The following is a 140024-nucleotide window of genomic DNA, read 5'->3' on the forward strand; positions in this document are numbered from 1 at the left end:
CTTGTTTTTTTATGGATTTGTAATTATATGTAGCTGAACACGACCATTCAATAAAGGTTAAATTCTCTTAGGAGGACAGCAAGATGGAAACCACTTCAGAGGGCACAATCCCAGATCCCAAATATTATTTCTACATGGAAAGACATTAGTAAGGAGATGGGGGAAGGTTGAGGAAAATTCATTTCTCCAAAAAAAAAGACCAGTTGAGGAAAGGTAAAACATTCTGGCTCAAGAACATCAATGAATTCCTCTGTTCCTGCCCCACTTCTGCCACACTAAGAAAGCACAAAACCAGTTCTTATCCTGCCCAGTGCATCTACTTCCCACAGGTAAAGCAAGGCTCAGAGTGCTGGATTTCCTTCAGGTGGTGTTGAAGGAATGAACCATCCTAGAGAATCACCAGTGATACTTTAGAGCTAAAACACTCCCTCACCAGAGGTTGTTTTCATCTCCAGCCCTTAGAGCACTTCAGAGTGGAGCTCAGCATTATCCCCACACTGGGAAATGGAATACAGCAGAACAAGGAATTGTTCAGCTTCTCAGGAAGGACCAGCAGCAATGTCAGGAGGGATTTCAGGTGGCAGAAGAGGTATGGGAGATGCACAGAGGCTGATGCCCAGCACTCAGAGAGCTCAGGGATCATAAATTTCAGCTTTGCTCCCCACACAAGCTCTGGCTGAGGGACACAGTCACTGCCAGGCTCGGAAGGCAAATCCCTCAGCACAGACTGAGCCTGTTTGTGTCTTGGACCCAGCACTTGCAGTGGGTCCGTCACAGAGCCGTGCTCCCAGTGGGGAGCCATAAAGAGCCAGTGTGTGCTGGCTCCAGAGCCCCTGATTGCTGGATGTGCTGGGAAGGCCAACTGGAAATGGCTGAGTGCTGATGTCACTGCAGCTCCACAGCTCTGGAGGCTGCTCAGCTTTCCTGGCAGGAGCCTCGCTGAGCTTTGTGCCCTGCCCGGAGCTTTGTGAGCAGAGAGGAGTGAAGGTGGCACTGAGAGCCTCATTTCACAACAAGGCAAACCATCCTTTTCTGGGAGAATTTGTCATTCCTAGCCCAGCTTAAAAACCAGTAGCTGTCACTGAGTAAATGAAATGGAATTTATTTTCAAAATAAATTTGAAATCACCAATGCTTTCAAGGAGAATTGAGCTGCATTGACAGAATCAATAAGAACCTCCCCACTCACCTAAGTTCAGGTTGAAAAGTCAAGTGTTCAAGGGCTGGAAACCAGAGTTAAGGCTGCCATGTGCACTCCTAATTCACATCTCCTGTGTGATACAATTAAAAGCTATTTTTCCCCATGGCCTCACCCCATTTAGTGGGCAGGATGAACAGAGCTATTCAGTATTTCTGGTTGGGGTTTTTTTACCTTTTGGAGTCAATGTGTGGCCTTGGCTTTATTTATAGCATGCCATTTAAACTCTTCACTGAAAACACGATTATTCACATCCTTGTGGGTTTTAATATAACACTTATCACAGAAATATTTGCTTCAAAAACATAACAAATGTCTCCTGACAAAACCCCTGCCAGTGAGGTAGGATGGTAGCACAGTCCCTTGAGCCCAAATGCTTAATCAGAATCAGAGGTCCCACAAGCTTGTTTTGCTTAGGGTGAGATCATCTGAATGTAATACAGTGTATAATATATTCTTGGGTTTTAGCAAACCAGTGGTAACAAAAACCCCATTTCTGTGAGACACAGCTCCAAACCTTGCAGTGCCCTGAGCTGTGGCTTTGGGAGAGCATCTGTTTCCTTTCAGCAGTGGCCACAGCATCTGCAAACCTTGTTCTCTGTGGTTTAAAGCACCTCCTTCTAAGACCATGGGGCAAACAAGCAAGGCCTGTTCTGAAGCAAAGCAATGTAGAAAAGTAAGGCTGGAGTGAAATTATTCCTGGCTCCCTTGATTCTGGAGGGTGCACGATGAAATTTGCAATTTAAAAGGCAAAAGAATTACTCCTACCTCTGTTTGCAGGCCTCTGTACATGCATGTGGTTATGTAATACACCTAAACCCAAAATGTTGTCATATTTGATTACAAAAACCCTGAAATTCCTTTGAATGTGCAGCACACAACAGTGCTAATGTTCTTTTTCAGCTGTAATCCACCACCAGCAAAGGTTTAACAGACTTTAGCTCAGGCACTACACAATCCTTCATCTCACAGTCAATTCACATTTACTCTTTGAATTTGGATCTGGGTTACAAATCAAGTAACTTTGCTTTAGAGACATTGTAGAAAAAATGTTGCTTCAGGTTCTTCCACAAGTACAAAACCATTTGATAAATAGAATTTTCAAGTTTATATAAGCCTGCAGTCCCACCTGCACATCCTGTCAGGGAAATCAATCCATGATTCCCTGTCAGGCTGCTTGTTTTACAGCACAGGCTCAGAGAAAAGTGCTTGTTAGAAACATTTTCAAAACATTTACTCACTGTTCTGACAGCCCTGAGGATCTCTTTTCCTTCTTGTGGTCTGTGTTCTTATTTCTCACTGTTCCTCAGCTGTCTTCAGAGGCCATCTGAAAGAAAAATGCACAATGCCAACAGTTTATATCCACTAGACTGGAAACCTGGCATGTCTGCAGCATTGTTGTTATTATTATTATTACAAATATGTTTTGGAATTTGTATTTTTGGCATAATGGGAAGATTCATTCTAAAGAATGTAGCTTAGCTTTTTAAAAATGTGCTAAATCAGGTTGGATCATACCAAATTGGAATGACTGGGACTAAGATTCTTTCTTGATTTGAGGTAGCAAAAAGAAAGGTCACAAATACAATCTCAAGTTCCCCCTACCAGCATCTTAAATACTTAAATTCCTCTATTAAAAATACTGCTATTATTATTGTGTTTAGGCTGTATTTAACCCTTCCCAAGGCAAAGTGACAGAGGCTCTCAGCACTCACTAAGCCAGGCTGTAATTTGCTACACTTTAAACTGATTTACCTTTAAAACAATAAGGAGGCTGTGATGGACCAAGGTGCAATATCTGCACTGGGGCAGATATTTCACTTTAAGAACACATTTAATCTCCAGGGGCATCACTTGGTTTTGGATTTGAGCTGAAGTTGCTAAGGAGCATTAGTGAGGCCTTGTCTCTGAATTTATCTCTGAAAAATCAAAAGTAAAAGATTTTTTCATGCTTCTTCTCACTGGTTCTGTCTGTTTGATTTGATAAATAAGCTACAAGAAGGTCAGGCCATGGCACCAAACAACTGCCACTGTGAGAGCTGTGAGAGAATTTAGATTATCCCAGTTCATATTCAGTTTCTCTATGAAACTTTAAATTTTATTAAGGAAATAAGGAGCCTGAGAGTTTAGAAAGGACTTTTCTCAGGCTGTGCTGATGTGAGCAAAGCCCTCCTGTCCCTGGCAGCTCCTGAGGCTGCACAGAACCTTCTGCTCCCTGTGCTGCCCTTCCCCAGCTGCCCTGGCTAGGCAGAAACCAGAGTTTGCAGCTCCCTGGTGCCCTGTGCAGAACTTTCCTTGGTGTTTTTCAAAGCTGCTCCCAGCTGAAGGGCTGGAGACCAGGCTGGCAGTGCCCAGGCTGTCCCCAGGCTCCAAACTCTCCTCTCCTGCCTCAACCTCCAGCCCTGGGCAGAAGCAAAATTAGTCTGGATGTCTTTAGTTAATTAAGTGCTTTATCTGTCCACTCCCTGACAATTTGTGCCTGTCTGGTGCATGAGAAAGGGCCCTTCTGGGGCAAAACCACAGATAAAATGTGTTTTAAAACTGAATTTGAAGTCCTAAATGTGGATATTTCATAATCTAAGCTGAATATCCATAGAAAGAACAACTGTATGTTTTTAGTAATGACCTAATTCAACTAATTCAATAATGAACTAATTCAACCCCTTCCAAAACAATTCATGAACTCTTACTCATTATCAACTGACAGCGCTTGGGGACCTTCACTAATTACCACTATTCTTTGGTGCTGGATGCATTTATGTCATGGGTGCAGGGTAAAGATGGACATGGAAAGAAAATATAACTGTTTCTTTTTGTTCCTACTCACAAACAGTGATGGGAAAACCTCCAAAAGCTTTCTTGCTGTTTTGTGGTTGTCAGGACACTTCATTTTCTCTCATTCCCAAGCTTCAGAAGCTTCCTCTTTGTGATTGCAAACAGATGATGGCAGAGGCAGCAATTAGACTAATCCAAGTAAATTCCAATCACTGGTAGCCTGCAGCAGCTTGCAGGGCTCACATCAAATGGAGGCCACCCTTAGCACCAAGCTGTCAGCAGGAAAAGAGAAATTAAAATTGATTTTTAGAAGCAAATTTCTGTGACCTTCCTCATTGCACCCAGGAGTATCTGTAACATCTGTCATTTATTATATATCATGGCTGGGGTTTTTAACCAACCACTGAGCCTGGCCATTCCAAATCCAGTGTGAACCTTTGACTGCATCAGTGCCAAGTCTCAGGAGTTTTGGCCATCTGGGAGTTCCACAAAAGGAGGAAGTGTCTCTGCACCTCTCTGCACACACCAAGAAACACTAAAAATTTACAGTTTAGGAGCTGGTTTGAAAATGACACCTTTAAAATTTGAGGTTTTAGTACAACCAGAATAGATTCTGCAGATTTATCTTGTTCTTGCCAATCTTTACAATCCTTCTTTGCAAAACAGAGGTAGCAGGTTCTCAAAGAGTTTAATTTTTTAAAATAATGACCCCAATAAAGCCAGTGGCTAGTGATGGCAGCTCCTTAGTGAGCCCAATGGGCATAAAATATGAGAGCAGTGTCTCTCATAACAGTGCAGGAGCTGCTGAGGAAATGTAGTGTAAGTTTCAGAGTCACTCCTCTCCATCTTCTCTCAGGAATCCCAGTTCAATATTCCAGTTCTTTTCACAAGATCTCCCAGCCTCTGGAGGTTTTCTTGCAATGGAGACTGTCTCCAGAAGCTGCCCACAGATTTCCCAGGATACCAGACTGGTGCTCCCCACAGTAAAGCAAACCATCCTTGTTTCTCTTCCTTCCAATATTCTTCCACGATTCCAATGTTTTTCTCTGAAAAACAAAACCAGGTCATAAACCCAGTTGAGCTTTGGACAAAAAGTTTCCAAAAGCAGCAAATATAATGCGAGGAAAGTCATTTTGTAACACAGAAAAATACAAGCACAGTTATACAAGTGTTCTTGTTCCAAGAACAATTGTAAGTGGGTTTTGTTTTGATTTGGAAAAAACTCCAATATCTCAGTGTAGTTGCAGCAGACCACACACTGGAAAAATTACATGGTTTTCTGGTGGCTGTATAATAAGAAAGGATTTTTCTCTCAGAGACAGAAAAGGCCTATTCAAGGTTGGAGAGGGAGTGTAGCTCAGAAGAATGAAGAATCAGGAAGCTGAGGAGATAGGTCAGAACTGTGTGAGGCTGATGTGGTCTCACTGTCTGAACAGCTGCCAGGGCATTAGGAAAGCCAGCTTCTCCTTTTTCATCAAAACACAGGGGCTAAAAGCAGAAATCCAATAAATAGCAGGTTTAGGGGTTTGCTGTTAGGGTGGCTCCATCCCTGGTGTCTAGCTGGAGATAAGAGGTTTTGCAACACAAAGTGGCACAGATAGAAAATAAAGTGGAAGGATAAGCACAGTGGGCTCTGTGCCAAAGGTTTTGTGATGTGCTCACACAGAATCCTGCAGCAAGAGAAGCCATAAATATCTGCAGCATTTATGGAAGAAGATCCACTCCAGGCTGGAGACAAGTGAAGCACCCTCAGAGTCAGTCCCTGAATTCACACTCATGGAATGAGCCCATTGCAGAAGTTGCTTTCCAGGTTATTTTATGCATTTTACTTCACTGGCCAATTTTGGACAGACTCCAATGAGTAGATTTTTAAAAAAACATTCTTTTTACCAATAAAATACAATAAAAGATTTTATAGCCTTGATGTGTTTCTGGCACAGTTCAAAAACTGCTGCTAATAAAACTTTTCCAAGAGGAAAAAATGACCAAGCTGTCACAATGTAAATATGATTTTTTTTTTTTTTTAATTTGGGGTTTTATGCAGGAAACTGGGAAACAACATCACAGGAAAAGATTATGTTAAGAGAAGAAAACCTATGCAAACAGAACTTAGAGTGGGACAGTGTCATGTTCCTGGCAGCCCATGTTAAATGCAGTTGGAAGGAATTGTGTTTTCATGCACACCAAGGGCTGGCTCCTCCTCACCACTGAGTCAGTGACAATTCACCAAGTGACTTCAGTGATGCCCTAAAGCAGCAGCCTGGCTGATGAATATGGCACCAGGCAGGCAGAGCAGAGCTCTGAGCTCAGCCCTGGCCTGATCCAAGCTCCCTGGGTGAGATCCATGCAGCTCCTCACATGGAGAGAGGGGTGAGCTGTCAGTGTGCTCCCCTGCCAGCTCTCTGAACACTCCCAGCCTCTCCTGGCGTGCCAGAGCCTTTGTTCTCGAGGTATTTTTAGGTGCAATTATGATTTAACAAGGAATGAGTAATGCCCACCCTTAATCACCACACCTCTGGCATCATTCAGGGCTGTGGTGACTCTGATTCACTGCCCTACCTGGTTCTGCAGGAGATAAAATGTGCCAAATGCCAAAAAAAGTGATAAAAATGTGCCCTCAGCACCCATGTCTCCTGCAGCAGAAGCTGTGCAAACAGCAGTGCCCTTTGTGTGCAGAAGCTGCTGGATTTTCAAGGATCATCACCTCTGTCCCTGAAAATGTCCCTTCCTGAGGAGCAGGAGGGCAGGCAAGTGGACAGAGAGACCTGCGGGCTGAACAAGGAGCTCCTGGTGATATTCCTGCTCTCATTTCAGTGCAATTTTACATCTGAGATCTCTGAGATATCTCTGAGATCTCTCTTCTGAGAAGCTCTGTAAGAACTGCAATGTTGATACTTACTTTTTACTCTACCAGGCAACATTCTCAGCTATGAAATTGGCCACGCGAGGGCACCAGCACTGCTCAGGAAAAACAAAAACAAAAAGGCACAAAAAGACAAAACTGGGTAAGCAAAGGAATAACCAGGAGTTTGTTTACAAACTGTACAGCTGCAAAGCCCAGGAGAGCAGGTCCCAGGCAGGAGCCACCCAGCCAGAGCACCCAGCAGCTCTGAGGCGCACAGCAGGAGGAGGAAATCCCCCAGCCTCAAAAGGAGCTGAGCTGCTCCTGCTGCCCTGCCCAGAGATGCCTTTCCTCAGGGTGGCTGTGGGAAAAGCTCCCACACCTTTGCTGTGCTCGGTGCCCAGAGCCTCCCTCTGCCCTGGCTCAGGCTCTGCCCCCTCTCCCTCAGCACAGAGAGGTTTTCTCACCTGACAGCCAGGTGAGCAGAGGTGGCTGAAATCACATTTTCAGCCCAGCAGTGGTTACCTGGTTTTGTGCCTTTTCAATGGACATGATGGGTGAGAGGGACTGAATGTAACTCCAGAAGTAAAAGAAATTAATTTTAGCTTGAGCTGAACATCCAGACTGGAGAGTTGTTGTTTTTTTTTTCCACAAAGACATCACCATAAGGAATTCCTTTAGAAAGAAAAGGAAAAGCATGTGATTTTTCAAGCCTGCATCTTAATTATCTGATTTTAAATGATGCCATTTAAAAACAAAGCCCTTGGCCTCCCCAAATCTGTCACTGAGCTCTCCCTGCCAAACACCATCCAGGACACAGACATTTGCACCAAGAGAAAATCACAGAATTCAGAATCCCAGAATGCTCTGAGTTGGAAGGGACATTAAAGATCATCCCATTGCACCCCTGCCATGGACAGAGCCCCTTTCCACTGTCCCAGGCTGCTCCAAGCCCCATCCAACCTGGCCTTGGGCACTGCCAGGGATCCAGGAGCAGCCACAGCTTCTGTGCCAGGGCCTCCCCACCCTCACAGTAAAGAATTTCTTCCATATATCTCACCTAAATTTCCCTTTTCTGTTTGAACCCATCCTTGGCCCATCAGTGCAATTCCTGATGAAAAATATCTACAAACCCCTTGTTCAAGAGGCAGTCCTGCATGAATGTGTAGATAAGTGCAAAGCTCATTTTGCTTACAAAGGAAAATCCTCATTGCTAACAGATTCCTGTGGTTAAGCTAAAGCTCATCCTGCAGCATTGGCTGTGGATACAAAAGGATTGTTCCTTTTTGTTGTGACTGTAAGTGAACAAAATGCTGTTTGCAACTAGATGTTTCTCCCGAGGTTTTGTGATAGCCTGGATTAATTCCATGCAATTATTCTGGGCAAGTAAATTTATTCTGAATGCTCTGGTAGGTTTGTGGCAGTTCAGAGGAATCTCCCAGATAGGACACATCTGTTGTGAAGAACACCAGGTAAGGCAGGGATGGGGGGAAATAGAAATAACTCCAGCTGCAATCAGGGCACAAGGGAACTCAGCTGCCAGACAGCAAGGGGGTAAAATGGGTTTTATAGGACCATCCTTATAGTCTGAACTTATTAAACCTTTTTGTACTATTTAAAAAGCTGTTTCTTCTACTGTGATTGTAGAGATACATGCCAGAAAACCAGAGCAATGAAGAGTTCCAAAATGCACATATGAATTTGCAAAGTGTTTGATTGAATATTCCACAGCAGATTGTGCATAGATTATTTTTTTCAATACAGAGTGCTGTAAAATCCTGAAGTGTTTAATTGTTCTTGAGGTACTTAAATTATTTCTAATTGTACTACTAAGAATAATCAAGCCAAAAGTGAAAAATATATTGATTTGGTTGTTATGCCTAACTCCAAACGAGTTCCTAGCTGCTAGCAGCACTCTGTAAATCCCCACGGCCCTGCTGCCTTGGGGCAGTGCCTGAGCTGCAGAAACATCACAGACCCCTGCACATTTCCTGCTCTCCTGGCTCCTTTTCCTGGGACTGTTGGTCAGTGCTAATGAGAGGATGAAGGGCACTGCTAAATTTAAATTTACTGACTAAACCACAGAGCTGCTGGCAATGTCTAAGTTAAAATCACATGTATTTGCAACCTTTTATATTCAAAATAAAAGTAATTCTAGAGATCTAGACCTGATTTTAAATGCTTATAGGCTGCTACAAGCTTTTTTAACCCTGTAATCTAAATGCTCCCATTTGGAATGCCGAGGTGGAGATATTTTTAATCCAGGACTAAAGCCTTTAGTGCTGAAGTGGTTCCATTTTCCCAAGCCAGCTGTGTAGTTCCTGTGTTAATTAGGAGATGATCATTAATAAACAGAGGAACGGGAGGTCTCTGAGGCTGTACATTTATTACATTTCTGAAAAGGGGGTCAGTCCTTTGCCTGTTGTTTTTTGCCACATTTGGGGGTTCATTTTTGTCAGGAGCCAACCTGCAAAGCAGCTCAGGTACTCCAATGCAAAACATGATTATTTTAAATATTTGTTCTGCTTTTCCTCATGGCCCAACCCCACCTTCAGATTTACCAGCAGATGCTCAGGAATGTAAAACATCCTTTGGGGGCTGTATCAATTTGGGGAAAACTGCTTTTCTAAAAGCCCTTCTGAAACTTTATTTAACTCAGCTAAAATGTGTCTAATAATTTAACTTGATGTCACAGTTTAAAATTGATGCTGGGATTGGATAAAAAGGACAGCATCATGATAAAAGCTGCAATTAATTAAAATGGCAATAATTGCAAGTATTAGTTTTCCTTTTCAGCTTCCAGAGGGATTGTTGCCATGACAGGTGGGAAGATGCTACCAGTATAATTCTTTCTTTTTGTCATGGTTAGAGAATTTTACTTACTTATATTTGTGGGACAGCTTGAAATTCAGAACAAAATAGGTACCAACAAAGAGACCTTTAGAATAAAGCTAAGTAACATTAGGGGAAATATGTGGCTTCTAATAATTATAATTTTGATTAAGGGGATCAATCTTCCCTCATTTTCCCCACCCTGCAGAAGTCTAACTGCTCCTTCCACTCAGCCCAAACTTTCAGCCCTCAATTAGTTCCCATCCAGCAGAAAAAGAATCAGCTTTTCCCTTTTGACCCCCCAGATTTGTGGAGCAGCAAGCCCTGACAGAGCTCTGGTGTTTTCCCTGGCAGGGCCAGCTGGTGAGGATGAGGAGGGACACCCCGAGGTGCTGGGCTGTGCTGGTGGCAGTGATGGCACTGAGCGTGGCCGAGGACTTCCCGTGGACCAAGAACAACCCAGGCTCCTTCTACTACGGCACCTTCCCAGCTGGTACCGCCCACACCCGGCTGGATTGGAATGTTCTAGACCTGCTCCTGTGCCCAAGGAAGTGACCCAGAGGTTTTCAGGTCCTTCCAGGGAAATGGCAGGAACAGAAATGGAGGTGGCTGCAGGATGCAGAGCACTTTGGGAATACAGAGATCCACATGACCCTGCATTCCATAAATCCGCTCCAACAGGAAACACAGGGACAGGCTCACAGATAACAGCTCATATCCAAGTGTAACAAGTCACACCTGAGAACTCCTCTCCCTTTTTACAAATTACCTACAACTAATGAAATAAACTAAAATACCCTTTGTTATGCAGGTTATTTAAGAAATCAGTGCAATAACTGTGCTGGGTTTGTTTCAAGCTGCTCAGTATTATCCAATCCACTCTTAGTATGAATTTATGAACCTTATCCTTTCTTTGACACATATTTAAACAAATTTCATCCAAGCAAAATCAAAGCTAGAAATATACAGGCACTGACTGGTTTTCATACTCAAGTTTTCAAGTCATTTATGATATAGTCTTTTGTGTAACAATAGGAAAAAAATCCAGAATGTTTCTGTATATTTTACATAACATCTAAACTTGTAGTTGCTAAAAGTACTATGAAAACCAGCAGGGAGAAATGATGTGGAACCCTAATTTGTTTTTTACAGTAAGACATTTCTACGCTATCAATGCCCTACCTCATCACTGTAAAGTACAGATTTTACAGGTTTAATAAATGAAAGGATGCCATTTCTTCTTCAGTGCATCAGAACAGGACACCTTCATTTATTCCCCATTTTCAGACCTATTTAGGCACAGACACATTTTGAAATGCGGGAAACCTCAGCCTCTCCAGCAGTGCCTCCTTTCCCTTCCAGTTCCTCTCTCCTATGAGCATTTAGCACTGAGACCAACCAGCAGGAAGCTGTTCCAATAACTCCCCTCTTTTCACCTCCAGGTTTCTTGTGGGGTGTGGGGAGTTCTGCCTACCAGACCGAGGGGGCCTGGGACAAGGATGGCAAAGGGCCGAGCATCTGGGATGCCTTCACCCACAGCAAGGGGAAGGTGCTCAGGAACGAGACGGGAGATTCCGCCTGCGATGGCTACTACAGAGTCAAGGTATGGCTCGGGGGAACCACCTGCACCTTCAGCTGCTCTAAAGGTATTCAATTTAGGAATCCAAGTGCTGATGTTTTTAATCAGTTCAGTAAAATCTTCTTCCTTTATAATCTCATAAAACCAATAATCCCACAGTGTTTCCCAAATACATGTCAGCTTTTCAGGATTTTTGTGTCAAAAAATATTCTAGATGCTGTAAGGAAGTCCAAATGCTTAGTTAGAAATACAATAAACATGTTTGAGCTTTAAATAAAATTCACTTTTTGTGTATGTGTGTGTGTAGCCATGATATTTTCTGAAAAATCCTTTCCGTAGGATTTTTTCTCCTGAGAAGCCAAGAGGCCTCAGGAACAAAATGTAAACAATGGTTATCTGCTGCTGTGGAATGCAACAAGTGGATCTGGGATTGGTCTCATGTGGTTGTTTTTAATTAATGGCCAATCACAGTCCAGCTGTTTGGACTGTCTCAGTCAGTCACAAGCCTTTGTTATTAATTCTTTTTCTATTCTTAGCTAGCCTTCTGATGAAATCCTTTCTTCTATTCTTTTAGTGTCGTTTTCATATAATATATAACATAAAATAATAAATCAAGCCTTCTGAAACATGGAGTCAGATCCTCATGTTTCCTCATTCTCAGACCCCTGCAAACACCATCACATGTGTGTGCATTTATGAAGTTTTCCGTATATTTTTCAGAGGCTTCAAAATTCAGTCTGGATGTTGCCCATTTTTTGAAAGGATAACAAATAATCAATGCAGCTCTGTTCACATGTTTCCAAGGCCAATACCATCAAAACCAATTTTGGAATTACTGTGCTGGAGAAAGACAGATACACAGCAAGGGGAATCCAAATGACTGTGAGAAGCCAGGGTTACATAATTGGAATTGCAACCAATTTAATAGAAGTTATATTCCACTGAGGGTTCTCTACATAGATGAAGTTCAAGGGAGCACCAGAGGTCTCAGCAAGAACCAAGAGAAAAGAAACTAATTATGACGTACTCTCCTAAAATGGGAAAATGCACGAGAGGTTTCATTTGAGCTCTCAAGCAGCAGAAGTTTGAAAGAATAGCTTAAAAAGTATCTCGGAGAAGCTGGGGCTCTGAGCCTACTGGGGTGTGGCACCAGGAGATTGACACAGAGATTATTTGGATTTGGATTTAGAAATAATTTCTAAAACATGCTTGTATTTGTCCACTTACCTGGTCCTCTTTATATCAGAGCACTCTTTGCTTTCATCATCAGAATTCTCTTTGCATTGGCACAGATACCACCAATTTCTACTTTCATTGAACACTGAAGATGTATATTTTCTTAGCAAAAGAACAAACATTCATTCATATGGGATTTAGGGGGTTTTCTCATTCCAGTATAAGACAGTGAAGGAAAGTTCAAGTAATTACGTTTTTGAGCCTGAGCTGAAATGTTTGAAGTCAAGATTTACAGGCCTCTATTATTTTCTAATACAAATTCTGATATAAATATAATAGTATTGCAAGACCTCAGCTCATTTTTCCGTAGTGCAAACATTCAGTCTCCACAGTTGCACAAAACATTACAGGACTTCTTTGGCCTGTCAAAAAAAAGTGGTTGAAGAGGAAAGTAGAACAAGCCATCACCTCAAAGATCAGAAAAAAACAGACTGAATCCTCTTTTGTGCAAATCTTCCATAGATTTTCTGCATTCAGAATTAGTTAAGACAGATGAGGAACTGAAGTTATTCTGCTTGGCCTCAGGATGTGTTAATTGGATTTTCTTCTCACAGGATGACATTCAGTTGCTGAAGGAGCTGAAGGTGAATCACTACCTCTTGTCCATCTCATGGCCAAGGATTATGCCCACAGGCATCAAAGGTAAGCACGATTTCACCACATTCTTCCCAATATTATCTGTAAGGAATTTTACTCCTGAGTAACCCACAGTTGTTCAACATTCCTGTTACAGATTTCTGTTTGTCTGCATTTTACCATTACAGAATTCCCAACACTGTAATGTAAAATTCCTTGGTTAATACTTTTAGATTTCTGTTCTTCCAGTTATTTGGGAACCACTGCAGGTAATTCCTTGTCTGTGCTTTCCATCAGCTGAACAACTGAATGAGAAGGGAATACAGTTCTACAATGACACAATTAACAGTCTTCTGGAAAACAACATCACCCCTATTGTGAGCCTCTACCACTGGGATCTGCCACAGGTCGGACAATATTTAAATTAGTGAAAAACTTCAAATAAAGCCTTCTGATAGAAATAATTTCCTAAGGTTAAGAACTAAGAGTACTTGAAAAAGGTAGAGAAGCCTGGATACTTTTAAGAATTTGTAAATTTTTCCTTTTCATTTGGATTTTATGTGCATTGAAGTTTTGAAAAATCTCTTTCTGAGCCAGAAATACAAACAGAATTAAATAGAAATAGAGGTCTCTTTAAGCAGCAGCTGACCTTCAAGTACAATTATTGAATCTTGAAATTCTTATTTCCAAAGGCTCTCCAAGAAAAGTATGGTGGCTGGCAGAACATAAGCATGATGAATTATTTTAACGATTATGCAAATCTGTGTTTTGAGAAGTTTGGTGACCGTGTGAAACACTGGATTACATTCAGCAATCCTTGGGTAAGTCATCAATGCTTTCCTTCCAAACTCTCCCACTGCACTGTTCTGTTCCCAAAATTCTATGCAAGAGACACTAGAGGAGAGTAGGGGAAAAAAATGGAGAGAGAAGGGGAAACATTTAAACCATTAATCTTCGTGGCCAAAAATCTCAGCAGGCAGATTTTGTACGAGGGCAGGGTTTTAATACATGAAATTCCAGGAAAATTTTGAAAACTCCTCAGCTGGAGAGACTGAAATTAGAAATTAGGAACGGGAAAGGCAGCTGTTATTTACCCTTCCCCATTCCTCAGCTCACCCCTGTAACCCTGCTCCCAATGCCACAGCTGGGTACCAAGCAGGGAATGGGAGCCAAGGAAGGGAAGAGGGGAGTGCAGAGGGCCAGCCCAGCAGGATGCAGAGTTTGGAGCACATCCCCTGGCTCTGGAGCCCAGGGCAGGACTGACTGTGCCTCTGTGTGTTTGCAGGCAGTGGCTGAGAAGGGCTATGAAACAGGAGAGCACGCGCCAGGACTGAAGCTTGGCGGCTGCGGTGCCTACAAGGCTGCTCATCACATCATTAAAGTAAAAACCTCCTGAAATTGTGCCTGAAATTGTGTGTCAATTCAGGATTTTTATCAAATTTCACTCCTTAAACTGAAATATAACTGAAATATAACTGAAATGTAGTTTCACAGCCCTGTAATTTCCAAGCAGGACACTGAGATTATCATCTGGCTTTAAACCTCCAGTGCAGAATCCAAGGCACTACCACTGTTTGGTGCTTGATTTAACACTTGCAACAATTTGAATTTCCTTATATTATAAATGTCTCTTCTAGTTTGTTTCAAGGTGGTTGAAAAAGAAAACATCCAGGTTAGTCTAGAAACCAACATCCTGGCCTGTTGAAATGAACCTGAATGTTGCAAGTGACTTCAGGAAGTGTCTGGTAAAAATGAACTTTCATCTACCTGAATAAATTAGGGAAAGACATTCAAAGAGCAGAGCCATGGGACAGAGCCCTGGCCTGAGGGCTGTGTGTCAGCTCCATGTGGATGTCCTGGAATTTAGGGAAGGAATCTTGCATAAAGGCTTTTGTGATGTCTTACATGAAATTAAAGTTTCTGGAATAAACACAAAAGAAATTCTGTGGTATTTTCAGGCAGACCTCAGTGCAGAAAGTGCTCACCAGCTTCCCATGCCATAAGGGATGAAAACGTGCACAGGATTTATTTTATTGTAACATTATTTTTACAGACCCATGCCAAGGTTTGGCACTCCTACAACACCACCTGGCGCAGGGAGCAGAGAGGTAATGAGGATTCATTCTGTGATTGTGCTGCTGTTCCTATTAAGGGCTTCAAGAACTGCAGAACTGTCCCTTTGTTTTAAGGGATGGTTGGAATTTCCCTAACGAGTGCCTGGGGGGAACCTGTTGATCCACACAGCCAGACAGACAGAGATGCTGCTGAGAGGTACATCCAGTTCCACCTGGGATGGTTTGCAAACCCCATTTACAGAGGGGACTACCCAGAGGTTATGAAGAATTACGTAGGTAAGTCCCAGTAGCTGACATGAATAGATCCACACTTCCAGCACATTACAGGAGAGTAACTCCAGGCCACAGCTAAAAGTGAGGGCACAGGGGAGACACAGCAAAGCAAAGGCCCCCAGGCTGGACACAGCTCCTAAAGCACCTTGGGGACACACCAGGACACCTGAAATCACTGTTTCTCCATGTCTTGTACCCAGCTTTATTCTCCAACCCGAAAGGATGAAAGATGATCTCATCTTAAAAAGCCAATTAAGCTCAGGTGTCCTCAACATTAACACTAAATTCAGGAAAACCATACTTGGCCCCAGCCAGGTGCCCAGAGAAGCTGGGGCTGCCCCTGGAGGTGTCCCAGGCCAGGCTGGATGGGGCTGGGAGCACCCTGGGATAGTGGAAGGTGTCCCTGCCCATGGCAGGGGGTGAAGTAATGATTTAAAAAGTCAATTCCAACCCAAACCATCCAGGATTTTACAATTCTTATTTATTGCTGGTGAGATAAAGAAAACCAATTTCTGTGCTCCTCAAAAGTTGTCTCCTATAATTATTTTGCTAGGTAGGAAGAGTGCCCAGCAGGGCCTGGGGACATCAAGATTACCAACTTTCTCAGTTCAAGAGAAAACCTATATTAAAGGCACCTCGGATTTCCTGGGAATTGGTCATTTTACCACTCGTTATGTTCTGCAGAAGAGCTTTCCCTTCCTCCAAGTGTCCAGTTACCACACTGACCCTGACCTGGCTGAACTGGTGGACCCCAACTGGCCAGCTCCAGGCCCTAAGTGGCTCTACTCTGTGCCCTGGGGCTTCAGAAGGTTGCTCAACTTCATCAAGGTGAGTAGAGAAGATCTTTAATTAGAAAGGAAGCAACAAAATGCCTGGTTTAGACTGAGATTTTCAACAGTTCCAGCTATTGGTCTTGTCCTAGTGGGAATTTTCTTTGTCAAAAAACCCTTAATTTCAGCTCAGAAAACTACAGAATTCAGTCATTTTAAAATAAGCCCCATAGTTAACTTAAATCCCTACTACACATTTTTCTTACTAAAGTAAGTAAATGTAGAAAATTGCTTTTCATGCACTTCGCTAATTCATATATTCTGCTGAAGTTATTTTATGTGAAGCAATTTAAACATTTCTGTTTGCAGACCCAGTATGGGAACCCCCTGATTTATGTGACAGAGAATGGAGTGTCTGAAACAATGCAGTGCTCTCAGCTGTGTGACGAGTGGAGGATCCAGTACCTGAAGGGATACATCAATGAGATACTCAAAGGTCACTCAAAAACAGCTTTACAGGATTTGACTTTGGAGTATTTTCACCTTCTGCTTATTTTTTTACTTTGTCCTTTCAATCACAGAGAAATAACTATTCACAAGTCAAAGTGGACAGCAAACCAGACTCAAATTTTCACCAAAATGTCAACCTAAGCAAACATATCAATACTAATAACTACAATAACCTACCTGAGATTTAATACTTCAATAAATCATCAGTTTCCATTCTCAGAGAGATTACCAAGTCCCATAGAGTTCTAGTACCTCTAAGCTAAAGACAGCAATTTCAAAGCATCTGAATTAATTTGTACTTCCTTTTTCTGTCCTGCTCCCCATGTCTTCCTGCTATAAACCAAACCAAAACATTTACAGAACCATATTTGAAGGACAAACCTCACCTTTATTAGTGATTTGTGTTCTGTTTCCAGCTCTAAATGATGGTGTAAATGTCAAAGGTTACACTGCCTGGTCACTGCTGGATAAATTTGAATGGAACAAAGGCTTCTCTGAAAAATTTGGGCTTTACCACATTGATTTCAAAAACAAGAACAAACCACGGCACCCAAAGGCATCTGTTGACTACTATAAAAAGATTATCAGTGCAAATGGATTCCCCAATCCAAGAGAGGTGATGTCTGCTGCTAATTTTGATGTTTTTCCCTTTATGTGCAAATATCACATTGAATTTCAGGAAACAACTTGTATGAATATGGTACAGAAGTGACACTTTGATTCTGTAAAACAGGGATCTGTTTAATAGAGAGATATTTAGATACTGAAAGTGGAACAGACTCAATTACTGTTTCTAAAGTATTCTAGGTAGACTTAGTGATGAAGTCAAAAACTCTCCATCAGAAGTTATTTAGCAGTGCTGTCAGATTCCTAGGCAGAAAGCTCCACATATGTCCTACCCTACTGGAAAATAACCTGGAATGTATTATGTGCCACTAGAAATTTTATTAAACAATTAACTCTGAGAAATACCCCAAAATGAAAACCACAAAGATACTTTCAGAAACTCATGTGTTGCCAGAATGAAATGGTTTCAAGTTAACTGTAGGGCCAAGGAGGGAGCTGTGGGAGTGAGGAGGATGCTCAGTCTCACAGAAGTGTCACCCTTCCCAGGTGGAGAGCTGGCACCGCAAGGCCATGGACACCTGCTCTGCCACACACCAACACCTTGCTGCAGGTAAGGATGCCTCTGGTTTGTCTACAAAAGCAGATTCTGTAAAGTTCAGATGTTAAATTGCTCTCTGAATGCTGCTAAAAGGTATTTGCTCCCCAAAAGCACTACAAGCCTCTAAAGAAGTCAGCCTAAGTTAATTCCTGCTCAGCCTCCACTTCCAAGTCATGCTCAGTGTGAATGAAATGGATTTACTGAACTCTTCCAGGCTTCTCAGTGGAATAAAGTTCTACAAAATAAAACCCTTTTAATTTTTCAAACAGATACAGAACAATCATAAAAAGGCCAAAGCTTCCTAAGGATTTCTCTTTGACAATTTTCTTTCACCTTCAGGTGAGGGGAATAAATATGAGAGGACCTGTAAAATATTGTTAATGCACTGCAGCTAATTCACAGCAAGGACAATTTCTGCAGCCCTTTGAGCACTGACATGTCTTCAGAAGTAAAAAGAGAGGGAAAACTATCATGGATTTGCCACAGCTCTGGCAGACTTAAGAAATTCTATTTGCTTTGTTTGCTGTTTATGCCAATGTTAACATTTTTATGTTCAAAAAAATCTTTATGTTAACTCTAAGTTAGGTATTACTGTACTCCAGGGGATTAAATCTCTTACATATTCCTCGTTTCTCAAATTTTAGATTCCCTGATTACTCACATGGAAATGGTGACAGAGATTGTTCTTCCTACAGTTTTCACACTCTGCATTCTCATCAGTATTGTCCTCCTCATATTCTACCTTCGAAACCACAGCTAAAACTGATGTTTGCACACATCCTCATTTGCCAAAAGAACTAAGCTGCAGCTCCTTTGAGTAGTTAAAATTTACAACAGATGCCTCTTTTTATACCCCTGTAATGAAATATTATTTACCAATCCATCTAGAGCTTTTATTATTTTTCTATTCAATTCCCAAATAATCTCTTTGTTTTTACCAAAATACATTCTCTTTCCACTAATTCTAAGTAGGAGATTTTACAATCCTTACTATTTTGGAAACTATTACACATTTTGTTAGTCAGAAAAACAGTTAAGAGTAAAGTGATTCAAATCTTGCCAGTACAAATGTCAAGTGATTAAAAGCTGCTTGCAAATTCTGATTTCAGTCTGTTCATCAACAGCATTTTGATTATCATGTAATTGCTATTTGAAGAAAGACATATAAAAGGACTTCAATATCCCAAGAGCACTGCTTAAATGTGAACTTATTCATGTCTAAAAGTTAGGATAATATATACCTTGCTATTTAGGTGTGGGGAAGAGTTGTTTGAAGTGAGTAATCCAAGGTGACAACTTCTGAATCAGATTTAAACCACATCCCTGCAGTTTAAACTTACCTTGTACAACATTATAATATATTACACTCAAAAATGTGAATTTTAAGTAAGCCAGGTACTTCCAAAATTAATATTCCACCTTAAATTCCCTTCTACTGCAGGTAGAAACAAGTACTATAAAAACTTGGTTCCCCAATTCGGCTGGCTGTACTTGAAATACAACTTCCTGTGCTTGAAACCAGAAGTTATAAAAATATATAATAATAATCTGTAATTTATATCTTTAAAAAGCATTAATATTGGGAGGTTTCCTTATTCTTACTTACCCATAGTTACGTTTTTAATGCAAAATATTTGTCTCAGATTATTTAGTCAGTGTGTACAAAATTATGGAATTGTTTAAATTAGACCACCAAAATGTTACCTCACTGATTAATCAACACAACAAATGCAACTGCCAACATATTTAAATGATTTTGTCCAGCCAATTATACTGATTTTGTTTTGAAAAAAATTATGCAAAACATAGAAGACAACACTGTTAAAATAACTCACTTCACATTGAAGGAATAAAATAATTTGAAGAGGAGAGAGAAGTATTTTCAAGAATACTCCAAAATATAAATACAGGGACAAAGAAAGCCAAACCAGCTGAAGATCCCAAGGCCCTGGATGAAGAGCTTTCCAAATCCTTCAGGATGATGAAGCATCACTCGATCCCAGGAGAACATAACAATATTGCTTGGTTTGTTGGTTAAGATAATTCACACTTTGAACAGGGTCTGATTGAATTTTTAATGATCAAAAAATAAAATATGAAACCCCAAAGTGCACAACTTTGTTGAATGCATGTAAATATATGAAAAATAGCCACCATATTTACAAAATATTTATACTGTACAGTCATAATTGCACTGCATTTTTAACAAATGAGGTGCCTACAGGTGAATTGTGGCTGTGGAGGTCCCAGTCAAGTGTAACAAAACAAATAAATCAGTGAAGATGAACTGTTTGAAGCCCAGAGTTTCTAAAGGTTCTGTTGGGACAGAAAACACTGAATTTTCCCCCTTTCTGTACCTTTCCAGTCCAGCTTGCTCAGTAACATCAACTTAAGTGAACTGCACCTGACTGCACTGAGTGATGGTAATAAAATACAGCCTTCCTTCACTGCTTCCATTCACTGTGGAGTCACACAAGAAACCTGCAAGGACAAAGGGAAAAGTTGGGATTAGCCACTCTTGTTAGAAGGTAGAGATTAGTCCTTGGAGCAGCTTCCAGAACTGTTTTCAAAGTGCAGTTTTACTGAAGCACTTCATGACAAAAATCAGTAATAATAGAGAAGATTCACCAAACCCTCATATCAAACCTCATCCTAAAAAGGCAAATAATTTCTGTACCAGTGTCTCTGCTAAATTCTTCCCCATTCTGATGCTTTTCCACTTGCTCTGCATTTGCTTGCAGCAAGGCAGATCCTCTCCCCCTTGCACCTTCTCTGACTGGAGACCAGCATTAACAACAGGGAAATTTCTCTTCAAAACTCTTCTCAGATTCATTGGCAAACATTTTAGAAATAAGTTGCAAGATTTTTTGGGTATCAATCCTCTCATATTTGGAACTATTTTGTCATTTTAACTCTAAAAATGTAACTCAGCCAAGGTGAGAAGGCAAAAAGTCACAACTTTCTGAATATCCTTATTTCTGTAAATACCACCTCACTCTTTTAGCAGAGGGCAAAATAGCATTTTGCTTTTGCTGAAAAGTAAATAAAAAGCTCAGACCCACTGAATTCAGGATAAAAACTGAATTTGTTTGAAGTTTGTGCTTTGATTATTTCATTTCACCACTAACATTCCCCACCTGAATTGTTTGATGCCACATGTTCAACAGGAGCAGTGGTGCTGACTTGCCACGTGGTTTTAACCTCCTTCTGTCCATGCCCACTGCTTATCTCCACCCTCCAGACTTCAGGGTTATCACTGAGAGAATAATCAAAAAACATCAAAATTGAGTCAGGTATGCAGTCACATCTGAATTTCATGCTGCAAATGCTGAAGTTTCTCTTACTTTTGATAGAATTTCTTCACAAGAGCTGGCCTGATGGGCAGCTGAAACACATGCTTCTCATTCAGAGGGTTTTCCTTGTAATACTTCATGCAAATCCTACAAGAGATATCAGGTTACTTTCTTTAAAGAAATGCTTGTACAACAGAGCAAAAACCTTGTGCAAAATTAGCTATACTCTCATATTTTATTATTTCCTTTAGTTTTCAGTTTTAGCTTTTCAGTTTTAGTCCCAAAGCAAAATTTGGCAGGAAGATCCAGCTGCTCCTTCTGCTGTCTCACTATCACCAACATTCTGGTGTTTCTTTAAAACTGCCAAACAAACTCTACAGTGATTGTCATCTAAAGAGCAAAAGTAGAAATGAAATAATTACTGTGTCAAAGGGAAGAGGTTCTCATGTCTGAACTGCAGCAAGCCTGTACAGCTGACCATTATTTCCAGCATATGGTGAAGCTTTTGAACACGGTGGACTTGTTCCTGGAGCTCCACTGATGTGGAAATGAAGTAATCCTGGAAGAGCAAAGGCTTCTGTTCTTACCTAAACACTCCATTGCTACAGACACACAACACACCCTCAGCAAATAAAATCATCTTCCTGCTTCTTTGGAGAAGCCAAGCTTTTTAGAGTGGCCCAGCAGACTCAGAACAAAGTCCCATCAAAGTGTGACAAAGGTTCACTGCCTTGACAGAGACCCAGGTCAGATATTAAGGGAATTATGTGGGAATGAGGAAACAAAACAATGACATTTCTGCATTTCTGACATTTCCAGACTCATGGTCTGCAGCTCAGTTTCTCAGCTTATATGATTTGCATCCCACTATCAGCTAAGCATGCTCTGCTTTATAAAATAAAAATAAAGTATCTCACCAAGTAGGTTCCTGTTGCAAGTTCCTGGCCTGTAAAAGGAACAGCAGGAAAAAAAATTAAAATTTAATACATGGTCTCAGATGAAATATAAGCAATGTTCAGGTGATCAAATAGGAAATCTACTAGAGGACAAAGTCAGCAGGAGTGTGATGTTATTTATTGACATGAGCATTCATTCCAAACAAGAAAACCCCTCTAAAGTGGCATGGTCAAAGCATGATTTCATTTATCACCAAGGATGCACAATGAAGAGACCCACTGTGTACTTGGAGACAGCCACCCTCCTCAGGACACACAAGTTTACAAAAGTAGTGAAAATAAAAAAGCAAATAAACAAAGAATGAGAACAGGATGATAAATGGCAAAAAGAAATGAAGGGGTAACAACAATGGTAAAACACAAAGTTACGTGTCTTTTGAAGCAAATAAGTTTTTAAAATTTTGAAATTTAATAGCTGGAAAGTCCCATTATTAAAGAAGCTGGAAACTTCACTTCAGCAGATGGGAAGGAAGAGATAGAGGTAACCCAAAAAGTTCATTATTTCCTGCATGGAACACCTTTTCTCCTGAATTCCCAACGCTGTTACCCAGTGTCAGGCTCACCTATGAAAAAACTGACATAATCCTTCTTCATCTTCTCCAAGCCAACCTCCAGGAGCATCTGAATGGGAGTGGTGTCACTGAGGGAAACATTCTCCATCTTTCCATGGTAGGACTGTTGGATCAACTGACTTAACAAACTGCTACTCCCCTGGTGAATCTAAAAAGAAACAAATCTTTTTGTGATGTGCACGAAACACCGTCAACAGTGCTCAGAATTCAACACCAGGGAAACACAATTTGAAAATAACACAAATGAGGGGCATGGAAAGGACAAGAGCTGCATTTTACTCTAAACCATTCCAAATTTTAACTTCTATTGTGAAACACAAATACATACCCATGGCTGGATCTCACCACGTTCCAGGGATTTTATGACCAGTGTGAAACAGTCTATTAACTCCTGATAGGAACTGACACCTGGAAAGTAAACCACAATATTTTAATTATCAATCCAGGCTCTTTCTCTGGCTGTTAAGTCAGTAACACCAGGCCAACACACCCTTGCATGAACAAAACCCCTCAGTTAAAGAGAGCTGAAATTACAGACTGCACAGCTTTTTGGCAGCTTTGTCATATGATGACTTTAAAAAAGATTACTCCAAAAAAAGGATGGTCAACAGAGACCAGTGAATTCTATATACGCTGAAAATAGTCCTTCAGATCCAGAGAAAAAGGAATTATAATCTTTTGAGTTTTAGAGCAGATGGGTTTTAGCTTTAGAGCAACTATCAATAGGTTAGTACCTTTTGCAGTCAAATAAAATGAAATTATCTCCTGCTAGATGCTGGTCAGCCATTGGAAGGTTGTAAGAAAATAGATCATCCTACATCCCTAAAATGGGCTCTTTTGGGAAGAGAGGAATTGATATTGCTGGTACCAATTTTCTGAAGAGCTGATGAGTCCTTAAAACTCAGAAATGGACAGGAATTTCCCTGAAAAAGCAATACTGTCTAGCAGATAGAGAAGAAAATGAAAGGAAAACAGATAGGGCACAATTTACTTACTTTTCATTTTGCACCATAATTGCTCAGTGAAATCCAGGTCTCCTCGCTCACCAAAGATTGATTTTATGCAACTGTCCACAGCAGCTGTGTCACACTGGATTTTCTGAAAGAATTTATGAAAATGAAAAATGGTGCCTTAGAGTCAAAAACCTTCCACATCTGAATTTCTCCAGAGACCAAAACTGGCTGCATCACTGATTTCCTCCCTTTTCCAGGGAAACTACCACACAGTAATTTGGCATTATACTTTGATCTAACAGTGAGTCTGATTCTTTGCAGAATTATCACACTGGATAACTCTAGCCTTGGACCAGGAAACAAAAGCCACTGTCAGAGAGACTTCAGATCTCAGCCAGGTATTGTCTGTGTACCCAGCAGTGCCTGGGAGACCAAAACCCAGACACAAAAATTCTCAGAGCAGAGAATTATTTCCCTGTAATCCTCAAACAGAATAGTTCTGTTGACACAGAAATCAATATATTCTTAGATTATCAACAAAATGCTGCTTCTCTCTTAATAGAAAATAGAGCTAAACCTTTCCTTATAGGCTGAAAGGGAAAAAAATCTTAATATAACCAAACACATTTTTTATAATTTGAATTTGCCCTTTGCTTCACAATACCATAAACCTCTAGATAAGTAAGACACATATTCAACTGATACTATTAAATTGGCACCAAAACTAAATTAGGCAAGACAAGCAAATGAATGAATGAATGCAATGGCAGAAAGGTCAGAATTCCTGGAAGAAATCAGACCTTTTCCCATTATTTTTACACAGCAGAGACAAAAAACAAGAGATCCATATTCCTTTACATCACTATTTACTCATATAAGCAATATACAAGATTTAGTCAAAATCTGAAATAACTGTAGTAAAAATGGAAGCAAAATGACAAAGCAGCTGTTAGGAAATTGCACACACCTGTGTTTCATTCTTGTCTTCAAATATATAATCTCCATCCAGCTTCTTCTTTAAATCTAGTAGAGTTAAAAAAATAAGTTCCACCACTATGAGAAGTGTCACCAAACCAACCATTAATCCCCAGGCACATCATAGCTAACAAATACACTGAATAACAGAATTGAGTCATTTAAAAATGGTTTTACTGGGCAAGGATATAGTCAGAAAAGACTTTTTAAAAATGTTTTTTATTATTATTAATTTGATCTATGATATTAGGACAAACAAAAATGACAAAAATGTCTTAACCTATTTAACTACTCTGTGCAGTGGCTCCAGCACAGAAATGAACATTTCCTGTTGCAATGCTTTGAAAGTTGTATGTGAATTCCCTTTTATCCCTGTGAAGTGCCACACCCCTCCCTCCCCATGGAACAAGCAGCACTTACCAGTCAGGAACTCCTGGACCAGTTGAGGAGCTGATTCAGACTCTGATGGCTCAGGCCACTCAGTCACACCTGCCTTCAGCCCTTCAGCCAAAGCCTAAAGCAGCAGGAAAACCCCAACAGAAATCAGCTCTTCCTGGGAGTCCTGCACGTGTCATCCTTCACAGACAACTTCACCAAGAATCACAAATCTCTGCACAGCTAACCAGGAGTTACAAATGTTCAGAATTTCCTGGATACCTTATCCTCTTTCTATTCAAGATTTCTAAAACTGAGCTCAAAGTTTCGGCTAAAACAAACACTTGAAGTTATCACTGAAAGGTTTGATAAAATTTTCAATAAAGTAAATTATTAGCACATAAAATCCCCCTTCCACGCACATGTGAACTGGAATTTGTCCCCTGCACTCACCAAGAGGAGCTGCAGCTCTCGGTACAGCTGGAACACAGGACTTCTGGGGTCCCCCGACTCCAGGGCAATGTTCTGAAAGTTCCACAAGTTTATCTCAGTTTCAAACTTTAGAAATTAAGTGTCTTAAAATTTTCATCAGTGAGAAGCATGTCAGCACTACTTATAATTCAGCTTATGAACAGGTTACACTGCTTTTATCTTCTTTATAGTCCTCATTATGTGAGTAGTGCCAAGAGCTTGGGTTTATTTGCCTTTTCCATCCTGACTTACCAGGGTGGCAGCAGAGGTCACTGGGGGAGTCTCCAGAATCTTTTCCACACCATTCCATGTGATATCCACAAAGATGTTGCTGCCAGATTCTGCAATGGTGTCCTCTATTGCAGCAGCTGCAATCAGCTCATAACGAGCAAATCCTTTTGTTGTCACCTAAAATGAACAGATTTCAAAAGTAAAAAACAAAACTACCACAGGCAAAGTGATTTTAAAAGCATTTCACATGCATGCAAAAAGGGGTTAACACCAGACAAATGCATTATAAACATGACCTGAAATCAGACTGTTATACTATGGAATTATACTAAGGTGGTTTCTATAGAAGATCTAAAAAGCTTCCCCAAACCAGCATCATAAATCCCAAAACAGTTTTTAAACTTCAACTGAAGCCATGACAGGGCATAAAAACCTACAAGAGATGAATGATGCCTTATTTTATGTTCCATTTTGAGCTCTTCCAGGTTTGGAAAATGGGTTTTATCAGCTGTAGGACCTGGGAAAGGAAAAAAGTGAGAATCAAAAACCCCATTTGACACAACTCAAATTTGGCACTTCAAATTCATTCCCAAATACCCCATTTGCTGAGGCATGGCTCATGCTGTCCTTTAGAAAGCAGGAATTCTCCCTGCATTTCTCTATTGTGTGATCTAAGAGCTGATATAAACGTACATAAATGTTTAGAATGAGCCAGAGGTTGTGTAAGATGCTGAATGGCAGCAGTTTAGAAGTTTAAAATGAGTTGAGGTAGGCCTGCACAGCTACAGGTGCATCAGGTAGATTAAAAAGCCATTCCCCCCCACAGCATTGGTTAAAAACATCTTTTCTCTTATTTTAATCCCTTCTTGCTCATTAAATCCAGGAATACAGAGCATTTCCAAGCATGTATCACACAAAGAACAAAGACAGCATTGTGACATCAGCATTCCCACATTTTTTAGCCTTGCTCATTTTATTTTCTGAGCACCATGAGCACCTTACCATCACATGAAACCGTGTAAATATTGATCCCTGTGACTTTGTTTCCAGCCTTGAGAGGCTCAGCTCCAATCCAGCAGGTGTGCTGAGGGTCAGAGCCATCACCCCTGGCCCACAGGGGAGGGAGCACAGCCAGGTCACTCATCCCCAGCGAGGGCACGTTTGGGTTCTGCACCATCGTGTACAAGGAAATCAACTGCCTGGAGACAGGAACAGGGAGAAAGTAAGATGCCAGCAAATAATACAATATATTAATGTAAACTGAAGATTCTAAAATTATAATCAAATATTACATTTTAAGCATTTTAATTAAAACAACACATGAGTTAGGTAAACCACATTTTGGTACCATGCATTGGTATTTTAGTAACACCAAAGATGCAAAACAGATGTTTAGGGCTTTTTTTTTTAACAGGAGCTTTACCAAAAAAATAAGCACTGAAGTTTTAGTGAGCTTTTTTTGCTCATCTACACCTAGTGAACCCCACTAACCCAACAGCCCAGATCACAAGTGCTTTTCCAATACCTGGATTTTAGCTACTTTTAAAAACACTTCTAAGCCATTAAAAGTTGGGAGGCCCTTTTGCAAGATGGAAAAAACACAACTCCTCATAAACTAATGAGTAATTTTATTTAGGGCATTGAAAATACAGGTTCTGAATATTAGAAAGAGACACAGAATTACAAAAGAAATCTCCCTCAAAAGGGGAGGGAAAGCTTTCACACTTACTTTGCTCTTCCAACAGAAAGAGCCAGGGCTCCAGGATTCTCCTTTGGCAAAACCTCAGAGGCATAAACAGCATCATCTGTTCTTGATTCCTCCATGGAGTCACTTTCTTCACTGTGTGTCTTGAAGAGAAATGTGAATGTAAGGTGTGTGAAAAAACATCTGATAGGAATTTAAAAGTCTGGATTACATTTAACATCTACCAAGCACACTTACAGCTTTCTGCAAAATATACATTGCACTGCTTCCATTCCAAAATTTTTCAACAGGATTTTTGCAACTGCCACCAACCAATGAGATCTCTACATCAGTCTGCAAAAAGAAAAAAAAAAATCAAAACTTTTTAACTCACTCGATAGAGACACTGCATTTCACCATTTTTTTAAGAGGATGGAGTTGACAGGACAAGGTGGAACAGGTTCACACTGACAGAGTAGGTGTGGACTGGAAACTAGAAAGAAATCCTTCCTGTCAGGGTGGGCAGGCCCTGGCACAGGTGCCCAGAGCAGCTGTGGCTGCCCCTGGATCCCTGGCAGTGCCCAAGGCCAGGCTGGACAGGGCTTGGAGCAGCAGTGGAAGGTGTCCGGGACAGTGGAAAGTGTCCCTGCCATGGCCGGGGGGAAACGGGATGAACTTCAAGTTCCCTTCCAACCCCAACCAGTCTATGGTTTTACCTCATAGATATAGGGATGTTCGGGGATACTGTCCTTTCCTTCTTCACGTACCCTGAAAGAAAAGAAAACGTTGAGACACACGACCTTTCCCCTCAATATTCGTCGTTAAACACCAGCATTACCCACATAAAAAAAAACACTCCAAGGCTACAACCGGAGCCTCAGCAGCCTCCCCACAAGCGGGGCCGGACCTCCCTCAGCAGAGCAGCGGAGACCCTCAGGCAGTGACCTCGATCCACACCGGTTCAAGAGCCCGGACATCCCCGGGAACAGCCCCGATCCCACCGGAACAGGCGCCCGCTAAGCCCCGGGAGCAGCCCCGACCCTCACCGGAGCAGGAGCCCGCTCAGGTCGCCGCCCGCCCGGCGCCGCCGCTCCGCCGCCATCGCCGCCCGCCACAGTCGAACCTCCCGCCCGCCGGCGCTACGCGGTGTCTGTGAGGGGAGGGTGACGCGTCACGCTGGATCCCTCCGCCGGAACAGAGTCCCCTGCTTTGGCTGGGAACTGAGCGGGACAGAGGCGCCCGGAGAGCTCGGGATGGGCGCGGCGGGGCCGAAGGAACTTGGATAGAGACGGGGACCGGGGCTGGAGCTCGGTTCCGAACTTGGACTGGGTGTCGGAGGTTGACCGGCCGGCGCGGCAGGAGCGGCTGTCAGAGGGCGGAGGGACATAGACGTATTGACGGGAGTGTGACGAGTCCTTCCTTTTCCGGTCGGGGCGCGGCGCAGGCGGGCGGCCGCACGAGCAGCTCCGCCGCCATGGTGAGGGGAGCGCCGGGCCGGGCCCGGGACAGCGGGGACCGGGGGGAGCGGGGAGGGCATTGGCGCCGACCCGGGGGAGCCGGGCCCAGCGGGCAGGGCCGAGCTAAGGGCAGCTCGGGGGTCGCGCTGGCGGCGTGGGGCGCGCGGCCGCCATTTTGGGCCCGTCAGGGCTCGGCGGCCGCGTGGAGCCCGTGAGGCACCGAGCGGGGCCGGGCCGCGCCGGGCTGGGGAGGCCGCGGGAGGGAGCTCGGTCTGGTCGGCCCAAAGTTCTCCTTTCCATGGGCACGGAAAGGGATGGGATGGGTCCCCATCGCCATCTAGCAGCGCTTTGTAGTTTCCTGATGTATTTATCTAAAGCGAAACAGGCCGCACGGGAGTGTTTGCGCCCATCTACAGTGGGAAGAACGGCTTGTATATATTTCTTATTTTAACCTATTTTTTTTGCAAAACAGCTTTTAAGAGGCTTTGGTTTAGAATCAGGTTGCAAATTAACAGTTTTTCTTGCCAATACAGCTGAGATTGTGCTCAGATGCCTTCACCCTAGCCGAGTTTGTTGCTTGTGTTGGGGTCTGGGTTAACACCAGGGGCCCTAGCCTTGCGTGGGACCAGTGTCACATGCAGAGATGGTGCTATTGGCTACTTAGTTTGGAGTTTGGAAGCATTTTAATACCTCTAAAATGAACTGCAGGTGGGAGGGGGAAGCAGAGTGCTTTGCCTGTACAGTTACCACCAGATTAATTAACAACCGATACAACATAATGCTAAAACATTTTTTTTTTTAAGCTGATGCTCATCCTCTGGCTATTTTGGGGTATCCTCTCAGCTTTTTGATAGGCAGCTGGTGCTGAGAGCAGCTTAATTGTACACTACACAAATTTTTAAGCACCAGAGGTTGTTCAGTGTCCTCTGACACTGTTTAATGAGCTGGTTACAGTATTTCATAAATGAATTACAAATGTTTGGTTAACACAGGTGGGTTTTTTAAATAGTAGCTGGGAAGTAGTTTGGAAGGGGTTTATTACAGAGCCCAGAGGGTGAATTGTATCAATTCCTTGGGAGTGCAGGTGTAGCTCTCTGGGGTGAGCTTTGGAGCACAATATTGCTGTGATGACGTAATTTGCGTCTTATCCAGTGCCCAGCGACAGTTGCCTGCTGTCAGTGTGCTGGCGCTGCCGAGCTGACGACTCCTCGGTTCTGAGCAATATCTGAGGGGTTCCAACCCCAGGAACTCGCTCCACTCTGTACTTAGAGGGTTTGTGCCTCCCCAGGCTTGCGCTCGGCCGCTGATCTCCGTGTACTCCGAGAAGGGAGAGGCGTCGGGCAAGAACGTGACGCTGCCCGCCGTGTTCAAGGCGCCCATCCGGCCCGACGTGGTCAACTTTGTGCACACCAACCTGCGCAAGAACAACCGGCAGCCCTACGCCGTCAGCGAGCTCGCAGGTACGGCCGGGCACTCAGCACTGCCTCTTGTGCTGTTCGGGCTCTGAGTGCTGTGGTGTGTGCACTGCTTCAGTCCGAGCTGCGCGTTAGCGATGGGGAGCTCTGTGCACAGAGCAGGGACACAAAACAATTCCTGCTCCAGCTGGGCACCAAGGACACATGATCCAAACCTCAGGCCCAAGAGCACAAACACCGTGGGCTGGAGAGAGAAAAACAAGCAGGGTGGAACTTCATAAGCTAAAGCTGTAATTGGGCAATTAACTCCAATATGCAAATAGACTAAAACTTACAAAATATGAGACCCCCCCCCATGACCAGGCATCCATTTTTGTGACCATTTTGGTTCATCTTGGGTGCAGCCCTGACTGCCCAAGGTGTATCCATTGAAACCTCCTGATAAATAAGCCTCCCTACTTTATGTAACTCTATCTAGCCTCTGTTCTAGGTCAGCCTTCACGAGGCATCAGGGCTGCACTGCAGAGAGGCTCACATGGAAATAAAGCTGGAGTTGGGATAAGAGAAGTGCGTATTTGTGGGGTTCTGTGTAGAAGGCAAGGCCAGTTGTTAACAGTGTGGTTTTAAATGGTTTAAAATGCAGCAGTTTATTATTCTGAGGAGCATCAAGGTGGTATTTTGGGGTATTCTATGGTCTTGCTTGAAGTGCACGTTGCTGGAGGTATTGTAGTCCTCAGATGAAATCATCATTGCAGGAAAAACATAACATGGCTGAAAGTGTTCCAAGTGAAATCCCTGCTCTACATTGACCTCGTGAGACTTGCTTGAGGCATTGTCCAAGGAAAAACTGCAAATGGGCATTTGTTAGATTTGCTTCTGTTGTTTGTGCAGATAACTTCTGCTTCCCAAGCAGTCTGTGCTAGGAACATGCCTTTTAAACCTTATTTCTGTGTTTCACACAAACATCCTAACTTGCTACGTATAGCAGTGCCAAATCAGACCTCCAGATTGAGGATCAAGCTTAAAATAAGTCTTAAAGATCTTAGGTCAGAATCAGGTACATTAACAGACTAGGATTAAGTTTTCCTGCTCAAGATCTGTTACACTGACATGATGAGATTCCACTTCATTGGTCCGTGTTTCTGAAACACATGATTGGGTGGAAGTTCTGATCAGTGCCCTGAGTTCAGCGTCCCTCTCGCTGTGGGAGCATGGCAGTGGTGTCACCTGGATGACCCTCACAATGTGTCTCTCTCTCTGTTGCAGGTCACCAGACCAGTGCTGAATCATGGGGTACTGGCAGAGCTGTTGCTCGAATCCCGCGTGTCCGGGGTGGTGGCACTCACCGCTCTGGCCAGGGTGCCTTTGGCAACGTATCCTTCCATGGCTTGCTGGCTTTGGGGGCACTGAGCTCAACCAGCAGAAACATTTATAATTATCTAAATGTGAGATGGAATCTTTTTCTTGAGGAAATGGCTGCAGCTCACATTGATGTGATGTGATTCCCAAATTCTGTCTTGCCATGATGTCGTAATTTGCGCCTTACCCTGTGCCCAGGGACAGTTGCCTGCTGTCAGAATCCTGGCACGGGTGGTTGACGACCCATTAATGCTGAGCAAGCAATGAGGAGTCGCTTTGGGATAAGAAAGCTCCACAAAGTTGTCCTTAACTGCAGCTCCCAGATGTGTCGTGGTGGCCGCATGTTCGCCCCGACCAAGACCTGGCGGCGCTGGCACCGCAGGGTGAACATCACGCAGAAGCGTTACGCCATCTGCTCTGCTCTGGCTGCCTCTGCCCTGCCAGCCCTGGTCATGTCTAAAGGTGAGAAATCTGCCTCTGCACTTGTTTGTCTGAGCAGTGTTGGGTACTTGTGGTGGCTTAGATGGACTCTTGCAGTGCAATTGGATTTCTGTTCATGGAGGCAAAGACTTAACACTCGGGTACACAAAGTCCTGTGTGAGACCTGTAAGACCACTGGAACTTCACTGCTCTGGTTACTGTGCTGGACTTCATTTCATTAATTTCTATCATTAATTTAATTTATCATATGTTATTTATGAATATACAAAAAAATAACTTTGAGAAATGGTCCAGCCAAGGTCAGTGAGCAGCACTGAGTGTCTTGTGAAATCCTCTCTAGGCCACCGTATCGAGGAGATTCCAGAACTTCCTCTGGTTGTTGAGGACAAAGTTGAGGGCTACAAGAAGACCAAGGAAGCTGTTCTCCTCCTGAAGAAGCTTAAAGCTTGGAATGACATCAAAAAGGTGAGCTGGGAAGGTGTTAACTGAAGGGCAGAACCCAGGTGATCAGCTGTGCGGGTATTAGAGTAGGAATTCTGAATAGTTCTGTGCTTTGACTCTGGAGAATGATGAACATGTCACCGGTCCGTGTTGCAGATCTGCAGTGACGATGGTGAAGTTCTGACCATGTTGTGTTGGGTCTGGCTGCTGGGCTGTGGGCCTCTGGGATGTTGAGTTTCTGCTTTTCCCAGGTTTACGCCTCCCAGCGCATGCGGGCCGGGAAGGGCAAGATGAGGAATCGCCGCCGCATCCAGCGCAGGGGACCCTGCATCATCTACAACGAGGACAACGGCATCATCAGAGCTTTCCGGAACATCCCCGGTAACTAACCTGGGACACACTCCCTCCTCTGCTGGGACACTGCCTGGAATGATGAGATTCCACTTCATGGTCCGTGTTTCTGAAACACATGATTGAGTGGAAGTGCTGACTGGCTGCAGTGGTTGATCTTTGTAAGAACCTGGTGAGGTGATGTTTAGGGGTTTTGTGACAAATATTGCAGCTGTTCCAGCCCTCAGCTGTGTTTGGGGCAATTAAAAATGAGGCTGGTTAGTTTGCCGCTGGAAGTAGGCTTATTATTAATTTAAAATTCAGTAGATGTTCATACTGAGGTATGTGTAGCTATGTAATATCAAAGCCAAAAACCCCCAGTCTCTTTCTGCATCTCATCTACTGCTTAGCCTCATAATCCTCAATTTTAATCACAAACTGAAGGGGTTGCTTTGCCTGCTTTCCTGCAGGAATCACTCTGCTGAACGTGAACAAGCTGAACCTGCTGCGCCTCGCTCCCGGGGGCCACGTGGGGCGTTTCTGCATCTGGACCGAGAGCGCGTTCCGCAAGCTGGACGATCTGTACGGCACCTGGCGCAAGGCAGCCACGCTCAAGAGCGACTACAAGTGAGTCAGCCAGGGGGCAAGAAGGTTCCCCCTTTCCCAGGGAAAGGGACACTGGGGCTTGCTCCTGAATGCCTGGTTGTGGTGAATTAGCCACGGTTTTATCACCCACTCACACTCTGAACGTTGGTTTTGCAGCCTGCCCATGCACAAGATGACCAATACGGATATTGGAAGAATCATGAGAAGCCAGGAAATCCAGAAGGCCCTGCGTGCTCCAAAGTGAGTGATTTGATTTCATGAACAAAGGCTGTGCAGTGAGGTTTGAAATTGGTTTCAGGCTGGGATTTCCTAATTTCTGGGTTTGAACAGAAGGAATAGCAGTTGACTAGATCTCAGGGGGAATTTAGCAGAAGTGGCATTGCGAAACACACTGATGATACAACGTGGCTGTGCTTTTCAGGAAGAAGATTCAGCGCAGGGTCCTGAAGAAGAACCCACTGAAGAACCTGAGAATCATGATCAAGCTGAACCCGTATGCCAAAACCATGCGGCGCAACACCATCCTGCGGCACGCGCAGAACGTGAGTGGGTGCCCGGGCTGGGGCTGGGCTTCAGGTGGTGCCCTGACTGATCATCTCTCTGTCTGTTCTAGCACAAACTCAAGGAAGAGAAGAAAGCCAAGGCCCTGGCCAAGCTGGCAGCTGCCAAGGCCCCAGCTGCAACCAAGGCAGAGCCCCCTGCCAAGAAGGCCAAGACAGCCAAGGCCGCCAAGCCCGCGGCAAAGGCCGAGGCCAAGGCATAACCGCTGCCGTGCTGCCCCGGGGTCCCCGCGGGGGCTGTGCCCGCGGGCTGTCCCTAATAAACATTGTTGGAATACGGAAAGCTGTGTCGGGTGTGCGTGTGCGAGCAGCGTTCGAACTTCCGGGGGGGGAGGAGGAGGAGGAGGAGGAGGAGGAGGAGGGCGGCGTGGCTGAGGCCGAGCCCGCGGGTGCAGTGACCGGCGGGGGCCGCGCGGGGGCGGCAGCGGTGCGGCGCTGTGGCGGTGTGACGTCAGGCGGGCGGGCCGTGACGTCAGGGGGCGGGGCGGTTGGTCGGTGCCCCGGCGGGGACGATGCTGAGCCGGCTGCAGGAGCTGCGCCGCGAGGAGGAGACGCTGCTGCGGGTCAAGGCGGCGCTGCACGACCAGCTCCGCCGGCTGCGGGTGCGCGGGGCCTGCCGGGCCTGCGGGGGCGGCCTGGGGACGGGAACGGGAACGGCGGGGCCGGGCCTGCCCCTCAGTCCCGCGCGGCCGGGCCTGCCCCTCAGCCCCGCGCTCCGCCGCGGGACGGGCCCTGCGCCCCGCCGGCAATGGGGGGAGGGAGCGGGGAATTGCTCACAGGTGCTCTGGGAAGGGGGCATCCATCTGCGGTGCTCTGAGAGGTAAATGTAACTGTGTGCAGCGTATATCTCAAAGAGGTGAATGCAGTTGCGTGCAGGGTACACCTAAATGAGGTAACCGTAATTGCGCAGGGTGCATCTCAAAGAGGTGAATGTAATTACGAATGTGTATAGGGTATATCTGTTAGAGGTACCTGTAATTGTGAGTGAATATGTACATTAAGAGATAAATGTGTGAGTGTATGTAGGATATGTCTGTAAGTGGTAAATGAGTGTGATGCATGTAGAGTACACTGAGATAAATGTGAGTGAGCACAGGATACATCTCTAAGAGGTAAATGTGAATGTGTGTAGTGTACATCAAGAGATAAATGTGACTATGAGCAGGATACATTGCTAAGAGGTAAATGTGAGTGTATGCAGGATATAGCAAGAGATAAATGTAATTGTGAGTATGAGCAGGATACGTCTCTAAGAGGTAAATGTGAGTGCAGGGTTTGCCTTAGCTGAGGGATGGAGAAGGGATAGTTTGAGGAGTGGAACTGAAGACTGCTTGGCTTTAGAGACTAATGCATATCATAATAAAGGAGCTTAGAACAGAATTTAGAGCAGGAGATTTAACAAAGCTTTAACAGGTAAAAAAGCCCAGAGTTCCGAGGGGGAAGTGATAATAAGCAGGGTCAGGCAGGGGTTGTGCCGGGGCTGCGGTGCCAGGGCCGGGATGTGGTGCCAGGGCCGGGATGTGGTGCCAGGGCCGGGGTATGGTGACAATGCCGGCAGTGCTCAGTGCCGTCCCTGCAGGTGGAGGAGCTGGCGCTGCAGTCCATGATCAGGGCCGGCGAGGAGAACGTCTCTGTGCCCCTGCCAGCCCTGGCCGAGGACACTCAGCAGGTAAGGGGGACCCTGGGCTCGGAGGGGGCCCCGCGGCTGGCTGGGAGCAGGAGCAGAGCTCTGCGTGGTTCTCCTGTGCAGCTCCTTGTGTCACCTCATTGATGCTTCCCATCACTGCAAACTCAGCTGTACAATGTCAGTTTTGCTGCTGGTTTGTTTCAAGGGTTTCACCTTTTCCCATCCCCAAAAGCAGCACGGTGTTTCCAGGGGCATTGGGAAATAGCTGTGTGCTGCAGGCTCAGTTCCCCATGTGTTAAATATTCTGTGTCATGCTTGTGACCCTGGGTGCAGGCACAGGTGCTGCTGCTTTTCACTCAATACCTGGCCAGCCTGGCCCAGGTGCAGCTCTGCCATGGAGAGCAGGGCCTTGTTGCTGTGCTGGGCCCTCGCTTCCAGCGCTGGGATCTTTCATTAACAGTGACTACACAGCTGTAACATTTTTGTTAGTGATTTGGGAAGTGTTTGGTGTTTGTGCTGGGTTTGGTAATCAGCCCTTTTCTCTGACAGACTCTTGGGCAGATGGACAATGAGGCTGCCATCAATCAAACTGAGTTACACCTCAGTCTTCAGGAGGATAAAGAGGAGGAGGAGGAAGAGGAGGAGGAATCTGATTCTTGAGAGATCAGAGATGGTTTTTAATACAGACTCAGGAATTTCTTCTTCATTCATCTGAAACTCACCAAGTGATTTCCATGTTGTGCTGTGTGGGTATGAACTGTCTGACATGTCAGAGTCGAGGGCAGTGACACTGAACACGGGAACTTCCCAGGCTGGGCACATCTTGACTCAGATGTTGAAAGAATGAAAATCTGCTGCACAAATATGTAGCATAATCCATTCCACATTTCAAACCTAATGTAGCTCTTACAACATCTCTGTATGTGGAAGGGAGAAGCAAATGATCAACCAGACCAATTAACACATGCACTAAAAGCAATAACTTGTCTGTTCTCACTTCCCGATGTGAGAAACAAATCCAGGTCCTGGAGCTGCTGCTGCCCCAGTGATAACATCCTAACCTCATTTGCCTAAACTGGCAGTTTAAGATACAGAAAGATGAGAAAAGATGTGTCCAGGGCTGTCTCCAGCCTGCAGCTGCTGTGTTCTCAGTTCCATGGAGTTACTCCCAGAGGCCTCCCAGTGTCAGCCCAGTTCTGGGCACAGCAGGGAGGTCTCTCTGTCCCCCTGGTGCTCTTCAGCTCTGTCAGTCTGTCCCAGAGCAGGACTTTCTACTTCAGCTCCTTCAGAGCAGCAGCAAGGAGCCTTTTATTTGTCCACAAATTGTAGACTAAGAAATGATCCGTGGTGCTCGTACTAAGCTAATACTCTTAAATTGCTGTTATTTTATTTTTCTCTCATTGTAACCTCACAAATCAAGGCCAGGTCGTCTGATTCCATGTGATTCTCAAGGAGGAGCATGAGGAGTTTAAGAACTTAGTTATAAATGGAAAGTGATGTGAAATCTCCACAATTCTTGCGTTTGGAAAAGTGTCTGGTATCCTGGGGGTGGTCAGAACTGACATTCAGCCTCCAGTGAATTCCTGCCACTGTTTAATGATGTTAATTTGGCTCTTGTTTGGTTTGTACCAATGGAAACTGTTGGGCTGTAAATGTGGCTTCATCCTGTACTAAAGACTATTTGGGTTTTGAGGATCCTGAATGTCTTAATGAAGGAATTCAGAACAAGAGTGAAGAGATTGTTTAACAGAGCTTTCCCAAGCCTGACAGGTAAAAAATCCCAGAAGTCTGAGCCAAAACTGCTGTGGTCAAATAAACCCTTGCAGTGATGTGTGTGAAGAGCCATCCTGGCCTTTCTTGACACATTTCAACTCCAGAGGGTAATTTTGACTGTTGAAAAATGTTATGTGTGCCCAGCATGGTCCAGAGTAGTTTTGATGGATAGAATTCCTGCTGCTTTTGTGAACGAGTGCTTTTGGATTTGAACAGCCCAGTTCTAGTGCATGTTGCAATAAAGTTCTTTTCCTGCTGTCCTTACAGCTGTGCTTGCAGTGCCCAAATTATTGCTGTCTGGGGGAACAAGCCAAAGTGGGAGTTCAGGCTCCCAAAACTTGCTGTGCATTTCTTTAGCAAACAGTAAAAGGCTCTGTTTGCTGGGGTAGGTAAAGCTCAGGAAAGAGTTTAATTTACGCCCTCCCAGCTGTCACTTCAGGTCTCACTGCAGCCAGCACAGGCCTGGATTGTCCATGAGTCATTTCCTGCCTCTGCTGGCCCGGGCTGTGCCAGCCCTTTGATACCTGATCCTTTGGCCATGTGGAAGTTCATGGCCCGCTGATGGGGATTCCTTCTGGGGAAGAATTTCAGGCATTTCCTCATCCCAAGCATCCTTTCAAAGAGCTGAAATTTATAGTGCAGTGACCAGATTAAAAGCTTTGGTCAAGTTTTAAAAAAAGCTTCAAGAAGTTACTTGATAATATATTTATTAAGAGAACCCATTGCTAAACATCTGAGAGAATAAAACAATAAAGGATTTTCATACACTTTTAGACACTAAACACAGTTGTCATGACTCTTTAGGTTAAAAGAAAGCAAAGTGCTTGGATCATTGTGTTGATTCCATAGGACACTTCCAAGAACTAACTTTTAAAAATCAATTAGAAAGACATACATCACTAAATCCAAGGATGATGATATGTTCGAAAAATAAATATAGAAATATGAACAAGTCTACAATTAGAATATTGCCCTGTGCATTCTGAGAAATGCAGAGCTCTTGCCTTCTTCACCTGCAAAGAGAGAGAGATCTCTAGACAACAGCAAAATTGGAGCCTAACTTTTGGGAAGAGCTGGGCAGCAGCAAAGCATGCTCACAGACAGGCTCGGAGCATCCCGATCCCGAGCCCAGGAGCTCGGGGAAAGCATGATTGAAGTACCAACGATTTACAAAGAGTCTTGATAAGGTTCAAACAAGCCAGGGGCCAACCCCCCCTGCCCCAGTGATATTTTCATTAAGAAAGAATATCCATAATCACCTAAAATCAGCAAGCACTGGAACTTACACAGCTTACATTTGGTCAGTGAACGACGGAACCCGGAACGATACCAATTAGTTTAGGACGAGATTTAAAACCGTTTTGGCACATGCTATCAAGACATTCTTCCTCAAGAGGTGAAATACATGTTGGAACAGGTACAAGCTGAGGAGAGAGGACCAGGAGAGCGTGGTTGTCACCAGAGGTACAGTCCAGGAGCTGGCCCCAGGCTCAGACGCCGGCGGCGTGCGTGGGGGTGCTGGGCTGGTTAAGGCCGATGGTGGAGCAGAGCCACCCCGCAAAATCCACCTCCTCCGCCTCGGATCTCTTGATGAAAGCATGGATCTGGGCACAGGAGAACAGGGTCAGGGTGCCAGCCCTCAGGCTGATCAGGGGCAGCCCTCAGGAGCACCCACAAATCCGCCTGGAGCAACCGAGCTGTGACACTTTACAGGGCACGTGGAGAAATTCCCTCAGAAAGGGAACAGCCAGCACCAGGCAAAGTGTCCCAGAGGAATCCTGCCAGTGCCTCTGCACCACAGAAATGATGAGGATGTGGCTCAGCCACTCAGGGTAATACTCTGGAAAGTGTCTGCCTGGGCACTAAAAGGCTTTTTGTGATAAAAAGAGTCTCTTTGCATTTTGCACCATTATTGTGCAGCAGGGTCAGGGGAAACCTGCAGTACAACTGAAGTGCTGGCATTACACTTAAAACCATAAAAAGATGCACTGAGACTGATCTGGTTATTTTACACAGAGAAAAATGCAGGATGTGTGCTGAGTTCTACAGACTTTGCCAGACAAAGCTGGTAAAAAAGTGACAAATTTTGTGTTTCACAACAGATGATTAAAAATGTATTTAATTAGTCCATATGGTATGTGGAGCTTTATTTTTTTGTCCTTCTAAAAGTATTAATCAATACTTTATTATTAACTAATAGACTCAAGAGAGAATTCTTTTGTTAATTAATTAAGTCACCCATTGTGATTATCAAATGGCAGACTCCACAACCCACCAGGTTTTGGTTTCCTTGACAGTCCCTGCTGTAGGAGGTGTGAGAGCTGCAGCCCCTTGGTTTCTAGCTCAGAAAAGCTGCTCCTGCCCAAGCTGAGCTGCTCTTGGGCCACCAGCCACCCTCAAGCCACTGCTCTGGGCAGCTGGGAACCCAACCTGCCTGGGAAAGGGCTCTGAGATCAGATTAGAAACCTTCACTCACCATCAGCTGCTTCAAGTCGGCTCTTTCAGCAGGATTCTTAATTAAACTGGGAAAACACAAAGTGGTGCACAAGTTACACCCCATTATCTTTTAAAATAAGGCTCCAGTTGTGTCCTGTTGGTTGGACTGCTCTGGTCTGACACCACTCAGTAAATGCACCAGGTGCCTCTCAGACAGAGATGGGAGCCTGCAGTTCCCTTCTGGGGGTTCCACAGCTCCAGGTAAGAAATCCTGATTGTCTGAGACTGATGATTGTGTAAACCAAGCTGGGGAGATAAATCCCATTTCAACTAAACCCACATGAACCCATTTTTATCCCTCACATTTCTTTGCCCCAAGTCTCCTCAAGTTCAGGATCAAGTAGAGCTATTGCATGACTGTCCTTCCTTTTGGAAGCTGTGAATAGAGATATTTGATAAATAAACAAACATTTGAACTGCAATGAGCTGCCCCCTTAGCACTGGTTCAGTGCTGGCACCACTGAGGTGCAGCTGGGGCCGTGAGGAGATGGGGAATGGCTGCTGGGATGAAGGTGTTGGCTCATGGGCAAGGAAAAACACCTGGAGCCTGCAGGATTGAGCAGCCCATGGCCCAGCACTGCAGGAGGAGGTGTCTGAGCCCTGCAGAAGCTGTTTGTGCTGGGGTCACTCCCTAAGGACTGCTCTGAGCTGCACAAATTCAGGGCTAAAGAGGGGAATATCCCCCAGCCTTGGGGCTCCTCTGGATGCACCTGCTGCCTGTGAGGTAATTAACACCCAAACAGGATTGATTATGCTGATTGCAATCCTTACATTTGCCCTGGCCTGGAGCAGGGACTCTGACTGCCAAGGGCCTGACAGACAAAGCTGAGCCCAGCATGTCCCTCTGCCACTCAGCACACAGAAAATAGAGAAAATACTCACCATTTGTTAACAAAATCTTGAAATTCAGAACCAAAGACACCATTGGGCAGTTTTGGAGGTGGCTGTAATAGATAAATACAGTTTTAACATCAGCAATCATTCAGTATGGGACAGTTAGATGTCCCCATCTGAGCAAAGCTGTGCAGCCCTGGCTGATCTGGGTTATTGCTCTAAACCAGACTTTCCCTGGTAGGGGTGGGTTTTGTTGGGTTTTGGTTGGTTGGTTGTTCTGTTTTCTCCACACACACACACACACACCTGGATGGGGGGAGCACAGCCTCAGCTCTCATTAAGGAAGGCTCAGAGCACTAATTAGCACCCTGTCATTCCCCACAGTGCTGAGGGAAGATGCCCTGCACATCATTAGTTCCATAATCCTTTGGATGTCACTTTTCTGTCCCTGGCAATGAGTTGGTTCAGGCTCTGAATTCAGACAGAATTCTGACAAATAAAGAAGGGGGACTGCATAAACCTGCACATCATTGCCTCATCCTCAGGCCACAGGCTCAGGGATAAGTTCCCATCCTCACACTGAGTTCATTTTATGCACAGGGCAGACAAGGCCTGCACCCCTCCCTGACTGGAGCACAGCCTGTGCTGGAGGGAGCAGCTCCTGCTGAAGAAGTTTGTGCTCAGTCAGAGGTGGCACAAGAAAATATTGCCAAACTCTGAACTACTGCAGCTTTTCAGCCCAAACTGACCCTTCAGGGGTGCTGCAATACAGGATCACAGCAGCTGCAGTGATTCAATGCAACTCCATCCCCAGAGTCAGTGCTGGCAGATTGGGGTTTATATAATATGCAAAACAGATTTGTAATCTGAGAGAATTGTGCAAGCAGATGAGTTACAGAAGCAATTTATCAATTTATCAGTGGCACAGGCAATGCAGGGACCCAGACACCAACTGTGCCTTTCAATGGGTGAGCTGGACAGTTGTCAATAATTCATCCAGCTGGAACAATTGTTATCCAGCTGCTACAAATGACAGCTAACATGAGCATGCTTTTTGCTTTGAAAGAGAAGAGAATTGTGACTGTCATAAGGCTAAACCAGACTAAACAGCACCAACCCCAAACTCCAGGATGCTTTCAGAGTTTACAGCTGTGAAGAACAGATTTTTAAGTTTATAAATTACCTCATTGACGATGTAATCCAGGAGTTCAAAGATTGCCATTGGGGGTCTGCTGTCTGATCCATAGGCTGGGAAGAAATGGGAGAGAAATGGGAGAAATTTGGATCAGTGTCACTCTCCCTGCATGGCTTTAGGGGTGCTGTAGGAAACCCAGGCCTGACACTTCTGGCACCCAGCAGATTTACAGGGAAAAGGACCAACAGGGAAATAAATGCTTTCATGCAAGGAGACATTTCCAGGTCTGACCCAAAGCACTCACTTCACTGGGATCATCCTGCTGCACTGGGATCAGCACCTTGGAGAAAACCAGAGCACCAGACTGGGATTTCAGAGTGGTTTTTCGGGTTTTTATCAGTTTTTTAAAATCAGATTATGAAATCTGAAGGTTCTGAGTTTGATCCTCACACAGGGCACCACTTTGTGGAGTTTTGGGGTTTTTTTGTTAAGGTTGGGATTAAATGTGTCAGATGGTGTTTCTTGTTCAGACTCAGATGTTTATTAGTTATTTATATTATAGTCTCACAAATTTTGAGTTTTACAGCACTTAAAACTAAAAATGGAGTTCTATCTTTCTCTCTACAAGGCTTTTTAAGGACAAACTGTCTAATTAGGAAATGACACTTCAATTATTTTTACTTTTCACCTAATAACTAACTACTTGTGGCTCACAATGTGGACTTTTTATCCAATTACACAAAACCACCCAAACCCATGGAGAAGGAGGTGAAGAAGAAGGACCAGCTTCTGCCCTAAAACTTCTATCTTGTTTTATATATATATCTTTTATATCTTGTTTTATTCTATCTATCTATCTATCTATCTATCTATCTATCTATCTATCTATCTATCTATCACCTTGTTTATATATATTTTTCATATCTTTTTTATTATATCTTCTTATATTCTAAAACCTCAAACTCTGTGTTTTTTACTAAGTGATATTACACATTTCTATCCAAACTGCACACCCACAATCCCAGTTCTATCATTCCATTCTGGAAGCCTTCTCTACAGCCTCAGGTCAATGCAGTGCTCTCTTGTGGGTCAGTGCCTGGCAGCACAGAAATCTGAAATTCTCACAGCCAGGGTTCCAAAGACACCATTGGGCAGTTGTGAGCAGCCCCATCTCAGTGCTGGGGCTGCTCACAAGAGCCACCACCGAAAGGTCTCTGGTGCTCTGCTCCCACAGGCTCCTCACAGTGAAGCTGAGCCAGGTGCCCAACACACCCCTGATTTGTAGAAGCTCAAATCCCCTCTGTGCAGCCCAGCATGAGCTAAAAGCACCTTGAAGCTGTCAGGAAGTCAGGGAGAGGTTGTGACTCACAGCTCATGGGCCGGCCGGGCGCTCTTTGCCGGGGCGAGGTCTCTGTGACTGGAGAATCTCCCTCCACGGGGCAGCCAAACATCAGCTCCAGCTCCTTGGAGTCAGGAGGGGGAATGGGGTACCTGCCAATGGCCATCTCCACCAGGGACAGCCCCATGCTCCAGATGTCTGACTGCACCGAGTAGTGAGTGCCCTGCAGCCTCTCGGGCTGCAAAACACAGGGAGGGGAGGAGAGGCAGCTCTGTGACAAGGAGGTACCAAAAAATGACATTCTGCAATAACCTGCATCAATCAAAGCATGGAACCCCAACTTATTAGCACAGCATGCTCAAATGAGTGACTTGGTATTTTCCTGGAGTTCCCCAAATTTCTTTAGCACACATCTAATGGAACTCGAACACAAGGCTCTGCAGGCAAAATCTATTTTGTATTGTCTTTAGGAGATTCACACAATGTAAAGGTATCTAGGTATGGGATTTTTTGGTCAGTTGAATGATGATCAGAAGTGTATCTGACTATTGCAGTCCCACTGCTTCACAGATCCTCAGTTCTGAGCAGTGTATCCACATCCTGCTGCTGCCAAAACCAGCACATGAGTGCTGCACCAACTCCTTTTGCTTCATTTCTGCACCTGCTTTGTCAGTCTATGTTCAGTGCTGAATGGTTCCTGAAATTATTAATACATTGATGTACTTCACCCTTAAATCCATTTCTACTAAGAGTTCTCAAAGAAAACATTCACTTTTCTGTACTCTTTTTAAAATCAAGCTCATATTTTACCAAAATGGTGCAGATTCTTCTGATATCATGCACATATTGGAAAAATACATATGCAATTTGAAACTCCCTCTCAGAGAATGTGAGAATGCAGTAAAGCCTCTTCCTTCTGCCATAAGGAGGTGATAGTTTTGTTTAATTTGTTTTGTAGCATTTACTGAGATGATATTTGAGTTTTCTCCAGTTTCCCCCCTCAGTCATTCCAAAGCCACCTGGACAAACTACACAACTGCTGGACACCAATAGAAATGTCCAAATCCCAAGATTTTCATAAAATGTAAGTGTAAAGGAAGGTGGGTGGATGAGAAAGAGCAGGAAACAGAGAGAGCACTTGTTACATAAATATAAATAGCATTAAAATCTAGAAATCTGTTCAAGATAAACAGTGTTGTTTTTCCACACCTCCCTGTGGTAAAAAGGGATGTTTGCATGTAATAATTCTGTATGGTTTTGTGTGTATAGATGTATGCAAAGGGAGCTGCTGCAAGAGAAGATCCCTCAGACACTACCAGGACAAAATCCCCCTCGTGGCTTGGTCCGTGATGCCAGAGAGCAAAGTGAACCCCCCCAGGTAAAACCCTCAGCCTGTAAAAAGAACAAACTGAAGGAAACTGAAGGCAGAGAGCACTTGGCCCTCATCCCTGCTCCTGAGGAGCCAGGGCAAGGCAGGAGCATGGCTGAGCTGAGCTGTGGGTTTGGTTTTGCTCATTAGCAGCAGCCCCCAGAGGTGAGAACTTCACCCCAGCCTGGTTTCAGGTGTGTCACCAGGAGAAATGACACAGAGACAGTGCAGGGCTCCTGCTGAACAGAGCCAGCACTAAAGCTTTTCCCTGGAAGCCCAAGCCCACACAGCTCTAACCCTCCAGCCAGAGCTGGAACAGGAGCAGCAGCTCACGGTGTGCTGCAAAGGGTGTGAGAATGAGAGAGCTGCTCCTGCCACGAGCTGGGGCTGCAATCACACAGGGAGCTCCTCTGGAAAGAGCTTCCAAGGTGTTCCTCATGCCAGGGACACAGAACAGCCTGGGACAGCCCCACATTAACTCCCTGCCCTCTGCCAGGGCAGAGCCAGCCCAGCACATGCTGGATGGGAAGAGAACCCAAGGAAAACAAACCCAAGGAAAAGAAAATAAACTGGGCTTTTCTGAGAGACAACGCCCAAAGGCAACAACTGGCTGGGTTCTGCTGAGCAGACACAGCCCCAGCTCTTCTGCAGGGTTATAAATATTCCAAGGTTTTGGCTTTTCCTGCAACAGCTCTTCCCCCACACACACAATCTGATGTGACACCAGAATATTCCTGGAATGCAGGAAGAGCTGAACCAGGAACAGCAACAGTTGGTTCTTGTTCGATCACCAGAACTGGGACAACTCAAGCCTAACAAACTCCGAGCTGTGTAATGTGGATTTCAATCTGTACTTACAGACATGTAGGAGCGTGTGCCAACAAAGGAGTTTGCCATGGAATCTATCAGCTGCCCACTGACACCAAAGTCACAAAGCTTGATTTCACCTCTAGAGTTTACCAAAATGTTGGATGGTTTAACATCTGGGGGAAAAAAAAAAGGATTATTTAGGAGATAAAACAGGAAATCTGACAATGCAAGGTGAGAATTCTCATGTGCCTCCCTTTGCTTCCCTTCTGTGACACAATTCTGGCCCTCTGGCAATAATCAGAGATTTGGGTCCCTCACAGCTCTACCTCACAGACTCTCTATTTAACCACAGATAAATAAAAAGAAATATTCAAAGTTACACATGAAGAAAAGGTTGTCAGCTTTTTGATTTCACACTATTTGATTTCACCCTATTTCCTGGCTTTTAAGTATTAGGTTTGGGCATCCACATCCTCCTTGCAGATGAATGGTCTCCTTTGAGATAAATAAGTGTACAACAGTGTAACTCCTCCTGAATGATGATGCTGTGCCTAGAAATGATCAATAAAGAGGCCCTACATATTTATTTTACAAAGGTCAATGGATTACAGCAGCCTCACTGTCATTCCTCCATATCTACATAGGCATAAATCATCCTATGGCCAAACACTCCCTGCAGTGGGATCCTGTTTTCTGGGTTTGGGTTTGTTGGGGTTTTTTGTGGTGGTGGTCTTGGGTTTGTTTGTTGGTTTAGGTTTGGGTTTTTTCTGTTTTTGTTTTTTTGTGGTTTTTTTAAAGCTCTGAAAAAATTATTTTCCTATTATTGAAAATGTGTATTTAAAATAATTGGAGGTTGTTTTTTTCCAGTGACAGAGCCCCCTCATGATTTTGAATTCATCACTGTTCCTAAATGGAAATTTAATAAGGGTCACTGGTAGCTTAGCAACTAATAACAGCTCTTTGTGAATGCAAAGGTACAGGGAACAAGTGTTTAGTGTTTCTTTATAGCTGCAAGGAGGTTTTTCACTGTATCTCACTGCTTAGCTGGTCATTTCCAACCCATCATCAAAATAAGCAACCAACAGCCCACACTGGCAGAGTAATGCTGCAGAAAAAAGGGAACTGGGAAATTGTTTTGAAGAAAGAGAATCATGATTTCACTTCAGAGCAGACTCAGAACTCTACAGGCTGTCACATTTTCATGTGCTTTTCACTTTTAAGCACAGATCCATTCCCGGAGCTGCCCTTTGGCTGGGATGTGCCTGGGAGGAGGACACTGAGGTGACAAAGACCTCCATGCAGGAGGTTTGGCCTCACTGAGCAAGATCCATGGGGAGAGGAAAATAAAACAATTCCAGCTGCCCCCCAGCTCCTTTTGAGGAGTGACACCAAGTGTGGATAATTATCTACTTGGGGAAACTGTGGCTCCATGTTTTTGCCCCTTTCCAGGCGAGTGAAATGTCCAGGCAGAGTTTCCTGCCCTGATGTGTGGATGGAAAATGCAGGCAGGTATTTTGTGTGTGCTGCTTTCAATTGCCCAGCCCTGGGGGAGGATCTGGCCTGCTGGGCACAGAGCTGCACCTGCTGCAAGCTCTGCCTGCTCTGGGCAAGCTCTGCCTGCTGAGACCTCCCCACATCCCTCACTGTGCCAAGGCTGGATCCAGGCTGGAGCTCGACCTACCAGCCTGAAACTCCAGCAGGAGCTAAAAACAACCCAGCCCAGGGCCCAAGCAGAGATTAGAGATCTCCAGCTGCACAGGAATCTGCACCCAAAGCTCTGGGCAAAAGCAAGGTGGAAAAAACTGTTTGCAAAACACACGGGGAGCACAGCAGAGCCCGAGCCACAGCCAGCCAGGTTTGTGCTGCTCACCAATGCACAGCTACAAACTCAAAACAAAGATATAAATCCTCACTTTCATCTCTGGAGTTCACCGATTCTTCATAATTAAATGGCAAAGAGAAAATCATTACCACTGCACCACCAGTGCCAAACAATTCTCTTTATGAGCATGCTGAAGTCTCAGACTCCCCCTGGTCTCCTGAAGGTTTCCCCTCTCCCCTCAGTGTTTCTGCAGGTGGCAATGCCACCCTGCAGCTCTCAGAGCAGCACAGCCCCATCTCCTCTCTGCATTTCTGCACAAAGCTTCTCCTCCCTGGAGTATTTTCATTTTCCACACAAGGCACCCCATGTGATCAGTGTGATGTTTGGAAGGCTGCTGCATTTCCACCCCTCTAAATGTAGCACCTATTCTATTTTCACTCCAGAGCCTCTGAGCACTTGAGCAGTTTCTCTGGAAACCAGAGATTTGTATTGCCAGAGGAACAGGAATGCCAAGGCATCCTGCAAAATGTATGCTGGAACTTGCAAGGAGCAGACAAAAGGAACACAAAATGTGTTATGTAAGCACTTCAGCTTTAAAGAAAGTGGAAGATATTTTATATACCATCCCAGACAAGCCAGGAAGAGAATTCCAGAGAAGTCCTTTGCCAGGGGGATGGATTTATGGCACTGCAAAGGGAGCTGGTAACACAGAGAAGTTTCCAGAATGCCTGATAATCTCTGTGAGAGGTTCATTCCTCTGCTCTGCCCCACAGGCTCACTCTGAAAGGTGGCCCTGGGGTTGTCATAACCCCTTCAGCCAGAATTCACTCAGTACCAGATACATGTGAGCAGACACAGAGCAGAGAGGTGTCCTGTAACACATTTTTGGGACCCTCCAATCAGTTCCCATTTGCCAAGGCAGGATCTCACAAGAATCTTCTGGAACTGCAGCCCTGGAACAGAGCAGTGACACTGCCCTGAGCTGCTGCCTCCAGCTGGGTTCAAAATCTTACAAACCTTCCACAGCAGCAAGGAGAGACCTTCCAGAGAGGATTCAACCACAGACAGCACCACAGATATCTTTACTTAACAGAACAGAAGGGATTATTGAAATATCCAGCACAGTTGTGCTCCTCATCCCCTCCTGTCCTGTGCCTTGGATCCCACCAGTTGAACTTCCAGAGGTTTTGTGATTTCATTCCTATCTGCTCAGAGAGGACCAGAGCACAAAGCACAGTGCCCCACATGGGCAAACCCTCTAGAAAATGACTGTATTCTCCTCTAGAAAAGAACTGTGTTTTCCTCTAGAAAAGAACAATATTCTCCTCTAGAAAAGGACTGTATTCTCCTCTAGAGAACAGCTGTGTTTCCCATTCCTGCTCTACTAAGCCCCAAACCTTCTCCCTTGAGCTGTCTGGAATGACAAATGAACACTTTTCCTCAGTCCAGGACACAGCTGGGCATGGAAGCAGTTGGGTTAAATATTCCAAACTTGCTGATATGGCCACACGAGTAATAAAGCACACCAGTGGAATAAATTCTTCCCTGCAAATGAGTTCTCACAAGCCTGGCTGTCTTTAGATTTAAGAACAGATTTTTTGGCCCTTTGTTGCTATGTTCTCATGTTTAACAGCGATGTCTCTTCATTTTTAAGTCACCCACTCTCCCCACAGCATAACTCCAATAAATCCTGCTGAAAACAAGCCCACCAAGTGCACACATTTTCCCCAGGGATGGATGAGTGAAAACAAACAGCCCATGTGAGATGCTGTTCTCACCTTGTCAGAGCAGGAGAGAAAGCAAAGCACAGAAATCTCCAATTATTAGAGCTGTGTATAAAATAATGCTGACACAGTTACAGGAAAAGTGCTTTTAGCAGCACTGTTTATCTCAGCTGGGATCCAAGGCAGAGCAGAAGCAGTTTTTCACCTGCACTCCAGCCTTCACAAGGGGACACAGAGAATGCACAAGGTCAGTGGCACAGACAGACCCACGGACAGCACCGAGGACAGAAGCTGCAAGTTTGGCTCTGGCTGCCCAGAGAAGGGAGAAGCACTCACTGCTCTGACTGATTCTCCTCTGAGCTGCCAGCACTGGCCATGATCAACCCCCAGAATGTTATTCTGGCTCCCCCTTTATCAGACAGCACAGATGTGATGTGACCACAGAGCAGCCTCTGCAAGGAGGGCACAAGGTCAGCAATTGCTGCTGCTGTCAGAGCACACGGAGGGAAGCTGGGCTGGAAAACAAAATCCACCACGTGGACATGGAGCTGGGCACTGCAGGGCACCCTCAAGCCAGTACAGCTGGAAGCAATGCAAAGAGGAATTTTTGATTTGTGCTGCTCCATGAACCTGCAGTGCAATCTCTGACCCAGCAAACACTGTGAGGTTAAGCTGCACTTAAACAAGATCGGGAGGGTTTCACTTTGGATTTATCAGATTTACAGATGGTAAAACTGAAAATAAATAAATAAAGACTGCTGTCTCAGCTGAGCAAGATCAACCTAAAAAAAACCCCAAGCAACCAAGATAGTAACAACCCACTGGTGTGGCTGACTTGAGGACAAGATGCAGCAGGAACTCCACCAGGGTGCCCTAAAATAAGGTGATCTCTTTCCCTCGAGTCCTTATGCTCTGAACACAGACAAATGGCTTTGAAACTGTCACCAGAAATGTTTAGAGTCTCCCTCCAACCTCCCTGCTCCACAAGAGAGCTATATTTGTTTAAAAAAAACCCACAATCCAGGAATGTGTGATAAACACAACTTCATGTGTAAGGTGATCCTACAACAGCTTGTGCAAGCTGGGATTGCTGATTCCTCTCTTTGGTGTGGGCAACAAATGTAAATTCAGACATGTATTATTGTCTGCTGCAGACATTTTATCATCTGAATATTCTCCTGTGGTCCAAGGCTGCCCAGCAGCTGCTGTGGGCTGCACACAGGGCACCAGCACTGCCCAGCTCCACCTTCACAGCACAAAAATGGATTTATTACTGTACCAAGGGTCATCCTTCTTTAATGGAACATCCAACAGAGTAATGGAGGAGCTGGATTTTAAAAAGGGCAACTAAAAGCAGAAAATAATTTCATACATCTATTCTAAAGTAACTAAAGACCCAGGAGAAGCAACACTCCCATTCTACACAGCTTCACCATGGTTTTTAATTGTTTTAAAGTATGCAAACGATGCAGTTCTGCATGATAGCTCTCAATAAACAGCATGTGAATGTAAGACAGATGGGAAAGAAGTGACTTTCTTTTAAAAGTTTTCATTGCAATAACTATTGAACAGCCAAATGAAATTTAGCTCAGAGGTTTTCACTGCAGTCAGTCTCAAATACAGACAAGCTCTGTGTGCACATAAAATGCAAGAACAGCAGTTCAAGCATGGATTACAAACCCAGATAAGCTGCAGGAAGACAGAAGTTGAAGACACCTGATAGTCATGGGAAGAGATTTGGATTTAAAACAAAGAGTTTGCCTTACACTGCCCAAGAAAAGCCCTTTGAACCAAAGTCATATGGAACCACAAAGAACCAAGCATAGAAAAAAAGAGGCATTTTAATGAAATTAAAATTATACTCTAGGAAAGTTACAACACAAACTTTTATCTCACCTCTGTGCATTATTTTATGCTTTTCTCTCAGATATGTGAGTCCTTTTATTACCTAGAGACAAAAGAAAAAGAAATTAATTTAGGAAGCAGAAAAGAGAGTTGAATGCTTTGTCTGCACACGAATTCCAAATGCATGCAGCTGAACAGAAACCCCAAAATGTAATCACTGCCAATCAACACTGAGTTTTCACTTGTCCCTACAGCTCGGAACAGAAAAATGAAAAACAAACCCAACCCCTCCCTGGGAGTTCTGTGTACAGAGAGCTCTGTACACATTCCTGCTGCAGAATGCAGAGGAAAAGGTAATACTGAAAAATGAGGAAGTGTTAATTCAGCTCTCATCCAGACACATCAACTGATCCAAAAGCAGCAACTCCAAGCACACAGCCCAGAATGTGTTACTCATCCCAGTGCCCACAGCTACCACGTACAAAGGGAAACTGGAAAATGAAAAAGCACACTGAAAACCCTGGGAATATTCCCTCCTCCCTCCTCCCCATCCCCTGGATGTGGCAGTGCCAGCCCAGAGGTGCCATCCCTGGCCACTCACCGCAATGCTGACTTTGCCCAGGATCTGCTCTGGAATCCTCCCAGCCTTTTTCAGCACTTGATCCAAGGAGCCACCATCCTAACAAGAAATATTTCAATAGTCAAACTTGAATCAAATTGCTCTGAAATATTTTAAGCAGGGCTGTAAACTGAAGCCTTAATTTGTTTAAAAAAAACCCCAAGTTGCTCTTTATGTTTGCTTTAACATTGTTGTGGTGCAAATCTGAAAAAAATAAATCACTCCTCAGGAGGAATCAGTCAGGTTTGTGTTTATTTTAAATAAACATTTGGCCACTAACAACATCCACTCAAATAAACACTGCACACAATGCTCTTCCATGGTTTGGATCTCCTTAAGGCAGCACTGTCCACAAACAGTGACAAGCAAGCAGGAAGGATTTCAGAAGTTTCTGTAATGTTCAGCCCAATGCATTGTTTTCTTGTCACATCCATCCACCACAATCCTCCTCCTCCAAAGACAGAAAGTAAATATTTTATTGATCCTGATTATGGGGCTGAAAACTCATCCTGCTGGAAGAGACCCCAGGATGATGAGAGCACCCAGATCCCTGTCCCAGTCTGGTCCTGGCCAGCAGGAGCTGCCTCTGTCCCTTCTGCAGCCCCAGGGCGACTCTTCCAAGGATGGTTTGGCACAGAAAGAACCAAAACAGGGAGAAAATGGTTTGAAGGTTCCCTGGTAAGCCATGGCCTTGTTTATCAGATTAAATAAACTGCCTGCATGCACACACACCCCCAGCAAAGGTAAATGTATCCCACTGTTGCTAAGAGCTGTTCAAAAGGAAAACTGGGAAAAATGCTGTTTATTTTTAGCAACTGATTCAACAATAGACTTGTGCATAAGGTCTGGATTCTCTGGAGCACAGAACATACAACCAAAGGAGAAATTGAAAAGTTATTTTTCCAATTTAAAACCATATCCTGTTGTCTGGATCAGCACTGGATAACTCCCAATACTTGCCATAAAGATCTAACTGGAGTAATGAATTGCCTTCTGCCTTAACCTCCCCTTTGGAAGTTCCCATCAACACTTACACATGGTGAAAGCAAAAAAACTGGAACATAAAGATTTATTATTTGAGGACTAAAATCTACAACTCTTATGAGAAAGGAAGTATATAAATACTTATCTGATCACGTAACTTTGTAAAAAAACACACCCACATACACCACACTTGATTAAAAATACACCAGCAAAAAAAAAAATATCTCTAGAAATCTCTTGTTAAAGCAGTCTGAATTTCTGGACAGCTGTCTCTGCTGAGACACTGGTATATTAACCATAATTTTGTTACAGAAAATGCCTTTTTCCCCTTCCCTGAGGAGCAGCTCTGATCCTGGACAAGGCTGGACACAATTCAGCTGCCTTGTCTTGGCTGCAGCCTTCAGTGTCTTGCAGGAGCTGCCTCCAACCCTGTTAAATGCCTGCTGCTGAGCAAAGTCAGGCATTGATCTTGAATTTAGGTACCTAAAAATATCAAACACTCAAGTTCCATGCCTGTTCCACCTCCAACTTTTTGTTCGTAATCCTACTTAGGTTTTGTAACCCACTGCTAAAAATAAGATTTCTGAGTAGTAACAACTGAAAAAAAAAGGACCACAGTGGAGACTTTCATCTAATATTTTATCTAAAAGGAGACCAAAAAGTTCTACCAATGATCTGCATGAAGCTTAATGCTAAATTAAGACTATAATAATAAATTAATATTATAATAATAGTATAATGATAATATAATAGCATAATAATAACATAAATTAAGACTATGATAATCCATCTCTCTTTTGATTTCATAACTTATTGATCAGCTGTTCTATGTGTAAAATGTTGTATCCAGTCTGGCTTGCACCAGATTCAGCACTGGGCCACCAGATTTCACCCTGCCTTCTCTCAAATTGAAAATGTTTGCTGTCAGACATAATATTCCCTGTCAGATATATTATTCCCTGCTTAGGAACCTACAAACCCTGATTGCTGCTGGTGATTTTCTCATTGACAAATAAATTGAGGCTCTTTAGGCCTTTTATTTCTCCTCTGGAATGTGGCAACACAGAGGCTCCTTCAGCAACTGCAGCTGTGCACATCTGTGACATTTAACATATCCTCCAGCAATGCCCAGGCAGTTTTTCACCACAATTTTTTCTTATTTTTCACTCTTCTTTTCAATGTTGAGAGCTGGATTTGCCCTTCCCAGCAGGAATTAGGATTTTGGGGGTGCACAGCTTCCCCTGGGCTCCCACATGCTGGAGCCTGCATGGTGAGCACTTGTTCCTAAGCAACCATCGATTTCTTCTACAAATTCTGAGGGACCACAGAAGCAGTGCAACAATCACATGCACTTTCCAGAAAAAATACAGCTTCTCTCCAAAGAAACAGCTCCTTTCAGGGGAAAAAATAAAGAGGTCTTTGGCTGTATTGTGCTCTGTGTTGTTAAAAACCTCCACCAAGGGAGGCAACAAATTCGACTGTCCCTTAATTACAGAAAATTTACTTTTCATGTTTTGAGTCCATATGGCTGCAGAAAGGCAAACAGATGTCGAGAAGAATGTGTACTTTGTATTAAAATGAAACACGGTGAAAAATATTTTTTTGGCATTAAAAAAGTTGTGTAAGATCCCTCTGGGCTTGCTGACTATTGTTCATGTTTGCATTTTCTGTAACATTTAAAAAAGGGACAAAATATGGATTTATATTAAAAAAGGGAAAAAATAGAATCTGCACAGCTGCAGTATCAGTGATCTGGTTCATTCTGCAGAAAAAACAAAGCTCAGCCCCACTCAGAACAAGTGTTTAAGTAGCAGGACTGGGTAAATATTTTTAAATACAACAAAAGGATAAAAAGGAAGCAATTGGGAAGCTACATTTGTGCAAGGCAGACAGTGGAGAAGGGGATAAAACATCTATCAAACTCAACCTCTGATTTGCAGAGTAAATCCAAACCACATCTTCAGAGGAGCAGAGAACCTGGGTAACAGCAGTGCTGGTGGCACTGAGGGTTTGCAGGAAGGCTCAGGAATAACCCCAGGGGAAAACTCCCAGGAAATAAATTTTCTGAGCACCCACCATGTGCTCCATGCAGATGAAGATGATAGCTCAGCTTTCAGCTTTTATATTTTTCACATTCTGTGCTGCTTTAGTGGGTGGGTTTGAGCTTCACATTCAGGGATGGTGAGCTCTGTGCACAGAGCAGGGACACAAAACAATTCCTGCTCCAGCTGGGCACCAAGCACAAATGACCCAAATCTCAGCCCAGGAGCACAAACCCCGTGGGCTGGAGAGAGAAAAACAAGCAGGGTGGGACTGCCTGGGCTCAAGCTGCAATGGGACAATGAACTGCAAGGTGCAAATGGAGCAGAGCTGATCCCAGGGACAGAGCCCGTGCCCGGCCGTGCATTTTGGGGCCATTTTGGTTCATCTTGGGTGCAGCCCTGGCTGGGCTCTGGTGCTGCCCAAGGTGGATCCATGGAGGAGATCCTGTCAATAAATCCCTGCTTTGTTCTGGAACTCTGCCCAGCCTCTGCTCCAGCTCAGCCTTCACAAGGCATCAGAGCTCTCTCATCAGTGATAACGCACTGCTGGCACTCACCATGCGCTCCATGCAGAAGGACACCTCCCCACCAGTGGATAAGCCATTGCTGGCACTCACCATGTGCTCCATGCAGATGGAGATCTCCCCACCAGTGGATAACCCATTGCTGGCAACTCACCATGTGCTCCATGCAGATGGAGATCTCCCCATCAGTGGATAAGCCATTGCTGGCACTCACCATGTGCTCCATGCAGATGGAGATCTCCCCACCAGTGGATAAGCCATTGCTGGCACTCACCATGTGCTCCATGCAGATGGAGATCTCCCCATCGCTGTAGAAGGCTCCATAGAAGCCCACGATGTAGGGGGAGTTGCACTCATGCAGCACCTGCAGCTCCCGGATGATCTGGTTGCGGATGGCTGGCTTGATCTCCAGGTGGATTAACTGCAAAAGAAACCCACTCAATAAAAGCAAATCCACTCTTCAGGAGTGATTTGTGCCTTTCAGAGAGGTTTGTAACACCTGGCAGGCCCTGAGATGTCCTGATCTCAGAGCTGACTCTGCTCTGAGCATCTCATGACCTGCAGAGGCCCTTTCCAACCTGAATTATGTTACAATCTAACTGTAAAATAATCCATCCTTGCTTTCCTAATGTGTGGGAAATGGATTTGCAGAGAACTCTTAAAGCTTGACAGAAGGTTCAAATAGTACGTATTTGTATGCAAACTGATGTATGTAATTTATATGTAAAATCTGATAGGTTAAGAAACCTATATAATGTATTGTAATTAAGAAATAATTATAATATTGTATTGTAATTAAGAAATAGTTGGCTTCTGATTGTGATGGTGTGAATTATAACATCCGTATTGTCTCACCCCTCACATGAGACTGAAAATGGAATAAAAGTTTTTAAAACACCTCTCAGTTGCCCCATCTGTGGGTCAGAAAAGGGAAAAATCCAACACTAGTGGCCAAGGGAAAACACTACAACACAGCACCCAGGAAAAGGCAGGAATTCCATCCACAAAATACTTCCCCAGCAGAAACTTTTTGTTGCGGCACATTTTCCTTAGGGAAATGTGTCAAAGAGGCAGCTGGTGAAAAATGCCTGTCCAGGTGTTTGTAAAGCATTAGTGGAAGGAATGAGCTGAAGCTCCATTAAAAACTCCCCAGTACCTTTTCCATACCAGACTGTTTATCCCATAAAATACAATGTGTTCCCTATGAGAAAGAAAAGATTATGGAGAGAGAATTATGGAAATGAAATTTTGGTTAATAAATGGAAGAAAAATCACAATTCAGCAAACATCTCAGTCGCATCAAATATTAATGAACTGGGGTAAAATTTCCTGTTAAACCCACAGCAGGTGAAAAAACAAAAATCAATTAAATTGATTCAGTTCAAGAAAACCTCAGTGACTTGTGCATTTTGTAATTCTCACATCTCAGAGCTGGGCATTTTCCTTTGTTTCTCCCCAAACTGCCAATGTCCTCAGCATAGTTTATTCTTAGCACATGCACATTTTCCTTTAGTTTTGCTGAACATGATGCTGTCCCCTTCTTAAAAAGAGACACCTTAAAAATAAAATTATTTTTATACTATCTTTTAAAGAAGTCTTCAACTTCTCAACCAGAAAAAGGGAAGTTCCCAGTGTAGTAAAACAATGGGACCTGGGATGAGTGCTCTGTTCCCAGGGATATCGACAGGAAGTGAAAGCTCCTCATGTAAACTAAATGAGAATTAAAACATCAAGCTATTTCAGTCATAAAAAAAATAAATCTCAGTTCTCTTGCAAACTAGGTCACAACTGCTCCAGGTTGTAAAGCATGAAAAATACTCTCAGAGAAGGAAAAATCCCTTCCTGCCCAGAAACTGCATCCCAGGATGGAACTACAGAACGGGAGATGTCACTGAACTCCACTGCATTCCCTCATTCCCATTTTTTTTGACTTGTCTTCCTCTCCAGTCTCATACAGAGCTCCTTTCTGCTGTGAGCCTGTGAAGGAAGCTCTTCAGACAGGTGATACCTTTTCCATTCCTCTAAATTTACTGCCCAGAATACAGAATATTGCCACTTTTGTCTAATTGATAATTTCCGGTAATTTTTTAGGCCTCCTGCTCCTGAGTGAGAGAGGAAAAGGAGGAACAAATGCCAATCCTTTCATTACTAACACGTGTGACACTACTGAAAAACTGGGATGCTCATGTAGGATGAGGAAATGCTACATTTCCTGCTGATGGGAACACATCCCCTTCTCTGAAAGCTGGCATTAAATAGTGATTTCTGTGTGTCACCCCCAGTTACTTCTCTAAATAAATTCCCCATATTTCAGAGACAACATCCCCTATAAACACCATCCCCAGGTTGTTCTTTCTGCCCCCCTCACCTTTCTTGCCATTATGAGGCCGGAGGGTTTGTGAGACACCTTGAAGACCACACCACCATTGCCTGCTCCCAGCTCACTGATCTTCTCAAAGTCATCGTCCTTCAGCTCCCCAACCTTCTGCTTCTGGGTGAGGAACGCCTCCAGGCGCTTCCGCTGCTGCTCATCCAGCTCCAGCTCCTCCAGCTTCTTCTGCAGGGCCTCCAGGTTTGTCCTGCAGGGAGACAAGGGCAGGACTGAGCAGAGCTGTCAAAGGGGATGAGGGAACAGAGCTCAGAGTGAAACCACTCCATTTCTGCACCTGCACACGCTGCCCAGAAGGACCCAACCTGCACAGTCACCCCTCTGAGATGTGAGATGTGTTGCTGCACCTCTGATTTAAGTAAACTGTGTTTTATTATTTTATCCCAGATAAAGCAATGACAAACACAAGACCCCAGCTTCCCCATCCCTGAGGTGCTGCCCCAGCCCAGGCATGCTGAGTTTCACCAGCTCCAGGAGTGGCTTCATGACTCTGCACTTCTGCTCAGAGAGAGCTCCTGAATCACAGCACTCCACGCTATTTTTAGTTGTGTGTTTTCAAGGTTGTGTTGTAATTTCCTCCTGAGTTTGCCTAAATGTTTTATTGACTGATTTCCACAGCACTGTATAACCAACAATTCATTCAGAAGTTCCTAATTTAGTTATCAGTAAGAAGTCATCAAGCCAAATCAAACATATTCAAAACAAAGTCACTGGGAATGCAAAAGTCTTTGGCCCAAGGGTTTCAAGCTTATTTTAATTTTGTTTCAGGACACATCTGCTGGAAACCTCATTTTAACATGAGGATTCATGTTTTTAAGCAACACAAAATAGAAAACCAAAACTTTATGAGGAGTTAAGTTTGGAACTACAGACACAAGTTCAGTGTTCCAGGAACATTTTAATAACTTCAGTTCCTACGGAAATGCTTCATTCCAACATCACAACTTAAAGGCTCCTGTAAAATTCCCTGCTTCCAACTGCAACAATAAGTTGCTGCAAGAGTAAATATTTAACAGCAAGAACCTGTTTTGCTTCACCAAATTTATGCAATGTTCCCAGGGAATCCAGTGTTGCTAGGATGAAGAATTTGAGGGAGAGAATTTATTTCTTTGGAAGTATGAAGAATGGAACTACTTTCCTTTAAAAAAAATTAAATTCACCAATAATCAAAACTATTTCTATTCACCACTTCATAAAATGTTCACTCTGAAAATCTGTTGCACAAAGGGACATCCTCACAGCCAGTGAGGAGCTGGTCAGCTGAGAGGGTGCATGACTACTACCACAACTGTCTCTATCCTACCTTAAAAATCAAGTATCTGCACTAAACAAAATTATTTTATGCTATATTTTAAAGAGAAACATCACTTCTGTCCTCATACCATATTTTATACCTGTATAATCACACACCAATAATCCTGGAGTATCTCCACTGAAAAATCCCCCAGCTAGATAAACGTGGCTTACACAAACATCCAAGTTAATCTGTTTTACTGCCTCTGCTTTAAAGAGGAATCATTAAGAAAGAAACACATTTTTTGAAATCCAGAAATGCATAACTGAATGATTAATCCCTGGATTATTTTTTTCCCCTTCAGATGTGCCCAGTGAAGCAAACAAATTCCAGGCTGGAGTCAAAGTGAGGTGTGTCTTTCCTAGAACACACCTGAACAGCTCTTCCGACACCATGAGCACAGGAGAAAAGCTGAGGCAAAGTCAAGCACCCCTCACTTTCCTGCAATAAACTCCAAAACAATAAATGCTGCACACAAACCATGTTTTACCCTGGAAAATTACTGTTGTGAGAAGACAGAACTCAAATCTTCATTATAATTTACAGGTTTTGAGAAGAAACTTGCTGTCATTTTAAGGATTACTGAATAAGGCAGGGTTGTCCATTTGAAATTAAAAAAAAAAAAACCCAAAAAAAAAAAAAAAAAAAAACCAAAAAAAACCAACTAGAGACACAGACACAGGATGCACCAAGGCTTTCCTTGCTGTGCTTTGAAGAAAACAACTATTCAGTTTTTCTCTCAGGCAGAAGGGGGTTTTGGCTTTGGAGACAACACAGAGATGCTTGAGCACATGACTTGGAGCAGACAGACTGCTGGTGTGAGGGAACAAACAACTGTCCTGCTGATGCTTTAGGAACAAAAATACTTGCTAGGATAGCACTTATCACATCTATTTAGTCTAATGTTTGTCTGCATAAGGCTATTTTTTTAATAAATTGCCTGCTTCAATCTAAATTAACTTGGCATTCACTTAAAAGAGACATTTCCTTGCTTGAAACTATGAATTATTGCTGGGGTCCCTGCTTGAATACAAGTCAAGAGGTTCCAAAGGCTCCCCCAGATGGGAAAGTGTTGATTTCATGAATTTCAGCACCTCAGGTTTCCCTACCACGTGTGGCCACCAGTAAAATCACCAGAATGTTCTAAGCTCTCATTTCATTACTTGCAGTGATGAGCACTAAAGCTCTCAGATTTAACTGTAAAGTGAATTAATCTGAAAGATATGAACCCAACAAATGCATTGTCAGAATCACTGTTCAGAGTGTAACCACCAACATCTCCAGTCAGCTTTATGAGAAGAACAGAACTATAATAACTGAATGTCAGGCATCAGGAAAGAATTGATTTTTTTCATTCTGCTTCTTTGCTCGAAGGACTGAATATTAATCAATTTTAAATGCAGATAGGTAAATAGAAGGTGCATTTTTGTAATCTAAATTGGTGGTGTTACCTACTCAGAGTGTTTCCATGAGGCAGGACTTTGGAAGTTTAAGTTTTTAACTCCAACTACAGCAAGAACACTCCCCTGACCAGTACCTGGGACTGTCACCTGGGCCAGGTAAAAGCATCACAGCAAGTTCCAAAGCACAGAGAAACAGGTGGAAAAGTAAATCATTACACAGGAAGTTTTACAAACTGAATGAAACCAGCACATCCAGAATGCAGAAGAGGGAATATTTTAGATAGTTCATCACCAGGCACCACAAAAATGTTCAGGAACTTTGGCAGCTAAAATAGCAACATGCTACTGTGCAAGTGTCTGCCTCCAGAAAGAGCACTGGGAGTCACTTAATCTTGTATAAAACTTTTATTCAGAGACAAAGACTCCTATTAAAATTCATCCCCATTACCTGCTGCAGTCCTGGGGCTGTGTTTTTCACTGTCAAGGCACCATGGCTTTGCCAGGGATCCATCAAAGCAGGAAATCATCAAAGCAGCTCAGGGCTCCACGGTGCCAAGCGCTGCTCCGAGGCAATAGGTGATCATTTCATTTATTGCTGGCAGTCTGGGAGCCAAGCACACTCCAAACTGCACCAGGGATGGGATCCAGCTCTCCCAGGGCGATCCTTGGGAGGAAGCCACGGGGAGGTCAGAGCTGCTTCCTCCATTTGGTAGGGAAACGGAGGAATCCCACAGAACAGCAGCAGCAAACACCTCCCTGCTCATTCAGGAGGATGAACACCCTGCACAGCCAGCACACAACACCCTGCACTCAGGGCTGTGCCCTCTCAATTATTGTGAGATCTCTCCCTTCCTGACTTAATGGAAACTTCCAAAAAATACACACTCAGGGCTCCCCTCTCCCAAGGGCAGCATGAGGTACCAGGTGCCCTGGAGGAGGAATTCTCTGCACCCACATTTGACCAGGGAGGATCTCTCCTATTAACTCCCATTGCCTCTTCCTTTCTGTGCTCAAGGGAGTGTTGTGCCAGTGCAGCATCCCCCCGTGGCACTTCTGTGACCTCCCAAGCTGGAAAAGAAAGCAGCAAGAACCAAACCTGTGTTTCCTGCTGCAGGCTGGGCAGGGAGGAGCCACGCACTGTGCAGTGGGAGCACTCAGCACCCAGAGATGCTCAGAAGGCAAGGGGAGATTCTCAGCTCCACCTCAGCTCTGAGGAAAGCACTCCTGGAGGAGATGCATGAACATTTCAGAACACACCTGCTCTCTTGGAAGCAGTAACAGGAAGAGGAATGCTGCTTGCAGGCTGCTAGCACATCATGGCATAACAAAAAACAGAAAATAAGTCCTTAATTAATATTAGTACTCCAAATCCCTAGGAGCTTTTTTTTTTTTTTTTTTTAAATTCAATGTTAGTGCTAAGTTAATCATACACTCAACCCTAAAGGCTACAGCAAAACTCAACTCCAAAGTCTGCTTCAGAGAGAGAAGAAAAAAGTGTGGCAGGGGAAAAAGGAAAAAAATCTGAGAGCCTTTACAGCAATTTGTCAAATATCTGTTCAAAGGCACCACTATCAGTGCTGCAAGCTGAACAATTAGCATGAGTGAAAGCATCAAGAAGTACTTTCACTTTCAGATCTCCTGTCGCATGAGGATACAAAGCTTGGGGGTTGTTTTCCAGAACAGTGACATTAATGCTTTCCCCAAGCCCACACAACTGTCAATTTGGAGAAGAAAGTAGGCAGTTCACTACATAATTTCCATGAACAACCTCAATCAGGGAGCTGAAATTAAGTGTTAGGAACATGAAGACATTCTGTGGTTTTGAGAAGACAGACTACTATGTTGTGTGACTCTGCCAAACCCGGGCAGCAAGACAAACTCTTATTAAACTTTTCCTTTAGCAAAGAGCAGTTCACAGAATAACATGGAAGATAAATGTAATTCCAGAAGTCCTCCAGCTTAGAGCACAGGTGTCTGTCTGGGTTAACTCCAGTGCAGCCTCACAAAACTTGGAGTGAGAGCATCAACTCAAAAAAATCCCAAATTCCCTATAAATGCAATGAGTCTGCTTTAGAAAAATACACTGGTTTTCAACTCTCGTTGGTTTCCAATCCTTGCAATGTGTTAGAGGATCTTAAAAAATTTCCCTTGTACTTAGGTGGGATTTGTATGTGAATTTATCATCTGAGCATCACAGACTGGCTCCTTACAGCCCATCCCATCCCATCCCACCCCTGCCATGGCAGGGACACCTTCCCCTGTCCAGGCTGCTCCAGCCTGGCCTGGGACATTCCAGGGATGCAGGGGCAGCCACGGCTGCTCTGGGCACCTGTGCCAGGGCCTGCCCACCCTCACATTAAAGAATGTTTCCCTAATATCTAACACACCATCCACTTCCACATTACAGTGACACTGCATGGCACAGAGTGAGGTTTAATACTGCCAGAAAAAAAGGAGGCAGATATTTCATTAAAATCTATTTCTCAGTAAAAGGCATGCAAAACAAAACCATTAGAAAAGCACTGCTCTGTCCAAATGGTATTACTGTACCATTGTATTCAGAATTTGCTCTAAATCAACTCTGTAAACCCAAGTTAAGAAATTCTACAGCCAAACCTCCAGAAATCCAAGCTCTCCATCTCCCTTTCATGTCTGTGCACCACAGATTTTTCCCAGCCAACACTAAACATTATCAGGATAAAGGAACAACAGGGCAATTAAAACTTCCTTATGGACAGAAAAATGAACTTATTGATTGGATATTTAAAGCACAACACAGAGGACACACAGAATTATAAATTCTGGTCATCAGCTGACACATTTATTTACCCAAGGCCTGCATTCCCATTGTTTTATGCCTCTGAATTAGGAGTTAAATATAATGACCAAACCAAAGGATAACACATGCAATAGTTACAGTAACAGTATCTTCCCAGCCACGCAGCCTTTGAGGGCCACTACAATAATAAAAAAGGTGAAGTTACAGGATCAGCTTTCAAGGCCCCTGAATTAGGCCAGGGTTAGAACTGAGGCTCCTCTGTGCAGGACAAACTCCATGGACAGCACAGAGACCACACCAGGGAGCAGGGAAAGAAACTGCCAGAAACTGCCTGAAAACAGAACAAAAAACCCAAAACTGGGATTCTGAGAAGGCCAGGATGGAAGGTTTGCCTGTATTTCAGATGGATGGATTGCATAACACTGAACATTTGTCAGCACGGCCATTTAGCAAAAGAAATTAATAACCTTTACCTAATATATTAATCAAGTGTACCAATACATACAGAAATATTCACATATCTATATCCAAAGAGAACATTTTTTTCCAAAAAGAATGTGTTCTGCAATCTGCTGACTCATCTTCCCACCACACTGATAAAAGTTCTGGAAAAGCACAGAACAATGCTGAGTTGTACAAAACCCTGCAAGAAAGGGGGAAGAGCTGCCAGGAACTTTCAAGGGTTTCTTATAAAAACCCATAAGGAGGTTTTAAAGAAGATTCTTGTTCATCCAAAGAATCCCACACTGTTGGAATATCTCCATCCTGGTGCTCAGGATGCAGAGGGAAATAATCTGCTTTTTGTGCATCCCCTGTTATGGCCTGCACTTGATGGATGAGGCAGGATCCAGGTGGAAATCCCATCCTGAGGTGTCAGCAGGGAGGAGTTCTGCTGGAATCCACCCTCCTCCTGCCCAGGCAGGACTCAGGGTGACAAAGGCTCCTCCACAGGTGTTTGCCAAGAGATGCTGAGCTCTGAATGAGCCCTGCCCAGCTGTGCCCCAGCACTTCTGTTCCAAAGTGTAACCACGACTTTGTCTGAGTAATGCTGAGCACGTACCAAGGCAGGAATCATCTGATTACTAATTTCTAGGGACAAAAGTGATTAGAAAAAGAAATCCACTGCTTCCTCAAAAAATAAAAAATGAAAAATTAACAAGTCTTTGGAAGAAAGAACACAATTCCCCAAAAATTCAGTTTTGCCAGATAACATTTCTGCTTCCAAGAGACATTCTTGTGTTTTGGCAGTGGAATTTGCACACTTGCCACAGCCCAGGCAACCCCCAGGGCAATGGTGGGAGAACAAATGCAGCTGTAAAAAAGGTAACACAGGCAAAAAGGGGGAGGAGCTTTTTTACAGAAAATTTAGAATTCAGTAATTGAAAGGGAACAAACTACCTAAAGGTGAGATGGAAAGGTTTATCAGACCTCATAGAAAATTCCTTCCTCAGCTCATTTCAGAATGTTTCTCCTGTTTACAGTGAAATACGTTAAAATATCCACTCTAGAAACTGGCTGGTGGATTTCCTGCCCCACAATCTTCATGTTTGGGTTTTTTTAAGTTAGTGCTAACTCCAAACCCCTTTTCCCAGGTTAACAACAGCACTGTTGTTGCACCAATAAATAATTCAGCAACATGTTGGCTTTACCCAGACCCTCTCAATCCCTTTCTCTTGCTGTGAGATAACACTGGAAGGTCTGGCAGGAGATTTGTTCCTCTCAGGACAGAGACCTGAGATTACTCCTTTAAAACCTGTGCTGGTCAGGAATTGCTGTAATTTCTGAATTCCAGCATCTCCCCATGCTCTGTCGCTCATCCTGCCAAGGCAGGAGGCGATGGTCTCACTCTGCCCCAAGCTCTCGTTCCCAAGCAACCCATTTTCAGATTAAATCCCATTTGCAGTGGGATCATTTCCCTGGCCCCAGCGAGAACTCCTCAGGGCTGCTCGGCCAGGAGAGGAGAGGCTCTGCAGAAGGAGCAGGATCTTGCACAAGCCCTGTTGTGAAATCTCACCTCCTGCCCGTCTGCACCTCCCTGTAAGGACACGAAAAGCAGCTGGATCCAGAGCACAGCTGCACTTCCCTCACCACTTATCCTCCTCACATTTCCTCAGCAACGTTTATTTCTACAGCCGGTTTTTAACTCCCCTAAACCAACTGAAGCTTTTTAAGCTCATACAAACTAAAGTATTCCTCCATTACCATCATTATGCTTAAATCTGACTGTCAGAACATAACAAGACAGTATTAAATGTCTTAAAATCCTTCCTACATCCATAATTGTCAACAAAAAGCTGCCTACAGCCAGCAAGAGCCGCACAGGTCAGTGTGCCCCTTAATTCACTAATTTCTGTGCTACTGCTGTACACTTAGAATTTTTTTCAGCACCAGTCCGTGAGGTGCTGCAGGCTCTGACTTTTCATTATTTTATTATAACAGATCACATGTTCTATTAGTGCACTTAAGTAACATTAAAATGGTATTTCTAATTCAGTGAAGGACAATGCCAGGCTCAAGCACGTTAAAAGAGAAAGCTGTGCATGAGTATATTTTAATTTAAAATGCACTCTCTCATATCACATGTATTTGGAAGTTTGATTAATCCTTCATTAGTAGGGGATTAAAAAAAGGTTTCTCTCTCTTTTTTTTCCTTTTTTAATATTTAAAAGCTTGCAGTAATTCTACATGTATATTGAATGCAACTGCAATCCAACCAGATCAGTCATAAAATTCCAGGGTCTAATCTTCCAGATCACTGCACACAGGCAAAAAAGCTCCCCTAATGTCTAAGGAATTCCAAAGGGAAAAAATCCCCAATAAAAAATCCCCCCAGGAAGCAAGGCAGAACCGACCCTGCCAGCATTAAAGTGAGCAACTCTGTGAAAATCTTCCTTTCCTTTTATCTAATCTCACATCCAAGAAACTGATAAAAAACCCATTCCATGGAGGACAAATCCTCTTGGAACAGGATGCGCTGGGAAAGAGCCCACAAAGGGAACTTTAAGCCCAAAACCCCAAACCCAAAGGCCCAAACCCCCATTTCTGTGATGGGACACAGCCTGCCCCTCCACCCCTCAAAAACCCAAACTGAAGCTCCCTTGGGAAAGACACTGAAAGGCACAGAAATTGCAGGAGGCACAATGAGTAAGCAACTGTTTACTTTGCTAATTGCAATATACACTGAAGTGCAAACCAGTTCTGCACAGTCCCCAAACTTTTCTTTGCCAAGCGACCACAGGGAGCTGCAGCAGCCATTCAGGGACCTCCTTAAATGCAATTTAACCAGAATAAACAGCAGCAATAAGAAAAGGCTGATTAATTAATACTCAAACTATGACTGGAATTTGCAGCCACCCATTTTTACAAAATTACTCTCTGGCTTGAACAGTTCTAAGGCACAGGTTGCTATAATTGAGGCTTTAAAAAGAGAAAACCCTGACAAACCACATTGTGCCTGATTACTTCATTCTACTCACAGTTTGCTTTGGATTTTCTTTCTTTTTTAAAAAGAAATGCAGCTCCTAAGGTGATAAAGACCTATGGACACCATCTTAAACCCCTCTCAAGGGCCCATTTCTTTTCAGCACATCAGAGAAGATGCAAATTTTGTTGTCTACTTTTTCTTGCTCTCATTTTTATCTAATTAAACACAAACCTCCTATTGTAGCTGACACTTCACATCTGAGATTTGCAGAGGTCACAGCTCAGGCTTGATTTGGGAGACACCAGTTGTTGCTAAAACATATACACAATTATATTTTGAAAAGAATTGCATTTGGAAAAAAACCACACTTCAATCTCATTGTGTCAAAGCTCATAAAATACATAAAAGTCAGTGGCACTCAATTTTTAAAAAGTATTGTTGTCATTTTTGTATTTAATCAAATCCCAGGCACTTTTGGAAGGTTTATATTTTAACACCAGAGCTGGGAAAGTTGTTTAGATTTATTGAGATGAGGTAAAAAGCCAGGTTTCAGAGGAGTTAGTTTGAGCCTTCTCTTTGATTTTTTTTTTTTAAATTTCAAAGATGCAATTAAAGAACTTCACAAAGCATCTTTCTTTCCATGTGAACAAAAAACTTAACTCTAATACAGAAAGTGGCATTATCTCAAAACCTGCTTTTTTTCATACTTCACGTTCTGAGGCTGGGTTTCAGAGAAACCAAAATTGGTTGAAAACTGTCAGATAGTGAAAGCAACAGAGAGCTAGAAGTTTGAAAGGAACACAAATCCATAAACTGGAGATTGATTTGTTCTTGTTTCTTTTGGCTATTACGACACTGAACATTCAGCCAGAACAGTTTTCCTTCAATTAATTTTCATTCAGGTTTGCTCGGCTGGGTTTTTTCCCCTTTCCCTGCAGAAGCTTTGCACAATTATATCCGTGCAGCTCCAAGGAATGAAATTAAACCTGCAGCTGGCCAGTGTCATCCTGGTTCCAGCCTGAGGAGCTGAGGCAGCTCAGAGCAGCAGAGGTTCAGCTCTCACCATGCAACAACCATGGGAAGTGCCAAAAGCAGAAGCGAAGCTCAGGGCACAGGAAAACCTCGCATGAAGTTGCCTCTATTGTCCAGCCGGGCAGAGCCAGGGATTGGGAAGGCCCTCGAGAAAAATTATTGGTACAGGATGTTGTGGTTAAGTAATAGCTACAAGTAACAAAATCTGCCGTCGGGGAGAAACGTTGTGAAACGTTCACTTAAATATTTGGGGTACGAGAATTTGAATTGTAAGTGCGCTAGCTCCCCTTTGTACTACCTTGTCAGGAAAAAGAGGGATAAAAAAGAGAAAAAGAAAGGAAAAAAGAGGAAGAGCCAGGCACATGAGACCCAGGCCTCCTGCATACCCCTAAAGCCCCACAGCACGTGCTATAATAAGCTTTCCCTTGCTCCAGTCAATGAGCTCCCAGCACCAAATAAGGATGAAGACAGAGGACAGGACACAAATGCAAAGCAGGACATCCTGAATCATCCAGCCCCTTCTTTCATTTCCTCCCGTTCCCCTTCCTTTCTGCCAGGAAGTCACGGTGTCAGAAGCGCTCGTTCCTAAAAGCATTAATGAGCTACAGAACCTTCCCCCTGTGACAGAGAAAGTCTCAGAATTCCAGCACAGCTCCCCAGGCCCTGCACATCCGTTTGGGCCGGTGCCAAAATCGCCTGAGGGCCTGAAGAACTTCCTTCCCTTCCCTCGGGGTCCCTGGGGCACTCACGGACAGGAATTCCATCGCCTCGCTGGGAATCTGCCTTTTTGCCCCGCCAAATCCTCGAGCTCCTTGGGTGCTTTGCTGTGTCTGAGGAGCAGGGAGGCGTTTGGAGAGGGCCAGGTTTGTGTCTGTAAGCAGCAACCAGAGCCTCACATTGCCAAAATTCCAGGAGTGCAGGCTCGGGGCTTTAGGAAGTGTTAATATGGCAGTGCAGGGATGCACGGCATGCACGACAGCCTCACAACACCTGACTGAGGAATTCAGGCACTGACCAAAGGGGGAAAAAACCCAGAGCAGGCTCGGGGAGGAAAATAAACAACCTGACAGATTAAGGAAATGAAAAACAAAACTGTTTTCAACTCAATTCCAAAAACATTTTTAAATTCTGATGCAACTGTTCTTTGCTATTTGAAATCTTTCACAACGAGGGCTTAAAATTAGCAGGATGAGGGGATATTTCCATGATTAATTAATCCTGGCCGTATATAGGACAACTGGTTGCTGAATTTACTTTCACTAAGCTACTTCTTTTAAAAATACTGCCACCTCTAAGCCTGGCAAAAGCTGGGTATGAGGTCCTGTGTGTGACACAGATCACAGCTCTGGGGACACACACACAGACCCCGGCCAAATCAAGACATGGAGCAAAAAATGAAGCAAGGCAGTTCATCAGCGCAGAACAGAGGCAGCACTCCCAGGAGTCTCCAAAGGCTTCCAACAAGTAAATGAGTACCATACATGTAAAAGCAATTTAAAATTAATGACACTTCTTGTGGGAAGAGATACGATATTTGGTATATTGGGAGCGAGTGATTTACATCAGGTACTACAAGCAGCAAGTGATTGGTGTATCAGATTTATTCTGTAGAACAAGACTAAAATGCACAGGGATCCCTGAAGACTAAATCAACATATTCCCAACTGCCTTGAGAAAATCGACTGGAAGGTGCTACCCAAGCAAATACAAAAACACAGTATTTTTCCCCCTGTCAATCCAGAACAAAAGCTCTGTAATATTTAGATCATAATGCTTAGATACAATCAGTAACTCCTGCCAAAGAACAGTTTTTCGACAGCTCATCGCTCAGTTAATCATCAAAAGATTTTGCTAGAAATGTCACAGCTGGAGCTGCTAGATGCTGAATTTTTTATTTTTCGGGAGGTGTTTGCTTGGTTTCAGGGTTACATTTCTTTTGCGGTCGATTTGGTTTTGCTTGTTTGATTTTTTTGTTAGATGTTTGGGTGGTTAAAGGAGATCGGAGCCTGTGTGAAAACGTGGCACACACGAACACGGAGCACTTTAAAGCCCAAGAGTCGCACATGTCACTGCAAGGCTGCCTCACATCCTCTGTGTCACCGCGCTAGAGCCGCACATCGCAGCTCAGTTTACATCTCCGGAGAGGACCGAGCTGACCATACAGGGGCAGGAATCTGCTCCTCCAAGACACACCTTGCTTCCAAGGCTCACTGCAGGGCCAGCCCGACACCATTGTCTGAAAATCAAGGCGTGAACCTTGACCCGTGAACCTCAAATGAAAACCTGCTGTAACATTTCATCACTTGGCGGTGCCGGCGCTGCGTCTGCCTGACCGAGGCCACCCTGCCCACCCACATCCGTGAGAAACCTGCAACAGAGGCTTCACCAGCACCACCATGCAACCATCCAATGTTCAGTGCTTTTTCCCCCACAAGTGTCCCCGTGATTAGCTCAGCCCTTCCCACATTTACAGTGTCATGTTTGTGTTGCCCACAGAGCAGCTCCGAAGCTGTTTCTCCACACACGCTCCTGCCGTAGCCAGCACAACATGTCAATTAGTGACAAACAGATCTGCTCAAACTAACCATTGTTTGGGTTAAAGCCAAGGACGAGGCAAAACAAAACAAAACACCTTTTCTACAAATCTGTGAGATCCAGTATAAATTCTCCCACACACAACGTTTATGAAATATGCCATCGCAAACGTGTAATTTGGCATTACTAGCTAATTATATAAGCTAAGAGCCCAGCAGACACCATTACGGACTAGGAGAAAGGAGTTATACAAGTTTCCCCCTATTTTTTCACCAGTTTTTTTTCCCCCGCCTGTGTGACAGAAGTTTGTTTATGGCCGAAGGCAGCACCCCCTCACTCCGCGGAGGGCACAGCGAGCATCCCCCGCCGTGCCCGGGGCACCGGGAGTCCCGCCCGCGGTGCTCGCGGCAGCCGGGCCGGGGCGTGCGGGGCAGGGCGGGCTCGGAGCACCGCACCCCGCGGACAGCGCCCGGCCCGGCCCGGCCCGGCCCGCACCCCGCCCCGCCAGCACTCACTCCGCAGAGCTGGTCCCGTTCACGGCGGATCCATCCGGAGCGGGGTTCAGCTGGATCGGCCCGGGCTTCTTCTTCGGCATCTTCGCCCGCACACGGCGCGCAGGGGAGCGGACGGAGCGGCCGCGGCCCCACTTCGGACAGGTCCGAGGGACTTCCTGCGGTGCGGCAAAGCTGGCGGGGAGCTGCCCTTGGCGGCGGTGCCCCCGCGGGCTGCGGGCAGGCGGCCGTGCGGCGGCGGGACCCCGCTCCGAGCGCTCCGAGCTCCGGCGGGCACTGCCCGGGATCGGGATGTGCCCGGCCGGGACCGCGCCGGCGCGCGCCGCCCGCAACAGCCGCGCGCATGCGCTGGGAGCGCGCGCACGCGCACGGCGGGGAGCGAGGCCGCGGGAAGCGCTGCCCTCGGAGCGGCTCCTGCCCTCACAGCGGCTCCTGCCCTGAGCCTGCCCTGCCCCAGCCCTGCCCCGGGGTCGGCGGCGACAGCGGCAAAAATCCTGCCCGGGCAGGGTGGGCAGGCCCGGCACAGGCTGCTCAGAGCAGCTGGGGCTGCCCCATCCCTTGGAAGTGTCCAAGGCCGAGCTGGACGGGGCTTAGAGCGCCCTGGGATAGTGGAAGGTGTCCCTGCCCATGGCACTGGATGGGCTTCAAGGTCCCTTCCAACCCAACCTATTTAATGATGACTTAAAGAGAGCCTTGCTTTAACATCGACTTGCTTCCACAAATCGATAAAGGACTGATTTTTTTTAAGGACCTGCCACTTAATACTAAAGGACGTGCGAACTGCAGTATTACAAGCAGTGGGAGCAGAGGGATCCGGAGGAGAGGCAGGACAGAGGTGTCCTGTGCCATTGGCTGGACCTGGGACAGTGCGGGTCACTCAGCCCAGACCCCGGGCAGGACAGCTGCGTGTCCGTGCCCCAGTGGGCCCTTCTGGGGCAGCAAAGTTGCTTTGAGAGCAATACATGTATATTTATCCTTGCTATTTGAGAGCAATATATGTATATTTATCCTTGCTATGGTCAGTGGAACGTGTTCTTCCATAGCAGTTCTCTCTCCACCAGGGAGAACTGGAATGTAAAGGTGCTGCTGTTTGGCTGTGGATCTTGCAGGGGATTCAGGGGCAGGATATGGAATATTAAAGCAACCAATGGCCCTGTTTGGATAGCAAAGCCAGTCTGGACACACGTGTGCACTGTGACACATACAGTAATCACATGATAAGGTTCAGGAGATAAAAGGAGTTCCATACATTTGACTTCCTGACTTCCGTGAACAGAGTGACTCTACAATCCGCCTCTACTGCTGAGATCTATAAGGAACTTTGCTAAAGTTTAAGTTGCTTTATAAGATTAATTTCTCAATGTCTGAATCCAGCACAAGTCAGCTGAAAACTCTTTTAAGGCCTGTGGGAGTTACACAGTGAGATGGGCTTACAGATTTCTTCTGATTTCTGACACAGCTGAGAAATTCTTTCTGTTGCCGCTGTACATTTCTGTACCACACAGCGCTCCATCTGTCAACAAACACGACACATGCAGCAAAAAAGACTCTGCAGTTACTCATAATTTTGCGTATGTGATAAATGAAACCTCTCACAGACACACGTGAGCTGAGAAGTGAAGCAGCACCGAGGAACTCAGCACTGAGGTGGAGGTAGTGCCTTGGTACTGGTAAAAGAGTGAAAAATCAGTTTATTTTGGCAGCTCCATTTTTTCCTGAGATTCCCTAACTGTCCTTTTCATATACAAGACAAGTGAATACACCACCTGAATGAATAACACCTGAACAGCAGTGAACAGGTTTTATACTCCAGTGACTTGATTCAGACACCAGAAGAAGTGCAGAGTTAATTCCATAACAAAATTTCTGCTGTGAATACTGTGGATAAAGAGCCAGCCTGAATTCTGTATGATTTAAATTTTTGTGGTTTGCAAAAGTATAATTATATTTTAATCAAAATAATTATTAATGTTTTTACAGAAACTGAAATGGTGAACAAGGTTCCCTATATATAATGCAAAAATGCTGAAGAGTTCCTATAATCTTATCCATCTCTAAAGTAAAAAAAAAAAAAAAAAATTATTCACAGCTTTGCCATTAAAGACATATTCCCTCCATCTAATTCCAGATATTAAGGGACAGCTCCCTCCTCTGGAGTGCTTTATCCTTGCACTGAGAACACTGCACTGTGAAATTACTGATTTCCTCAATTTCTTTTCAAATCTCTTTGACCAAAGCACAAAACCCAAAAATATCTTGGGTTCACTGTATCTAGAAATAAATCCACGGGAATATGGATTGATGCCACTGCAGAAATAATTTCTGTACCGTTGTCTGTAAAACAAAGAGGTTTGACTTCAGGGCATTAGTTCTAAAAATTGAGTGCATTTCCCCAGCTGAAACAGAACACATGTTTTGGAAATTTGGATATTCTCCTTGGAAGGAACTGTGTTTTGCTGTACAAACAGGTGTTTCTGGAGGTGAATCACAGAGGAAAAGATGAAGAAAAAAGAGAAGGCACTGTCATTTCAGCGAGAGGCTTCTGAGCAGGGAGACTTTCTGATTTATTGATTTCACCACCACTTGGAAAAATAGAAATAATTTGTCTCTGAAAACAGAACTGGAACAAAGAAGCTTGTCTTCATTACCACTTTTTTCCCCTTATAGAAACCAAAATTTTGCCTAATTTCTTGCATGAAAAGAAAACCACGATTACTATATAGATCAATTGCATCTAAATTAAGCCTACTTTTCAAACTCGATTGCCACATGGAGCCGCATATTTTACAGCCAAAACATGTGCACACAAACTTCTACTTGCAAGATTTAATACTTCTTAATCTATTTAGTGGTTAGCAAAGCAAGTTAGGGAAATAATTAGTCCCATAAAGCAATGGAATTTAAGAAGTCTGGTTTGAATTTGAAAAAAATTGGCCAAGAGGATCAAAAATTATTTGAAGGGAGCTGACAGAGAGCCTGGCAGACATCACACCTGCCTTGCACTTTGTTTTCCTCAAGAAACACAGATTTAAAAGAGCCCTGTGGATCACAGCACAATTTGAATGCTTTGTGATATACTAAAAGCTTAGAAATGAACGTTTAAGGTGGCTGCATAATATCAAATTTAAATTAGACCAGCAAGGTATAAATGTAAATAAGTATAAATTACAAATAACTGAAATTTGCTTAATCCTTAGGATGTGACTTTACATTAATACAATGGGAGCAGTTGTGCTGAGGGTTTATGGCATGAACAGCTTTGCCAACACAATATTTGAAGGGTTTTTTGCCGAGCAAATTCTGCTCCCTTAGGAATAAACCCCTTCAGGCATGGAAGCAGGCAATTATCCATTTGACAGATTTGCTTTGCTGTATATTACGTGTAACAAAGCAGGAAATGAGACTGAAATATAAAATAAGGTGCTAATTTTCTGCAGTTTTCCTAATGAAATTACAGTAATCAAACAGAAACAAGGAGTAATATTTCCTTTTCACCTAAACTAGAAACCAGAAGTGTTTTCTAGAATGGAGACAACCTGTGGGGGGTGCTTTGTTTGTTTTTTCCTGACTTATTATTTTAGCAGCATGTGGCTGGTTATTCATTTCCTGAGGAAAACCAATAATCAATGCTTGCCAGCATTTGCTTTTTATTTAATTAGGAACATAGGACTGGAAAGAACCACCTAGGTCATCAAGTCCAGATTCTAATTAAACACACTTCAAAATTATTGATTAATCAAAGTCGCATAAATATGGTGGGTTTTATAACCATGTCCTCTGCAGAGATTGTAAGTGATCTTCTGATTTTTGTTTGTTTGTTTATAAGGATTTTTCAGTACAAAAAGCAACTCTTATTTTCAATGCAAAGAGCTCATCATGTAGATATTTGATTTTCAGTAATTTTATATGACAATTACAATATTTTGTGCTGGAAATTAACAGCACTTGATCGATGATTATTATTAAATCTCTGTGTTAATTTTCATACTTCAGCTGCCTCAATCAATTGAAGAAATTGGTCATATCTAAAAAGATAAGATTAATTGATTCAGTGCTAAAAAATCCATTAGCGTGTTCTCTCTATATTTGATATATTCTTGATTATAAAAGATGTTGCAATTGTGAATACACATTTTAAACATTTACAGTTAAAAGAATTTTAACCAGAAGGTAACTGCAATTGATTTTGCCGTACTAGAAAGAATACATTAAATTACCAGAAACATTGTATGTCAAAATTGAATTTATAGAGAAATAAGGGAAAACCAATTCCTTTAATGGATTCATATTTTACATTAATTTATATAGTTTTGTTTAAACAAAAAAGAGACTATAATTTAAGTCAGATACACTTCTATGGACTGAGCTGTAAAAATATGAGAACAATTTACAGCTCCAACTGCTTTGGAGACAGGAGCCTGGAGCCTCTCCTGTTGTCCCTGCAGCCCAAATCCTTACATGGCATTTTATGTGCACAGCTGCCAAACCTCTGAGGGCTCGGTGTATTTATTCCTGCCTGGACAACTGCAAACTGTTCAGTTGTCAATTCCCTGAAGGCTTTGTCTGGAGAACATCTCAGGATGGCTCTGTCCTGGTCCTGGGCTGAGCCAGGGCGGGAATCCCTGACCTGCACTGGGAGCAGTGTGGCCACAGGAGCAGGGCACTGTTGTTTTGCATTACTGCATTTTTATTTCTATTTTCCCTAGTAAAGAACCGTTATTCCTACTCCCATATCTTTGCCCCTTAATTTCAAAATTATAATAATTTGAAGAGAGGAGGTTTGCATTTTCTATTTGAAGAGAGGCTCCTGCCTTCCTTAGCAGAGACCTGGCCTTTCAAACCAGGGAGGGGAACGGAGCTGGGAAGGGGCTGGAGCCGCAGGAGGGGCTGAGGGAGCTGGGAAGGGGCTGGAGCCCCGGGAGGGGAACGGAGCTGGGAAGGGGATGGAACCTCAGAAGGGGCTGAGGGAGCTGGGAAGGGGATGGAACCTCAGAAGGGGCTGAGGGAGCTGGGAAGGGGCTGGAGCCGCAGGAGGGGCTGAGGGAGCTGGGAAGGGGCTGGAGCCGCAGGAGGGGCTGAGGGAGCTGGGAAGGGGCTGGAGCCGCAGGAGGGCTGAGGGAGCTGGGAAGGGGCTGGAGCCGCAGGAGGGGCTGAGGGAGCTGGGAAGGGGCTGGAGCCGCAGGAGGGGCTGAGGGAGCTGGGAAGGGGCTGGAGCCGCAGGAGGGCTGAGGGAGCTGGGATTGCTCAGCCTGGAGCAGCTTTGGGGTGACCTGCGCCCTTCCAGTTCATGAGGGGACCATCTACAAGGATCTGGAGAGACAGGACAAGGGACAATGGCTTCAAACTAACAGAGTAGGTTTAGATGGGATATTAGGATGAAATTCTGGGATATTAGGATGAAATTCCTCCTTGTGGCGGTGATGCAGCCATGGCACAGGTTGCCCAGAGCAACTGTTCCATCCCTGAGCGTCCAAAGCCAGATTAGACAGGGCTTGGAGAAAGCTGGGACAGTGGAAGGTGTCCTGCCGAGAGCAGGGGGTTGGAATGCGAATGAGATGCTCTGCAATGTCCTTTCCCACACGGAGCACTCCCGGACTCCACAGCCCTGGGATCGCCTCAGCCGCCTCGCCCCGCCCACTGCGTTTTGGCGCCAAAACCCCTGAGCCACCGCCTTCGGGAGCTCGCGAGACCCGGGGCTCTCGCGGGAGCTGGCGCGCGCGGGGGCGGCCCCGGCCCCTCAGCCCGGCCCCGCTCCGGCCGGAGCCGCTCCTGAAGCGGAGGAACAGAGGAACCGAGCCGTTCCTGCTACTGCCTCAGCCCGGGGCCGCTCCGGAGAGCGCTCCTGAAACTGAGCAACAGAGCCGTTCCTGCTACTGCCTCCGCCCGGGGCCGCTCCGGAGAGCGCTCCTGAAACTGAGCAACAGAGCTTCAGCTGCCATCGCCTCAGGCCAGCCCGCTGCGGCCGGGGGCTCTGGGTGAGCTTCCCTGGAGCAGCCGGAATCGGGGACTCCTCCTCCTCCAGCCCGCGTTTCGGGGTGGGTGAAAGTGCTGTAAATTTGGGGAATTGCCGCTCCTCCCCCCGAGGCTTTGGTGGGGAATGGGAGTGCCACGCGGCTCCATGGATAAGCGCTGTACTCAGGAATCCACTTATTTCAGTTAATTCCTGCCACTCCCAAGTAACTTCGGCGAGTTGGAACATCACAAGCCCTTGTTTTATTCGGCTCAGCAAAGCTGGGTTGTGTTATCCTCTGTATGGTATCTGCTGTTTAATTGTATGACGATCTGTAAATATTGTAAATAATTGACGTTTTTCCGCTTCTGTGGCAGCCTCGCCGCTTCTCTTTAAATGCTTTTGTTGTTTTCTGCAGGAGGGGAAAAAGGCTTCTTTATGGCAATGCTAGATCCTTTAGAGAACAACTTGTTTGATCTTCCTGATTATGAGAACACAGAAGACGAAACATTCCCACCCCTTCCCCCTCCTGCCTCTCCAGGAAGAGACGATGCAGAATGGGCTCAGGCTAATGGAGGTGAGCACCCGGGACCCCTAAAAATCCCATTCTAATGCTGTGCAATCGAAATTAGTGGTGTTGAACTTCAGTGCATTAAAATAGGCGGAGAACAAACTGTAAATTTAAATTGTTAATCACGAGATGCTTTCCAACTTGTGGGAAAATTTTATTTTTGTGGAATCCATGAAAATATGTGCAGAAAGGAATCTTCATAAAACTCAAACTCTTCTGACAAAATGTTGCTACAAATAATTGTACAGCAAACATCTATAGTTACTCTTTATGAGTTGGCTTTTAGAAGAGATAAGAGCATTGGATGTACTCTCAATGCACTTATCAGAAATACAAGTAGAAACCTAAAATGTGCAGCAATTGCTTTGAATACTTGAATGATGCTGTTTTCTTCCCCAGATCCAGATGGAAACCAGGAGTCCCAAACAAAGGATTCTGCTGTGACCAAACAGAAGGCAGTAAAGAGACCAAGGCCTAGATTAGATGCCCAAAGGTAATTTTATACAGAATATTTCTTTGTGTGCTGAGTTTGATGTAGGGCTGTGGGAGAAAATTATTAAGGTACCTCTAAAACTGGTGTGAGTTCTTTATAATCAACAGAGAGAATCCAAGCTTTAGGCTCTTTCAATAAATGTGAGTTTTTTCTTTGTTTTTTTTCTTTTACTTGATAATTGAAAGAAGAGAGTGGGTTTCAAATACCTGCCCCATTTCCTATTCCCAGGTTAACTTCAGAAAGAGGGCTCCCAGCTCTGAGACACATGTTTGACAATGTCAAGTTCAAGGGCAAAGGGCACGAGGTAAGAGCTGGTGAGCTGGGTTTGTTTCCTGGGAGGTGAATGCAGGTTTGCTAGAGTGCTGCCTGTCTGATATGGGGAGCTTTGATAGGGCTCTTGCTGGCCAGCTTCCCAGCAGTACCTGAACAAGCCCTCATGTTGTTTGGAGCTGCAAACTTTAAAACAAACATGAAATGCTTTAAAAAAAAAAATCCATATTTTGATCATAAAATTCTTTTCCTCAACTCTAGAAGTAGAATATCCCATCTGTGATTCTTGTATTGTCCATACAAGCAGGGTTTTGAATCCCAAAGTTTTTAAAAAAAGTGTGACATAGCACTTGAGCCAAGAGAAAGCAGGACTTTCTCTACAAGCTTTCTTATTGTTTTGGGTGCACTTCAACATGCAGAGCTTATTTTCCTTTACACATCATTGTAGAGTTGGTTGTAGACAGGGGAGGGTCGGTCTCTTCTCCCAGGCAGCAAACAATAGGACAAGAGGAAACAGCCCCATGTTGTGCCAAGGGAGGTTTAGGTTGGTTATTAGGGGAAATTTCTTCAGCAGTGTTGTTGAGCCCTGGGCAGCCTGTGCTGTGGAGTCATTGTCCCCAGAGGGATTTAAAAGGCTTTCAGATGTGACACTTGGGGACATGTTTTACTGGTGGCCTTGGCAGTGCGGGGGGAGTGGCTGGAGTCGGTGAGCTTCAAGAACTTTTCCAACCCAAACAATTCCATGATTCTCCTGGCACCCTGCAAGGACTCCTGTGCATCTCTGGTGTTCTTATTACCGCTGGAGCGCCCAGGAACTGGGCAGTAGTGCTGAAAGGTGCAAAAACCTTCCCTAGATCAGCCTAATTTGATGTATCTGCATTCTGAACATCGGGAGCGATGCCAGTTGTGCCCCTGTGGATTTATTCCAGCCTGAGTTCAGCCCTGGTTGGTTAAGGACAATGCCTCAGGACCTGCAGATGTTTGACAGGATATGCAGATGCTCCCCTGAACTTGTGTCAGCGCCGTTCTCACAGCCTGAGCTTCCACATGGATCGTGGGAGGAGGAAGGGAAGGTTCCCCCCACACTGGTCCTGCTGCCATTTTGCAGAGACTGTCAGGCTGCAGATGCTCCATGTGTGCAGGAACTGCTGCCCCATTGCCCTCTGCATCTCCCCTCTCTGTCAGCTTCAGCAGCTGGGTGTTGTCTTTCCTGCTCCAGGCAGAGGACCTGAAGACTCTGATCCAACACATGGAGCACTGGGCTCACAGACTGTTCCCAAAACTGCAGTTTGAGGATTTTATTGATGTAGTGGAGTCTTTGGGAAACAAAAAGGAAGTTCAGGTATGTATATCTGTCAGCTCTTCATGGTTTGGAATAATGTAAGAACTAGGTTTAGGGGATCAATTATGCAATAAAAGAAGATTTAGGTTGTGCATACTGCTCAAAAGTAAAATGTTATTTAAATAAATTTCTCTCAATGTAGAACTTTGTCTAGTATTAATGTTTATATTTATATACAACCTTTCTTTATTTGAAATAATCCTCCAGCGAATTGGCTTCAGCATTTTCAGGCCATCTTTAACCAGAGCAAGTTGCTTAACCAGCTGGAGCTGGTTGGGGGTTTGGGTTTTGTTTGGTTGATTTTTAATGTTTGAACCTGCAAAAGAAGACGGATAAAGAATTCAGCTTCACCTGGCTGGGTGATAGGTGAAGGACTGGGAAGATGATCCCAGCACTGGAGGTCTGTGTGTCAAATGGACATGAAGTGAGAGTGTTTGTTCAGAGTAACAAAGTGTAAAATTGCTGTGGTTTTCCCATGCTCCCAAAGTTGAACATAAAAACCTGCTGCAGATGAAACCCCAGTTTTTCATGTCCCACCTGCAGACCTGCCTCAAGCGGATCAGACTTGATCTTCCTATTTTACATGAAGACTTCAAAAATAATGGTATGCTCTCTCTGCTATTTGTTCAGTTCTTCAATGCTTAAGATTATTTATTTCCCTTCCTACTGACCAGAAGTGAATGATCATGATAGGCTTTTCTAGTGCGGAAGAAATTGTTGAGAGGTTCTGCTTTAAAAGAGGTTTCTGTGTTGTGAGTGCAAAGAGCTGGCCTGGGCTTTGGGGTGCCCCTGGTGACACGTGGCTGCCTTGCCTGTGCTGCAGTGTGAGAGCTGCCCTGCAGCCAGAGGCAGCCACGGACAGCAACACGAGTGGTTCCTGCCGACAGCGTCTGCAGAGGGATCAGATTGTTCTGTGCGATGGTTCCACACACTGCCCTGCCAGCGTGCCTCTGGGGCACTGAGGGCACTGCTGCAGCCTCCAGGGGAGGAACTGTGCGAAATAAAACCTCGGGCTGGGGTGTTGGATTAGCAACCCAACCTTTTTGTCAGCTCTCCTTACTATTCCCAGGCTTAAAGTGGTGCAGCGGCCTTGGGTGCTCTGCTGCTCTGTGGGTGGGTGAAGTTTGTCTGGCTGAACTGCCTCCACTTTGCATGTTTGAGTGCTGGCAGATGAGTAAATATCTCTGTAATAGAGCACACTGAATTCAGAGCTGAGTACTCAATGTATGTGTTCAGACTTCTGATTCACACAATCCTGGATTGGTGTGGGTGGGAAGGGACCTTAAAACCCATCCTGTTCAATCCCCTGACGTCCCCACCTTCAATTAGTGCCACACAGCCTGGCCTTGAAAGGTTGGAATTCCTGTAGGACTCCTGCCACTTTCTAAAGGACAGTGTTTTATTAGTAGTGTTGGGAGGAAAATGACCTGGCCCTAAGGATTGCCTGGATTTCTGGTTCCTTTTGACCCTTCAAGCACAGCTGCTGTTGCTCACTCAGTACACAGAGCTGTGCACTCAGGCATTGATTGTTGTGGGTGTGAGCTCTGAGCACTTGTGCCCTTTGAATATTGGGGATGTGGGCCTAGGCAGAAAATTTCCCATTAAAATTATGAAATCAGCTTCAGCTGTCAATACAAAATGTAGAACACAGAAATGCTTTCAGAACATTCTCTTGACTGATGTGTTGTGGATCTCTGTGGGTTTAAAGTGTTGATTCTGCCCCTCTTCCCTTTTTAAGCAGGAGAAGGGGCGAGCAACGGGCTGGACACAGCTGCTGAGGATGCACACTCGCACTGGGGCAGTGCAGAGGAGCCGAGCTCCCTGCCCGGGCCCAGCCTGACGGAGGAGCAGCAGGAGCGGATGAAGAAGAACCGGCAGCTGGCCCTGGAGCGGCGGCAGGCGCGGCTGCAGGGCCTCAGCCAGTCCCAGCACCAGGGTAAGGACCCCACTTCTGTGGGAGCAGGGACCTGAGCTCCTGCTCACAGCCCTGATGGCTTCCCTAGTGAGTGCTGCAATGTGCAACTCTCACGTTTAACAGTTTTCCTGTGGTTAAACTCCCTGGTGCTTGTACCAAGCTGTGACCACTTTTTCTCTGGTGAAATGCAGCTCTTATCTGTGAGCTGCCTTTGCCGCAGCCTGGGATTCTGGTGATGGAAGCATCAGTTAAACACAGCAATGGTATCTTATCTACTAGTTTTTTCTTTTTTTCCCAGCAGAGCTCCCCAGTCATTACTCAGAAGAGGAGTTTGACAGCCCAGTTGCTCAGGATCCCCCTGACCTCACTGAAGACACTCAGGTTCCTGCAGCCAAGGATGCTCCCACACAACATGGAGATGATGAATTGGGATGTGCCAGGGAAGAGCAGTAGCTCCCCCACACTGTGAATGCCGTTCTTGACCAAAAGACCTCCTTGCTTTAAGTACTGTCATTATACTGAAATGTTGCTGGCTCTTGGCACTCCAGAAGCTTCAGGGAAGTGTTTCCCATGGTGTCACTGAAGGACAGAATTCGTTCCTGGAAGCTGCAGGGGAGCAGCTCCATATACCAGGAAACAGAACAAAGACCTTCAGCTGCACTTGAGCCATCTTTTCCACCTCCCAAAACGTTTTCTAAGAAATGTTTATGAGTTTTTGGGCCTATTTGAATAGAGTTTATAATTTATGTTAAACTGAATGAACTGGGATGTTGATAGATTAAGTTGCTATTAAAGGTGTGTTTGGGGTTTTTTAACAGGGGCACCGGATTTTTTTTAACTGCTTATCCATTACTTATATATTTTTCATATAAAATGGAAGCTATTAAATTTGAAAAGTCAAACCTGGAATGCTTGTATGAGGCTGCTGCAAGGCCAGGGCTCCCACACTTCCCCATCTCTCCCCAGACAAGCACCTCCCCTGAGGGAATGAGACCTTCCTTCTCCTGATCCTGCTCTGCTTGAGCCTCTGATTCATTCTCTTCTTAGAGTCCTGGTTTTCCTTACACAACAACTTTTCTCTTTTTAGAATGAAGAGGAATCACCCCTTCTAAAGGGGTGAAAAGTACTGAATTTCTACACAATGAATTAAGCCACTACCCTCAGGGCAACAAGTGCTACTTTATGAAGGAATTTGCTTTTTATGACCTTGTAGGAAAGAAGGAAGTATTTAGGTTTGAAGAACCTAATTTGTGGACAACATCAGCAAAGTAATTTTTGGAATGATTTTTGAAAGAATTCACAGCACACTGTCTTTAGTCTGAAATATGAGCTTTATCAGGTATAAAATATTTTCATAACGCATCCATACTCATAACCAGATAAAAATAATTCTTATTTAAAATAGACATTTAGCTTCTTATTGAAAGGACTCTTGAATATTTAAATAAACTGCTTTTTTGAAGATCCCCAAGCACTTGTGCACAGTGAACAGGAGTGGGACAGCCCCAGCAGCTGGGGCAGGTCCCAGTTCAAGTCCTGATGTCCTCTGTCACATCCAGCAGCGCCAGCTCCCGGATCTCCTCCAGCAGCTGGTACAGGCTGGGCCCCTTGGTCTGGCAGAACTCCCGCGACTCCTCATCCATCACTTCCAGCCTGGCTCTGTCCTGGGCACGCTGGGCCTCCTCTGCAGACTGGCTGACTTCCTTCACCAGCTCAGACTTCACCCCGTGCAGACTCCTCTGGGCAGCCTCGGTGTCCGCAGTGTGGTGTGGGGTGTTGCTGATGATCTCCAGCTTGATGGTTTCAGCGTGGCAGCGGGAGCTCTGCACGAGGATCCTCACCTGCAAAGCAATACTGTGTTCAAATTTCTGATGGTGCCATCTCCTTTCCTCCCTTCACAAGAGATACTCACTGTGATGTGATCGAAAAGGCTCAAGGTCATGGAGTCTCCCGTAGTTGTAGTGGAGGTGATTTTATGCTGAGAGCGATGGAGGGATCCAGGCTTCCACTGGCAGCTCCCAGCCCCTTGGCAGGAGATGACCAAGCCCTCTTTGTTTTTCATGTAGGCTGCACCTTTGATTCCATATCTACAGCAGAGCAGAGAGAAGCTGTTCTAACCATTTTCAGGTCTCTTAGTTTTGAAACCCACAGGCTGGCTGAGATTATAGAAAAACAAGAGGAAGGGGCAGGCATGGCAGGCTGATAATCCTGCCTCAGCAACAGGATAGGTGGTGTTAAAGAAACCCAGACGTGAAAACAGCATGGAGACAGTGACTGAAGTGTTTTGAGCGCAGTGAAGCAGAAGTGAAATAGTCAGCGATCCATTATCTTAGTGCTGGGTGGGGCCTGGAATGGATCAGTGATGGGAGAAGAGCAGCTTTACAGGTTTTTCCAGCCAGACCACGAGGACACAGTTCCCCGTTTTAAAAGAAGCTCCTTGAAGAGACGCAGCGTGTTTGCCCTGGGCTCTCTGTAAGGCAGCAGCCTTTTCTGTTTGGGGAGGCTCTTGAGCCCGCCCTGTGGAATGCTGGGGATGGCAGATGTGAACTGAGCTGTGCCAGGCTGTGCCCTCCCAGCAGCCCAGCAGCACAGGTGTCCCTCCCAGCCCGTGCCAGCCCCGGGCTCACCGTGGCACGAAGACCAGCACGCCGTTGGTGCGGATGGAGTAGATGACCCCGTCGGCCACGCAGCGCTCGTCGCTCTCGGCGCTCCTGTCTCGGAAGTACATGCACTGGAAGAGCTCTGTGGATTGCTTCTGAGCACGCTGGGCTGCCTGCAGCACCCCACACACACACAGAGACAAAAACTTACGTAAATATTCCAACAAGCACCTCTGCCTTTGACTTCCACAGCTGCTTTTTCCCACTATTTATTCTCTTATCTGTCCCCAAGAAAAATTACATCTAAAACAAAATCCTACATGCAGTGCAAGTGAAGTATGAACACTTTTAGTACCACTCTCAGTAGAAAACTGATATTTTAAAAAACCCCAAAGCACTACAAATAAAAGTAAAATGATACTTTTAATTCACAAAAGCCAGTCAGGAATGGTATCCCACTCCCTAGGGCACCATGGAGACTCCCAGAAGGATGCCCTTACCCGGTTCCTGTTATTGATGTGTCTGCACAATTCCTCCAGGTCCTTGTTGCTGATGATGTTGTCCTTCACATCCCCCGTGGTGCCCCTCAGGGTCGCTGCCATCAGGAGCCTGTGCACAACGATGTCAGCGTATCTCCTGATGGGAGAAGTGAAGTGAGTGTACTTCTCCAGGGCCAGCCCTGCCAGGAGAGAGGAACACAGATGAACAGTCAAAGCCTCCCCCAACACTGAGAAATCACAGAAAAGGCAGGAAAGTGACCAGGTACCATAATGATGAAACTGCTCCTCAGGACAAGAGCCAGTTGAGAAGTACAGGGCGTTGGACATGGCGTGGGTGGCCATGGAGCGCAGCAGTTTGTTCACAATGGGATCCGAGGGGTCGTTGGCTCTGTCCAGAGACTCGGCCAAAGCCTTGTTAGACCTGGCAAAAAGGTGTTAATTCCAAAGAAAATTACACTATCCCTGCTTATAATGGCTCACAGTTAATAACAGCATAAAACCTATACAGAAGTTGATACTTATTCATACAAAAATGGCAAGCAGAGCGATATTGAAACTCTAAATGCAGTTTGGTAACAGCTCTGCTCTAAGAAAATGTTTAGAAAAATCCCAATTTTCACTCAGTTGTCTGCTGCAACCGATGCCCTTCACCATGGCCTTCTCATGTTATCTTGCCCAAGTAGTTATTAATTATCTTGAGTCATTTAAAATTACTACATTGCACAGAATTCACCTAATTTAAACCAGTACTCTCTTACACAGGAAATACAGTGCAAACAAGGCCACTGCAGAGCTTGACTACTGCACAGTGACTGAACAAATGTTTTGTCTGGGTATGGCTAAAATTATTCAGCCACTGCCATTTGGAGTACAGCCAGCAGAATGCAGGCAGCTTCTCCTGGTCAGAACATCATCAGAAAGGTTCTGACAAAACTCCTTTTAAATGCTATGCAGTGTCTCTTAACATTGATAATAATCAGAGCTGGAATTGTTTAACAATACCACGGCCAAACAGTTAATTGCTTAACTTTAATTACATAACTTTAGTAATAAAAGCTACCGTGTGTCTATTGAGAAGCCTTTGGCACTGGCACACTCCCGAAGCTCAGTGAAGAATTCCTGGCGTGGTGGAGGGTGCTGCCGCAGCAGAGCTTGGAGGGGGAAATCCTCGGAAATCCTTTTCGCCACCCAGTGGTTGGCCAGGATCATGCATTCCGCCACGGTCTCGTGCACTTCCAGCGGCTGCTTGGGGATGAGGTCATGGATGTTCCGTTTGTCATCCAGCTGCACTCGGATCTCGATCCCCTCCAGCTCCAGCGCGCCGCAGCGGTCCCGCTTGGCCCGGACATGTCGCGCTATGTCGGTGAGCTTGGATATGGCCCAAACCAGCTCAGCCAGCTTCTCCTGCCTCGCTCCTTCCTCCAGGCCTTTCAGCTCCAGGATGTCCCCCACCACACTGGTGTCCCCATCCAGCAGTCCCTGGGCTGTCTCGTACTCCAGCTTGTAGGCAGAGCGGATCAGGGTTCTGGTGTATTGAACCCTCAGCGTCTCCAACGATTCCTTCTCCAGCTCCCACAGGACACTCACAGCATATCTTAAACACAACACCACAGAGTTCTGGAACAGTTCTGGTACACCTAAACTTCCATTACAAGCACATTCAACTCTTAGAAATTTATAGATTTAATTCTGGTTGTGGAAGCATCATTTTTTTTTCTTCATGAAACCAGTGCTCAGCAACCACCCCACTGAATAATGCACTTGCCTTTCAGTCTCACGCATCACAACTGAAATGAGCTACACAGCAGCATCTTCAATTCATCTGCTGAAGCAGAGTACCCCTAAGGTATAAGGTCTCCTTTATGTTAAAGCAGAGCTACACTGTGATAGTTATTTTTACCCATTTTTATTTCATTAGTCAGATGCATCCACAATGAACATCTCTATACCCTGAATATGCTCATGCCAGCCTTGCATATCCTCATGCCAGCAGCCAATTGAGCCTGTAAATTGATAGAAACTGGTCTATAAAATTCACCCTACTGTGGTACAACTGAAAGGTAATTTTTAATGTACACAGTTCTTCCAGTAATAATGCAAAATGACTTGTGGAAGTGTTCCTGCTGAGAAGAACCCCCAAGCCTCACCTGTCCACGCCACTGAGGAGGGAGCACAGGTCGGCGCTGAGCACGGAGGGCAGCATGTCATAGCGCCGGTCTGCCAGGTAATACGTGGTGGCCCTGGAACAAAACACAGCCACTGCTCTTCCCACCCACAAACACTGCCCCACAGCCTGATTTCAAAAGGTTATTCCCACAGAACACTCACAGGTGCAATACCAAAATCAAATTATTTAAATAGCTATTTGTACAGTACAACCCTGATTTTGCCTTTCTTGGTATTTCAGCTGCCATTCAGGGCAGAACCAGGGCTGGACAAAATTTGCTCACTGAAGAAGAGGTGACTTAATCAAACCCCTCTGCTGCCTCCACATTATACTTCTTTGAATCTACAAAGAATACAGTTCATTAAGTGATTCAGCAGTTTAAGTTCAAGACACCGGCAATAAAAGAAAAAAGAGAATGAAATATTTGCACTTTAAAAGACAAGATTGAATGTTAAAACATAAGCCTGACAAATACCTCTGGAATTAAATTCATGTAAGTCTTAATTCCATCTTGTGGGTGTTCATCTCCCTTGGAATGCAAACAAGTGGTTTTTAAAAGTACTATAAGTCACAGATGTTAAATTAGACTACAAAGCAAAGAAGAGTGATTAGGGAAACATAAACTTGTATAGCTTTCTGGAAAATGTGTCCAAATAACAGCAGAATGTCATTACTTACCTAATAGTTTAATTATCTTTAAGAAGTCTTTAGTAAGACATGAAAGGTGAAAGCTTTCTTTCCTTCCAAAGTTTCCTTAGGGTAGCAGCACAAACTTCTGAGCTCCATAAAATCTCCAATTTCCAGAACATAACTCACCTTGCTCTGGCCTCAACATCGGTGTAGGAATTTGCTGCCACGAAGTGAGTCACATCCGCAATGTGCACCCCCAGCTCGAGGTTCCCGTTGGGCAGAGTCCTGACAGAGAGAGCATCATCCACATCCTCACAGCCCTTGGGGTCAATGCTGAATATCAGGTGGGTGTCTCTCAGGTCAAGGCGTTTTTTGGCCTCCTCTGGACTCACTTTCCATGGATTCTTTGGAGAACTCACTGGCATTTCACTCATCTATACAGAAATATTGTTGATGAACATAGATTTATGTATTTTCTACAAAAAGATGCCAACAATTAGATTTAATTAGTTTTTTAATTCTTCTTTTGTTTAATTTTACAAGTCCATTACATATACTTTACCAAAGGGTGGAAAAAATTGAAAAGAATTCTGTGTGTATTAGTAACCAATGTTATTAATGTGGTGATTGTGCAGCTCTGGCAAATACAACCACTACATATTGGTTTTTTAGTCTTCTTCTTTCTATTAATTATAGGTATAATCAAAATCGTTACCTATGAAAGCTGGTTCCTCTTCCAGTTGAAAACAAAGTGTTTAATACAATTACTTCAGTAGGATGAGGCCTTTAGGATCAGTAGCATAACCACATACTAAAGGCAGAAAAATCTTAAAAGTCTACCTCAAATTTGAATTAAGAGTTGGTAATCTTCTCCTCACAGCAAAAGGATTATCTTAAAATCACTACTGACTTGAAAATCCATAGTATCAATAGAATCACTGATCCAAGAGATTCCAGAAAAATGAATTATAATAAATTTTCAGCTTTTAAAATGGACTTTTCAAAAACCCACTGGCAACAAAGATGTTGAGCTGTAAGAGAGTCCCTCTCTTTGAGAAACAAGACCCTGGAAATGAACAGAAAAGACTGGATCTGATCTCAGAGACAAACCTGGATTTCTGAGAAAGGGGCAGCACAAATGCTGTTCTCCACCAGAATAGCAGCAATTTCCCCCTCGAGGTCCCCAATCCTGCCCAGCACTCTCACAAAGTGCCCGTTCGGGTACAGCGATGTCGACTCCCAGGAATCGATGCGCACCACAACTCTGTACTCCTGCAGGGAGACAGCTCTGTCAGAGCAGCTCTGTGTCCCTGAAAAGCACAATTTACACCCCAACACAACCTTACATTTAGCAGAAAAAACCCAAAGCAAGTGGTATGTAAGTGCTCAGGGCAGCTGGACTGTGGCCCAAGTTCAGACCTCAAGTTTTGTTACCTGACAGGAATTGAACACAATCCTTCAAGGCAGAAATTGAACCCTCACAGATTCTGTTTTACCATGATTTTGTCAAGGAAAACATCATTAGAGCTTATATTGCCCACACAGCTTTGTAGGAAGACAGAGAACACTTCAGTTAAATTACCTGTAATGCCTCAGCCTGCTGAGTGCTGATCCGGATTTTGGGAATTCGGTAATCCCAAGGTGTTACAAGGACTTTCTGAGCATTTCTGCCCTGGGACTGGCTCTCTTCTTTAGAGGGGAAAGTGACCACATAATCCCTCCAGTTCTTCTGGATGATTCCAACTACTTTACCTTTAAATCAGGAACATTGTGCATTAAAGAATAAAACAGAACCAAGAAAGCAAATATGTGGGAATGCAGGAGATTCACTGCTTTGTAAAATCAACTGATGTGTCCCCAAATCTGTTACAACTGCCAACAACATATGGTGTGCAGACAATACAGTGTGTCATAAACTACTGTTGGCACAGGCAGATTTTAATGAGCTTTTATTTATGTGGAGACTAACTCATTGTATAGATTTCAACTGATACACAACATAAATTATTCAGAGATTCCCATTGCTGCTGAAATGTGGCCAGTTCTAGTAATACAGAGAATTTTTAATAGCAAAGAGCAAAACAAAACATGATTTCCCTACAAAAAGAAAATTAACCTCTTGACACTTTTAGCTCTGACCTCAACAAACTTCTAAGATGCAGCTCCATCTGCAGAGTAATCATTTCAAACAAGACTCTAAGTTCCCATAATACCCAGGCATGTCACACGGGGATACTTTTTCACCTAACTTTTTTTTTTTTCTCATTATTTATCAGCAGGGAATTCAAAGGATGCTCCTCCTTACCTGTGGGCATAGGGTCACCCGTGGTGTCTGCAGGTGCTTTGTCCTCAGTCTCATTTTCACAGAGGGCAACAGTCCTTCCCTTCCATTCATGCACAGGCAGCAACTCAACCACAACCACATCCCCGTGGATTGCACGATTCCGAGCCTTGGTCCCATAAATAAGGATGTCACTTTGAAGTTCTGTATTTAAAATAAAAGGAAACAGAACCATAATCTTCTAAAAAAAATCAAATCTGTCCATTCTTGGCAGCATTCTGCTGAAATAACAGAAAATGACTTTTCCAATACGATTACTTCTAAAAAGGACTACTGGCAAGAAACTAATACTAAAAGGAAATGAAAACATTTTCCTCTTTTTTTTTAAGGATCTTGTAAGGAATTCTGTAAGTGATCTTTTGGATAAAAAGCAGCATAGGCTGGGATAAGTTCATTGTTCTCAGGCAGCAGCTATAAAAACAGCACAGTTAAATTGTGAAAGCCACTGCCACAGGATTCTGGGGAGGATTTAGAATAAAACAAGCTTTTAAAAAATAATGAGTATATTGAGCACTGGTTTGACTGCAGGGTCTGTCACAGGAACATTTGAAAGTAGTTATTAGTGAGAGCTGGGCCAGTCTGTCTGTGCAAGGGCAATGGACTGTTCCTTCAAAGGTGATGATCAGTAACTCATGCCAGAGACACAATCCTGGATCACTTTGGATCAGCTTGATCCAAAAGGCAATTTTCCAGTTATGTTCACAAAGACCAGCTTCCTAATCCTGCCAACATCTATGCAAACCCTTACTGCAGTCAAAGGAGTGGTCACCTGAGGCTAGAGCAAAGCACAGGGACAATCTGCGCCAGCATCTCCCTTCAGAGAGGTGCAGGCTAACAGGACAAGAGGCCAGAATTTGGCCAAAGGGGGTAGGAGAGAGGAAGGAGTTCTCCTCACAAGTTCCACCCTCTGGTTAATCTTCAGCCTCCTTTCTGCCCATGGAAACCACACAGGCACTGCAGTGTCAGAGCCCTCACCCCCTCTGATAACTGAACACCTCTCACCTGTGTCTTTGCTGCCAACCCCCTGAAGCCGAACAAAAGCTTCCAGCTGTGCTCGGTGCTTATTGACATTCAGTGCACCCTGGAAGAGACAAACAAACCAAGCAATGGGTGAAACAGTCACCCTAAAAACAGACAACTCAAAGGACAACATTTTGGGGGTTACAATTATTTTTGCATGAATTAGTTTTTTTGAACACAGCTGTTCTCTCTACAGGGGGGAGTGCAGGGTGCAGGACTTTAGGTACTCACTTCTGGCAAAGTAAATTCTTTTAAATGCTGAATTTATTTGTAAGATGGTAAATGACATTTTACTCCAAGCATAGGCAGTGTAAGATTACTTTTGCTGTCTGCCTTAGCAGAGAATCTGGCATTATTTCAACAGGAAAGAAAAGCTTCAGTCTTTCTGTTCATATTTTATTCCTGCCTCTGCTGAAATTGCCAAGAAAGGAAAAAATTACTGCCTCTAATTCTTTAAATTATTTTTAAAAGAAGGACACTTGTCTACCAATAATCCATATAAAGGCCCTGAACAGCCATAAACCAGTAAATTAATTTCATTGACTGGGAGATCTCTGTGCAAATGAAGTTAGAACTGCTGCCTTTGTGCAGCACTATTTATATTTAAGAACAAGGTCTCTCTGCTTCAAATCACACCTAGTCTCTCAATTTACAGGTACATCACATATCAAGTTGAAGAAAAAACCAGCAAATTTCAAATGCTCAATAGCCAAATCTTAATTTAACTTCTCCAAGACAAAAAAAAAAAAAAAAAAAAAAAAAAAAAAAAAAAAAACCAAAAAAAAACACCACATGTCACAATACAGCGTAGCAGAAATATTTTGAGAATCCTAAGAATTCTAATCCCTTCCATCCTCTTGATTTTTGTTTTCTTTCCCTCTTCCCAGCACAGCCATATTTCTTTCTCTAATCACTCTATTTCAGGCAACTCAAGGGATCAAGCACAAAGACTGCATTGTTCTGTGTATGTTCTCTATGTAACAAATACCTGCAGGTATCTCCCAGACTTGATCCCAGCCTCCAGCACTTCCACAGGTAAGTGCTCAGGATATTCCTTCCCGTGGTTCTCTTGGCTTTCGCTCTCCCGCTCACGCCGAGCTTGGACTATGGAGTCAAAGAGCTCATGGGCAGCCTTCAGGTCAGGCCAGAAGTTATCCAAGTAATGCTGCAGGCACAAATAGAAATAAACAGAAAAGTACTCTGAGACCTCTGTTCTTTCAATAATACATTTGGAAAGCCCATAATGGACAGGATCTGTCTCACACTGTACCCAAATAACACAATGGTAACGATGAGTCTGCGCTGAACCCCACAGATCTGTCCCAGGTTCAGCCTAATCCACTGCTAAATACAACAAAGGTCAATCAGTTTGGTGCAGCTTTTACTCAGCATCCTTTCACAGCTGAACATGAACATCCCATGCCCAGATCCCACTGAGAACCAGTGCTATCAGAGATGGACACCAAAATGAAGAATGAATTATGTTAGACATCATTGTCTCCTCAGCAGTCCAGGCAAGAACACTGTCAATGGATATTTAGGCTACAGCTGCTTATGGACTGCTTGCATTCCAGATTTAGGCAGCTGCCTGAGGGAACTGATCACTGCTCATCAATGGCAAATTCCTTAAAAACAAGGAAAAGGTCTCCTGAGAAAGATGACCTCTATCCTCAGAGCTGCTGTTTATCTTTCCAGCTCTCTGCTTTTTTCTGAGATTCCCACAAGTGACGTATTTGCTTGCTTTGATAAATGGAGATATGAGCTACCTCACAGTTTTCTTGAATGTAAACTCTGGCATGATTTGCAATATACTTTAATGTACTTGGTTCATCATTTTGATGCAGCATAAAGGAAACCTTTTATTTTTCTGGCACGTTACCTTGAAGGAAATCACAAACACTCCTTCTGTTTCATTTCCGTACTGCCTGATAGCATCTTCATCTTCTGTTACCATAACAACTGGCATCTGACCCAGGCAGTGATTGTGATACCAGGCTGCTGCATTGTAAATATTCCTAGAAAAGCAAAGTTTGAAATAAGACTTCTGGCACAGCTCATTTGCTACTTGCAAGATTTTGCTGGCTTTGTATAAACGAGATTTTGATTTAACACTCAGACTCTTGAGAGATATACACCGAGCTACAGACATGTTTTTCTGCAAAAATGTTCCTGTATCGTTCTCAAGCCCCACAAGAAGAGAGGAGAATGGAATGTTTCCTCCTGCAATGAGGAAACATTCATGTGACTTTAAACTGATCCAGCTTTTTCTTTAGCATTATTGCATTTAATTTAATTACATTTTGTCCATTTCCGTAAGAAAACAATGCTGATACTTCTATAATCATAAAGCACAATGCAGACTTGCAGTGCCTGTGAACTGTTGCAGAGCTAAGCAGAGCAGGAGAATGAACTCTCACGTTCCTAAAATCATGATGCTGTGCAATGTGACACTGCAGAGGCTCAAACAAACCTGGTCTGCCACTTCTCCATGGACTCTCCCTTCTCCCTGGGCAGGTAGCAGTGCTGGTGGAATTCATTAGCAAACACAGTACAGTCGTGACGGGGATCCTTCAATAGATTCCGTAACTTGTTGTACTGCCTGCAATGAAAAAACACAAATATATTCTTGTGCCTGCTTTTGATAATGCTATTTTAACTCCACGTGAAAATACAGCTGAAAAACTCCAGGAAAATTACTGTCATGCACATAGAAATGCACTCATTAAATTACCACTGATGATAAATCCTAAACCATCACCTGCAAGCAAACTTTATTAAGTTTCATCATGAACACTTCTGATTTTAAACATACTTGTTTTCCACTGAGCCCCACAAAACATCCTAAGTGTTCAGGAACTTGTTTTGTTTGTCACTTTTGGGGCAAGTGCTATTACTTTAAAAGCCTTCACGCTTTAGAAATATGGGAAGGTCCTGAGAGCAAATTTTACTCTGAAATGCTATGGCAATGCCCAGGTTAATGTCTGGTGAGAGAAGTACATACAATACTATTAATTGCTCCCCAAAGACAAATGCTCAGGCATCAATAGAGCAAACCAAAACCTGTCCATAATCTAGCTCTGGGCACATAATAAATCATTACTGCAAAGTCTAATGAATTCCTGCCACCAGCCATTTGATTAGTTAATAATGCTGCAGGTTTCATATTGCTCCTATCAAGTGAAAACTATGCCAGGCATTGATATCCATGGATCACAAAGCATCCCAGTCCTTCCCCTTCTGTAAAACTACATTAAGACACTTGAAAGGCCTAAAAAATTATACATTTTATAAATCAGTATTTTTACTTCAATCTAAATAAAAAAGAGGTTCTTATGGGATAAATACCTGCGTCCTTTCTGATGTTGCACAGCCTGACAAGCTGTTTGCATGAAAATAATTCCTTTCAGCTCTGGAAACTCCAGAATCTCCAGGTACTCCTGAACAACCTTGCAGTCGGGGACAACATAGTGTGTGACATCATCTGATAACAATTTGCCATCTAGAAGATAATGCAGAGTTTCAAGGTTCAAACTTTCACTTGAAATAATGGTTTCTTGAAAATATTTCCTGATATAAGAAAATTAGAGTGTGTCTCCTCAAATGGGTACATTTCTTTTTCTGATGAACAAAACTACTAATATTATGGTTTAATCTATGGTCCATAAATTTGTGACAAAACCCTTTTGCATCCAGTGATGCCAAAATTTAGTGCAAATTCTATCCAGAGGAATGAAAATATCCACTTTCATTATGAAAAGGCTATTAAAAGAGCGAAGGTTACAGCTCTTCCTCTGCTTCCATAAGAAAAAGGGACTATACATCTGGCACAGAAAATCTTTTCATGGAATTTCTAAAGGCTGTAGAATTATGAGCAGTTCCTTTACCCTGCTCCCACAGCCCTCTCTGTTCCAACACACCATTTACAGCAGGCTCTTTACATAAAAGAGCACAGGTAAGAGTGCCTGTAAAGAAAACCACTGCTACTGCAAAGAAACTATGTTTTTAATCCTAAACTATTAACCATCACTGTTAATTTTCTTTATACAGACTCTAGCCCTTAGGAATATGCCATCAAAATACCAGACACAACACATCACAGGTGACATCTTAAAAAGTACCTCAAAATTCAAGAGTTTAATTGCTTTTGGTATTTCAAAGATTAGCCAAAAGCTTTCAGATGGGAGGGGATCTCCACTGTATTTTTTTCTTAATACCTATTTACTATTTATTATAAACACAGAACTCACTACAGTGCAGGCAAATTATACAGAATATAGCATATAGATCTTGACAAGTCAGGTTATTTTTATTATTCTTTAGAAGCTGACAGGGGACAATCTCTGAATTGTGAGCACAAGTGTGAATCCAGCCAGCACAGTTGTGCACCCAGTAACTTGGCCTCATCTCACACTGAAGGCTGATAATGGATGATGGCAGCAGATATACAAGAAAGCTAATATTTATTAATAATTCAGAAGAGCATTAGAAGTGAAATGTCACTGGAAGATTTAGGAGCTGTGCCATAGGAAGCTATCCTTGCCTAACCCATCCATCTAGAGCAGAATAACTCCAGGCAGGCACAGCTCACCCCTACAAGCACCTGCTGATGGGATTTTTGCAGGCAGTCTCTCACAAGGCATGAAATAGATTTGCTCAGCACACTGTGTAGAGTCAGGAAGGAAAACAAATATTTCCCTCACATCTGGGTTACCTTGAATAATCACACAGGGACATACTCTGACAGTCACCTGTAGAACAATTTACATTTAAGTACAAAGGAGGGGGAGTTAGGCACAGCAGGAAAGGTTAGAATTTTTTCTGATATGTGCCTTTAATTTATCCTTGAGGAATTCACAACCAAATGCAGTATTTTAGGGAGCAGTAACTATCACTAGTACTGATCTCCTATACAGCAGTAATACACTATAATGATCTAAGTAATACACCTTCTGCCCTCAAGTGCACCCTAAATCAAAAGTGAAAACATCTATGCCAATCATAGTTCCAAAGGAAGAAAAAAAACCTGTCACAATTCTCAACCTTTTCTTTCAGGCAAGCCATTTGGTCGATTTCAACAGGTTGGATATTATGTTTGTTATTTACCAGTCATTTTCCTGCATCAAATAAATTGTGCTATTGAACAACAACAACAACAAACCCAACTGAAATATCAACCACGGCTCTGGTGATGATCTACGATGCACATAACAGCACCACAGTACGTAAAAACAACAACAAATGCAGACATCAGAGCCTGGCAGCCTTCCCGTGTCTGAAATGCCCTGATATAACACAGGCAATTACATTTAATTACTGAACAGAAATAGCTGCCGATGCAGAATTACAATGGCTTCAAGATAATGGCTTGGCCCCATTGTAATACTTAAGAGGTATGTATAGAACTTAACTCATGCTATAAACCACCACCCTGCAGAAATTAATTCATTTTAAAGGATCTTTTAAAACAAGAGATGTGTAAAAATTGAACAATCTTTTAGCCTTTTATCACTGCCAGTAAACTGTTCACAGTTAAACCCTCTAACAATCAACTCCTCGATTCCTTCGGCTCTTAACGCCTCGTTGATTTCTCAGGATCCTGCTTTAAAGGAAAACCATTGGTATAGCCGTGATTTGTTCAGCACCATCCGGACACCCCAGGATGGGGATCACCGCTTCGTCTTCAGGGATAACCCTTGCCCGAGGATCATTCTCTGTCCTCAGGGGGTCCCCCAGCTCAGGGATCACCCCGGTTCAGGGACTGCCCCAGTTCAGGGGTCAGCTCTGCCCAGGGATCCCCGCAGATCAGGGATCACCCTCTTTCCTCAGGGATCACCCCAGCTCAGGGGTCACCCCAGCTCAGGGGTCAGCTCTGCCCAGGTATCCCCCCAGATCAGGGATCACCCCAGCTCAGGGGTCAGCTCTGCCCAGGGATCACCCTCTGTCTCAGGGGTTCCCCCAGCTCAGGGATCACCCCAGTTCAGGGACTGCCCCAGCTCAGGGGTCAGCTCTGCCCAGGGATCACCCCAGCCCAGGGGTCACTTTGTCCCCAGCTCTGCCCCCCGCACCCGCGGCCCCGGGGACGCCGCCCACCGCCCCAGCCCGGCCCGCGGGCGATCCTGGCTCTGTCGGTGCTCGCCCCCGGCTCCCCCCAGACCCCTCACGGCGGAGCCTCACCGCGGGCGCAGGCGGCGCGGCACTGGGCGCTGCGGCACAGGGCGCTGCGGCACGGCACGTCGGGGCGCAGGTAGTGCTCCCGCACCACCCGCACGGCGCGGCCCTGCTGCCCCCGCAGCTGCAGCACCTTCTCCGTGCGGAGCATCGGGGCGGCGGGGACCGGGGGCACCGGACGGCAATGGCGGGGACCGGCGGCCCTGAGGCCGCGGCTGCCGGGGCGCCTGCGCGGGGCGGGGCGCGGGGTCACAGCGCGGGGATCGGCTTCAACCGAGGGGCGGGAAGAGAGCGGGTGGGGCGGGCTGAGGGAACCGGGGCGGTCTGAGAGAACCGGGCGAGATGGAGCTGAGGGGACTGGGGGGAGTTTGAGGGAACCGGGCGGGAACGACCTGAGGGGACGCGAGCTGAGGGAGCTAGAAGTGGAGCTGAGAGACAGCGGGAACGAGCTGAGGGACGGGCGGGGGCGAGCTGAGAGGACCGGGGCGATCTGAGGGGACCGGAACGGCTGAGGGACGGGCGGGACCGAGCTGAAGGGACTGGAACCGGAGCTGAGGGTCAGACGGGGACAAGCTGAGGGACAGCGAGGACGAGCTGAGGGAACCGGCCGGCTGAGGGAACTGGAACCGGAGCTGAGGGAACCGGCCGGCTGAGGGAACTGGAACCGGAGCTGAGGGGCGGGCGGGAGAGGGCTGAGGGGAGCCCGACCAGTGCAAGCCCTGAGGGAGCCCGGGCTTGTGTGGCTTGGCTGGGCGAGCACAGAGGGCCGATTCCCTTCAAGTGAGGAATGCAGTTGTGTGAACCTCCATGGTCTTTCACGGCATCTTCCAGGAGAAATTCCAGGTCCGTTTCTCACCCCTAATTTTGTGTGCTCACATGCCAGAGCACTCCGGGAGGTGGGCATCAAGGCCAAGGGTGTGTAAGGAAAGCAGGCAGCCCTAATGACAACTTATTTCACAGCACTGACAGATGAAGTCTAGTCCAAGACGAACCAGAAAAGCAGTGGAAGGTCAGGAGTCCAAAGCAGTGTCTCTGGGTCTGAGTCAGTGCTCTGTGTCTGTAATGCTCCTAGTGTGGCATTTTGGAGATGATTGTTTTGACTCTTAGATAAGCATTCATACTTTCTCAAATGATAATTACCTACACCATAACTTCACTTGAACATAAATACATGGTGAGAGCTGTGTAGTGTTTGTCCTTAGGAGGGAAAAAACCACTGGGAAAGAGCCAAGGCAGTATGTCACTGTATGTTCCTGTTTATTCTACTTCTTATTTTTCACATGTTTTATAAAATGTGTATCTCCAATGACTAATACTTCTGAGTAACCAATTTGTGCCAGTAAATGGAAGCGCCATCTGTAAGAAGCTGATTTGCAGAAGCCAAGTTCTCAAACATCTGAGGAGGAGGAGGTGTTATAACTTAGTGAGAGACGACCAAAGTGTAGACTTGGGTTTGGGAGTCAGGATTATTTCAGATATATTATGTAAGCTGGATGTGAAGGGAAAAGGAGAGCAAAATGCTGGAGCTCTTGTTCAGCAGGAGCAAAGATGAAGTAACCCATACTGATAGAAAGGGTAAGAAAAACTCAGCATTTGGTAAAAAAAAGACATTTAGTTGGGTTTGAAATGTAGCAGATGCTGATTGCTGACACAGTGAGGAACACAGACCAGTGTGCTTACTCAGTGACATTCAATGACTGTAATAAAACAAAGGTTAATTAAATAGAAGTAGCTGAGATCACTGCTCCCATTTGTGCAGTTTCACAGAGGAAAATAGAAGACCTTTGGGTCAAGTTCATGCCCTGGGGATACAGTTGAGTAGTTGCACGTGTATTTATAACATCCCAGTCTGAACAGTTTTATCATTCTTGAGTTTCTCCACTTCCTCTCTTAGAAGAAACCTCAAATGGTTGCAAGAGGCCAAGCTGGAGTCACTAGAGCCAAAGAGAGCTATTGTCACTTTATCTGACAGCTGAATTTGTCCCTATGAGATCAGAGATGAACTTTCCTGCTCTGGTATTTCATGCTGATCTGGTAATTGTCTTTACACAGGGCAAGAAGTTTGTGCAGGGACAGCCAAAACTAGCAAGATAACATGTGCATGTTTATTGTTTAAAAATAAAAGTTGCAAAAATGTTGTTGTATCAATATTAGACGATCTTCCCAAATGTTGAAGAATAAAGATGAAATGCAGTCTGCTTGCAGAACTGTGGGACATACATTGCTTCATAGAGCTTAACTTCATAAAGTGCTTTGTAAAGAAAAAAATCCTGATAGAATGTGCTCCTCACTTTGTGCAATGCCCCTGTGGATAGCACCAGCCAGTGCTAGGGAAGCTTTTGTTTTCACATGGGCAATAGAAGTCTTTAAGCTGTGCCTGCCTGCGATGGGAAGTGGGAGCCTCTCAGGAGCTCTCCCTGCCTGCCAAAGCCTGTCAGCAGATGCAGGACACAGTTCAGTGTTACCTTTTAACAGAAGTGTTTGGGCAAAGAAATTTGGGGTCACTGGAGAATTCCAGCAATTGGCTCAAATTTCCCAAGCCTGACTCATCTGACAAATGCACAAACAAGAGGCAGGACATAAATCTGGATCCACACAGTCATGGAATCAATAAAAATTGTATCTTTCCATTTGAAAAAGGCCTTTTTATATATTTTCCTCTGAGTACTCTGTGACTGAAGTAGAGGATGCAAGATTTGATTATCTTCTAGCATATTTTTGAAGTTGGTTCTCCCATTCTTAAAGCAATTGTGGAGCAGTTGGCAATTCAGCACCTCCTTCTAACTCATCCTGAACTTGATAAATGTTCTTTTCTCTTGGAGATTCCTTCTCCTGGATCGCTGGCTCAGTAAAAGCCAAGTATTGTAAAAATTGCACCCACATCTAGAAAGGTCTCAGGATTAATATGCCATTCCTTGCACTCATAAAAAAGAAAGATATCAGATGATCTTAACAATGTCTGTTTTATGTAATCCCGTGTCCACTGGCATTAATTATGTCACCCTCCTTTAATTGTTTTTGTCAGATCTCATGTTAATTAGACTGTTATTTTGCTTAGGATTGCACTTTGACTGATGATTATATAATTTATCCTTTAAAATCACTTATACAGCGTTACAAAGAGAATGCTAATGTTCTTCTCGTTTTAGCGAAAAGAAAACGATTTTTTACTCGTGCATTTTTGGGCTTCCGAATATTCTCCGTGCGTTGCCAATCCCCCGCTCGTCCTTGGCGTTCGCAGTGCCGGACACCCCCGCTGGGGGACGCTCTGTAATCGAGTTTGGGCTGAAATCGGAACTTTCCTTTCCCTGCCCGTGTCTGATGGGCTAAAATTCCACCTTTCAGCTTCCCTGAACAAACTGCTTGCAGTTGTTTATAGCATAAAGAGACAATTTTCTCCACAAAATAAACTAGAAAGGGATGCTGCTCTATAATAAAATAATAAAAAAAAAAGCTTGCAGATCTCTTCAAGCATGTCAGGAATATGAAACTACACGATGTTTACAATTATTGGAAGCATAAAAGCAATTTATCACAATACCTGATATTTACTATAGCATGCATTTGATCTTCTTTCCCCCACCCTTTTCTTCCATGAATGCAGTTCAAAAGTTTACAGAACGGAATGCAAAGCTGTGTACTCTTGTGTTTCACTTATTTTCTGTGCCTTGGCTTAGTTTATCCAAGGCTTTCCCACTGTACTTACTGATGAGGGATCCTAAGTATTATTTAAAGGGAAAAAAGCCTTTATGCTGAGATGATTAGAGTGTTTGTTTCAGGGAGCTTTAGGTTGTTTGCAGCTGAGAATACATTGGTGTAGTCCAGAATTTCTGCTTTCATAAAATATGCTTCTATTTGCTATGCTAGAAATGATGAAAACAATTTGGATCAAAGGAGAAGGCCCTCATATCAATCATTTGTCATTAAAATGCATTTGATTCGGTGGGATCCTTGCCCTGGGATGATGCTCAGGGTTGTCTCAGCCCCCAGAGCAGCTCCTGCAGGGTTCAGAGGATAATGGTGGTCAGAGCTGGAAAGACCCAACAGGTCAGATTTTCCACCCACTTCCAGATTGGGAGTGCTCCCTCTGGTATATCTCACTCAAGCCTGGGGTCAGTGCTGCACAATATCACACTAAGGTTTATTTATTTATATACCCCAGTAAATAGAAAACAGAGTAGCAAGGGTGACTTTTTACCCCCCTGCTTTCAAAATAATAAGAAGTTTCTAGGTGAAGCTGATTAATTCCCTCTTAGGCTCCTATCAGCAGAAATTAAATGGGGTTGACTCATGGGGAACTCTGCAGTTGTGATTTGCTCTACAAATGAGATATAAGAGGTTTTCCTTGAGAGCTCAATGATGTATAAAAGGAAACTAAAGGAAAATGTATTACACTGCATTTCTGGGCTGCAGCTGTGCATCTTAGGTGCCTTAAATTCTTCTTACTAAAAGCCCTTGAGCAAAGATTTTATGCCCGTAACTGCTCTATCCTCTGGCAAATCATATTGCCTGGCAGGGCTGGGTAAATAACAGGTTGCTCTTAAAAAAAAAAATTACAGAGGAAAGAATACAAGATTTCAAGGTTTTTTTTTTTTTTTTTGTAATTATTGTCAAGAACTAAGTTTCAGTCAGCAAGTAATTCAGGAATATCTAGTTGTACATAATAATCCTTTAACCTGTGCTGTCCTGTTCTGTATGTAGTGATATTATTTGGGTTTCCTTGATCTCTCTTTGTGATAACTGACCAACAGTGAATATTTTTAATTGAATGTAAAAGTCATAAAATGACATATGTACTGCTAACCACTTATTGTGCAATTGGAGGTTTTCATTTGGCAAATGTTCAAGCTTAAAATGTGTTTTTCATGATTATTCCCCTTATTAAAGCTCATTTGCTATTCATGGAAAGTGAGCACAAAAGAGATGTGAGCAGTCAAAGAAACTCATTTAAAAATTCAAATGAATATCCAAGGGAAATGGAATTCAGTGTTTGCCCAACTCTACTGGGACACTCAGCTGCTGAACATCCTTAATGGGTGCCTTTGTCATTGTCCTCAAGGCTTCCATCACAAATGCTGCATGGCTCCTTACGACTTCATATTGCAGTCATTATGCAAAATTCATTCTTGATATGGTTCAAGTGGTTCATTAGAGGGAGGCAAGGTGAGAGTGTGTTCACCACCTGCCTGCTGCTTTTACAAATGAGGCAAGAAATAATTTGTTGTGATACTGACTGCCGAGCTCGCTCGGTGTGGAGTCAAAGGAACTCAGGTCTTTGGCCCTTGCTGAGAGCTGAGACATCCAATGGCCTTGCTCATCCTGGCCTCAGGACTCCAGTTATCCCTCTGTGTCTTAGGGATGGGAAGGATCTGATCATCAACTGTGGGAACACAAACCAGTAACTGATGTTTGTTTTCTACCTAGGCTGAGCTCCTGCAAGCAAAATTACACCTTTATTCTTCACTTGCTTTCCTGGCAGCAGGGTCTGCATGCAAGGCTCCTTCCTCTCCACTGCTGTCACACACAAGTCCAATTGAAGTAAGTCAGTGGTCAAAACCTGTCCTCTTGGTCCCAAACACCTGACAGAACCACCAAAGTGCTGCTTCTTACCACCTCACTAAATGGTGCAGTTCCTTATTATGCTGAAAATACAAAGTGATGTGAGCAACCACATCGCTTCTAGGGATAGATAACTGCAAAAACATCTTGCATCATTCAGCCTGAGACTTTGGAGGTGCATTTACTCCTGCAAGCTGAGGTCAAAGGCTGATGCTTTTCAGAAAGATCTTGCTTCTTAGCCAAAATTTTAACTGCTTCAATTAAAGAAGATCAGATTTTTTGCCTGGAGTCATATGGCAGCTCAGTGGCTCAGCCAGGGTTGGAGCCAAAAATCCATTCTCTTGGTTCATCACCCTTGAATGCAAATAGGAAATTTAATTCTGCTTTATGAAGATACTCGGCAGATTTTATACATTTTATATTTCTGGATTGTATACAATATATATTTCTGAAAGAGACCGAACTGCCATTATAATGAGGAAACAGTCTAGTGGGTAATAAAATTTAAGAAAAACAAGATACAAAAAATGTTTCTAGAGGAAGAAATTGGATCTTGAGCTAGTAGTTTGTGGCAGCTGATAAGATGTGGAACTTTCTGAGAATGTGAAGGACATTAGAATGCCAATCAAATATCAAAATACTCATTTAACTTGAGAGACTGCCTGATTTTTTTACATTGATGCTTATTTTAGGTAATTTTCTACTCTTTCCCCAGCTGCACATTGCAGAAGTCAGTGTGTGGAGGGAGTGCACAGCACCAGTGTGAGCAGGTGTCCCCATGCTGGATGAGCTGGTGCAGCTGCAGGTAAGGGAAAGGTTTTCTGCTGGTGCACCAGGAAAGCCAAAGGGCAGCCCCAGCTGTGGGACAGAACTGTCCTGGACTTACAGTCAGGTGCCAGGAATGCTCTTACAGATATGGCAGCCCATACCTTCAGAAGCATGGAAGAAGAGGAGGGGCAGTCTCAGATTATTTCTGTCTAATATTTTTGCTTAAAATTGAGTTCACCATGTTATTTTCCAGCTTATCTCACCACTCTTTTTTTTTTTTTTCCCCTTCTAGAATGGCCCATCCCTTCAAGTTTCATTTTCGGAACTTAATATCTCCTGTTGATGATTTCTGTTCCTTATCTTCTCTTGATCCATTCCTGCTTCTCTTTTAGATTCTGTCTCCTTCAGTCTCCAACTAATGTCTCCCCATATGTCAGATTAAAAAAAAAAAATTTACAAGATGCTGGGCTGTGAAAGGAACTAGGGAATGTTTATGTGGTTGCAGCAGGCTGACCATTAAAGTGACTTTATTTCTAGAGCATTTCAGATGCTGGGCTTGACAGTTTCATTTCCGAAACTATTTATACTCACAAAAATCCATAACAGCATTTCCATTATTTCCTTATATGATTTTTTGCCTATATTTTATCAAGTCATCTTCTTCTATTCAGGCCTGATTTCAGACAATAGGAATACAAAGTGGAAAAATCCTTTCTAAAAGAGACTGTAGCTTTTTTATCTATTAAAGCATCTTTCTGTATCCCAACACATTTTTATCTCAGCCTGCTTTTCAGCTTCTCCTGTTGATTTGATCCAATGGAATGACATGCAGGGGAGACTTAGATGAAAGCTACACCTGAAAAGGGTGTGTGCTCAGAGCTGAGGAACCTTGCTGAAGCTGCCTTCCTCATTATCCAGCAAAGTCCTCTCGCAGCTCTGGATCCTGATTGCAGACCATGCTACATTAAAGCAAAGGCCAGCTACAGCTGTTGCCTCCCACTGAAAACACAGAAGGAGTAGGTATTTTACTAAGCTATCACCACTGGACATCACAGCAGAATGGGATGGATAAAAATGATGGATTTTATATTCTTGCTTTTCTAAATACCATGCTGTCCAAGCATTTATATATGTGATGTTCTATTTTTTCATCATTGTGAGAAAAAAAAAACAACAGCCAAACCATAACCTGCAGTTTTGAAAAGGAAACTACAGCTAGCATTAAATATTCTTGAGCAACATCAGTGTATTAAATTCTGGCACAGTTTGCATAAAGAGACTGTGTCGCAATTTGTAAGAACATGTGAAATAAACATGTTAAGAGTAGTCAGGTGTATCTTGTGCCTTGCCACAGTAGTAAAATCAGTGATTCCCAGGCTTTCTCATCTGGCAAATCCTTGCCAGCCCTCAGGACTCCTGCACAGACCCCCAGACCCCCTCAATGACAGTGCCTCTTGCAAACAGAATAAAGACAACCCTTGTTATGATTTCACAAATAAAGTTTGGAAACCACCAGCCATAATGATGGCTTTGGTTCCCTGCAGCTCTACACTCCTGTGGCTCTGGACTGTTGCTGTGACTCCAGGGAATGGTGGGGTAAGCTTGGGGTGGAATATGATGATAGCAGCACTGAGCTACTGAGCACAGCCCCTTTTGCTTGCCTTGGAGAGTCGCTGGCCCAGGAAGGTCAGCAGGTTGTTTGCTTCCTGCTGAGCTAATTGGCAGGGTGACAGCCACTGCTGCCAAACACATGCACTTGTTTCATCTCTGCTGGTTGGGGATAAAAACCACCAACAGACAAAAGAGGCCTGCTTTAAAAGAGCTGATTTAGAGCTGGGTGAAGATGGGTTCTCCCCTTAAACCCCAGTGTCAGCAGTAGCTGCTCTGGGTGAGCACAAATAACACACACCCCAACTCACTTTGGATTGGTTCGGTAGGAGGAGGGGGGAACTATTGATCTTGGTATAATGTGAAAAGTTGCCAGGATCAGGTAGATTTGGCATCTGTGGTTTTGTATTTAAAAGCTGATGCCACTCATAAGTGCCAGATTGAACGGATTGTAGGAGAGACGAGGAGCTTCCTGAGCTGATTTAAGATGCACCAAGCTGCTGTATAAAGGACATGTGCAAGGCCCAGGGGAGTCAGTGCAAAGAATCTTGTTAATGTTTATGGGCTTTTGATCAAGTCCTAAAGACAGACTCAAGAGCTGAGATGTTTTGACTTTGAAACAAAAGGCCCTGGTGCAATTATATAATTTCTATTATTCTCTTTAAACTGATGTGTGTTATTCATCATTCTGATCAGAACATGCTTTGTATCTCTGTCCTATTTCTGGTTTGATGATTGTGATAAACTTGGTAACCTTTTGCAGGCTGTGAAGTTGTACACTTTCTTCAGATCCTCTGTTAGGCTTGTGAAAGTGCTTTTTTAATTTTAAGGGACAAAATTTGTGTTTGTTTTTGCCAATTAGGGATTACCAGGGGCTAATCTTATTCTAAAACTGTAGAAATGATTGTGATAAACTTAGGGACCCTTTTCAGCCTGAAAGCTGTACACTCCTTCATTTAGATTGTCAAAGTGCTTATTAAGTTTTAAAGGGAAAAATTTATGAGGCTTTTTTATTTCACCAGTTTGAGATTATTAGGGTCTAGTGGTAGTCTAAAAATACAACTTCTAGTACAGCTTCATCTTTGCCTCTCAGAAATTTGCATCCTCTCCATCTGTATGGAAGGTACCTGTTGCTGCCATCTCCCTTTAACAGAGGGCCATCTCTTTGGTATCCTCAGGATTTGCAGGTTTTAATTAGAATGGATTTATGTTGATTAGAGTTGATGGGATTGAAATGCCATGTAGTTATTAATTTCCTAGTTTTAATTTTGCTACTTAGTCATACGTTACCAAAAATATCTTGGAAATGTGTTTTTTTCCCTTGTAAAGTGGCAAACCAGAGAAATAAATGCATCTCGGCAGGCTGTCATTTTGAGTACAACTCCTGCTAGATCCTGACTTAGAATTCTGTGAATGACTATGGAGCTGGATGAAAATGAAAAGCAATACCTGCAGCCAAGTTTTCTTAGATTTTCTTTGAAAACAGGAATGAACTTTCAGGAATTTCTGCTAGGATTTGCTTGGTTTCTTTTTTACATGTAAACACCAATGAACATAATTCCTTGAACATTCCAAAATTTCAAAATGTCCATTTTAATTTTCATCTCTGTAGCACATGCAAGGCAAACAGTTTCTGAGCAGAAGTCAATATTATCCAGCACATGGAATGCTGTTTCCACGTTTGCAGGGAGGAAAGTGAAGCATAAAATAATGTGTGGTCCAGTCCAAGGGTCATTACAATCAGTCTAAGGTGCATCCTCAGATGTCACTGCTACAGGATAAGGTGCTGTGCTGGGACTGGCTTTGCAGGCTGCTCATCTCTGCAGTGATGAATAAAGGCAGTAACAAAATTTCCAGAGCAGATAAAAATTCAAATGATCCTCTTTCCTAAGGTCTCATGCTGAGCCCATTGCAGATGAAGAGAGGAGACCACAGCACTGAGATACACAAGTGGCAGAATTTTGGACTGGGAATGAGGACTCTGGCTTTTGCAGGGAAGAGGTTCAGTGCAGAGAATATTTATATTCAGTGCTGGCATTCAACTAGTTCCTAAAACTTCAGGGTAAAAATTTCTGCAGAAATCGATCCTAAAGATAAATTCACAGCTTCGTTCAGCTTCTCTCTTCTTTCTGTAATCAAACCCATTCCTCACTGAGTACAAGAGCAGTGAACTCAGAATTTCTTTTGATAAAAGCAGAGCTGAGCAGCATTGTTCCACAATGTGTCCAAATAATGCCAATTGCTGTAACACTACATTTCCTGCAGATTTAAGTTCTCTCCTTAATATTCTATCTATCTGGAGACAACTGTTTGAGGAAAACAGCTAAGCTTGATCATAAATTTGCCCCAGCATATTTAGAAGTATTTGTAAGTAAGATCTGAATGAATCTATCCTATGGACTTCTTCCAGAATACCAAGCACCAACTTTGGTCTGCTTCAGTCCATATTTTAACTCTGTTTCTGGCTTGCTATCACTTGGAAGTTTGGTCAGCTTTCTCCAAGTGGGAATTTTCTGAGGGAGAGCAGCTTTTGGGATCCATTGTGAAGGAGCAGAACTTTGGGAAACCTCATTGCATTGGTGTAGGCAGATGGAGAGAATCAGGATTCTTCTTTAGCTCCTGGGTCTATGCCCCTTTTTTGGTCTGTGCTTGCTCAGGGCTGTTCCAGCCTTTGGGTTTAGGTGGAGGTGAAAGAGAAATTCAAAGAGATACAAACTCAGGATGGGGAATATTCAAATAATTGACTCGATCACAAATGCAGCTGATAATGTTCAACCTGTAAATGCCTGGTTGGTGTTGGAAAGTTGGGAATTGGTTGGGTTTCTCCCACAGCCTTGATTCTACCTCAGGCAGTACTAGGAGGGATTTCCTGCAGACACACAGGAACATGGCAGGTAAATTGTCCTTTCAGAACCAGAAGGTGAAGGTGTGCTTGGAAGCTATTGGTTTCTTGCTTCAGTTGCAGTGTGAATTTTCTGGATAAAAGAAAAAAATCTCATCTTGCTGTTATCCACACAGGAATTTGCACTAAGAAGCCAACCCTTGCAGTCTGACCTATATGACATTGCTGTTAATTATGTATTATAAATGCTGCTTTTCCTATTTTTTCAGGGGGAGGGGCCTCTTGGCTTCTCAGTTCATATGCATTGCTCTCATTAACATTAATAAGAATTTAGGTGTTGCAGAGTGATTTCAATCTGTTTTGATGTCATTCCCCAATACTTACCAGGGTCATGTGCTCCAAATAAAGGCAGAATGTCATTCTGGATACCAGGGTGTACTTGGGGTCCTGTTTCCTACAGAATTACACCCTGAAGCTCCTGGAGCCAAGCAGGATTCCATGGAGCTCTCTTACACACTCAGGCCATTCTGATCCATCCAAAGAGCTGATATGTTCATGCCACAGAGCTGTCACAGCCATGCTGCAGCACAGAGTTCCACTCATCCCTTTGTGGGAGGCTGGTCTCTTACCCAGTTTCCTTTATAGTAAAAGGAGTAATAGCTGTGTGCAACTGAATTTCTCTGCTGTTTTTGTTAGTGGATCAAATTCCTCCCTGAAATAACCAGCTACAGTTCAGCTGAATGAAGGCTATGGCTTCATTTGCATCATTGCATAATTATTTACTTCAGCCTTACCAAGTCCTTTGTTTATTTTTAAATTCACATCATACTAAGCAGAAAATAATGTCATGCCCTGGAGCAGTGCAGAAACCCTGATTAAGAGAAATAGTGGACACTAAGAATGATGGTAATACACAAAGGATTAAGAGTGGAATTTGAGTTTCTATAGGTCAAGATTTACACAAACCCCTTGGTCACTGGCCAGTTCTTAACTCATTTTGAGTGTCCTTTTTATTAGGATTGGAGAGCAGACTTAAAAGCTGTATTAATGAAAAAAACAATTGGCATGATTGAACCAGGCCCTAAATGCATAATGTCTGTTGGAATTGGATGAACAATTCCTGCATATTTTGCTACTGTAATGCAGGATTAATGTTTTCTGATCATGTTTTCATTACTTGTTCTTTGAGAGCACTGAGACAATTTGAGTGAATCTTTGTATTTGTAATGGGTCCATCATGTGGGAAAAGATAAATGAACGTGATTCTTGCTGTCCTTATTTGGAGAGATCAGGGATGGATTGGGAAAGTCAAACAAAACCTGGGCAGAACTGGCTCTAGTTCAGACTGTATTTTCTACACTGCCTACAACTAATATGTTTGTATTTGATTTGGACACTTTGTATTGGTAAAAGGGAGTCAGGCATAAATGAGGCCAACACTATTATTCAGTGTTATTAATGATGTTGTCTACTCTTAGTTCCTCAAAAACTAGAAAACTAATAAATTTTACATATTGGAAAAAAATCACAGATAAATCAAACAAATACATAAATTCTTTAAAGTATTTAATATGTGTTAAGAGGACAGGATGATGAATTCAATATTGAAAACCAATATCAAGTTTACAATTATGTACCATTTATCATCACTGATTGCACAGACAGAGTATTATTGTGGGGAACAGAATGATGCATAAACTAAAACCCTGATTGGTTTTCTAAAAAAAAACAAGTTAAAATTCATGTTATGTCTGAAAAGCTTTGTTTTTCTTTTTCAGGCATTATTTTCAATAGTAATTGTTCATTCAGACACAAATGATGCATATTTAATTTCTTGGGCTTTGATATTAACAGTATAATCATTTTCCAGTGTTGATAACTTGTGCTTTTACAAACACCAGCAGGATTCAGTTTGCTGTTGTTTCCTGAGGCCCAATTTCCCCTTTAAGCAAAAAGAACATATGGAAACTGAAAAAGTGGAGAGGAACGAGTTTTGAATTGGACATGTAGAAGCAAGCAAATGAAAGCAGCAAAATGCTCTTGAAAGGTGAATGGACTTTGAAGAGAAAACGTGTACAAGTGGCTGGTTTTACTCAGCAGATCTTTTCAAAGGGTAAAATTCTGCCTTCCCAAAAGCCAACAGCAGAGCTTGCAGTGCCTTCAGTGTTTTCAAACTCCTGTTGTCTGTGTGAAGGACATACCTGCTCACCTTTATGAAAGAGCTGCTCTTCTTTAAACTCCTGTCACCCCAGCTGAGCTCTGGGAGAGGGAAATGAATTCTTCTCTGGCTCACACTTTATCAGCAGAATTATTAAGCAGTTTTCTGTGCAGAGTCACTCTTGTAATACACTCCTGAATTTTTTCCCCCCTTTTTTTTTCAAATTCTTTTCTCATTTTCATGTTGGTGCTCAGGTTTTTTGGGGATAACCAGATATCATTTCACCAAACTGAAGCTGTGCACTCATAACTGAGAGTTATTTTGTCCTTCAGAATCTCAGCAACTCAATCTGATTTATGAAAGAATCTGGCTAAGCTTGAAGATTCAGCTGGAGTTTACAGAGTTATAACTCTAGCCTAGACTCATTGAGTCAACAATAATAAGAAAGAAGCCAAACTGTCTTTTTTATATATCTTTTTTGTAACTACACATTTTAAAAACAGAAGCACTGAACTAGAACCACTGTGCTGCAGTCTAGTGCTGTTTGCACTGAATGTCTTTTAGAAGGTGGCTGCATTTAAATAGACACCAAGAAGAAATGAGTATTCCAGTAGTCAGCCTCAAATGGAGAAGCATCCAGAGCCACGTCCGTTGGCATTTACTGACATCTACACCCCTGCAAGCAGACAACCAGAGTGCAGAGAATGCCAGAACTTTCCATGGGAAATTACTGAGCTGGATGGGATTTTATATGAGCAAGAAGAGTGGGGCTGAATGCTTTGCCTCAAATATCTGTCAAAAGTCATACAGCAGAATGTAATATCTTGTGTTTCATTGGTGTCCAGAGAACTCATAGTTTGACAGGCCACTTCTTTGGAAAGTTTTACAGAGAACACTGAAAGACAAAGAAAAAAAATTGTCACAGCAGGCTTGCCTAATTCATTTTAAGCAGTCTGGTTTAGTCTCTCTCTTCTTACCATTTAAAAAGGAAGATCAGGGATGCTAAATAGTTCCCCAAATGGAAACTGGTGACAAAACTGAGTTCTAAACAATGGCATCAGTATAGAGCAACTGGTGGTTTTTAATATTCTTAGACAAACAACAAAACCTAATTATCTTTATTTATTCAATAAATCAAGTTCAAATTTGATCTATTGAATTGTATTAAATATTGAAAATAATTTAATAAATGAACACGATTGCTAATTTATTATTGATATTCATCATTAGGATTTTGGTTAAAAATAATTTAAAACAGGTGGAGAAAGATAGTGAGGAATTCACCTCAGGTACCAGTACTGCTGCAGAACCTGCTTAGGTTGCCTTAGCCATGGGTAATGAAGAAAAATAGCTTGTGGAGCCAGGGAGGGAGCAGAACTGGGCCTGGGAAAGATGTAGGGAAGGAGGAATCGCTCCAGCACCCAGGGATTCTCCAGTGCCCCATGCTGCCAGCTCAGGGGGCTGCTGCAAGCTCTCAGGAGTGCTGCAAACCAGCACAGCCAGGCAAGGCAAGGCTGGGAACCTGGGGGCACAAAGGCAGCGCTGGAGTGAAGGAGCTTTTTGGGAGGCTGGGAGGTTGCAGGGAGTCCCTTATGGAGCCAATGTACCAATCCTGGCCCAAACAATGTCCTTTTTGAAACACTGCCATCACCTGCAGTCATGCACTGGCACGTGACCAAGAAACACACAGTGCAGGACAAAGGGTTTTGGCAGCCTCATATGGACATAAAATACTGTACAATGTGGGGATTCATCATGTGGCTACGGTGACAAAAAATGTTCTATTAATCCTTTTGGTCCTTTATCAAAAAGGCACTTGGTCTTGTGTTTCTTGCATACTGAGATGTTAAAAAAGCAGGATCACAGCCAATATTGTTATTCTAATTAGAATATAATCAGTAATAGTACCGAATACAAGTAGAGCATTTAATCTTGAAAAGCCTGTGCAAGCATAAGATTGCTGGCTAAGAGCTAAGTTAGTGCAGCTGTTCAAATCACCTGTCATGAGCCTTTTGGTCTAATGATTTTAATCATTATGCATTTTTAACTTCTGGTACATCTTTCAGGAAGAAAATGACAGCCGTGGGGTGCGACTCATTCCCTGGCTGATGCCTGCCTGAGCATGCGGTGGCACTGAGCCACCCGGGAGCAGCAGCGATGCAGTCGATGTGACAGAGCAAGGGCAGATGCTCTGGACGGTAGAGGATGCTAGAGCAGAGGTAAATTTTCCACGGCGCTTTCCCCGTTAGCATCCCCTGAACCCCGCGCGGTATCAGCTCGAGGCAGCGTCTCCCCGTGCAGGGGCTGCTGTAGGCGCTGCGAGCTGCGTGTGCCCGCCCGTGTGTGCCCGCTCCTCCAGCTGCGTGCGTGCCGCTGCTTGCAAACCCGGCACATGAAATGGGTCCAGAAGTTTGCATGATCTCCCTCTAGCACATCCGCGGAGTCTGAGGGGTCTCTGCTCGAGAGATCGCGGCGTTTGAGCCGCAGGAGGCAGAGCCGTGCTTTCCCCCCATCTCCTGCCTCGGCTGAACCACCAAGTGTTTCTGCCTCTGCTACAGTTTGCCTCCTCATTCCCACATGTTCGGGTGGCAACCTTGGGATGCCGGGGTGGCAGTCTGATTCTTTGTCCTTCTAGGCTATTGAATGTGTTTTAATTGAATCGGGCAGAGAAAAAAAAAAAAAAACCCAAAACACATACACAAAGCCCAAGGCATCAGGACTAGATCCCCCTTCCCCGAAACAACAAACGGTTAAATAAATAACGAGATGTCAAACCAACCATCACCAAACGAATAAGCCAAAAATCAGCGTCAGCGCCGCAGGAAACGGGAAAGTTTCTGCGCTCTGAAGCTGGTACCGCACGTCAAAGCGAGAATCCAGGGGGAGGGGAGCGGAGCGCAGCCTCAGCCCAGCGCCTGCGAGAGCCGGGGATGCGCTGGTGCGCCCAGCCCTTCATCCCGGAGCGACTGCCCGAGAGATGCTGCTGTGACTTGGTTCTGGGCCGGGAAAAGAGCGGCTCGGAGCCCCCACCCCCGTCTCCTCCCGCCCTCCTCTTCCTTCCCCCTCCCCCGGCTCCTGCGGGGAGGCGGGTTTAAGGTGGGTCGTGTGGCCGCGGGTAACTTTCCTAACAGAGCCTAAGAGGCGCCCGGAGTCCCCCGCAGCAGCATCGCCCGCCCGTCCTGGGCAGCGGCACCGGCACCGGCACCGGCGCGGGGCCCCCGTGCGAGCGGCCCCGGCTCGGCCGAGGCTGCTCGGGCTCCGCTCGCCGCCTCCCGCCGCCGTCCCTCGCCGCAGCCCCGCGGAGCCGGAGCCGGGTCCCGCCGAGGTAGGTGCGAGTCGGGACAAGCGCCGGGCGCTGCCGGGGACGCGGCACCGGAGCCCCGTGGCCGCAGCTGCGGCTCCCCACGCCCCGTGTGTTCCTGGCGCTGCTGCGGGGCAAGGAGCATCCTCTGCACCCCCGGCTGCCAGGGACCGAGCCCCTGCCCTGCTCCTCCTGGAACTGCCCAGGCAGCCAGGACGAGCCGGGGGGAGGCAGTCTCTCTCCAGTCCCTTGCCTCAATCTTTGCATTCTCGTTGGTGCTTTTGGAAGTGCTGAGCTAGGAGATGTGTGCGTGGGTGAGATCTTACGGCTTTATTAGGACTCTCCCCTATCAGCGCTTCTCTCAGAAGCCGCTTCCTGCCCCCCGCGTGGTTTACTGGGGTGTTGTATCGGCACGAACTTTCTTCTGGTTGCAGGAGACGGGTTTGGTCCCCTCGTGTTCCCGCGTGTCCCCGTCCTCGGGCTGCTGCGCCGCGCGGGCGAGCGGACTCGGGCTGGCGCTCGCTGCTCGGATTGTAGCGGCTGTGGTGGCTTCCCCTGCGTGTACCTGCCGGGGCTCCTGGCGGGAGAAGGTGTTTGGGGCAGGGAGAAGTTGTAGGATGCAGTGTGTAAGCGACGCCTGCCTTTCTAGAGCCTGGCAAGGGGGTGGAATCTCACTCTCACTGGTGCTACTCGCTGCTGCCAAACATTGCCTTCTTTGCCTAGCAGGGCTCTGGCCACGCTGCCAGATGGTTCCTAACAAAGAGAGAAGTTTGGCAGTGTCAGGGCACGGGCTCCCAAAGGCAGCGCTCAGCCTGCAGGGACAGCGCACAGCTCCGGTGCCTGGGCTGGTCTGTGCCGGTACCCAGCGCTAGCACGGGCACCTGACTGACCCAGAGCGGTGCGCAGGGCATCGGTAGTTGGGAAACCAAGGCTGACATCGCTCCTCGGTCAATAAATCTCCTGTGATCACTGCATGCTGGGCTTAGCCCATCCTCCTCTCCCCACAGGAAGAAAGTCCGGAGTTAATGAAAAGAAAGGCTGATATTCATGTTTTTATTGCCCCTTGACAGAACAGAAGTATGTAAAACATAAATTAGCCAGAATGGAGCAGCCTGTCTGCCTTCCACGACCTTTCAGATGGGGGAGATCCCACCCCCTCTCATGCTCAGTCCTGTATTTTGTAATAGAAATCTCAGGTTAAGTGACTGGACATTATGTCTCAATTTCACATCATTGGGCTGAGGAAATCTGAGATCTATGCTGGGATAAAGTGTAAGTCAGAATCCTTTCCATGCTTAGATGTCTCCTAGAGTCCATCCAGAGCTTTGCTGTCCCTCTTGCTGTTTGGACTTTCCTCCCATGTCTACTTTGTTATTAAATCCCACAAATTTTCCTTCTCAGAGTAGTTAGTGCCTGCTGGATGGATTCTTTCAGGTCTATTGCCTTGGTTATAGTGCTGCTAAATAAAGGTGACCAAACAGACTGAGCAGCCTCACCACAGGGTTGGATTTTAGCCAATCTTTTACAGAGCGTGGATCTGTTCTTGTTTATGAACAAGTTGATGTTCATGGGCCCTGCTCTGGAGTCTCTTAAAGTTGTGTAGGACACCTGAAATTGTCTTTGATGAGGTTAATAACTGCTAATAAGCATGTGTGAAATATGTTTGCAAAATCAGTTTCAAGACTTATTTGTCAGTAACAACCTCTGTAGGCTTCTTCAGTGTTTAAACTCTTGAGTTCAATTTTATTGCTGCTTCCTGTTGATACTTGAGTAAATTTGTTGCAGAATTACAGGAGTTTTATGGTGAAAGTGTTTCAACATATGAAACATTGAAAATGGTCCTGTGGCCATGATCTGTTTTTCTGAACGGTCTCAGTATTGTCTTTATTTCCAGTCACTTCCAGTCACCTACTTTAAAAAATTCTGTCATTTTAGTTAAAAACCCCAAATTGGCTGATGTTAAATACTCACTAGTAGTCTGCATTACGTTGCTCCAGCATTTTACTTATGAAAAAGGCCTAATTTGATCTCTTGGTTTTTTTTAAAGTTAAATATAAATTAATTGTCCAAAGAATTAAACAGAAGCCAACAGTCCCTTTCAAGAAATTCCATATTTGCTGTGAATGAGGCACTCAGCTATTTTCACTTTGAACAATCCATCGTGCTTTAAACACCAGGCAGCAGAATTAATATTTAAGCAAATGCATACGGCAAAACTATAAATCACTGCAAACAGTTAATTATATTGGAGCTGTGAAAATACCTTCGAGTACAGTCTGAAACAGCATAAACTATTTCTCTCTAGCTTGATCACAATTCTTACAAACCTTTTATCCTTGTATGTGAAATCATTTCTAATTCTGTGTTCCCGCTAAGCATGTGCTTGGTTATTGTTTTCAAAACCATGTGGTTCGGGTTACTATTTGAATATAATATTTATGATACTACTTTGGTTGTTCAGCTTAAAAAGGGAAGTGCTGCATACCATGGCATATTAAAAAGCTTGCATGTAATTACTACTTTTTGCAGTACTGCTGTGCAAATCTCTGGGTCAGGAATTTAAATGGAGATTTTACAGAGTTCACAGTTACTGTATATAAAAGCCATAAGTCTCCTTCTAGAAACATGGGGGCTGCAGGCACTGGGGAGTGTGGAGTGTGGTGCCTGCACTGGTTTTTGCCTTTTTCCTATTACAGCATCTGTGCTTGCCGTTGGCCTTTGTGTACTCCCAGGTGCATGGAGTGTGGTGGGCTCCCCCAAACCATCATCTGTTGGTCCCCTTTGGGTCTGAATTACCTATTTACACATTTACTGTCATATTGTCATCTTATCCAGATATGTCTGTTCTGCTCGCACCTCACAGAGGAGTGCATGAATGGGAGGCACTTCCACGGCCCCTCTCTGCCTTGCCTATCCGTGCAAAGGAACCTGGGAGACTGCAAGAGGCAGAGACTGTTGCCAATTCAAAGCCAAAGCCCCTGGGAGGTTCTTCAGGGATGGTGATGGACCTAAGACCATGCTATAGATGCCTGTAGGATTCAGGTCTCACAATCCCCTTACATATCCTGCCTGGTCTCCAGTTGCTGCTCCACCAGAATTCCATTGTCCTGGGACACACACATTGGATCTGGTGCCCAATGCAGATATCTTGGTTTTCCTCATGTGTCTCAAATAGCATTTGGGATCCCTGTAAAGCCACAGCGTCCTGCCCTGACTATCTCACATATTACAAAAAATGGCTAATAGTAAAACCCTTATCAATGAAATAGTTACAATTACCATTGTGAATAAATTAGTTCCCTCCGGAAAGGCTTGTTCAGACATTAATGGAAAAGATAGAAAAAATCCCCCCTCGTTGTTCTATGCCCTGCAGACTGACCATGCTGCCAGATCCACCCATGTGCTCCTTTGCACAAAACTGATTGAAACCTCGGTGGAGAAGTTCTGTGTGTTAAAGAGTGAGACATGAAAAAGCTTGTAGAAAATTAAAAGAGCCAGTCTCAGAGGAGACAAACCCCAGACAGAATCAGTTTGAGATTGCCAGAAGAGTTCAGCCATATGACACTTCTCTGTGAGTCCTGTGAGTAATGTACAATCGATGTGTGCAGGAGAGGAGGAATTTTGTTTAAGAGTTTGTAGAATGTGACCACTACCTTATGAATTACAGATAAAGTACCAAATTCATGAAGAGACAATATCCCACACTGCTGTGAGGATCAGACTCAGCAGCTGTGAGAGTGGGTACAGCCCAGAGAATCTGAGGCATTCAGTCAAGATGACCAAACACAAGTGCAGAATTCTCCAGGATGAGTGTGTTTACAAACACTTGGGTCTGACCAGTGGAGCTCAGCCCTCCAGGCAGGTTCTCTAGTCTGGCTGCTGCTCTAAAGGGAAGCTATTGAAATTTGTATGAAAGCTTCTTTGTGAGCGAGGCAGAGAGGTACAAGATGAAGGTCACCACTTAGCCCGCTCACAGAAATGCAGCAGGAATGAAGAGCTCACCCAGCTCACACCAGATTGCAAACAAGAGCAGAACTTTAGGGCTCACTTTTCCCTCTGCAGTAAGAACTAGCACGGAGAATTTCTCCTGGCACCAGCCTGAGAACAAAAGCTAATGAATGAATGAATAGGCACGAGGCTGAAATGAGATTCACTGCTAAACATGTGCTCTGCCTGGAGGAGGAGTAAGAGAGTAGCTGAGTGAAAATAGTTCTGTGCTCTAACTTCACATAGTTCATTTTCTAGTTCTTTTTTCACCAAAAACATTTCATAAGGGCTAATAGTCACTCCAAAAAATATTTTAAAGGGTCAAAAAGGCACCATAAAACTTGCCAGAATATGACAGCTGACAGGTTGCCCAAGTGAGGAATTTGTAAACAAGTTCTTGTGTTGTAGTGGTTTTTTTGGTTTTGTTTTTTTTTTTTTTTTTTTTTTTGTTTTGTTTTGTTTTTATTTCTTGGTTTGTTTTATTTTTGGTTTTTATTCTTTTGATATTTAACTGGTAGATATGAGTGGAAATAGGTTCAGGTTCTCCTAAGCTCAGATATTCAGAAGTTTTACTTAGCCTTTTATCTTGGATTCCTTGTTACGATCTAGACTTTTGCTAACCTACTGGTTTATCACAAGTCTTACAGAACTTAATTTTTTGCAAGGCTTATGGAGTGTTGTGAACACATGAAAATCTGATTTCTCTGGAACACAGATAGTAGGAAAAAGCTGTAGAGAAATGATCAGGTGGAGTATTGGAATTCACTGTGGCCTCCTAAAGGGGCCAAACCAGGAAGGGAAATTAACAGCTTTAAAGCTTTTTAAAGAGCTTTAAAGTTAAAGGATATAACCTATTTCTGTAGATTGTAAGGATGGATAAGGTGTTTTGGGAGCATATCCTACTTTTTTATATGTTTGAGTCTTTAACATTCACATCTGGTTCTGAGACAATTACTTGAATAGTGAAAACTATTGTTTGGATGTTGCTGTTTTAAGAGCCTTTAAAGCTTTGTAGAGTTTTGATACAAATATTTTTTTACCAGTATAAAACATGGAGGTGCACTGATATAAATCCAGTGTAAGCATGAGGAGAATCAAATTCTTTATCATGCTTTTAAAATCTACCAAGTGAGGGAAGCATGGATGATTTGTAAGTAGTCAACTGGCATATGGTACCATTATGATAACATCATGTTCACAGCACTTTCCAGATTGATATACAACCTTTCTAAAATAAGCTCTGCAGAAAAATAAAGAAGAATGTAAAGTCATTTAGCAGCCAGCACACTGTTGGCACAGCACAGGACACTGGGAGGTGACTCCTCTGACACTCAGTGTGTCACCTGAGTTGTACATCACCGTGTGGCACCTCCTGACAGGCAGTCACTCCACAGAGTGCCCCTGCCTCCGTGTGCTGGGCTGGATCCTGCTCTCTGAATGCATCAGGAATGGCTGCTTTCATTGCCGTTCCACAGCCCTGGCCAGCTCGTGGGGTTAGCACAAGCTGGGGGATTTGTTTCTCAGGAGGAAGTCCAGAGCTAAGCCCTTTGTTAGCAGTGGAAAGAGAGAGGCTGGGGTTACCTGGGGATGGAGACTGAATTATCCTCTAGTTCTGGATGGAAATATCCAGACTGAGATGGAAACTGTCTCGTTGACCTGCTGTGTCATTTATGGTTCTCGAGGAACAGGAAAACCATAAATATTCTTAGAAGCAGGAGTCTTGACAAGACAAACTACAGCAATGTTTCACTTTTCAAAGGGCTTTTATCTACTTGCCACAGCTAGCTTAATTCTGTTAAAGAATTGAGACAATAATACTTTATTGTAGCATAAATTTTACTTTTGTTTGCCTTCATTTAAATGCACAAGCTGTAAATATCATTTTAAAGAAGTGCTGGCTGATTAATTTGAACTTGTATTAACTTCTGTGCGTTAAAATGGATATGGCAAATCAAAACCATTAAAGTCATAACACCTTCCATTCCTCAGACTGAGGACAAATATCTGATGTAGCAATATTCTTCACCCCTTCTCCACTTCTAATTTATTTTTTCTTGCAAATTTCACATAGACATTTTAGCAACCAAACAGGAGCAGTCAGTTATTTTATAGACACAATTCAAGCATCAGAAAATGTAATTTTTGGTGTTCTTATGCAATGTTTTTACCAAACACCATGTGACCAGTCATGCTCTGAAACTCCAAGGAGAGAGTAGTCCTATGCCTGTATTTATTTGCAAAGGTTTGGGTTTTTGGAGGCTTGTTTTGGCAGGGGATGTTGCCTTTAGGAGGAGTTGCCTTCTGGACATGACACCTGCCCCCCTCCTCCATGGAGATCTAGGAAATCCAGGTAGTCCTTGGCAGGCTGCTGGTCCTGAGCAGGCCAGCCCAGGCATCCAACTTTGGTACTTCACTTTGGAGAGGTGGATCCCACCCTTTCATAATAATGCCTGCTTTTCATTTTAGTTGTGAAGAAAGACTAAAAACCTTACGGTAAATGAATGAATGAACAAATTTGAAAATTATCATTTGTAACTCTGAGCTTCAGTTTAGACATGATGAGTTTTGATAGCTGTAGTGTTCCAGAATGACAGAGCTGAGCACCCAGCAAGTAGGAGCAATGGTTTTGCTGTTTTTCTGTAAGCTTTCCCTGATGATTTTTGGATGTAGCCCTAACTAATGGAGGTAATCTTTCAGCTGGAAATGTCATTGCACTGAGTTATGTTGAACTTGTTTTGAGGAGCAAAGTACAGTAACTGCAGGCACTGACCAGAACTACTGGTAATAACTTTGCCAGAACACTGCAAAATACTTGAAATTAAATACTCCAACAAATCAGTTTTCTCTGGTGGTGGTGAGTGTAAATTACCTCAGGAAGTCCTTTTGGGTTGGATTCTTTAGTGCCATTATAGTGTCTTAAATTATGTGTTATATGTTGGACAGGGAAGACATCAGTAGCCCATAGGGTGTGTTAATAGTAATTGAGAAGTAATTAGATGAAGTCTGTGCAGTGAGGACTACTGGGAATGTCACCAAAATGACAAGAGTGGTTAATTATATTTATTATAATTGATTTATATAATTTATTAAATTTTATTTACAAAACATTCGTTTATAATAAATACTGGTGGTCAAATATGCAGGAAGATTTGTGAGTTGCACATGGAAGGAGACTCATTTGCAGTGCCTGTTGCAGGAGAGGATGCATCCACTTGTTACCCAGCACTGGGTTATGAATGCTGCAGGGCAGAAATTGTGATTTATGGGAACTGAGGTCTGTGCAATGACAAAATACCATCTGCTGCTTGTGGTCAGAAGGTAGCAAATGAGTGAATGCAGTAGGTGTTCTTAACAGTTGAGGCAGATGCTACATCCATTCCAATCCACAGGAATCTGGAAAGTTTTATTTTTCTTACTCTATTTTGATTTATATTGTACCACTCTGGCTCATGAAGATGTAAGTGAAATTTATTTCTCAAAATATGTTCCGTGGGATTGTTTGTGGATGATCTGAGCCCAGCCTGGAAACTGAGCTTGTTCCTCTTGCTCTGTAAGATGCAAAAAGTGTGGGAAAATGGAATAAGGGGCAAACGATGTTAAACACAAAGGCAATGGGAAATAGCCTGGCAGGCAGAGGTGTGTGGGCAGGAAGGACACAGAAAGTCACTTATATATAGAAAAAAGTGAGAAAAAGGAACACAATTCAGAAAATAAACAAGAAGGGACAAAGAGACAACTAAATAAAATTCAGTAACAGATTAAAGGCCCCCTCAGAATCACTGACTTGAGAATGTGAAGTGAGGAATCAGATCTGTGTATGCTGTGCAAAAGCCTTTTGCCTGACAGAAAGAGAGAGGAATAATTAGCAGGATGCTGCTGCACTGAGTAGTGTCCAGCATCTAACACTGATGGTTTCTAGACAATCCAAGCATCCTCCCAATTTTTTGCAAGTTGATTTTTCCCTGCTCTTCTGTTGTCCTGCAGGTCTTTTGCCTTATCCTCCCCATGCTTCTTTTAGGCTTTCTTAGGGATTAAGTTTCCCACTTGAGGGACAGCTTGGTAGAGCATTAACCAGAGGAGAATTTTAGGGTTTGTGTTCCCCTTGTAGTACAGAGCTAAGGTTGGGGTTTTCTTTTACATGCAGGCATTGAAAGGCAGGAGATCTGCTTAAAATAATGTGCACTGGAAGCTGAATATAAACTCGTAGTTGTGTTGACTTTTGTAAGAGAAGCATGTTTGCACAGGGACTGTGAGTGGAGCAGGCTCTGGTGCTCACGCCCAGCCCAGCAATGAGCAGCTGCTGAAGGGGAATATCCCCAGCCTGCAGAGGTGCTGCTGGGGTGTAAGTGCTGCTGACATAGCCTGGTGGATTTAGCCAAAGGGATATGGAAATGAAATGTTGGGCTCTGATTGTTCTGTGCTGCTGAACTGTGCTCAAAGCAGCACCCAGAGAGGGAAGGACTGGTGTTTCTGTGCTGCTTTTGCTCCTGCTGATGGAACATGGGCTCAGTTTGGCCATTGCTTGGGTTTGCCATTGCCAGCAGGCAGCACAATGCCTGGATTAGTGCTGGATTTACTTCAGTGAATCCATTTGGGAACCATGGAATCATAGAATAACCTGAATTAGGAGGTACCCACAAGGATAATTGAAGTCTGACTCCTGGCCCTGCACAGGGCACCCCAAGAATCCCCCATGCTCCTGAGATCTTTGACTCTCTTTACAGAAAAGTTACTTTTTTAAATTTAAAGGCATCTTCTTCCCATATTTCATGGTGCTTGCATACCACTTATTTGTTCCACTGGGTGGCAAAAATAAGAAACGCTGTGAAGTCTTCAGTCCTGCATCAGAGCTCTGGAGAAGAAATGGTGCAAATCAGTGTGCATAAAAATAACCCTGTTAGGAGGGAGGGGTGAGCTTGACTCCTTGTGTGAGAGGGTGAGCACATCTGCTCCCCTGAATCATCCTGGGGAGCAGTGTGGGGAATGCAGCCTTTAGAAGTTGTGTGACTTCAGGTAACTGCTCCAGCCACAGGCAGAAAGGTGTTTGAGCAGATGTGGTCCCTGCTCAGCCCATCTGACCCCGCCAGGAGAGAGCAGAGCTGCAGTGTTTGCATTTCACACTGAGCCCCAGCTGCCAGCTGGACCCTTCCCAGCTAAAATCTTGGACATCTGTGTAGGAATTCAAAGTAGTCTTGTGTTGCATGTTGCCTGTCATACAAGAAAAAAACTACTTTGATACAAGTATTTTCTTATATTAGCATAGTAGCTTGTCATTCACTATGTAGGAATTAATAAGGAACAAAAAGTTCTTCATGACTAGCTAAAGCTAATTATTCCAAGGGATGGGAAACCAAGGAGTTTGGAAATAGGATAAGGTGGTCTTGTGCCATTCCCCTTCTTACTGTAATATTATCAATTGCACACAAGGCTTCAATCTATGCATTGTAAGCCAATAACATATCCTGTGTTGCTCACTGGTGTGTTTAACACACTTTAGAAGTTTGCTGTGTGAAGGAAAACACTTTTGGTTGTTTAAAGCGTCTCTCAACCTGAGCTTCAAACCAAGTCCATGATGGTGGGAAGTGCTGGCAGCTGAGATATTCAACTGCACTGAAGCCTTGTGTTCTCTGAAGATGAGATTTTCAGAGATATGTGGGACAGTGAGTATTTAAGGACACACAGTTTCTTTACATAAAATATAGAGGACTTATTCTGCTTGAGACCCCTGAGCACTTTAGTAAATTTGATATTAAGTAATAAATGTTACAATGAATGTTGTTTATTTGATAAACCTAGTGCCAGAAAAAGTGATGTGTTACAGGACCAGGAAAGGAGGAGCCTGTCCTTGGCTGTGCCAAAGGCTGCCTCTAAAACCACTGCCTTCTATTTTTTTGGCATACTAATGCTCCTGATATTTTTTAAAATCTTAACATATTTGTAGAGTGCTCTAAGATCCTGTGCAAAGTTCTTGGGAGCACTGTAGGCATCCCTGGGCAAATTAGTCCTGCATTAGCTATAGATCAGTCTGCTCTGCTCATTTCTCTTAATTTTATGGAGGTGACTGCTGCCAGTTGCTGCTAAGTCCAAAGCCAAGTAGTTCTGTTCCAGTTTGTTGCTGTATTTTGTGCATTATTGGATGATCATTGCTTAGTTTCAGAAGATCTGATTGTTTTCTCAGCTATCTGAAGTCTGCTTGAAAATAGAACTTGATACGTAAACAAACTTTTCTTCTCTGATAAAATCAAATTGAATTTCCCTTTTAATTTCTAATCAAGCAGAAGCTTTCATAAAAAAAAATACTGTGAGCAGGAGAAACTCCTCCAAGAAACTATTTAATCTTAGGTCATCTGTGGCAGCATTGATCCCACTCAAAATGCCCAGAAGATGAACACAAACACAACATTATTCTAATTATTTAAAATATTGCTTGCTGTGATAGAACTGTGAGATACACACATCTCTTTTCTTCAGCTGGGACAGGATCTGGTTTTGAGCCAGTGTTTGATGTCAGGTGTCTGTTGCTTCAGCTTTTCTAACACTTGTAACTCATTAACAGCCTCACTGAAAACCAGCTGAAGTTAATGAGTGTATTTCAAAGGACTCAGGATTTGGACCTAAATAAAGAGGCACTATGCTGGTAAATGCTACTCAGTGTCATTAAAATATATATAAATTAAATAAGATTCTGTTGCCTAATTTAGAAACCAAAACACAACCCAAACTATCCCCTCAAAGTGAAACAACTTGTTTTAAAAAGCAGCATATAATGGAACTCCTAAATGCATTTCTAAATATGTAAATGATGTTAAAGTCTCATTTATGTTCCCTTAGTCAAGCCACTTCCTCATGATATGTGCTGTGCTAATCAATATCCAAATCAATCCAAAGAAATTGAACTTGCAAATGATGAGGCACTCCTTGGGTTTCTCCACTTGCTCCCTAAAGCTTCACATCAAACACAGGAGACAAATCTTCACATCTAAATAATTCATCTGCAAATGGTGGGAACAAGAGGAGAGGAATAAAAAGACAATGTTGTTCCATGCTAAAATACAATAATGCATTAAAATTAATCAATTTCCTCCTGCTGGGGAACAATCATTTAGAAAACATTTTAATTACCAAAACTGAATAATGGGATCAGTGTTTTTGAGAAGGTTGGATTCACCCTACTGAGCACTGGAGAATCCTCTTCACAGGAGCCCATAAAAATATTGCTGTTTTCAAGTTGCTGCTTTCAATCATGATACTTCTGGGGAGAAATTGGATTTTTTCACAGCAGCTTTTAAGGAAAACATGGAGTGGACAGCAGGCCTGTGTTAACTGTTCTGTGCCCAGAGCTTGCCTTGCATGTGCTCCTGTATTTCTCTTTCTTTTGGACGAGAATTTATTGTGCATTGCTTAATACATATCTAAAGTCAAATGTTCAAGCCAAAGAGTTTGTCTGCAACAACAGCCAGTGTTGTAAAGTTGTAAAAATACCATTCTTCTATCTATATTCAGCCTCACAAGGAAGGAAACATGCAGGAATCAATCAGTCCAATCCCTTGTCTTGGCTGACAGTGGTGTTCCAGGAGAGTGGTCGTGGTTATTCCATTAGGGATAATGACTTTGGACTTCAGAATTTGCCATGGAAGAACCTGCTTTTCCCTCTGGTGCAGGAGGGTCTTGGTCTTCAGCTCTGATTTCCTGGGCATTTTTCAGAGATCTGAATGTTAGAGACGTGAGTCACTAATTTTAGAACATCTGGTGACTCCCAAGGCATAGCCACTACCTGACCATCTGGGAAAGTTGGAGGAGACTGTAACAAAAAATGTGTTTGTAGCAGTGGTTTCTGCCCATAGATGGGGTATTTTTGTCTAGAACAGTTTATGTAACTTATATTTTTTTTCCTATTAAACTGAGGAAGTTTGGCTTTGCCATGAACATGGCATGGCAGGCACAGAGTCACATTTACCAATCCTAATCCTAACCCTAACCCTAACCCTGACCATTATCAGAGTCACATTTACCAACAGGTGCCCACAGAAGCTGTGGCTGCCCCTGGGCCCCTGGAAGTGCCCCAGGCCAGGATGGGGCACTTGGAGCAGCCTGGGACAATGGAAGGTGTCCCTGCCCATGGAACAGGATGGGCTTTAAGGTCCCTTCCCACCCAAACCATTCCAGGATTCTCTGATGTGATTCTGTGAAGTGCCACAGCTGAGGGGATGGGAAGGGACTCAAGGAATCCATTTCACAGGAAGATGACAGAAAACTTTGCATGGGGTGTTTGTAGTGAGCGTGGGTGAGATCTGGGATTAGAGTCAGTGCCACTCGTGGGAGGGGCACAGGGCTTGGCAGGGCTGTCCTGGAGCTTTTATTCCCCAGCTGAGGACACTGGGCAGCAAAGTGATGAAATAAAGGGTACCTGGGTACCTGCTGAAGATTGAGTTTGCTGAAGCTGCCCTGCACAAATTCCAGGATCATTTACACTGACTGGGGTCTTCAGTGTGTGCTCAGGGTAAGCTTCCATCTCAACACTTTGCTGAATCAGGATATTAAGTTTGCAAAGAAAATTAAAATAGATTCACTGAGAATGATGTAAATCTTTATGCTCACAGTAGGGCACAGGAGCAAAGTGAATATCCTGGTAATAAAAGTACCTTGTAACTCGTGGAATGAACAAAGTTCCCAGAATGGTTATTACATGCTGTATTTTCTATTTTGGATTATTGAAATAGAATTACTGAGAACTAAATTGTATAAAAGGCATTTTCTTTTTTATTTTCATAATTATTCTTTCATCCACATAAAACTTTTTTCTATCTTGAAATAGTCTTGGTTGGTACTGAAAATTGCTGTAGCATAAGTAAAACCAGTCTAATTGAGATTCATAAATCCACTTTTTAACAAGTACAATTAGGAATAGTTATCAGAGACCAGCTGGAAAACATTAGGGATGAAAATTTACCATAGGAGTTTTTTTATGTGTTTGAGACATTATTTGATACCAAAACCTAAATTAGATCACCAGAGAAATGAACCTGCTATTTGAAATCTAATTTGTACACAGAAAGTTAATTCTGAATATTCCTATTGGTAAAAATTTTTATTATTAGGTCTTGTTAAACTGCCTATTTTTAATGGAAGTCTGACTTTCACAATGCTTTTCCTATAATTAAAATATGAGAAGTAGCAACTTGATTATATTGAGTGCATTTATGTCCAGTGGCTGTGTAATAAACTTTGGTGCAAGTCAATTCTATTATCTATTATGATTTTTGTAAGTAGAGAAGTTTATTTGGCCTAATTCCAACCCAACTCCATTCAAAGGAATTGTTCAGTTGATGTGGCTGGGATGAACATTTTAGGGACCCAAGCACAGGGTTTTAAACGAATTCACATACAGCCAATTCAGTATCTATGACTCATATTTTATAATTCTGTTAAGTAAAAGAGCTCTTGAGAAAATATATTTATTTCTTAAGAATTTAACAAATAATTCATGTTGGTTATGTAAAATGCTCAACCACAATCAATAGAGGAAATGATGGAAAATCTATTCTCAACTTTTGGTTGAGTTCTCAGTTTCCTCCTGTTGCAATTCAGGTTTTATTTGGAAAGTGCTGTTACCACAAAGAAAGAAGCTTTTAGCCTAATTGAACTGAGTGTCTTTAAACAACTTCTCATCAGTCAACTTTGAGGTGGTTTTTCTTATTTGTGGTTAATTGTATTTCCCTCCTGGAAAATTGGACAAATCAATGTAAAAGCAAGAAGATAATTATTAATTTTTTAGGACAAATAGGTAAGTCATGTTACCATAATAAGGCGTCTGTGAACAATCCAAATCAAGGACGTAAATTCACTGCAGTCAAATGTTTTACACCATTGATAAATTTGACACGTTTATTACTCATCTAATTAAATTGTGCATGCAGAGCAGGCAGGAACCAACAATGTATGCAGATGTCACATGGATATTTAGTACACTGCTGATTAAGATCAGCTCGTTTACATCACACTGGGCTGATTTGTTATGATCAAACAAAACATGTTCAACAGAAAAGACAATGATTGAGCCAAATTCCATCCTCTGGAAGTTGGAGACTCAGTGGTTTTACCAGGCTGTGTGGGTGAAATTAGCAGGAAAGGAGGGCAGGAGCAGGCAGATGTTCTCTTGCAGCACTGTTTGGCTGGGAATGCTCTGGGAGCACACAGGAGGTGTGGCTGCACCTGTGGGACACCCTGCACTGGGCTGGGGACAGTTCCTGGACAGATGTAGGGACGTGTGGTATTCCTGAGGCCACAGTGCCCCAGGATTTGGGAGATGAGAGCTCAGGGAAGCTGCTGAGGAGAGCCAGACTGTCCATGGATTGACACTTCATGTTTAAATATCTTGGTAACAACAAACCTATTGAGACAACAGCAGAACTCTGAGTTCCCATGGTGTTTGCACAGATCCCAGTCCCCACTCAGGGGCTTGTTTTTCATCTGCCCTTCCAATACCTGCAGCAACACTCAACTCAGTCCCTCGGCAGCAGGAGCTGGGCTTTCCCTTTTTGTCAGCCCTCTCCTGTAACCCATTCCATTGTGAGGCACAAGTGAAGAGAAGGAACATCCCTGCCTCCTCCTTGAAAAGCCTTCCAAGGTTTGCTGTCAGCAAAGGGAGGCCAAGGTGGGTGTCCCTGAGCTGGGTTTTGTCTCTCTGCCTGTATAACAGCTCAAGCCATGGCCTGAGTGACATCAGGAAAGAAGGGTGCACCTGGCAAGGACTTCGTAATCAATATTTTTCTGCCCAACTTTATGAACTGGGTTATCACCTCAGAAGGTGATTTTATTTGTTAAGTAATCAAACTGGCTTGTATTCAGTCCAGAGCCATTTGTATTGGGCAATTAATTACCACTTTTTATGCCTTCCAAATTTACTTTTGAAAGAATTGCATTGCCAGGGGCTTTCTATTTCTGGCAAGACTAGAGTAGTGCCAGGATTGGGGTACACACATCCATATGTGTCAGATCCCTGCAGTAGCCTACTTGTTTTATCATGGAATCCTGTGAAGGCAGTTAACACAAGGATAAATACCAGGGAAAGCCTGTTCTTGCCAATAATGGAAAGCAGAGATGTGAAGACTTTGCTCATCATCTGGCTGGAACTCCAGAAAGCAGAATTCTAAATGTGGAGATTTTCTGATTCCCAGGCCTTGAGTCTGTAGTTTTTGGCACTGACTGAATCAGAGAGAATTCGAGACCTGGGCTGGGACTGTTGAGGATTTGTAACACGAGAAGAGGCATTTGGGAATTCCATGTGTAAATGGGCAGATCCAGGGTGCTTTCCAGGCATCTCTTAGCTCAGCACCACCAGAGCTATAGACCAGGAAATAGGATGGAAATTATCTCGATGACAGATCTCTGTTTAAGAAGAATAACCACAGGTTTCAGAACATTTGGAGGTAAAAGCAATTGTTTCTAGGGAACTTTTTTGTTTCCTACTCTCAGAACTGTCCATGAATCTAGTAGGATTTCAGACCTTTTATTACTTTGAGCTTTGACTTCTTGAGAGTGTAGGGGTCTGCTTGGTTCACTGGACTGTGTCTAAAACAAGAATCTTCCTTTCTGGCCCTGCAGCCAGGAGGAGACAAGGAGATTGCTGATAAGAAGTTGATAATGCTTTAGTTTATACTAGTATGTTCTTTTAGAGCTAAAAAGCTGATGTAATTCAGCAGACACACCATTAACTTCAGCAAATTTAAAGCACTCCTGTAAGAAAGCATGAAACTCATCCCATGATTTGATTTTGCAGCTGTATTTTCAATCTGGTTAGGGAATAACTCAATAACATTTTCCAGTCAGCTCCAAATTAAATGCAAAATCTTTGTTCTTCAACTGAATAACTTGTAACTTAGAAATAGCCAGAAATATCCTTCCCTGAACATCCTGTACCTGGAGGAAGTGTTGTGCCTTGTACAAGGAGCATGGTTTTGGCCACTGGTAAAAGCATGTCTTATGGCTTTGTCTCAGAAAATACACTCATTTCAATCTGAAACTCTGCCATTACCTCTCTTAATTCCCTTCCTTACAGAACTTACAAAGCACTTTATTTGTTTCTAGTTTTTAGCTTGTATTTTATCCTCTTTTTAGTACAAATTCCCAGCCTATAACTATGAGTTTATCAAAAGAAGTTGTATATATTCATATACTGTTTGTGTTTCCAAGTACTCCTCCTTCCTTGTGTCCCACACACTCTGAGCCTTCCCAGGCTTTACAAGGGTCTTTAAAATTTAGATTTTGTCCTGGTCTACTTTGGTGATTTTATTGCCTCACTGAATTCTTCAGTGGTGCAGGGGAAATGAGCATTTAGGACAAAAAGGAAGGTACCTTAAAGGGACCATTCCAGTTGCTTTAGGTGTAAGATTGCAGATGGAAACATGTCATTACTGAAGGTCTTCCTCTTCTCTGGAGTTACAATTTTTTCCCCTGACACTGCTTTCATTTTATTGCAAACTTTATCTCGATAATCAAATCCAGCCCAGTACAAGACATGAGGTCTCTTCTTGCTGTGGCCAAGTTCACATACATAATTCCTTTTAATACAGCAGCACATCAAGAGGAAAAGACACCGCTTGGTGCTCTCAAACCTCAGCTTCACTATTAAAACCACATTCCTGGAGTAGTTGTACATGGATCTGGCTGGTGTCAGAACATGGAAAAGCACATTTTTCAGTCATTTAAAATACATCAGTCAAACTGTCTGAGTGTACCTGCTGGCTTCATTGACCCTCATGTTTTTAAGAAACAACTGGTTATTTGGATATAAATGTAGAACTGACTGACAAGATTGAGCACTTCTGATTTACATCATTTACAGTTTCTTTTGTAAATGAGGACATACTTTGTAGGCATAACTTACATTGAATTATCTTTGAACCATCTGCTGGAACATTGGAATACTTTGAGTGATGCTTTTCTGGTCATCATTAGGAAATATTTCAAATTGAAATCTTCCATTATGGGAGAGAAATCTTCAGGAAAATTACACTCTTGTAAGTTCTTAGTGTAATTACAAGGACTGTTCTCAGATCTGTGAGCAGAGAAGTTTAGGGAGAAAATAGGAGATAGAAACATACCTATATTTATATATAAAAAATTCAGTGTATGTGTGTATATATATATAAAATAGATTAGTCAATAGATTTTATTTTCTGGAGTTTCCATTCCCTTTATTTGGTTAAAGAAAAGCCATTTTTCCCCATATTCCATCCCCATTTCCCTGGCCATACTGTCCATAGTAGGTGTATATTTAGGTATAGGTGGTACAATACACATGACAGCAATGGGAATATCAGCAGCTTTCTGGAGAATTTGGGGTCAGTATTCAGTTGGGAGATTAATGTAAAATCGTGTCTTTTTTCTAAGCATATAACAGAATAAAAACCCACAAATTACACCAGTACCTAAAAGTTATAATTACCACAGGAGACCTCACCATAAACAGTAGGAATTTTCTGGGTTTTGAAGGTTTCTAAACTTCTGTGTGAGGAGCTGATGACCTTTGCAGTGTGCTTTTCTCAAGTAGCAGAGAAAGGTAAATTTGCCCATGTCAACTTCCAGTCATTTCAGATCATAGGGAGAGTATTTCTCAAATTTACATGACAAAGCTGTGCTGAGATCATGAAAATGTTTCTTTGGTTACCAAAAGCTCCTTGTTTGAAGCTGCTAATGGTGCTGTGCTAAAGCCTCAAGCTCTCTCTCGGTGTCCCCTGCACACCCAGCAGATTCTGTAGAGCCCTCAAACAGTTCCATGCAGAATGTGACAGCCAGGGCTGCACAGACACAGCTCAGGGGATCTCTCTGGAACTCTTCATATTCAGCTGAAGGGCTTGTGTTATTCTGAGCTGGACAAAGCTGCCTCCTCCTCCTCCTTCCCCTCCCCTGATAATCACCACAAGATGTTTGGTGCTTCCAAAGAAGGCTGAGGGCCCTGCCTGGCTCAGTCAGTTCTTTGCTTCTCCTGCTCTTGATGGAATGTCATTCAATATCAGATCTCTATTCAGTTCACTGCACAGCAAAGATTGCACTGGGTTGTTTGGAAGCATCTTTTTTTCCTGGGGCAAATGCACCACATTGTGTAGGATTGGCAAAAGCTCCTGTTTTGTCTCTGTCTAGCTCACAGGCGTGCCTCATCCCACCCTCTGCTGCTTTCCAGTCTGTCAGAGGCACCATTGTCCCATTTTTTACTGGGGAAGCCACCTCGAAGTGCCTTTGATGAGAACAAAGGAATAGGCAAAGCCATGTGTGCTCAAGCAGGCTGGATGCCATATGAACCCCTGAGATTGGGATGAGACTTCAGGAAGGATGTCCCACGATGGTTTTTTGTCATGGAACAAGAATAGAAGAAATTTAGTGGATCTTCACTGGGGCAAAACTTGCACTGAGGCAGCAGCTCAGGGGAAGGAATGTAACTGAGAAAAACCAAAGGAAAGTGTGTGGGTATCTTTTTGTTTTATCTTTTTCAGCAGATGTTCTCAGCATTATTCCCCATTTCAAAATGGGGAATATTTTACATTATTTATAACTGTTATATTATTCCTCATTCCAGAATGGGGGATACTCAGTCACTCCCAGATTAGTCCACACAGGTTCTGAGGAGAGTCCAGTGTGAGTGAATAAAACAGGAGTGTGAACCTGCCAAAGGGGCTCTCCTGGGGTGGATCCTTGGCAATGCTTTGTAATTTGCAGGTCTACACTTCAATGTGTGTTTATTTTTAATAGACCCATAAGTCAGTCAATGTCTAAGGGAAAAGTGTTGTGAACTCCAGAACTGAACTCTCATCCACACAGAATCTGCCTTGAGAGAGATCTTGGCAAACTGAGCCATGCAAAATCATAAAGAAATCCCAAGGCCACAAAAAAGATTTGGAAAAAATGTAACTTTAAAATCACAGTGTCTTAATCTTCACTGAATGATGGCAACTGTGTCACCAAGCTGCTTGAAGTTTGTTTATCCTTTGTTTCACATGCCCTATCCAAAAAACCTGTGCTCAGGATCTGACCTACCCTTGGCTTGCCAGAGCACTATATGATAAAAAGCAGCTTCCTGCAAAATCTCTCCATCTCTGTATGTTGAAAGGACATTAATTTATGAGTTCACATTCCTCTTGCTGTGACACAATCCCTGCTTTGTGAGAGCTCCTCTCCATCCTTCATATGCCCAGCCTGGAGGCAGCAGCTCCCCAGGCCCCTCCAGCAGGGGATTCTGGAGCCTGTGCTGGGAAAGCTTGGGACTGAGACAGTTCTTGGACACTAAAGAAATTAATCCTGAACTTATGCACCAAGCGATCCCAGACCAAAGTCTTTCTGTTCCATGCCCTATAATGGTTTGAATGATCAGAATATAATGGAAATATATAATGGAAACTCTGTGATATATTTATTAATATCTTCCCCAGAATTAATTCTCTTTAAAATATGACTGCCTCCCTTTTTTCAGGCCTGCAGTTTGTGGATGACCTTGCCTTTTTTCTTTTCAGCTGTGCCCATCCACATCACTTGTAGCTTCCCACTGTAGAGCTATAAATCCTCAGCAGCCCTCGCAGACAAGAACAGATGATTCAGTCCTATCTGCTGCATTAATGTACAATCAAGCAGAACTTAAACCACAAAGGAAGCCTTGTTGGCTGTGTCATCCCAAGGCATGAGGCAGGAAGTGGAGAGACAATACTGGGCATTTACTGCACAGATGAACAACTTTTGATCTTGCAAATCTTCATGCGTTTGCTTTTATGTGATTCTTACATAAAATCTTGCATGGCTGCTGCACCATCACTGAGTTGCTCTGTATGCAGCACATCCTATGTTCCCTGTTTAGAAAGCTAAGCACAGCCTTCATGGGAGATTTGGAAGAGCTTCAGTGACTCCTGTGCACCATGAATTTGCTGCTTTTTCAGCTTGTATTTTAAGCTGAAATTCAGGAGAAAGTATCTTCTTCTTTTATGTGCTTTGTGGTGTCACCTTCAAACCATCTGTAACTGGCCTGTGGAAAAGGATCTAGAAGTTTGCCAGACACAAAACTTTTCCTCACCCAATTTCTTTCTGCATTTATTGATGATCTATTATGCTGTAAAATGTCCTCATTTGCACCCTGAAATACTCTCCTCCTTTCTCATAAAAAGAAAAATCTTCAAGAACAGTTTTTAAAATTTATAAGTGGAGGAAAGCCTGAGACTTGTGGGGAACAGGATTTGCTCAAGTTTCTACAGTAAATCAATGTCAAGTGACAAGCAGGACCACTCCAATCCACTAGAATCAGTCCCGATCATTAGTTTATTACAAATACTCTTTAAAGAAATAAGCAGGACATTTTTTCCTTCAGTTCTTTGCTCTGTGATAGTTTATATTTTATTGAGATCACCCAGCTCAAGAAACCATGTGATTTTAGTGGACGTTCCTGGCATAGAAATATGTTGTCAATGCTCTATTGATCTACCTGCACAAGGCAGTCCAACAATGCAGTGTAACTTTAATTCCTTTTGATAGTTTGCTCTTTCTTGACTGGCTCTGCATCTTCAGAGACTCAGTCTCCATGCCTGATTAGTATTGTAATTCTTATATTTTCTTCTTATATGGTGGAAAGTTCAGATACCTGTTAGAGAAAGTGTGTCAAATCTTTATCTCCCCCCTCTTCCCCTCCATTCCTACAGATTCAACCAATGCAGAACCTTAACACCTTTTAAATCCTTTCTTAAAAGCATTATTTACCTTCTCCATGGTCCTTCCAATACAGGAGCTGTGGGGATTTCAGGCTGTATTGAAGTGGTGGAGTGTATGCAAGAGCAGTGTACCTGCAAAGAAACTTTGCAGTCCATTCATTAACCTTTTTCTTTTTTTTTCCCTCATGTCCATGTAACAAATAGTTGCCATTTCCTTCTCAAGAGAGCAGATGTAAAATAAAAGCCACTGAAGATCAATGCATAATTTTTGGTGTAACTTAACATGCTGGCCTAAATGGTGGTTTTGTCTCCTGACACAGCACTTCTTTTATTTCATTTCCTCTGAATATTATATCATAACAAATGTGGTGCTTCTTGCAGCATGCTTTAATGTGGAAATCCCAGTGTTAAAAATCAATGAAGTTAATTAGTAATGATGAATGAGTGAACATTAATTGCCAGACTGGCCATTAGGATTGCAGGCGGTCAGAGCTGTCAGAGGGCTTTAACTGCTCAGCCTCAGCTCACATTGTTTGGTGCACTGTAGACACTTTGGTTAGTTTATCATAATGCTAATTAAATGCCTTGAATAGAAACTATTCATGAAGGATATAAGTTACCCATCACCACATCTGCAAAAATACATCAGTGTATCTTTTCTCTCTGTTACATTAACACGGTGATTGTCCCACTCTGTGGTGATGGGTCAGTTTAGAGCAGCACAGTTGACTTCATTAGAATTATTTGAATTTACCACAGTGTGACTGAAATAAAAAACCTGTCAGTTGTGATTTATTTGCTGACTTGCTGTGCCTCAGATTCTTCTTACTATTCACTGAGTAACTCTACAGAGTAAACAACCAGGGTATGAAAGTGACTTTTCCCTGCTCCAGTACCACAAGCAATGAGGCAGAGCTGTGCAGTTATTTGTACACGGGGATGGAACAGACCCTGGCATTGCAAGCAATTAATGCTGATTTTTTCATTATCATTTCCTGTCTATCCTTAGCATTGGTGATGTGCAGGGCTTTCACACAGCGTGTCTGTGGCAAAGTTTGATAATGTCACAAAGCTTTAAAAGGCCCCCCTTCCCTTTCATTATGTCATGAAAGAAGAAGAATGCCCAATCCCAAAGAAAACTCTTTTCTTCTTGCATGACATAACCTCTTTCGTATTTGAAAGTGTAGTGCCAGAAGTTGAATTGCTTGCTATTTAATCTTTACTAGAAGCAGCACAATTTAGCCTTTGGAGGGGAGGAATTGGAGAACAGAAACAAACAGAAATACACGACTGTCTTTCTGGTACAGATAGCTATTAATGGGCTCTGAGGCAGGCCAAGCTCTTGCTCAGAGCACAGCAGTTTTTTATAAACCAACAGAGGGCTTTTGGTCTTTGTGGCATTACGCTTTCCTGCTTCTAAACAAAAAAGAAATAAAGCTTGTGTTCACTTGATGAAATGTAAACTGACTTTCTCTAAAAGAAAAACTCTTGCCCTCACAGTGGGTTGTGCAGCTACTTTCCAAACTGAGTCGGGGTTACCAATATAAGAGTCAGACAAATGATCAAATATTCTGAGAATTCTGATTTATCCTTTTTTCCTTTGTATCTCCACTTGCCTGATATTTTCCAGCCAATATATTTGAGTAGAAGGGCATATTTATACTCTGTAAATGAACCCTTCCCATGTCAGCAGTTGGGCTGGGTGGGCTGTGACTCAGAGCCAGAATTAAGTGTTTGTTCTGAGAAGCTCAGCTCAGTGTGGTCAGATCACAGCTGGAGCATGTAAATTCTAAATGCAGAAATTACAACTTATTCTTGTGGTCTAGATTAGTTGGCAAAGTATCTGAAAATTAAGAAATCAACATGCTTCAATTACTTGCTGGGTTTGAAAAATCTTTCTCTAGGTACTGCCTGTGTCCAAACTCCCACCTCACAGAAAAGCTGTCCTTCCACAGCCTGGATAAACAGGGAGATCCCTAGCCAGGTTTTCCCATCAGGCTGAAAAAAAAGGAGGTTATGAGCTGAGATTTCAGAGATCTCTCATCTTTCCCTTTCCTTGTTTAAAAAAGATAAAAAAAGGAGAAAGTTAAACACAAAAAAAATGTTCACCTAATACTATGAGCAAAGAAAATTAGGATTGGGAAATAAAAAAGTGAAACCTATTTGTTGGGTTGGAACTACATGATCTTTGAGGTCCCTTCCAACCCAAGCCTCTCTGTGACGATTTCTATGATTCTGGTTTTAATTTCCATTCTCTACAGATGGGTGTGTATGCAGCCTCCTGGGCACTGCAAGTGAATGACATTTAATCCTTGGTGCACTAGAGCTTGTCTGAAACTGTCCTATAAGTATTATAATAAATTAATTAGAGTAGACATTTTTAAACCAATCAATTTTGATGTAATTATCATGTTGGTGTTCATTACTCAGCAGACAAAACAATGAATCCTGAACAGCTTTTGTTTTATTTATATCAAATGCCAATATCTTAAAATAGAGTCTTTGAGCAGCAGAGAGATTCTTCCTGTGGTTTCCTTCTGTGTGGGGAATTTACACCTTGGGATGAGCCTTGTTCAGTTCCTTTTGGGCTGGAAATGCACCAGAGCCAGCAGTGGCTGTGACAGCAAAGAGGGGTCCAAGGAGACCCTGCCAGGTGTGAGAAGTGCCATGAAATTCTCCCTTCTCCTCCTCCCAAAGGCAAAATCCAACTTCTTTCATCCTTGGCACTCAGCTCTTCTGCTAATGCTGCCACAAATTCATTTTGAGTGGGATAACCTGGTAGCCACATGTACAGCATTACAGGACCAAGGAAAACGTTTTGGAGATGATAAAACCACCTCAGTGTGTTGTGTGTAAGAAAAGGGCATGGAAATATAAATTTCCAAGTTTAGGGCTTGGAGCAGATCTTTGTTTTGGATGTGTTTGGCTTTAGGCTGTGAGCTGCCACACACATCTCAGGGAAGAGAGAGCAAATTCCTGCCCCAGCCGTGGTCTCTGGCTGCAGGAGGGATTACCTGAGCACGTCTGTGCAGTGGCCAAAATGCAGATTTACTGCAGCCACTCCGCATCTTATCCTGCAAAATCAATCAGTCCGTGGGGCCTCATTTCCTCTCCAGTTCTTTGATCTGTTCCTGTACTTGGAGGAAAGGTGAAGTCTGTGGTTTAGCACAGGCCATGAGGGAGAACAGCTTCCTGAGCTTTGTCTGGAACATCTCGGGCACAGACACTCAGGCGTGCTCTGCGCCCAAAGAGGATCAGCCCTGGTGTCTCCAGTCCCCAGTTTTGCTTTCCCTTACACACAGAAACTGCCTTAAAAGTTGGTCACCCACCAGTGCAAACCAAAAGGAAATATCACAGCTTTCAGTGGGGTTGGACAACACTCCTGATATTCAATATTTCTCACCTCCAAGCTTTGGAAATACGGGATGGTTTTGTGGAGCTCTTTTGTCTAATGGCAGCTGGCCAGACTTGCTCAGGAAAAGTTACAGATTCTAAGTTTCTCAGCAGTGAATTGTGCTGACATAAGTAGGCAGTGTAAAAACATGTGAAAGACAAGGCTTTGCTTTTTTTTCCTCCTAAGACTGGAGAAAAAATTACAAAAGGATTTCCTACTGCCCTGAGCTAAACTGGGTACTGTGGGTCCTGTGCTGGTTGAGTTGCTGCCCAGATTTCTCCATCTGTCCCACTGGAAGTCTACCTGAAAGGAATGAAAGGAGCTGTCAAGGACACAGGAAAGAAAAACAACCCAGGAGCAATAAAAAGAAAATAGGGAAATCTGACATTATGCTAAGAAATGTTTTTTCAACTCCCACGTGAAAATCTATTCAAGGATTTTTCATCTAATTAATCTAATTAAGCATCTAATTAATATATTCTTTATGTAGAGGATTTGCATGTTGCTATACAGCAAGATTTTGAATAATTTAGGTTTTAAAAATGATTTTGCTGGTCAATAATGAGTGGAAAGCAGGCAACATGATTAGAAGAATGCATTTCCTGAGCAAAGGTCCATGTCTCCCATTCTCAGAATGGTTGAGCAGTGCACAATCAGAGACATAATTCCAATAATAAACTGCCAGTGGAGCTCACACTGTGTGGACATTCCAGTGTGCCTTGGTAAAGCCCTCAGATGAGAAAACTGATTAAAATTTCAGATTGTGACATTTCAGTGGGAAATGGAATTTTTTTTTTTTCCCAGAAAAAAAATGTTGTTGATTTTGGTTTGTTTTTTCACCCCAGGTTTGCACTGAGCAGAGCAAGCAGTTGGGTGATTATGATGCCTTGAGAGGCTGGCTAGAACAGAGGCTAGACAGTGTTAAAGGAATAAAGTAGGGATTTATTAAAAGGCCTTCAAAGGATACACCTTGGGCAGTACAAGAGCCTGGCCAGGGCTACACCCGAGATGGACAGCAGGTCACACATTTCCACACTTTCATAAGTTTTGGTCCATTTCCATATTGGAGTTAATTATCCAATTGCAGCTCCGGGTTATGCAGCCCCATCCTCCCAGGTTGCTCTCCTCAGTTTGCTGTTGTTTGCACTTTTTGGGCCTGAAGCTGCAATGGTGTCCTTGGTTCTGGGGCTGGAAAAGGAGTTTTGTCTGACTGAACTGTGAGGAAAACTTGCTAACACTCTGTATGAAGTTCAGAGTTATGTACTAATGCAGTACAGAAAATATAAAAGCTAAAACTTAAGGCAGCAGTTAAGGATGGCCACAGCTTTGTTCTCTTTTGCTGGGTTGCAGCAGAGAGCAGGTGCTGGGTGATAGCCCTGGAGGTTGAGCTTTTCTCCTGTGGTGCCCCTGCTCTCCTTCCCCCACAGCTGTCCCTGTGTCACCCTCCCAGTGCCCTGTCCTCATGAGCTGTGCCCAGCAGAGCTCTGGAACACAGTGTTTGTTGGATAAATGGCTTTAGGACAAGGGTGCAGCCTCCCTCAGTGCCTGATGGCTTCTCTGAGACACTTTCTAGATGTGCTCAGTGTTCCTGAGCATGTCACAGCTCTGAGACACTGCCTCCCTCCAGCAGATCTGGGTGAATTGATGCCTTTTTGGTGTTAACTTGGTATAACTCTACAGAAAGTTGGACAGCTTTGCTGGTGTTTTACTTAGTTTTAGTTTTGCAGTCAAGCAGATAAAGACACTCACCTGTTCCATTTGCCTGATTCCATCAATTAGACAGTGACTGGCAGGTGAGGAAGTCACAAAAACAACCTTTTCTGCCTCCTCATTACTTCAGTGTGAAATTGTTCTTGCGGAATGTGTCATTCCTCCTGTGGGGACTCTGGGAAGGATTCTTTCCACACTGTTCTGTACTGGGTGTTTGAATATTCTTACACACTTGGCTTAAAGTGATAGATACTAAAAAAAATGGCAAAAAAGTGTATTTTCCTTTAAAGCAGCTCCTAATCAATAAAATTTTGTTTTGCCAAGTGATTTAATATTCAAATAGCATTATTACAAAAACCACACCACTTGCTTGGAGTGTCTGTCCAGAACCTCCTGGACGTTTGTTTTGATCATTTTCTTAGTAAGAAGTACTTCCACTGCTTCAGATCCTGCTTTTTCCAGTACGATACTTCAATGAAATATTCCATGAGGTAGAAAAGACATCTGTCCATGCAGATTTGAAAGGAGACAAGGTTGCACCTTAAACTTACAGAAGCTAAACACCATAATTAAATTACAGCATCTGTGCTGTGGAAATATAGATTTATGATAACACAGTGGTAAAGTCTTTTCTTCTGGAAAGTAATTCATTTAAAGAGCTCACTCATCTCATCTGGAACAATACTTACTGAAAGATTTGGACTTCAGTTCATACATCATCCTTAATGTATTCTTATCTAAACTCTGCCACATTCTGTGGGATAAGGACAGGCAGAATTTGAATACACCATGTTCCTCCAAGGGTTTGGGTTTACCTGGGAGCCATCACCCCCCTGAGCTCCTGATCACAGAGGGGCTGTCTGAAGAGCATTATAATGGCAGCAGAAGAGCAGAACTGAGCAACACATGGGATGTGCCAAAGAAGAAAGGAAAATAGAAAAAATATTCTTAATTTTCAGGAGTCGAAAGAATCAAAGAAATATTTGGAGCAGATTTCACAACAGACAAGCTCTCCTAAGAAGTATTAAAAATGTATGATTGAAAACTGGAATGTCAAATACTGAGTGTGTTTACAGCAGAGGAGGAACAAAGGCTGACAAGGGAAGTTCATGAGTCAACACTTGCTGATCCTCCACGAGGGGCTTTGGGATCCAAGTTTCCAGGACTGAGGGAGGGGTGCTGCCATCCCTGCTGCAGCAGAGCAGCGCTCACACTCCAGGGGGGTAACAAAGGCACCAGAAAGGCTGACTCAGGTTCCTGCTCGGCCCTTTGAAGGGCAAAATGGCTTTTTAAATTTTGTCAGGACTCTTTTAAAACCCAGTTTTTGCAGCCAGTGGTGAACAGGGTGATAAAATCCCACCACCAGATAATCATTTATGGATCAGAGAATTGATTTTCTCTTGTTCCCTATTGACATTTTCCACTTAAGGGAGGCCAGGCACTTCTATCCAATACTGATACCCCCAGTGCATTTACAACAACCTGCATGGAGGTTCCTTGGCACCTTTGCTGTCAGCAAAATTACTTGAGCAGGAATGTACATTCTGGAAAGGAGATTGGATCTGGATTTTACTCCTGCCAGGAATTACATGTTACAGGCAGATAGCGTTAAAGATCTGTTTTTACATAATGAATTTTTGTAGTTACAATTTTTCCTTTTGTTTCTTTGAGGAAAGTTTTTTTTGAAAGTGTTGTGCTCCATTTGAAGCTGCTGCATAAGAGATCCTGGAGGTTTTGCTTTTAAGGGAATTTTAATTTAGTTAAAATTTAATTTTGTGATGCTAT

At 43.6% G+C, this 140024-nt stretch overlaps 7 protein-coding genes and 5 non-coding genes across 16 annotated transcripts; 9 read left to right on the plus strand and 3 right to left on the minus strand.

Annotated features, from left to right (window-relative positions):
• Positions 1–10015: 10015 nt before the first annotated feature.
• Positions 10016–18590, plus strand: LCTL (lactase like). Its single transcript, XM_059482398.1, has 13 exons — positions 10016–10139; positions 11089–11249; positions 13016–13103; positions 13335–13444; positions 13730–13858; positions 14323–14418; positions 15091–15145; positions 15227–15388; positions 15939–16213; positions 16525–16651; positions 17082–17281; positions 17779–17842; positions 18475–18590. The coding sequence occupies exons 1-13, from the start codon at positions 10016–10018 to the stop codon at positions 18588–18590; spliced, it is 1707 nt and encodes a 568-aa protein (XP_059338381.1).
• Positions 18591–19886: 1296 nt separating this feature from the next.
• On the minus strand, positions 19887–28647 carry ZWILCH (zwilch kinetochore protein). The gene is made up of 18 exons (XM_059482075.1): positions 28387–28647; positions 28057–28108; positions 27599–27694; positions 27386–27504; positions 26659–26855; positions 26094–26173; positions 25678–25833; positions 25408–25479; positions 25000–25093; positions 24572–24627; positions 23647–23749; positions 22980–23059; positions 22643–22799; positions 22041–22069; positions 21546–21682; positions 21175–21270; positions 20968–21086; positions 19887–20311 (listed from the first exon to the last, which is right to left on the minus strand). The coding sequence occupies exons 1-18, from the start codon at positions 28440–28442 to the stop codon at positions 20220–20222; spliced, it is 1791 nt and encodes a 596-aa protein (XP_059338058.1). The 5' UTR covers positions 28443–28647; the 3' UTR covers positions 19887–20219.
• On the plus strand, positions 28529–34232 carry RPL4 (ribosomal protein L4). Its single transcript, XM_059482076.1, has 10 exons — positions 28529–28817; positions 30086–30257; positions 31479–31585; positions 31895–32033; positions 32353–32477; positions 32705–32834; positions 33254–33410; positions 33546–33629; positions 33811–33931; positions 34003–34232. The coding sequence occupies exons 1-10, from the start codon at positions 28815–28817 to the stop codon at positions 34150–34152; spliced, it is 1188 nt and encodes a 395-aa protein (XP_059338059.1). The 5' UTR covers positions 28529–28814; the 3' UTR covers positions 34153–34232.
• On the plus strand, positions 29918–30018 carry LOC132079803 (small nucleolar RNA SNORD16). Its single transcript, XR_009419463.1, has one exon. It is a non-coding gene; the product is annotated as a small nucleolar RNA SNORD16 (small nucleolar RNA).
• LOC132079800 (small nucleolar RNA SNORD18) lies at positions 31318–31388 on the plus strand. Its single transcript, XR_009419461.1, has one exon. It is a non-coding gene; the product is annotated as a small nucleolar RNA SNORD18 (small nucleolar RNA).
• On the plus strand, positions 31731–31830 carry LOC132079802 (small nucleolar RNA SNORD16). The gene has a single exon (XR_009419462.1). It is a non-coding gene; the product is annotated as a small nucleolar RNA SNORD16 (small nucleolar RNA).
• Positions 32878–32947, plus strand: LOC132079799 (small nucleolar RNA SNORD18). The gene has a single exon (XR_009419460.1). It is a non-coding gene; the product is annotated as a small nucleolar RNA SNORD18 (small nucleolar RNA).
• A 205-nt stretch (positions 34233–34437) lies between the features above and the next one.
• SNAPC5 (small nuclear RNA activating complex polypeptide 5) lies at positions 34438–37613 on the plus strand. Its single transcript, XM_059482502.1, has 3 exons — positions 34438–34551; positions 35529–35618; positions 36126–37613. The coding sequence occupies exons 1-3, from the start codon at positions 34462–34464 to the stop codon at positions 36234–36236; spliced, it is 291 nt and encodes a 96-aa protein (XP_059338485.1). The 5' UTR covers positions 34438–34461; the 3' UTR covers positions 36237–37613.
• A 426-nt stretch (positions 37614–38039) lies between these two features.
• On the minus strand, positions 38040–70564 carry MAP2K1 (mitogen-activated protein kinase kinase 1). Its single transcript, XM_059482360.1, has 11 exons — positions 70264–70564; positions 57261–57471; positions 55167–55313; positions 51325–51402; positions 50775–50826; positions 45381–45505; positions 43184–43391; positions 41863–41927; positions 40728–40789; positions 39826–39871; positions 38040–38953 (listed from the first exon to the last, which is right to left on the minus strand). Exons 1-11 carry the CDS (start codon positions 70341–70343, stop codon positions 38840–38842), a joined length of 1188 nt encoding a protein of 395 aa, XP_059338343.1. The 5' UTR covers positions 70344–70564; the 3' UTR covers positions 38040–38839.
• A 5450-nt stretch (positions 70565–76014) lies between these two features.
• On the plus strand, positions 76015–81616 carry TIPIN (TIMELESS interacting protein). 3 transcript variants are annotated; one of them, XM_059482440.1, is made up of 8 exons: positions 76015–76295; positions 76629–76787; positions 77181–77274; positions 77503–77578; positions 78764–78886; positions 79430–79490; positions 80625–80822; positions 81100–81616. In XM_059482440.1, the coding sequence occupies exons 2-8, from the start codon at positions 76649–76651 to the stop codon at positions 81252–81254; spliced, it is 846 nt and encodes a 281-aa protein (XP_059338423.1). In that variant the 5' UTR covers positions 76015–76295; positions 76629–76648; the 3' UTR covers positions 81255–81616. The 3 variants fall into 3 exon arrangements, with proteins under 3 accessions (XP_059338423.1, XP_059338425.1, XP_059338424.1); XM_059482442.1 differs by having other exon boundaries at positions 81103–81616; XM_059482441.1 differs by having other exon boundaries at positions 76015–76235.
• On the plus strand, positions 79686–79819 carry LOC132079798 (small Cajal body-specific RNA 14). Its single transcript, XR_009419459.1, has one exon. It is a non-coding gene; the product is annotated as a small Cajal body-specific RNA 14 (non-coding RNA).
• Positions 81617–82113: 497 nt separating the features above from the next.
• Positions 82114–96434, minus strand: DIS3L (DIS3 like exosome 3'-5' exoribonuclease). 3 transcript variants are annotated; one of them, XM_059482438.1, is made up of 17 exons: positions 96234–96434; positions 93405–93505; positions 92530–92658; positions 91939–92074; positions 91048–91224; positions 90042–90120; positions 89004–89183; positions 88281–88450; positions 87809–87970; positions 86885–87132; positions 86049–86141; positions 84962–85495; positions 84168–84322; positions 83902–84080; positions 83429–83574; positions 82714–82888; positions 82114–82642 (listed from the first exon to the last, which is right to left on the minus strand). In XM_059482438.1, exons 2-17 carry the CDS (start codon positions 93446–93448, stop codon positions 82331–82333), a joined length of 2919 nt encoding a protein of 972 aa, XP_059338421.1. In that variant the 5' UTR covers positions 93449–93505; positions 96234–96434; the 3' UTR covers positions 82114–82330. The 3 variants fall into 3 exon arrangements, with proteins under 3 accessions (XP_059338421.1, XP_059338420.1, XP_059338422.1); XM_059482437.1 differs by having other exon boundaries at positions 93405–93558; positions 96234–96432; XM_059482439.1 differs by lacking the exons at positions 88281–88450; positions 90042–90120; positions 91048–91224; ... (2 more) ...; positions 93405–93505; positions 96234–96434 and having other exon boundaries at positions 89004–89057.
• Between the last annotated feature and the right edge of the window lie 43590 nt (positions 96435–140024).

Source organism: Ammospiza nelsoni, chromosome 14 (assembly GCF_027579445.1).
Source record: "Ammospiza nelsoni isolate bAmmNel1 chromosome 14, bAmmNel1.pri, whole genome shotgun sequence".
In the NCBI taxonomy this organism is placed as follows: Eukaryota; Metazoa; Chordata; class Aves; order Passeriformes; family Passerellidae; genus Ammospiza; species Ammospiza nelsoni.

What these genes read in the sequence shown, in the direction of transcription:
- LCTL (XM_059482398.1), top strand. Translation starts at nt 10,016, where the DNA reads ATGAGGAGGGACACCCCGAGGTGCTGGGCTGTGCTGGTGGCAGTGATG. An exon ending in CTACGGCACCTTCCCAGCTG is followed by an intron (nt 10,140 to 11,088) that starts GTACCGCCCACA and finishes TTTCACCTCCAG; the next exon opens with GTTTCTTGTGGGGTGTGGGG. An exon ending in GGTTGCTCAACTTCATCAAG is followed by an intron (nt 16,214 to 16,524) that starts GTGAGTAGAGAA and finishes TTCTGTTTGCAG; the next exon opens with ACCCAGTATGGGAACCCCCT.
- ZWILCH (XM_059482075.1), bottom strand. Translation starts at nt 28,442, where the DNA reads ATGGCGGCGGAGCGGCGGCGCCGGGCGGGCGGCGACCTGAGCGGGCTC. An exon ending in TAAGGCATCATTCATCTCTT is followed by an intron (nt 25,834 to 26,093) that starts GTAGGTTTTTAT and finishes TGTTCATTTTAG; the next exon opens with GTGACAACAAAAGGATTTGC. An exon ending in GTGGTGAGATCCAGCCATGG is followed by an intron (nt 22,800 to 22,979) that starts GTATGTATTTGT and finishes GTTTCTTTTTAG; the next exon opens with ATTCACCAGGGGAGTAGCAG.
- RPL4 (XM_059482076.1), top strand. An exon ending in CGCCGTCAGCGAGCTCGCAG is followed by an intron (nt 30,258 to 31,478) that starts GTACGGCCGGGC and finishes TCTCTGTTGCAG; the next exon opens with GTCACCAGACCAGTGCTGAA. An exon ending in AGCCCTGGTCATGTCTAAAG is followed by an intron (nt 32,034 to 32,352) that starts GTGAGAAATCTG and finishes AATCCTCTCTAG; the next exon opens with GCCACCGTATCGAGGAGATT.
- SNAPC5 (XM_059482502.1), top strand. Translation starts at nt 34,462, where the DNA reads ATGCTGAGCCGGCTGCAGGAGCTGCGCCGCGAGGAGGAGACGCTGCTG. An exon ending in ACCAGCTCCGCCGGCTGCGG is followed by an intron (nt 34,552 to 35,528) that starts GTGCGCGGGGCC and finishes CCGTCCCTGCAG; the next exon opens with GTGGAGGAGCTGGCGCTGCA. An exon ending in TGGCCGAGGACACTCAGCAG is followed by an intron (nt 35,619 to 36,125) that starts GTAAGGGGGACC and finishes TTTCTCTGACAG; the next exon opens with ACTCTTGGGCAGATGGACAA.
- MAP2K1 (XM_059482360.1), bottom strand. Translation starts at nt 70,343, where the DNA reads ATGCCGAAGAAGAAGCCCGGGCCGATCCAGCTGAACCCCGCTCCGGAT. An exon ending in TGGGCAAAGTCAGCATTGCG is followed by an intron (nt 50,827 to 51,324) that starts GTGAGTGGCCAG and finishes TTTTGTCTCTAG; the next exon opens with GTAATAAAAGGACTCACATA. An exon ending in CCGACTTGAAGCAGCTGATG is followed by an intron (nt 38,954 to 39,825) that starts GTGAGTGAAGGT and finishes TCCTGTGCCCAG; the next exon opens with ATCCATGCTTTCATCAAGAG.
- TIPIN (XM_059482440.1), top strand. Translation starts at nt 76,649, where the DNA reads ATGGCAATGCTAGATCCTTTAGAGAACAACTTGTTTGATCTTCCTGAT. An exon ending in TCAAGGGCAAAGGGCACGAG is followed by an intron (nt 77,579 to 78,763) that starts GTAAGAGCTGGT and finishes TTCCTGCTCCAG; the next exon opens with GCAGAGGACCTGAAGACTCT. An exon ending in TGAAGACTTCAAAAATAATG is followed by an intron (nt 79,491 to 80,624) that starts GTATGCTCTCTC and finishes TCCCTTTTTAAG; the next exon opens with CAGGAGAAGGGGCGAGCAAC.
- DIS3L (XM_059482437.1), bottom strand. Translation starts at nt 96,378, where the DNA reads ATGCTCCGCACGGAGAAGGTGCTGCAGCTGCGGGGGCAGCAGGGCCGC. An exon ending in GATGTTGAGGCCAGAGCAAG is followed by an intron (nt 86,142 to 86,884) that starts GTGAGTTATGTT and finishes GTTTTGTTCCAG; the next exon opens with GGCCACCACGTATTACCTGG. An exon ending in ACATCAATAACAGGAACCGG is followed by an intron (nt 83,575 to 83,901) that starts GTAAGGGCATCC and finishes GGGGTGCTGCAG; the next exon opens with GCAGCCCAGCGTGCTCAGAA.